Genomic DNA, 144,179 nt, shown 5'->3' on the forward strand with positions numbered 1-144,179 from the left:
TGATTATTATTAGTACTACTACTATTATTGCGTAGGATAATAGTTTTGGAGAAGAAAAAGATATTCTCTTCCAGGAAGCAAAAGAAAACGTATGTTTCCTTTTTTTTTAAGTTTATACATTTTCATATTGTTGTTATAATATTTATTTTATTATAATTTTTTTTTTCATTTATATTATTTTTTAATAAACTTTTATATTATTATACTTATTAATATTATATTTAAGTGTAATAATTATATATATAATTTTGAAATTATTATTATTTATTATTTTAACTATAATATTTATTATAAATGAATATCTCTTTAAAATTTTTATGTACTTTTTATTAACTTTTTGTTAATATTATATTATATTTTAATATAATATATTATGAATGTATAAAATTTATTTATTCCATTTATATTTATACCTTTTTAAATACTAGTTTATATATTATTATTATAGTATTTATTCATTTTATTTATTGATATTTAATAATAAATATTCTATTTTTTTTTTTATGTTATTATATAATATTTTTTTTATTATATTTAATAACTTTAAATATAATATTATTTTCCAAAATATATTTTTATTATTATATTTATATATTTATATTTTTATATTATTTTTTCTTATAAATTTTTGATATATAACTTTTTATATTTCACTATTATATTTTTCAAAATAGTTATATTTTTCTTGTTATTTATATATTAATATCTTTTGTTTATACTACAAGCATAATATTTATTATTTATATATTTATATTATATATATTTTTTGGAAGTATGTATTATATATAATAATGATTAATTTATTTTATTTATTATTTTTCTTTAATTTATTAAATATTATATTTATTATTATTACATTATTTATTTTATAGTTATTTAACTTATTTTTATTTTATTTTTTTATTATTACGTTGAAATTATTTTTTTTGATCTTTTTTTTTAATATTATAATTATTATTTTATAATTAATTTTACAAGTTTTACTTATTAAATTTTATCTATATTTATTTTTATTATTTTTTAAATTTTATTAAAAAATTTAATAAACTTTATTATATTATATTTAATTTTTTACTAAACCTTGTAAAAAAAAAATTTTCTCATCTCCTTTTCTTCTCTGCTTTGTTTTTTTATATATTTTTTATAATTTTTTTTAATAAATATTTTTTATTAGTTTATTTATTTTTTATTATATTTTACTTATTTTTATTATATATTTTCTATTGAATATTATTATTTATATTTTTAAATTACTTTTTACTTACATATTATCAAATTTGAATATATATGTTTTAATATATTTTTTAGTGTATAATTTTTTTTATTCAATAGTATTATTTTTTTTTTTATTATAGTAGAACTTTTATTTCTCTTATATCTTTAATATATTATACATTTTATATTATTATATTTATTCTATTCTATTATATATATATTTTTTTGGTTATTACTTTTATAGATATATACTTATATTGTATCTTTATTACTTGTTTATTATAAACTTCTTTTAAAATATTTATTATTATTTATGTCGTTTTTGTTTGTATTATTATTAGTTGTTAACCCTAAATTTTTACAAAATTATTATTATTATTTCTTTATTATAATCTAATATCATTTTTATTTTTCTTTTATGCACTTTTTTGTAATTATTACTATTTTTGTTAAAACAAGTTTTATTATTGTTAATTATAAACTTCTGCATATAAATATTTATTTTTTATTACAAACTTTTATGTAATTATTGTTACGTATGCTTTTATTATTATTATTAGTTAAATATAAACTTTCACATTATTTTTTTCTATAAACTTTTATATAATCTTTTATTATTTTTATTAAAAAAAGTTTTTATTATTTTAATTATAAACTTTTACATATTCTTATCTTTTATTAATTAAAAACTTTTATATAATTGTGATGATTATTATTACTATTTATGTTATTTTGTAGGTATTATTATTTGTTTATCATAAACTTATATATATATTATTATTATTCGTTAAACATAAACTTTTTTTATATATAAATTATTATTTTTTATTTGTTTATAATAAACTTTTGTATATATCTTTTTTTATTAGCGTTCCTTATCTCGTAAACTTTATACATTACTATTATTCGTTTTTTGTAATCTTTTATTCGTTTAATTATAATTCGTTTCTCGTTAACTTTTTTTTATATAAATTATTACTATTCGTTACTCATAAACTTTTATATTATTTTTATTATTACTATTGATATATTATTGTAAATTTTCTTAGTTTCTTGTAAACTTTTATGTTTTGTTTATAATTATATATTTTTATCACTATTTTATTTATTATATTTTTTTTTAAGAAAAATATTAAAGATCGCTTAAAAGCCCGGGCAGTCCTTCAGTCGTTCGGCAGGCGGCCGCTCAATGTGCGCGAACTTTCGCTTTTATATATCAATATGGACGACTTTCTATTGGCTCTTTCTAAAGTCCAGCCGTCCGCCAGAAGAGAAGGTCAGCCAATTACTATTGTTATAAAAAATATATACAAAAAAGTGTATTAGTTAAAGGGACACGTGATTATAATATAATTAATATAATAATTATAGTAAATAAAGAAAGTAAAGACTATGAAAAGGTAAATTTATTATTATTATTTCCATTATAAATAAATAATATTTTATATTTACGAACTTTTTATACTATATAATAAAAAATATATATAAAAAATTAAATTTTTAATAATTAATATTAAAACAAAAGTTATAAAAAGTGGGATTGTAAAAATAAAATATAAATATTTAGAAAAACGTAAAATATAATAATATATTAATTATTATATTAGTGTAATATATATATTATAATATAAATAATTATATATATAAAATAAAATAAAAATATAATGATAAGAAATAAATTTAAAAATATTGTATGATATAATAAATAATATTTATATAATAATTAACATTTGAGACCACAATAATATAATACATTAAAAGTTTATAACATTTGTATAATCACAATAATGTACTATCACTTTTTTATATGAAGAAAAAATATTTTCGTATAACAAAAATCTTATATAAATATTTCATATAATAATAAGAAATCTATAAACTTTCTATCAATTTGTTTATATAATATTGAATAAAAGGCTAACTTTTTAAATATAATAACAACAAATAAGAAGCAAAAATAAGTTATATAAGATAAATAATTATTTGAAAAGTTTATATATATCCTATATAAATAAGAAAACTATAAACTTTATATCAAAAAATTAGTTTTTTAAGAAATAATAAATGAAAGATTACAATTTTTAATTAATAAAATTATAAATTTTTTATATGAAGCAAAAATGCTTCTTATAACAATAAAATAATAATCTAAAAAGTTTATAATTCCATATAATATAAAAACTATAAACGTTCTATAAATTTTTTTTTTATAATACTATTAAATAAAAGTTTAACTTTTTAATTATAATAAAACTAAATTTTTTAATATGAAGCGAAATATTTTATATATAATATAATAAAAATGTAAAAAGGTTATAATTTCATATAACATTAAGAAAACTATATACTCTTATAGAAAAAATATATTTATTTTATAATAATATATAAAAAGTTTATAACTTTTGACATAATATTAATAAAACCATAAACTTTTCATATGAAGCAAAATTTTAAAAGCAATATAAAAGTAATAAAAAGGTAAGAAACATAAATATATAAAGACTTGAAAAATTTAGCAGGAAATGTATATAAAAAGGGTACTAAAAGATATTAATTATAGAATATAATAAATAAAGTACTATAAAAGTTATAATGAACTATGAAACAACGAATATAAAAAAAGAAACAAAGCAAGAATATATTGTACAAAGTATTTTGTTATCATAAAATTATTGGATATATATAACTATTAGTAAAAAATAAATTATTATGAATTAAAATGGTTAAAGAAGTATAAATGTAATAAGAAAGTTGTTATAATATATTAATATATAACAAAAGGAAGCAAAAAAATATAAATACAATAATATTAACGAAATTAAATTTTTTTATTAAAAAATTTATTAAATAAAATTATGAAATTATCCAATGAAGTTACCCAAATAATAATTTGACCCAATAATTTTTTAAAGCTGAAAATTTACTGAATTTTCAATTTTTACAGAATATTGTAATAATATATAGATACTAACAAAATTGATTTAATAGAAATATGAAAAAAAATTCGACCCCCAACAATTTTATAGCTAAAAATTTACTGGAAAATAATTAAAATTAATTTTTCAGGGTTTGCCACGATTCCGGACGTCACGTGGGATAACATTGGAGCCCTCAAAGATATACGAGAAGAGCTAAAGATGAACATTCTTGAGCCCGTGCGCGCTTTCTCCTATTTTATTTATTTTATTATATTTATTATTTCTAATTATATTATATACCAAAATATATTTTAATCTTTATTTTTTTTTCTGTTTTTATTATATCTTTTATATTAAAAAAATATTTTACTGAATATTTTATTATTATAGTATTTACTTTATATATTTATTCTTATTACTGATTTATTTATATATTGAAGATATATTCTATTTAATATTTATTGTAGATATTAAGAATATATTTTATTCGCTATTTATTTTTATTTTTATTATTTTTTTTAAAAATTAAAAATTTATTGTATATTATATGAAAAGTTATTGCATTTGTTATATATTTTTTTATATTTTACAGTTAATAATATTTTTTATTCCTTTTTCAACTTTTTCTAGAATATTTTTATTAAATAAAATATTTTATATATATATTCATTTCATAAAAATGCAGATCCGCTTTCCTGAAAAGTTTATAAAAATTGGCATATCACAGCCGCTCGGTTGCCTTCTTTATGGTTATTTATTATTATTATTATTGTTATTATTATTATTATTATCATCATCATCATAAAAGTCGATTTACTACAATTTTGTATTAAAATATTTTCCTATAATCTAAATATTACTTTTCTTAGTAAAATTTTGTATTTTTCAAAAAAGTTAGTAAAAAATCTTTTAACTTTTTCATATTAATTTGTTACGTATTCAATAATTATAAATCTTTTATTTTTTTCCAACTTTCTAAATATTTTATTAAAAGTTTTAAATAACTTTTTTTCTTATTATTATAATTTTTAATGATTTAAAATATATTTTTATTGACTCACTAAAGTTATTGAAAAAAATTATATTTATTATTAAATAAAGGAAAATCTTTTTTAATTATATTGTTATTACTATTAATTTATTAAAATTTTAAATTTTGCGTATTGTTCGTTAAAGTTATTGAGATTTATTATAACTTTACTGAGTTGTTATTATATATAATTAAAAATCCTTTTTAAAATATTTTACTGTTATTATTTTGTGTATTTGTTTTCACTAAAGTTATTGAAAATAATTTATAAGTTTTTTAATCAGTTTTATTATAAATAAGTAATTTTTTTTTTTTAATATTATCTCTTTATATTATTATTAAAATTGTTTTTAAAAGTTGAGTATTTTTCATAAGTTTATTGCAATATTTTTTTAAAATTATTAATTTATTATAAAGTTGTGCATTTTTCTTTAAAACTATTGAAATATGTTTGGAATATTATTATTTTATTACAAAATTATGATCTTAAAAGTTGTATTTCTCATGTTTTGCTTTTGTTCTGCATTATTACGATTATTATAATTTAAAACTTCGTATATGCTGCTTACCTTCATTTTTTTTTGCACACGTCAGGCCCTCCAGGCTGCGGAAAAACACTTTTAGCGAAAGCCATTGCCAATGAAAGTGGCGCCAGTTTTATATCTATAAAAGGGCCAGAGTTACTAAATAAAGTGATTTCCGTATATTATAATTATTACTATAATTATGTACACTTTATTATATTTATAATAAAACTTTCATTATTTTTATCTTTTACCCATTTTTTTTCTTAATATTCTATAATTTTTTTAAAATATATAATTATTAAACTTAAGTTATTATTTTTAAATAATAAAGTTTAAATTTTTAAAGTGTTTATATCTTATGCCTTCTGTATTCTACAATATTACTTTTTTGAATAAAGTTTTATATTATTTTGTTTAATTGTTATACTTTTAAAAAGATTCGTTTTAAAGTTTGATATATTTCTAACTTTTTATTTTTTGAAAACTTTTTATTATAAATAAAAATATATAATATTAATAATTTTCTAATTATTATATTATTATTAATTTTCAATATTATATTATTTATTTTATTTATCTATTACTATTTCATTATTATTATTTATTTTATATTTTAAAAAAAAATTTCACATGACCAGTATGTAGGCGAGAGTGAGCGCTCGATTCGGCTAGTCTTCGACCGCGCGCGCATCTCCGCTCCGTGCATTATTTTTTTTGACGAATTGGATGCTCTGTGCCCCAAAAGAGGCTCCGAAGTACTTTTTTCTTTTCATTATTACTATTATTCTGTTATTTATTATATTTATTTTTTTTTCTTTATAATAATTATTACTATAGTTTCTTTGTTATTATTTTTTTGTATAGTTTCCTGCTGTTCACTATTTTTGATGCACTATTATATTTTTATTGGTTTTTAAGTACAACTTTTTTGGTAGAGTATTTTATTTTTTTGCTTTCTTTTAAAGTTATTACTATTTAGAGTTTTATACTTAAATAGTTTTTTTATTACTTTTCTAAAAAGTTTTTACCTTATGATTTTTAATAAATTTCACTTTTCTAGATAATTTTTTTATCATATATCTTTTCCCTATTTGGTATTCCTTTTTAAAACAATTTATTTTAACTTTTCCCTAATTCCTAAACTATTCCTTTTTAATAAAGTTATTATTAATATTAGTAGTTTGACTATTACATTTTTCACTATTTTTGTTATTAATTATTTTTATTTGATTTTAACAAAACTTCACAATTATTTCTTTTTTAAAACTTTATTTTTTGGTCTCTTTATATTTTACTGCTTTTCAGTTTCTTTGTGTTTAAATTTTTTATACTCTTTGGTATTATTCTAAATATTTTTTTAAATAAATTTTCACAAATTTTTCTGAATTTAGGAAATATTTTATTGAAGTACAAAAAATTTTATGATATTTATATATATATATATATATATAGTTCAGTTATAAACTTTTTCTTTGACTTTTTTTTTTATTTCATTTTTTTTCCTCACGAGAACGCTGCAAGTGTTCGCGTGGTAAATCAGCTTCTTACAGAAATGGACGGATTGGAGCCTCGTAAGCAAGTGTTTGTGATTGGCGCTACCAACCGGCCAGGTTTCACCAATAGCAATTAAAATAAATCTCTTCATTAATATTGACACGCACACGAAAGGCATTATTGTTTATTTTGCTTAAGAAATAAAGTTAAAAGTTATTATTGATAGTAATTTGCCAACAATTTTATTATTTATAAAAAAATATGGACAATTATTAATATCTTCATTAATATTTAGAATTTTTTTATAAACTTTTTTCAATGTTGTGAACATTATTATGAAAATATACGATATTTATTAATATTTTTTGCTACATACTATTTATTTACAAAAATAAAAAAAAAGTTGCCAACATTATTATTATTAATATAACCTTGAAAATATAATATATTATAATATATTTTTAAAATATTTTCATTTACAATTTTTTAATGAAGTTACTAAAATTTATTAATTTATAAATTATTATTATTATATTAAAAAATAGTCTTATTCATAATAAAAAATTCACTAAAAATAAAAAGTTATAAACTATTTTAATATTTTTTCAATTTGTCAAAAAATTTTAAGATTTTTTTCATTAACTTTTTCATAACGAAAAAGGTAATAAATATATAAACTCACTAGAAATGAGGACCTTAAAATAAACTTTTATTGTATATATTATATATTATGTAAATGTGATTAGTTAAAAAATTTATCTGTAAATTATAAAATCAAATTTTATTATGAAAAAATGATATAATAGTGAAAAAATTTTTACTTGAAATTTTTATAATCTCAAATTTTATAATGAAAAAAATAATATATAATAGATATGATCGACCCTGCAATGCTGAGGCCCGGCCGCTTAGATAAACTCCTCTTCGTCGATTTGCCTTCTCCCGAAGTTCATTATTATTTTAAATATATAGAAATATATAGTAAACAATATTATAATGAAGTATAATAGAGAAATAAAATATATTTTGAAATAAAAAAAGTAAACAAAAAATATTTATTATAATAGAAAAATTATATTTAAGAAATAAAATAAATATATATATAAATAATATAAGTACTCAAATAAAAATATTATTGCAAAGTAAATATTAATATATAGTAAACAAATTTATTATTAATAAATCAAATAAACAAAGTAAAAATTGTATGAAATTTATAGTAAAATAAATATAATACATATAAAGTAAACATTCAAAATTATTAAATATCGTAACACAAAATAATAAACAAATAAATAACTACAAAATAAATAAAGTAAAAAAAATGAGATATACTAATATATTAAAATTTTAATAAATAAAGTTTTTCGTTATAATAGTAATATTTATGATAAATTTAAATAAAATTTGAGGAACGTTTATGAAATTCATTGTTTTTAATGAAATATTTTATTATTTCAGGACCGTATTAGTATTTTAACAACACTCACTAAAAAAGTGCCACTAGCCGAAACGGTCCAAATAAGCTTTTTCGCTAAAGATAACCGCTGCGAAGGTTTTAGGTATTGTTAATATTCTTCTTATGATGATTGTTACTATTACTATTATTATCATTATTTATTATTATTATTTCTATTATTTTTTGATTTTTTTATGTAATTCATTATGTTTACTACTATTATCGTTTTATATTTTTAATTATTATTATATTTATTATTTTTATGATATCTTTATTATTACAAGTATTATTTAACTATGTATCATATGATATTTCTTTTTGTTATAATAATATTAATTTATTATAAATCCCGTTTATATTATTACTATTAGCGGAGCTGATTTGGCCGCCCTTGTTCGGGAAGCCTCAATTACTGCGTTAAAGGAAAGCATACAAAACAATAGTGAAGTTTTAATAACCAATCATCATTTTGAAGTTGCCTTTCAGAAAGTTTTTCCTTCTGTATCTGAAAAGGTTTTACCTATATAATAATAAGTATACTACAATAATAATAATAAAACTTTAGGACCAGAAAATATACAAGACTCTAAAAATGAAACTTTGTAACGCACGTGCTCATTTACGAGACGAAGATGAGCGTGCAATGTCCCCTTCTAAATAGTTCTTTAATAAACATAATTATTGTTGTTACTTTCATTATAAGTATTGAATTTCCAAAAAAAAAAAATGGAATTTAGAAATATTTGTAAAAAATTTTTTTGGAGAATTATTTATTTTATTTTTTTTATTTTTATTAAACTTTTAAAGCGCATCAAACGATTGAAGAATTGATGAACTTTTCTTTTTCAGTTTCGAAAGTCTAAAAAAATTATTTATTAGTATTTATTAGAAATAATATACAAATATATATAATACATAATTATAAAGGTTTTATAGATTTATGTATTACATAAATTTTATAGCAAATTTAATTATTTATTTTAAAGAATTTATAAAAGTTTTCATTATACTATTTTTAATAAAGGTTATTACATAATTATTTTCGGTAATTTAGTATAAAATGTAATACATATTTTTGATTATATAGAAATATATAAGTTTTATGAATTATATTTGTGTATATCATAAATCATAGCATATATTTACATTATTATAATGAATAAATAAAGTTTTCATTATTTTAATTATAAACTTTAATAATAAAAATATTTATACATATTTACATTAAATTTTTTTATGACAAGTTTCAATATTTTTAAAAGAATTTACTAAAGTTTTCATTACTTTTATTATAACATACTCGTAAATATATTTTTAGTAAAATATATTTTTTTATAAAATATAAGCATTTATATAATAATTAACTTTTCAAAAATAAAGTTTATTATTGCATAATAACTATAAAAAATGGAAATACTTTTTTTTGTAATTAAGTTTTTTAAAATTCATTATTTTGGGATAAGTATAATGCAAAAACAATTTTTTAGTAGTTTAGCAAAAAAAATACAACATTAAAGTTTTTAGATAAATTTTATAACAAATATAAATAATTATTAAAACTTTTTAATAAATGTACATTATTAAGAAATTATAAGGATTACAAAAAGGCGCTAAAAAGTGTTTTTATATATATTGTTGGGTTTCATTAATATTATTATTAAGATGATGATTATTTTATTCTTAATATTACTTAATTTTAATAATTTTTACTAAAACTATTATAATTGTGACAATGATAAATAGTAAGCGCCACAAAAGGAAATCATATATTCATATTTTTTAATGAAATTTTCAATATTATCTTCATTCTTATTTAAATATGGATCTGCGAATTTATTTTTATTTATTATTAAATTCATATTTAGTTTCATCTTCATTTTATTTAAATGTTATAAAATATAATTCATTAAAGAAAAATATAATTTATAATTTATATAGTAATATTATTAAATAATAATAATAATGAAACGAGCAGACTTGTGACTTATGTATTCTTTATGGCTGGACGCCAAATCAATGACCGAATAGATCTGCGTGCAAAATTCTTCAACGCATAATTCGTGTTGGCGTTCATTTTGTTCAATTCTTTTTATGAAGTATTATATTAATAATTTTTTCAATGAGAAATATTAAATAGTAATAAACTGTATTGTGTATAAACAGAATAACGATAAACATTAAAGTAACCAAATATAAACTTTGGTTATACATAAAAAATAATGAAAGTTTTTACATATTTTTATTATATATAAAAGTAAAAATGATAATTTTTCTTTAAGATATTATAAATAATATCAAATTGAGTTAATATAAACGATATTTTATTAATTAATATAAATAATAATTATAATCATATATTATGTTTGTATATAAAAAATTATATAAATCTAAATATATTAAACACATTTATTCGATATATTAGAGTAAAGTAGAAGAATTTATAATAATAGTTTATTTAATATAAATAATATTAATATAAAACGTTATTAATAAAGGTATGTATATAAAATTTTCTTAGTTTCTTTTATAAATTAAAGTAAAATGATATTGTTTTATATATTAATATAAATATTATATTGAATGTTATAAAAAACAATACAAAAATAAATTTATTAAATATATTATTTTTAATATAAAGTTTAAAGTTTAATAAAAAAAATGATATAAATATTATATATAAAATAATAAAACTAATTTTTTATATACTAAACGTTACTAATATATCAAAGTTTACTATACAAAAGAGTTAAAATAATATTTTTTTATAAAGTAAAAAGTAAATTTTGAAAAAATATTTTGTAAAGCGTCTTTAAAGATTTTTTTTACTTTTATAAATAATTTTTAATTAATATTAAAAAAAATATAGTCTAGTGGAATTAGAAATTAAAGTTTTTATTTAAATTTATAATTATTAACGCAATATATATACCATTTATTAACAGTAATGAAGTAATAATTAATAAAAAATTATAAAATAAACAAATAGAAAAGTATCATAATTAAGAATCATTTCACAATATTCAAATTTTGTATTTTGTAAAATTTTTATTTTATATTAATAGACGAATTATTTTCATTTTGAAAATATTTTAATACAATAAAATAAAAAATAACAATTAATAAAGTATAATTTTATATATAATATAAAATTTTATATTAATTACTAAATTTATTTTTTTAAAATTTCTATATAATTTTTTTTACTTTATACAAACTCGTTATGTAGAGTTTTTTGTTATAATAAATAATAATAATAAATATATTACATATATTAAAAAAATTATTCATGTTTCTTAATAATTTTTTTATTATTTATTATTTCATACTTTTCTATTTTATTATTAAACAACTGAAAATAATTTTTTTATAATATAGTAATATATTTTCATATTTTTTTGTAATACTTTTATAGACCACTTAAAAATAATTTTTATAATTGATGATTTTACTAGTCTTTACCCCTATAGTAACTATAACTTATATAATGTAGTATAAAGTTGTATTATAAACTTTATGATATTATCATGAAGAGTTATTAAAGTCTTCAAAATACAGTAATAATATATCCAATATTTTTAAAGACTACTGGAATGCACCGCCAAAAAAAACGAAAAAAAAAGAACGTCGTTCGCGCGTCATGACAAATATATATAACATTTAGCCCTCGAGGGTTGAGCCCTTGTATACATAACATTAAAAAATGAAGAATAACGCAACTTATATGTAAAAATTAATATTTTTTTTTCTTATATGTTATTATATATTTATAAAAAAAAATTTCCAGGAAGTTATAGAAAAAATTATTTATAAAATAAAAAACACTTAATATCCGTGCTTTTAATACTTTAATGTTCTCAGTAATATTTTTATAATAATACTTTATTAAAAAATTTTTAAAAGGCGATAATAATAAAATTATTATATAACAAACTTAATAAAACAAAATAAAATTTTCTTATATATATTTATTTTAACTCGAAATTAAATTTAGTTTTTTTATATTAAATAGTATAATAAATATTTACCTTAAACTTAAAAAATTTCATATTTCATTATAAATTTTTTAAACCAAAAAAAAAAATTATAATTCATAAATATAATAAAAAATAACTCATTTTCTAGTCTTTCCAGTTTTCCTTCGGAAAGCATCGATTCGAGTTGTTGTAATTCTTCCTCGAGCCCTTCAAGAATTAAAAAAGCTTCTTTTTCAATTTTAGCAAAGTTCTGTAAAAAATTTTTTAAATAAGAGTTTTTAAAAATTTATTATTATAGCTTTGATCGGTTTAAAAATTTTTAAAATTATGCAAACTTCTGTTATTAAATTTTTACAATGATATATTATTTATTATACTTTTTTTAAAATTTAATAATTTTAATAAATTGATATGCAAAGTACTTTTATTATACCAATTTCTCAAGCCTTAAAATAATAAAATATTTTTTGTTGAAAAAGTTAATTAATTTATATGCAAAGTTCTGTTAAGATTACTATAAAAAAATTCAGTTTTTACAATTATAGATTGTATTTTTCAATTTTGAAAAAAAAATTAATAAATAAAGAAATATGAAAAGTACCGGTATACAGAAAAAATTAAAATTTTTGAAATTTTAAATTATAATTACTAATTAAAATAATTGTATATTCATAATTTATAAAATTAATTTTTATAGACTGCACTTTATTGGTTGCTAATCCACCTAAAATTATATTTTAAATTTTAATAGTAATTTGATTAGTCATTTATTCTACATATTTTAATTATTAAAAACAAAAAAATTATATATTTTTATATTCTATTTATCGTTTATTCAATTTATATTAGAAAATATTTTAAAAAAAAAATTAAACTTTTTGAAATTAATAAAACAAAATATAGTTGATATATTGAACTTCTTTCTCTGATTTGTGCATATCTCGAGAACGATTCAGTTTTTCTTGTGAACTGGCCAACTCTTCTTCTTTTTCCTGAATACATTCCTTCACCTTCAGGAAAAAATAAGTTCAGACAAAATAGTAATTGTCTACAAAAAAGTTAAAAGTAATTATTAGGCATAAAGAAAATAACGATTTTGTACGAAATGGACCAATAGTATAAATATAATATGTTAGTGATAATTTTATTAAGTGTAACGCCCTCCAAATATTGTAACCTTAAAATATTTAATGAAATAGTATAAAAAAGTAATAACCAATTATATTAGATGATCCATTAATTTATAATTAAATTTATAATAAGCCAACCAATAAGAGCTAATTTTTTCTTAAAAAAATAAGTGCAATTAAACTTACAAATTACCACGAAATGTCTTAAACGGGACCAATTATGGTCCTAAATAAGTTCCCAACAAAAAGTATTCGTTATGGTCAAGTAGTCCCATAAGTTATTATTAAAACATTTCATCTAAAAATTCTTTTTTTTTTATTTTTAGTTAATGCTTTTACTTTTATTTTATTTTTTATGAACTTTTTATAACATTCCTTTATTATATAAAACTTTATTAAACGTTCTTATATATTTATAATAATACTGATCACTATTTACAATTTCTTACAATTGATAGCAAATATAAAATATTTACTAAATTTATATTTTATATTAATTCTCTACATTATTTAAAAATATTGAACAAAAATAGTAGTAACAATAACTCTTTTTATGAGTTATTATTATATATTAGTTCTATTTCTAAAAATTTTATAATTATAAAAATATTAATGTTTTTTTATATATTTATTTTTTTTTAATATTTAATTATATTATAGTAATATAAAAAATTTATAATAATTTTTTTTAGTATTTATTAATATTTATATTTACTTTTTTTAATTATTTTTGATAATTATTTACTTTATCATATAAATTATATTAAATTATGTTTTTTTGGAAATCAAAGTTTTTGTTAATAATTTCTAATGAGTTGTTATGAAATAAAAATTTTAAGAATTTAAAATTTCTTTTTAATTTCTATAACATTTTCTTTATTTTTTATATTTATAAACTTTTCAAACAAATTTTTTCTATAAAATTTATAAAGAAAACTATACATTATTATTTCACTAATTTTCAGTTTTTAAAAAATTCCTTAAAATTATTTTTTTAGTTATGAATTTTAATGAAAATATAAATATATAGAATAATATTCTATCCAACAGTATTCGATGACAAGGCAAATAACCTGCTCTAAATGGTCCTCTAAAAGAGCCGACTCTTCTTGAAGATCAACAATATTTTTAAGGAGCGCCTCTTTTAATTGCGCCAAATTGGGCTACATAAAAATGTAAATAAGAAATTGTTTTGTTCGCTCGAAAAATAAAACTTTTTAGAATTTTTATAGTACTTTTATATATTTATATACAGAAATTAACAAGTGTATATTTTAGAGAGTTATACAATTTAATAGGGATAATAATAATAATGAAGTCACGTTTTCATTATTTTTAGTAGCAAAAGTAGAGTAATTATATGTCAAAAAAATAATTAATTCAATTAAAAATTGTTATAACTTATAGTACTTTATATATATATTTTTTTATAATATACACGTGTAGCTTTTAAGAGTTACACAATAAAAATAATAAAAATACTAAATACGATAATAATAAAGTCATAAAAAAGTAACCTAATTGATATATTTTACTTCCATAAAAAATGCTTTCTTTTATAAATTTTCATAACTTTATAAAACTTTTGGTATATTTACATAAAATATATACACGTGTTTTTTTTTTTAAATCAAACAATTAAAATAGTGAAAACAGCAATAAGAAAAGTTAAAAAAAAAAGTAATTTTAGTTTTTATTTATAAAACTTTCAAGACTTTATAGAACTTCTTTATATATTTCCATATAAAAAATACACACATATAGTACAAAAGTTAGACAATTATAATTGTGAAGAAATAAAGAAGTCACATCTTAAAAAAATTAATGTAAACTTTTTATCTTTAATTTTTATGTTAAAGATAATTTTTTTAATAAAATATTTAACTTTACGGAACTTGGTGAATGTATATATCATATATATACACGTGTTTATTATAAAAGTTTTACAATGATAATAGTGAAAATAAATCATCCAGTCAGGATATCTCTAAAAAGTAACATCCTTTTTTTATTTTCTATATATTTATATAAAAATAATAAAATGATCACAACTTTATAAACTTTTTATATATTTATACACCAAAAATAAACACGTGCATATTAAAAGTTTTTAAATGAAAATAGTAAAAATAATAAACTCACTTTGATACCTCCTTTTAGCTTAACGAATAGCATTTCGTGCGGGTTTGAATGCTCCTCATTTATAAGTAATTGATAATCGACGCCGCCGGCAAGCTGGTGAAGATAATGTTATACTTTGTATTCAAAAAAACTAATAAATCTAAAAAAAAAAATAATAATATAAGTAAATGATATTTTTCAATATTAAAAATAAAAAATAACATAAATTTCTATAAAAATATTCACAGCGAGTTTTGACAAAATTTATAAAAATATTATAAAAAAATTTTTTTTGCAAAACTTTTTGTATTATTTTACAAATTGATAAATAACAATATATATATATATATCCCAATAAATTTTTTTCCAAAAATGTATAATAAAAATGTAAAAGATTTATCAGAAAAAAGCTGGAAACAAATAAAAGTTAATTATCAAATATAACAATTATTGCATAAAAGTTGTAATTTTAAATCATATATATAAGAAAAAATCTAAAAGTTTTATTATATATAATTATTACAAATAACAAATTTTCAAAAGTTATTTTATAAAATATAATAAGAAATTTATAAAAATACTTTTTAAAAGTTTTATTATATATAATTATTATTATTACGGAAAACCAAACTTCTAAGGATCATATAATAAAAGAAGAAATATATAAAAGTACTCTTTAAAAAAAAAAGGATTCATTACATATAATTATTATTGCATAATAAAATTTTATTAAAAAATTATGTAATATAATTAAGTAAAAAGTTTATAAAAATAATATCTTTTATAAAAGTTTATTATTTATAGTTATATACCCTAAAACCCAACTTAAAATATATATATAAAGTATATAAAAAAGAAAAGTTAATAGTTAAATTTTTTTTAAAAAAAAATTATAGAATATAATATTATGAAAAAAAGTTAATAATAATTTACATAAAATTTTATTATATATAATTATTATTGCAAAAAAGTCGAACTTTTTAAAAATATAGATAATATAATGTAAAAGTTGATGAATACAAATATATTAGTTTCTAATAAAACGTTTTCTTATATATACAGTTATTATTATAAAAATTGAATATATATCTATATATAAATATAATATAATAATATAAAAATAAAAAGTTAATATAAAAATTATATATTATTAACTCTTAGGAAAAGGTTTCCTATATATTTAACTATTATTACAAAAAATTGAATTTTGGAAAAAAAATATAATTTGCAAATGTTTTCTTATATATACAATTATTATTATAAAAATTGAATTTGAAAAAATATATAATTATATAAAAATAAAAAGTTGATTAATAATGTTTAAAAAATAATTTATTATTTATATAATTATCATTTAAAAAATTGAATTTTTTTAAAAAAAAATATATATATATAATAATAAGTTGAAAAAAATAATTTATAAAAAGTTTTATATATACAATTATTACTAAAAAAAACGAATTTTTTTTTAAAAAAAAATTTATACATTAAAATAAAAAATTAAATAATAATTTTAAAAAAAAATTTTATATACAATTGTTAGGATAAAAATTAGAGTTGAAAAAAAATGTTGTACTATACATAAACAAAAAGTATTAATAATAAATTTAAAAAAGTTTTATTACACAATTATTATTATAAATAATATAAATTTTTTTAAATAATATTGATTATTAATAATTCTTAAAAATATTTTCCATGTACAATTATTATTATATAAGTTAAAAAAATAGAATATACAAATTAGTATAAAATAATAATAATAAAATCTAAAAAAATCTTGTTATATACAATTATTCTTACAAAAAATAGAATTTCTAAAAAGAAATAATATTATACAAAAATAAAATAGTATTAATAAATTTATTAATTAAAAAAAAATATTTTTTTATATAAATTGATATAATAATTGTATTTTAAAAAAAAAATTATACAAAATATTAATGAAAACGTTAATAAAAAATAATAAAGTTAGAAGTTTATAAAATACAATTATTATTACTACAAACGAATTTTTAAAAAGGAAATATTATACAAAAAAAATTAAAAAAAAATATTTTAAATATTTAATTTTTTTTAATATTTAATCATTATAATAAAATAATAATTAAAAAAAAATTATAATATATAAAGAATTATCATATATATTATATAAAATTAATATTCTTTATGAAAATGATTTATTATTTACCATTATTATTATAAAATATAGAATTCTTATAATAAGAAGTTAAAAAAAAATAATTTAAAAATTTATAGAAGTTATTATTACAAAAAATCGAATTTTTAATATAAATAAGTTAATAAATAGAAATAAAAATAATAATTTTTGATATATATTATAAATAAATTATAAAATATTAAATGTAAGAAATATATAAAATATAATATAAAAATTTCGAAAAAGTATACATAAATATATATAAAAATTATCATAAAAATATTAACATAATAAAAATGGTTAATGACTTTTTATTAATAATATCTAGATTAAAGTATTTGAAATAGGAAAGTTTATTATAATATGATACATTTTTTTAAGTATTATCACAGGAAATAAGTTTATATTAAATAAATAATAAAAGTTCTGATAGAAAAAAAATATTAATATAAAAAATTCACTAAAAAATTTTAATAAAAGCAAAAATATGTAATATATAAAATAATAAAATATTACAGAGTAAAAAATGATAATAAGGATAATAATATAGCATAAAGATTATGAAAAATAAAATAAATAATAATAAAAGTAAAAATATATAAAACCAATATTAATATATTATATTTTATTAATAAAAATACATAAAAAAATAGAGCAAAAGTTAAAAAAAGATACAAAAAAGATAAAAAAAAATACTGTAAAATATAATAAATAAAATATATATATATACAGTAATATATTATAAATAACAAATATTTAAAAAAAATACAAAAATATAATATTATAAATAATTACAATAAAAAGTAAAATTAATATAAAAAAGGATTATAATAATAAATTTAAGGTCATAATAAATAAATAAAAGAATATTAAAATTATCTGAATAATATATATAATATTTATTATAAAAAATAGTAACAAGGTTTTTTAAAGTTTAAGAAGAATACAAAAATATTGAAAAATATATATATAAGTATAATATATTGTCATAAAAATATTAAAACATTATTATTTAACACCATTACTTTCATTGGAAACAATTATATACTAAATTAAATATTACTAATTTTTGAATCTTTGCAATTGGCTATAATTAATTGGTATAAATTATTAAACTGGCATTTTCAATTTATTAACTATTAATAACACGTTTTGGTAAAAGGAATAATCACCAAATGAGAAGAATATATAAAAAATATTCCAAGATATAATAATAATTATATAAAGAGTAAGAAAAGTAAGAAAAAATATGTAAAAACAATATAATTGTTATATTTCTTATAAAAAACAATGACGTAATACAAAAAAAATATCAAATAATAATATAAAATATATTTCAAAGCGAATTATAGTAAATAAAAATAATAAATAATAAAAGTAAAATGAAGAAGAAAAAATATATAAATAATAATAATAAAACATTATAAAAAATAACAAAAAAAAAGTATACTAGAAGTTTAAGAATTCAAAAAAAACTAATATACAATTTAATAAATTAAAATCAAAATATAATAGACGTAGAAAAAAATATAAATAAAATAATGTTACGGTAAAAAAATTAAAACAAAATGAGAATATACAAAAAAAATGAGCAATAATTATTAAAAATAAGGACAAAATTCCAAATATATACAAATAATATTTATATTAAATAAATACAAAAAATTATAAAAGTAAAATGTTTAAAAAGTTTATTATATACTACTACAAAATAAAATAAAATAAAAAAGAGTAGAATATTCAAAATTTTGAAAAAAATTCTTAAAAATATTAAAAAAAATAAAAATATAATAAATAAAAAGAAAACTATAAAAGTAAAAAGAATATAATAATGATAATAATATATAATAACACAAATAAAAAATTTTAAAAAAAAAACAAAATATAATAATAATTATATTATAGTTAAAAAAAATTAAAATAATATATAATAATTAAAAGTTAGAAAAAGTTTATAATAAAAAATTATAATAATAACTAACAAATAAAAGTAATAAATAGTGAGAGCTTAAAATAAAAAATTGTAAAAAAATAAATTCAATCAGTAGAAAAAATAATAATTAAGATAATTTAATACATAATAAAAACAGTTAACAAAAAATTTTTACCTTAACCCCTAAATAGAAAATTATTTAATTAAAAAAAAAAGTTTATAAGAATAATAAACAAACATTATAATAATAATAAAAAGTTCTTTTTATATAAAATGAGTTTCTTATAAATATAATAACTATAAATAAAAAAAATCGTTTTCATTAGAAAAAAGGAATAGAAAAAGTTTCTTATAATAATAATAAACATAAATAATTCAATAAAAGTTTTCTATAAAATAATAGTAATAAATAGTAAAAGTTTATAATAAAAATTTGTAAAATAATTATTTTATTAATTGCAATACAAAAAAAATTGTTAGAAAAATATAGAAATAAATAAAAAATGTTATAATGATACCATTATATAAAATGAGTTTATTAAAAAATAGAATGACAAAAATAAAATAAAAGTAATCTAATACAAAATTCATTTTCATTAAAACAGAAAAAGGAATAAAATAAGTTATCATAAGTATAATAAACAAAAATGGTAGAAGCAGAAATATTTATAATAAAAAAAAATAAAAAGTTTTTAATAATAACAATAAAACTTTAAATTATAAGAATTTATAATTATAAACATTAAATACACATAAAAATAAAATAAAAACTTTATTATATAATAATTATAAGTATATTTTATAGGTTATGAAATTAATTATTAAATAAATAAAATATCTGTAACAATAAATATTAAAAAATAAAGAAAAGGTTATAATAATAATAAATTATGTAAGATAATTATTAAAAAAAGAATTAAAAAGTTTGGAATAATAAACAAAAAACTTAGAATAGAAAAATATATTTAATAGATTATAATAATAATATAAACATAAACAAATAATAAAGAAATAAATTTGTATATTAAGTAATAAAAAATTATAATAAGTTTATAATAATAATCAAAAAGCATGAAAAAGAAGAAAGTAAAGATATTTATAATAATAATAATAATAATCTATTTATATTAATAATAATAAAACAAAAAAATAAATAATAATAATAATAAATTTCAGATAATAATATTTATAAAAAAACAAAAATATTTTTGTTGGTAGAAAATGATAAAAAAGATTAGAAAAAGAGAGTTTATATATATAATAATAATTATAATAAGGACGAACTTTTGCGGTGGAGGGGAGGAGGTGAAGACGCATTGCCTTTTGATGGTACACATGAAAATCATTCATTAATGAAGAAAAAAATTGTTTGTACTCCTAAAAATTATATAATAATATGAATAATTATAATTAATATAATAATAATTAAAAGCTTACATGTAAATATAATAAAAGCAAAGTATTATAAAATAATAATTATAGCAGTAATAATAAATAAATAAATTTAATATTGTTAATAGAAGTTACTGTTTTAAAAAAAACAGTAAAAAAATATAATAAATATTATATTTTTTAAAGTTTATTATCATGAAAGTAACTAATAAATGTAACAATATTATATATTTTTCATAGAAATTATAATATGAAGTAACCGAACTAATGAAACTTTTATTATTTAAATATTATAACAAAAAATTGTCACTATTATTATTACTATTACAGAAATTATCACAATTATCAAAAACTTTCATAAAAATATGACATTATTATAGTAATAATAAAAAATAAAAAATGTTATGAATTTATAACAAATCATTGTCTCTACATTATTACTATATTATGAAAAAATAAAAAATAAAAAATAAAAGACGTTATGAATATTATTATAACAACTATTGCCTATCTTATTACTCCTTTTATAAATTATTAATATTATAAATCATTCATAATGTAATAGTATAATCATAAAAATAAAAAATGTTATGAATTTTATAACAAAACATTGCCATAATTATTATCATTATTATAAAAGCTTTCATAACAATATAATATTAAAATTATAAAAATAATAAAAAATTGAAAATATTATTATTTTTGTAACACAACATTATTGTTACTATTATTATTACTATTAATATTATTATAAAAACTTAAAAAAATATAATTATATAATCGTAATACTAATAAATAAATAAAAAATGTTAGGAATATTCTAACAAAACATTATTATCACTATTATTACTGCTGTTAACAAGTACTAATATTATTAAAAACAAAATTGCCTTCTCCCTTTCCCAGTTGAGCTTTTTTGCTTCATTTTTATGACTTTCAAGCTCCTTTAAGTCCAATTCCAACTTAAAAAATATTGATTCATTAAAAAAAAAATTACACAATATTAATTAAACAACAAAACTTATACGCTAATAAAAATGATTGTAAATAATAAAAATATTGTAGTTGAATTATAACGACAATATCTATACATAAAAAAATTGCAAAGTATTTTTGAACATCAAAGAAAAGTTCATATAATTAATTTCATATTCATAATAATTTGCCTATAATGGTCACGTAAAAGGCAAAATAAAAGTATATTGGCTATAAATACAATGAAAAAATTTCGCAATATTTAATAGTTTCAATAATTCATTAATTTTTTTTAACGAACTCCCCAACAACCTCTCTCGCCATCAATTTTAGTAAAAAGAAAATAAAATATTAAAAATATGAATACCTCGAAAGAAATAACTGCCTCCCAATAATTACCAAAAAACTTGAAAATTTTATCAAATTTACTGATTTCTACGCATAATCATAACATTCCTTGCTCTCCCCAACCAATTATAAAATTATTAGAAAACCAAGAAAAATATATTAAAATTCTCTCAATTTCAATTCTTAATAGAAATATTAATTTTTTTGGGAGCCCCAACAAATTTAATGACACGATGAAATTATATAATAGCAATATATTTATATAAAATACATTTTTATGATTTTCTAATAAAAAAATCATTATTTTTCTGCGAGCCCCAACAAATTAAGTAATATAAATTAAAAAAAAACCAAAAGATATATGAAATCCCACATTTTATAAATACCTAAAAAATTATTAATACTATTGCTAGCCCCAACGATAATAAAACCAAGCAATCTAGGAAACCACACTTCAAAGATTTTTAATAAAAACATTAATTCAGCGAATCTAAACAAATTATGTATAAACAATATTACTCTTGCGAGCACCAATAAATTTCTGACTTCATAAAATTAAAAAAAAAACCCAAAAATAAATGAAACTACATTTATTTCAAAAAATTTATAAAAATTCATCAATATTTCTGCGAGCCCAAACAAGTTATGGAATGTTAATTAATAAAATTAAATGAAACATAAAAAATCATAAAACTAAACTTTCCAGATTTTTAAAAAATTTCATTAACTTGCGAGCGCTACAAAAACTAATAAAGAATAGTAAAATAATGAAATTCACAATTTTTATTAATTTCTTTTCTAACGCGTCCCAACAAATTATATGGCATAACAAAATTGAAAGGAAAACCAAAAAAAGTTTAGACAACACAATAACTCCTGCAAACCCCAACAAATTTTTATAATACCACATAAACTCAAAAATATGACACCACAATAATTCTTGCGCACCCCAACAAAGTTACCTGATATCTTTCGTTATTAATTTTTTCCACATCCATTTGAGACAATTCTTGCGTCTCCAAAATATTTTCTAAATTTCTTTTTTCTGTTAGAAGGCGCTCCAATTCAGAACCTTTTTAATAATAAATTTACAAATATTGATATGTTTATAGTAAAAAATATAGTGAATTAATATATTTTCGCTTTATTAAATAAAATAATTTTTTTCTATAGAAGTTATAAAAAAATTACCGGCAAGTAAATCTTTTTCTTAATAACCAGTTTTGTATACAAAAAAATAATTTTTAAAAAACCAATCAAAAAGTTTTTTAATAATAGAAATACACAATAAATTTTTATAAAAATATTAATATATTAATAGTAAATAATATAATTTAAAAAATACTTTTTTCCAGTAAACTTTTACTTAATAAGTTTTCCTACACAGAAATAAATTTTTACTATAAAAGAAATCCAATAAAAAAAATTTTTTTAAATAATAAAAAATAATACATACGAAACTTTCAAAAACTATTAATAAATAAATAGTAAATAAGATAATTTAAAAATAAATTTTTACTTCGATAATAATAATAAAGAATTAGTAAAAAAAGGGTTTTTTTCAAAAGTTATACCGAAAAATAAAATAAAAGATGGTCAGTAAAATTTTAACGGAAAAAAGTTTTTATATAATAATATTTTTTGGTATTAAAAAATATAATTAGTAAAAAATTTTACTTTCCTACAAAAAAAAAATACTTTTTTTTTATTACATTAAATTATTAAAAATGAAAACTTTCCAGTAAATTTTTTTTTAATTAAGTTTTTTTATATAAAAATAAACATTTACTACTAAAAAATGATGTATAACAACTTAAAAAATATATATTTACTAGAAACTATTTTCTTAAAATAAATTTCTTTTATAAAATTATCTTTTTTACTATCAAACCATAAAATATTTACTTTTCAAATAATAAGTTTTCTTTAAGTATGTAATTATATAAATCTTTTCATATCGATGAAACCTATTATTTTATTTAAATAAGTAATAATAGTATAATATTTATAATATAAACTATTTTCTCTAGTAAATATATTTGTAACATAAATTTTATTATAATATACAAAACTTTTATAAATTTTTTTACTTTATGAAAAATTACTGCCAGTAAAAACTTTAATAATTAAAAAAAAGTTTACTTCTATTATTAATTTTTTTCTTTATTATATTTTATATTATTAAATAATAAATTTTATACTAAAAAAAAAATAATTTTAATTCTTTTATTTTTTTTTTATTATATAAACATTTCAAAAAAAAAATTTAAAATATAAAATTTATATAAATATCTAATAAATATCCAATATATATAAAAACTTTTCTTTAAATTATACTTATTTTATTTGTTCTATGATAAACTTATTAAAAAATATTTTAAAATGTATTCTATATTTTTTTATAAATTAGAAAATGTTAAAAAAATAATTTTTTATTTATTAATTATTAATTATACTTTCTTATAAAAAGTATAAGTAATATTATTATAATAAATATATAATAATAAAGTTTTCTTAAAGTAAATATAATATTAATACATTTTATAAATCCAATTTAAAAATGTCATAATTTATTTCAAAATTCACTAAAAAATTGAAGCTCAAGTCATCCAATAAAAAACGTTAAAATAATTTAAAAGCACAAAAAATTAAAAAAAATATAATCCTTTTTTTATTTATTATATTTTATAGTAAAATCCACTTATAAATATTAAAAATATTTTATATGAAAAATATAAACCTCAAAGTTTTCAAAAAGTATTAAAGTAAAAAGGATTTAATAAAAAACTTTTGATAATGTAAACTTATAAAAAAGTAATATTAAAAAAAAATTAAAAAAAACTTTTTCGCAAAAAATAAATTCTATAAATAATAAAATATATAAACTTTTAACTTGTAAACATTTATGAACGTTATATAAATAAATTATCATTAATAAATTATATAATGATAATAAAATATTATATATATACATAATATAAATTTTTTTTAAAGTTATATAATAAAAAAATATTTTTAAAAAAAGTTTAAGTTTATATAAAAAATATAAAGCAAAAGAAAATTATATTTTTTTATAAAAATAGAAGTCAACAACTTTTTTAAAAAAAAAGAATACAAATTCCAATATAAAAATTTTGTTAAAAGTAAAAAAAAACTTTTTTCTTCCAACTCCTTATAAACTTCCGCTTCCTTATTGGTGCATTGGGCCACGTGCTGCTTGTATTCATTAATGAGGCTTACTAGCTTTCTTTTTTCGCTTAAGGCATTTTCGCGGGCGGATTGTAATATTTTAAGGCGAGACTTTAAAAGTAGTAAAATAATAATAATATAATTCTCTAAAAAAACGACAAAATTAAAAACAGTACGAATCACTAGAAAAGAATTTAGAATTTACCAAAAATAAACTAATAGAAATTAGTTTACAAAATATTTTTTAACGCTTCTTCGGCAATACTTGAGCCAATAAAGTTCAGTAATTTTAAAAGTATTTATTTTGATTATAATTATTATTCAAAAATTATCGGTTATTCTTATTTGTTTCTTTATATATTTGTATCACAATTTCTTTTAAATTTATTATTATAATTAAATATATTTATTTTTATTATAATAAATACTTATCATTTATTTATTTCCCATATTTATAATTTATTATTATTAAATACCTATTATAATTATTTTACTAAATAAATATTTGTTTTTTCTTTATAGTTACTTATTATTTATTATTTTATTATTATTAATATTAAAATATTTATTATATTTATATTTACTTATTATTTATTTTTGAGCATTATTAGTTATATAATTAGAATTTTTAAATTTATTATTTTTAAGTTTATATAAATTAACTTAAATATTTATTTTACGATTTATATTTACTTATTATTTATTTTTATTTGTTTCTATAATTAAAAATATTTATTCATTATTTATTCATATTAACTCATTAATTAATTTTTCACTATAATTTATATATTTGTTATTTTTATTTCACCTAATAAATATTTATTTCATTATTTATTCAAATATTCATTTTTCTTGCTTCAATTAACAAAAGTTATTTTATTATTTATTAATATTGGCTCATTTAAGTTTCAATATGTACAAAACGCACGGGTTCTTCTTCGAGCTGCTTCAACTTTTGCGTCTCCCGTTCAATAGCGACATTAATATCAACCAACTGCTGTTGCAGTAGATTATTTTTTTCGGCTGACAAAAATTATAATGAATATTCATAATCAACCAATAATAATGGAGATAAACTACCGAAAACAGAGAGCTCAGCACCGCCTTCATAATCGTCATCACCTTCCAAATAAGAAATATAAGCCTAAAAAAAATTTAAAAATAATAATAATGGAAGTGTTTTAATAAAAAAATATATAATTAAGTTTTATATTTATTGATAAAAGTTTTAATAGAAAAAGTTTAATAATAGTAATAATAATAACTTTGGAGATGTATTCAAAAAAAATCCTCTCAGTTTCTCGCTGGGACTGAACCTCATCTTCAAAGTTATCATCATGCAAAGGAAAAAAACACATGGGCCCAACTTTTTTGAAATACTGCAAAGCAGTTTAATAAAAATAATAATGTTAATAATAATAATAATAATAATAATAATAATAATAATAATAATAATAATAATAATAATAATAATAATAATAGTACTGAGCACAACTCCCCAAGCCATAGCAAACAGCCCAATAGACAAGTCCACGCGCGTGGCGTCCAGGCCAAAAAGGTGCTTTTATTGATGTTGAATGGATAGCTATTGGCCGATAAAAAAATTATTAGTATTATTAATAATATTTCTATTATATTAAAAATTTATTGTTAATAACAATAATAATGAGGATAAGTAAAAAGAAAAATAGAAATATACAATAATTATAAAAAAAAACTTAAAAGTATACATAAATAATATGTTATGAACGTTAAACTATTATAAATAGTATTATTATTAAAAAACTATAAAAGCTTTATTATAAAAATAAAAAGATATATAAAGTAATAATAAAAGTATTACGTTTCTAAAGGTATTGTATAAAAGGATTATCATATGAAAGAGTTATGAAGTATTTTAAAAAAGTTAAAGTAATACTAAAGCCAACCATTTATGTATTATTATTACTTTATAATTAATGCAAAAATATAAATTTATATAAAAAAGTAGTATATATATATTTATTACCTTGAACTTTTTTAAAATAGTAGTAAATTTATATTTTTTATATTAAATAAATATTATGTCGAGTTAATACCATAAAATGTAGATCTTAGTAATAATTCATATAAAAAATATATATAACAGTAATAAATTTATTTAAAAAAAGATAGAGAATAAAAAAATTGTATATATATAATTATTATCTCCGAAAAAAATTTATATTTTTCATAATATATAATATATTCATGTAAAGTTATCCCTTAAAATATATATATTAGTAATATATTTTTTATAATTCGAAAAAAGTATATATTAATAATAAATTTATTAGATAAACATAAGAATGTGTTATATATATTATTATCTTGAAATTTTATAAATAGTAATAATTATGTTTTTTATAAAAAATAAAGTTTTATTTCTAGAAAATTATTCCTTAAATTGTAGATATTAGTTATGTATTTATATGAAAAATATATTTTTTATTATAAAAAAATATATACAAGAATAATTTGATATAATTATTATCTTGAAATTTTAAAAATAGTAATCAGTTTATATAAATTTAATAAAACAAAAAAATAATAGAAATAAAAAACTTTTATAATAAATAAAAAACAAACTTTCATAAAAATCCTGAAATAAAGTTTTATTATTATTATAAATTTAATTAAAACTTTCCTTAAAATTTTATAATAGTGATAAAGTCATATAAAAATATTTTTAATAATAGAAAATATTTAAATATTAACTAATTAAAAAAAAGGTATAAATTTTATAAAAAAATGAATTCTAGAAATAAAAAAAATAATAAATTCATAAAAAAAATACTTTTATTATAAAAAATATAGTAATAACATTAAATTATAAAAAATTTTTTATAGTAAAAAATGTTTACTTATATGTACAATTATTTATAAAATAATAAATATATTAAAAAAATTGTGAAATTTTTTTAACAGCCTGCACTAATTGTTTTAAATTTTTTATAGTTTTTATATAAAAAATTTGATTCTCTTAAGCTCCATATTTTAATATATAATACCTAAATCTATATATAGTTATAATAAACTATTGGTCAGTCGTAAGTTTGTTTCTCCTTGTCAGGCCTACACGTGTTCAAGAACATGCAAAGTCAAGGACTGTCTAAACTTGGGTTATACCACGTGACAGCCAGATGTCTCCAAATTATATTAAACGGTAAAAACCTACTAAAGGGTGCAGTTATAATATCAAAAGTACTTAAATGCTGTAATTCCGCACGTGATAGTCACAAACTACAATCAATATATACGCGACTAAAAAAAGCGAATCACTACAAATTTACAAGCGAAAATAGTTTTTATTATTAAAATCGGCTTAAAAACTTTTATAGTTTATATACAATTGTAAAAAAAAATAGAAATTAAAAGTTAATTAAATAAATTAAATTTCATAGAAATAAAAAGTTATAAATAACCTAATACTAAGTATATAAAAAAATTTACTCAATAAAATAAATTTCGATCTTCTATATTATACTAAAATTTAAATAATACAACTTCCCTGTAATAATAATAATAAAAATTTAAAATAAAATTTTCAATATAAAAAAGAATTATATTCACACAGAGTAGTACCCCAATTCTTTCATGAGCGCTGGAAGTTCTTCGACGTAATTTGGTGAAGTAAACTAAGTTAAATTTAAGTTATTTAAAAGATTTAATTTTACATGTAAGCAACGTTTTAAAATTTTAAAGATAAATATATTATACACCTCAAGTTAATTAATAATAGTAAATTATAAATCACTATTAACTTATTTATGGATATTAAACAAAAAAGTATCAAAGTCTTGTAATAAATTATAATTAAATTTAAGTTATTTAAAAGACTTATTTCTAATTTTTACTTGCAAGCAAATTTTTAAAATTTTGAATAGAAATTTATTATTAACTTTTATTAAATTTAATAAATTATCAGTCACTTTCAACTTTGTTATTGTTATTAAGCAAAAAAGGTTATCAGAATTCTTTAAAGAATAAAAAATAAAATCATATTAGTTAAAAGATTATTATAATTTTTACAAGCAAGCAAAGTTATAAAATTTAATAAAAACTTTTGTAAATTTTAAAATTTAAGAAAATTTATGATTTATTATTTCAAATATTTATTTAATATTTAAAATAAAAAAGTAGTCAAAGTTCTTTAAAGTAAACTAAATTAAATTAAAAATTGATTACATGCAAACGGAGTTTTAAAGATTCTAATAAAAATATTAAAAATTTTAAAATAATTTAAATTTTTAAATTAATTAATTCTACAACTATATTTTAATATTTGATTAAAAACGTTATCAAAGTTCTTAAAAGTAAACTAAATTGAATTAAAAGGTTTAAAACTTAAAATGCAAGCAAAGTTTTGAAATTTTATAAACTCCAAACTATAAAACTTTATTAAATTATTAATCACCGTTACCTTTTTTTAAAATTAAATAATAAAAATTGTCAAATTTAATAAAGAAAACTAAAACGATTAATAACTTATTTTATTAAACTTAAATATTAATAATCAGATTTAAATTTAAACAAATTTATAATAATAATTAACAATTCTATAAATATTGAGTTTAGATTTTAAATTTTTGTTTCATTTTGATGATTATAAATTTAAATATATACAAGTTTACAAAAATAGTTTTTAATCTTTTAATAAGATTTACAAGCCAAGATTTCAACATTACTTGAAGATTTGTATGAAAACTTAAAATTTTATATTTTAAAAAAATTTTATATTTTTTAACGAATATCTTTTATATAAAAAAAGTTCAGATAAAAAATATTTGAAATAAATTTTTAAATGATAATCGTGTAAATTAAAAAAGTTAAACTTTTTATATTGTAAATAAATTTGTTCTTATAAAATTCTTGTTTTAATTATATAAGAAAAGTTATAAATACTTCATTATTAATAATTATTTACAATTTTTTTTATAAAATTTTTATATAAAATTAATATTTATATTATTATTGTTATTCGTAATATCCTTGTTCTTTCTAATAATTTGGATTTAAAAGTTTTTATTTTTTTATTGATAATAATTCTCATTAAATAAATTTAAAAAAATTAAAAAGTAAATTCAAAGTTAAGAATAAATAGTTAAACACTTTCAAACATAAAAAAATAATTATTAACAAAATCCAAATTATCAATAAAAACTAAGTATTTAGTAAATTATATAATTCTAAAATCTTTATATGAAATTATAATAAAAATTATAAAATATATAATATTAATAATAATAAGATGTGCTGTCGTAAAAGAATCGCTAATAAATTCATGTAGATTTTTAAGTGGAATAACTTTTCTTAAAAGTAAAATGATAATAAATTTTTAATAGAATTATTTTTAAAATAAGGATTTATTTTTTAAAAAAACCTTCCTATGTGGATCAAGTTGATTATAAAGAAATTTAAAAATCCTTAAATAATCCTTCATTGCCGGATTCGCAAATGACTTAATGCCTATGGGATGTTCATAACCTTCAATAAAGTAAAGAAGTGTTTTAAAAGTTGATAAAAAATAAGAGTAAAATAATAAAATTCCAAATTAAAATTTTTAAATTTATATATTATTATAAATAAAACGTATAATATTTAAAATTAGAATTAATAAATTGTGAAAAATTAAATTCATGTTCATAATTTTCAACGAAAATATTAATAAATAATACTTTATTAAAAAGAAAGTATAATAATTATAATTTTCTTAAACAAAATAAAATTTCCGTTAAAAATTACAAAAATTAAAATTAAAAAAGTATAAAATATATTTCACCATGTTTTAATCTTTAACGAAGTCATTAAAAATAAATAATGATTCTTTATAAAAAATTTTAAATTTATATATATATTATTAATTATCAAAAGTTCAAAAGTATAACAATTAAATTCAAAATTAATAATAGAAGTAAAAAAAATTTCATGTTTATATTTAACAAATATAGAAAATAAGAATGTTAATAAAATTAAGTTCTCAATAACTTTTTTCAAGATAACATATAATTGATAATAGAAAATGTAAAAAATTTTTTCAGGATGTCCATAATCTTTAACAAAAACATTGTAGATAAAAGTTAAGAATAAGAAGTAGTTTGACCTAGAGAGTAAAATTCTTAAAATTTTTTAATTTTAAATGTTATTAATAATAGAATGTAAAAAATAATTTAAGAATGTTAAAATAATCAACGAAAATATAAAAATTAAAAAAGTTAATTAAATTTTAATATTCCTTATAAACTTTTTTAAGATAATAAATAATAAGTAATGTAATAATTAATTTTAGATTGCTTACAATCTCATCGTTTATATTAAAAAATAACAAAAGTTAGTAAAAAAATATATAATGAAATTCTTAAGGAACTTTTCTTTAGAGCTATATCCATAATCAAACGTATAAAGATTATTTATCAATGTTTATAATCCTTCACAAAAATAATTGCAAATGGAATAAATAAATCTTATATAATAAAAAATTCTAAAAGATATTTCTTTTTAAGGTTATATAAAAATTAATAATAAAAAGCCATAAAATTTAAATTCATATTGTTTATGATCTTATATCAACAATAATATTAAGTTTCAAATAATTAACTTTACAATACAGAGAGAGAAAATATAAAAACTTAATTTATGATTATTAAAAAAAAAAATTACGTAATACGAAATAAAGCTGTAGACATAATACTAAACTTTTTACCGTTTTCTGTAAGATAACGCACTAAAATAGCTATACTTTCTCTTCTGTATTCCTTATCATTCAAACTTCTAGGATCTTTTAGAACACCTTTTCCTTCCATTAAGTAACTAGAACGTCTATAATATAATAAAGAAATTCATGGAAATTAAAAAAAAAAGTTAACAGCTTTAATTCTTTACCGTGAAAGTGAGGATCGTCCAAAGGAGTTCCTACCAAACGAAGCCCTTGAAGGAGGTAAATTCTCTGTTCCAAAATTCTGAGAAAGACCTGCAATACTCTGTTTCCATAAAATTATCATTACCTTATTTATAATAATTATAGAGTTTTAATAAGAAAATTATTCACAACGTAGTGTTTAAAGAGTTGAGGACTGCTAAATAATATAGTTAATATTTCACCTTTCTGTGGAAGAGCGTTTTTGGCTGTAAAATTGATATATTCTGTTGCCCACCCAAAGAAAATCGTGGTATGCTCATTGAGTTTCTAGACATTTTTATAAGTAAACTTTCGAACGAAAACGACGAACTCTACGCACAAAAGCTAATAAACTAAAACTGCTTTCTATCTAAAAGAAGTTGGCCAATAAAAGGGTTTCTACGAATGCAAATGAAAGGACTGGTTTAGTAGTGAGTGATGAAAAAACGATAGCGTGCTAAATCCATAGCTGCAAGCTAATTAGGCTAATTAACGAGTGGGCATTGTGTATCAGTGATGGTGCACTCGAGCGGTTTCCTTTTCGTTCAAATTGTGACTGAACTGAATAATGTTGTTTACTAGATTATATATACAACACGTCGCTTTCAACAACAAAGTTACACTTAAACAGATCGACTTTTTACTAATAAAATAGCTCTGAAACAGAAGTCATAATAGCACGGCCACTCTGCATACCTTTTTAAGTACAACCGTTCATACTCGCAGCGCTAAAAAGTTAAATAAAAAAGTTAAGGTTATCGTTAAAATTTTTAATTCTTCAAGGCGGGGAAACTAAACATGAGGACTGTGGGGTTCTTTAATATTTTTTACTGCTTTGCTTTTTATATTACCGCGCTGAAAATAAAGTAAGGCCAGCAATTTTACTCAATAGAAGCCAAGCATAAAATAAATTACCCACTTAATAGTTATATTTTTTTAAAAACAAGCCAAATAATTTAGTAAGTGCACAGTTTAACTTATTGAGAACCTCGCAACATTTTGTGTAAAATCCAGCGGATTTGGTACCTTGAAGCAACATGGGCCTCACAGATAACTCAGTAAAGTTGCTTTACATCAAAAACAAAAAAAATACTTTACTTTCATATCGAGTTATAACCAGCTTGCTAGAGAAACATTTAATATACAAATATATAAACTGCATTGTGTTTTATTAATATACCTTATGTCGACCTTTTAAACGTTTTTAATAATATTATATTAAGTAATTGTTAAAATTAACACAAAAACTTTAAACAATTGGCCAACTGAATTCCAATTTCGGATACAAGTGTTTCATAATTTAAATTCTTGAAATTATTGCTAAAGATAATGCAACCATTTCTTCGAAAAACCGTTACCGCTTTATAAAGAAACTTTTAAACACCCCTTTTTTTTTACGTGCTTCTTCGCCTTGACTTTATGTATACCCTAACTTAAAAACTAAGATGCAGATCTTTAATGTAAAAATTACTAACTTTTTTAATTATTGTAAAGTTTAAACGCCTTAAAGCTTAAATAACTGCTCTACCGTACTTTTGTTATAATATTTAAATTTTTTACTAAATAGTTTTTTAACGTAAGAGTGCCAAAAGTTATGTTTTTACAAGGAACTCATCTTTTGTCTGTTCAGTAATTGTTATAGTAAACTATAAAAAACCAGGTAACTTTGTTTAAATTTAAAGATAATAAACCCTTTCAAAGTTATAACAGTGAAATATTGTTAAAGCGCGTCAGCGATTTGCGTAACTTGTAAAAACAATAGGCTGTTAACTTAAGATGTTTTCCCTATACACCCGAATTGATGGTTTTATACTAGCATACATTTTATATATAAAAATGTAAAAGTAATAATAGCTAAAAAATAAAACTTTGTTATCAGCTTATCTCCTAACAATTATGGAAAAACGTCGTTTTTTTGACTTATTAACTATTAAAAATATCGCCACTTTAGCAATTAAATAAATCAATAGATAAATATAACAAAGCTAACCGCACTTATTAATATTTCATAACTATTAAGTAAAACTATCCACGTGTTTATTGTATATTGAATGGAGCACAAAAATGTTTTTAGCTAGTTTACATATAAACATTGCAATTTAGTGCTTCTTTTTATAGAAGTAGCATTTTCACATTCATAGTTAGCAAAATTTTTACTTTGCTCGCTATATTTTTTAGCTGTATCATATTGCCAAGGATGAGTTTCCGATATAACTTCTTCCCTAGGCTTGGCTAATGCGGACTCCGAGGCTTCCAACGGGGCCGTTAGTCCACTTATCAACTGCCACAACAGTAAAGATGCAACTGTATACCGCATTGAAGAAAAAATAAAGTTAACATTAAATTCTCGATGTTTATATTTTTTATTTATAGCACAGACTTGTTACAGGCTGGATTATAATCAATAAAAATTATATATACTTTAAGGAATGGAAAAGAATTATCTAATCCTGATAAATTTTTGTATATTTTTTTTTACACCAGATGGCTTTTTCTAACTGATTTTACATAATAAGTAAAGATTTCTTTCCTCTTTGGTATTAAGGTGTGTCTATTAGGAAAAAAGAAATTTGAGGGCCCATAAGGATATTGATTCATGCAAAAATTAAATAATTTTTGTCAATAAAACTTTTAAGTATGCCAGTTAGTTTTCGATATAAAGTTTTACCATGCACTCTTCTAATATCTATTGGTAGAGGGTTATTCCTATTACTTAGTAAATCAAAGCTTACCTTTTCGTACTTCTAAAGATAAAGCTCTGTATAACACAATTAATAGTTTTGTAACGAAAAAAAAAAATGTTTTAGGCCAGTAGAGAAAACTACGTGTGTCACCTATTAAGACGATGATATTATTATATTTTTTCCTTAGTGCTTAAAAAACAATATATATTAAATTACAGTACAGTTGCAATAACAATAATAGTCTCAGCACAAAAACTTTAGCATGGCTTCATTACCATGTTGAAATTTAAACAATGTAAAAGTTTTTGCCCTCCAGGATAGGTCTTTAAAAATATGAAAAAAAATGGTAGTTATAATCATAGAAATAGAATTTCGTACATAGTATACTTTGTTAAACAAACTGCAAACCTCTATGTACTATTACTTATTTTTAACACTTATAGGTTTTATCGCTTTAAAAACTTGTTATCTTAAAAGACAACTTAGTTAAAGAAAAATAGTGTCCAATGTTTAACGCATTTGCTTCGAAAATTAACTTTTTTTGTACTAATTAAGGATTAAGCTATAACTATTTTTAAACATGGTAAGTGTCCGAAGTGTATTAACAAACAAAACTTTATTACTGTCGATTAACATGGTACTCGACTTTCAATATTAACTTGAGGTCAAAACTGCATCTTCATATGAAGCTAAATATACTTAATATAGTTAATATTTGGCCATTAATTTCAGTTAATAATTTACAAAATTCTCTCATACAATTAGAGTATGTTACAAAATTATAAATTAACGTTGTAAAACTGTGAGAAAAGTAAGTTGCTAAGTAATAAACATTTTTTAATATAGAAAATCTCATATTTCTTTCAATGCCTTTAACTTAAAAATAATCTGTTGATATAGTTCTTAGTCTCAATTGTCGACGGTTAAAAGTTTAGCATCTTTTAATCTCAGATTAGCTTGTGTTTAGTAAAACTTCATATTAATACTTTAACTTTTAGCAGAAAACAAATTTTAAAATAATTGTATTGTTAGAAGGATTAAATATATCTTAAATACTTCGCACCTATTAATATTTATCATAGTCTATTAATATAAAATAATCACATTCCTTATTTTCGAGTAAATATAGGCAATTAAACTTTTATGTAAAGTCATTACCAAGTTAGTATTTTAAGCTAGAAAACTTGATATAATATTTATTAACGATTTGCATAGTTAACATACGCAATAATAAGGTTGCCGTATACAATGTGGCATACAAGGTAAAAAATTTATCGTTAAACTTGATGCTGATTAACCTTAGACAGTGGTTACGCTGGTAGTTGAACAAATGAGTCAGTTGCAGGGCAAAAAACTTCTTGTAATCAAAATATATTACATTTAAACTCATTCCATTATAGATTAACCATTGTGCTCCGGATTAATACTGCTCTTCTTGCGGTTGCTTTTATTACATCAAGGATAACGCTTATCCGAGGGAGCTGCAACGTGTGGTGTGGTAGCAGATAAACTATCATTGATGCGTCCTAAAAAAGGTTTCTTTATAAAATAGCTAAAATTTGAGACCGTCAGGGGGAAATATGTTATCAGAAGAGCTATATTATTATATTATAAAGTTATTAACTATGGTGAGGCGTATATCATCGGCCAAGTAGATTCCAACCATCATCACCCGAGGGAAAAGGACTATCCTGTGGTGATCAGTATGTACCAACACAGTGGTGAGCCTTGCCGCAAAGATCGGCTTGGACTAAGGCTATTCACAGTTCTATTTGTGTTAGTCCTTTACATTAACGCTATCTGATTGGATGAGACAATATGTCAACTAAATACAAAATCTCTACTATAGTATATTAATTTCACTAGCCCAGCGACTCAACTAAACGCAAGGAGCAGACTAAAAAAATAAAATCTTTATAAGTGACTTATTTATACCAACAGTCAGCATTTCTCGTTGGTGGCAAGAAGACGGGATTAATCTAAAGGTGAAGTGATTGAAATCTGGTGTCCTAAACAACGTGTTAATAAAATGGTATTGTACTCACTAAGTTTTCGAATGGTCAATCTTCTTCCAGTTTAAAATTTATTCTCCAATAAAAAAATCATTAAATTTGGGGGAATTACCGGGAAGGCCGAAACTGCTAAGTATTTCAAGGCTAGCAGAAATAAAGGAGGGTAACGAAACACCAAGGACGTCTATAACCCGAACAAAAGTTAAAACCTATGAACCCGATTTCGACTGCTGAGTAAAGTTTCGCTTATATGTAGAGGTAAATGAGAGGATTAAAAGACCCATGAGAAACTATCTCTTTAGACATTCCACTATAACCTTATCTTTTATTTAAATAAGTTAACTAAAATAAATGGTCGGGACTTTAGAAGTTATTAAAAAATAATTTTTTCAACGTGTTTTAAAAAAAAGAAATGAAACGCTTTACTTAATTTTTTAAGAGGCAGTAATTTAATAATTTTTTACTGACCATCCAGGAGAGCAGTTAAAGTTAATTTTAAATTTATTATATATTAGGTTGAGTCTATTTTGTTAAGTTTATTTTTAACGAGCATTATAATTATCTTTCTATGAAAGTACTTAACATTTGCAAAATGTTTTTATATTTTTATATTTTTTACTAAATTATCTACTAAAAGCAATTCGTTGGTGGAATGCATGTGAGATTGACCTTGTAACTTCAGCGTATTATGCAATCGAGAAAATGTCTTGTTTGCCATGTATTAAATTTAGTCACTAGTGGAAGTTAACTAAAAAATTTCGCATTTTTTTTTTAACGTAGAACACTAATGCGAAAAGACCAGCTTAGAAAGTGAAGTGGTAACATACATTCAATTGTGTAATTGCTGTAGCTAAAGGAGCCTTCGACCTTCATAACCTCGCTTAAACATTTTACAAGAGAGTTAAAAAGGTCCCAATGAGAAGAAAACACAGATTATAACAAAAGCTAACTGTAGTGGACTAATAATATTAAATTGTCTTTGATTAACTTATTTTATGCGCTTATTTCTTTATTAAACAATAAGGAAATAATGAAAAAATACCTCGAAGTCACTGTAAAAACTCCTTAGAGATTATATAACTATCACTTGCACACTCATGTAGTAATAAAAATAATAAAAAATAGGTTATTGCCTGAACCATTAAGCGTAGTTCACTAAGAGTAAACTATAATGTCGATTATCAAAATAGTTAGAGGAGAAGGATAAGTACTCTTATCAAACTATCCTGCGCATGCATCAGAGCTAGGAAGGCACTTTAGGGAATAGGACTTCCACTCGATATGAATTGATATAATATGATATTAGAGCGTGCCAACCAATTGATTAAATTTTGAAATGAAAAGAACAAAATTTCAAACGTATGTAACTGTCTTTAGCCTCTACGAGTTGGCCGCTATTTGTACAAAACAATTTTTGTTTTAGAAGTACCCCTAATAAAAACTAAGCAAGAGAAAAATACTACCTTAGCGAAGCTCTACATATTTATAAAGATAGTGCAAAAAGAAGGCAATCAAATCAAGAATTTAATCCCAAAAAAACCAAATAACATCTACAAAAGTTAACAACCTTTATGCAATATTAAAAAAATTGTTTGGGCCTTTTCTAATCTTGGGCTTAAATAAATTTTTTTTGTCACTAAAGTTGCTGTTTTGTTAAAATAAGTGTAAAAGGACTGCACCTAAAAGGACAAAGTATTTTTTTCAACAGGGAACTCCATAATCCCTAAAATTAATAATATATGTCGTATTTTTTAGACAAAGTAAAATAGCAGTAACTATACACTACGAAAAAAAACTCGAGGACAGTAGTAAAAAAAAAGAAGGAAAGATATGATGCTCACTCAACCAGAGGTGGCTTTCCAAGTAAGCAATATATACAAACGAATTACTATAAATGCAGTGAGCACAAAAAGATTGTTATTAAACCTTTTAGAAATGTAATATTATAACTCAGTTATATCATACAAACAATTTTTTTTTTAAATGAAGTTTATAGTATACTTAGAAAAAAAAAGCTTTTTATACAAGGAAACTATAGCTTGATATATTGTTTTTAATGCAAATAAATGACATTAGCTCTCGTATTGCTGTAATCCTTTAGTCTACGATTGAATTATGCTTAGTCCCTACGTGATGTGGAACAGTTTAGTATCCTGGGGAAATTCAACTCGAGGAATTAAAATAATTGATTCCAGCTCAAGCATAACGGTTTTTTTAGAGTACGCTCGGATAAGTTTTTCCATTGCTTCTACATGCTAAGTAATGAGCTGTTTCAACTTCCATGTTGAATAGCTGTGTCGTTATTAAAAGGTACGTCTGTTTTAACTCGTTTAGATTCTACAATCGGTGTTTCCGAGTACTGAGTTGCTAGTAGTGCCGATTCCTTAGTTGACCGATTGCGTATCATTAGATTGGTAGGATTCCATTTTTAAATCTGTATATTCTAAAGCTGATGGACTTCTTGTTGCCGACGCGTAGCATCCGATGGTTTGGTCTGCACTTTCATATTTTGGTGTGCGTAGTTTCATTTAGGGATGAAGGTCATTACTTTTTTTTTTAGTAGTTGTTCTTCTTGATTATTTTTGAGTGGTCTTTCTAGTTATATTTTTGTAATTGTGTAGTTTTACTGCATTTATATACTGGTTGCTCTTTGTTATCTTCAAACAGTTCCAGAAATTTTGTTTTAGTAGTTGTAAGTTTTGTGTACTCAAGTTTTTTAACCTGCCTTCAACTGGAAGGTGTTATGCTCCCGTCTCATCGTCTTGGTCTATATCTTGGTGTTCACTGGATTCGTTGGTTGTTCGTCCTTTATTAAGAGATTGCAGTTTCCAGTTTTATTAATTATTCCGGCTAGCAGTTTAGTTATCTTCGTAAGTGACTTTTTATCGCCTTCCAGTCTTTATGTTAAAAAATAAACAAAATTCCCGTACATTTGAAGAAAATGTCCATGCATTTCCAAAGCACAACATATTCTGATTTAATAATTTTTTACGTTTCTATGTTCTAGATTTTGTATTCGTCATGCATCTGCACTAAAGTTTAAAAGTAAAAACATAGTTCCAATTATTGTGCGATCTTGTAATTTAGTTTTGTGTATCGCATGTGGCTTGTAATATTATACAGGTCTCAGTTTCATTATTACGGGGAAGTGGGCAGTATTCAGGGCTTAATTCAGATAGTTTTAGGTAACATCTAATCATACCAGAGGGAGTTTGAATAGATCTTTTAATGAGCATATATTGATGAGAGACCCTTGGAGGTGGTTAATACTATAATTTCGGCTTCGCGACTCAGTTTTAAAAGCTCTCATAAACCTACACCTTTATCTACTCTAATTTCTCTGTAGTTGATGGCTTATATATGTTGTTGATGAATGTGTAAATTATGAACTTGTTATGTGGCGATACCGAGAGGCAAAGGATGTATTTAATTTAATTTTTTGGTTGTGGCGAACTTAATAAATATCTTTTTAGTCCTAGCTGCTATCATGAGGTTGTTGAGTTTCAAGATTTAGTCCCACTGCAGTATATTAATATATAGCAGGTCGTCAGGTTCTTTTTGTATGTGGGACTGAGTTGTACTTATTTACCTCCTTCTTCTTCAATTTTGTGGCGACGCAGATTTTTACAGTCTTATTTCCTAATTGTTGTTGCCCGAATATTACATATTGCAGATGCTTGTAGCTGCGGTGTCCGTATTTTATGTGTTTTGACGGCGCTATATGTTCGTCGTTCAAGTTTGCAAAGGTTAATTAAGTTAATAAATATGAAATATTAGAACATTACTTCGATAAAAACGGTTTTTTATCTTCGCTGTTTTTACTTGGTGTCCGTTTATTGGGCTTGTAACTCTTCTTTCGTTAAGGCCGTGATATACCCACTTTTATCCAGTTTTTTGACTAGCAAGTTGTGTTAAAGAAAATGAGGAAGAGCAGTTAGTAGACAAGAAATAAAACTAAGTTTGGCCACAATGTGCTGCTTAGTAATCCTCTACTATCTTGGGCTCGCTTTGACATTAGCTAATACAAAAAAACTTTTGAGATTGTCTCTTTATGTTCCCCAGTACTATGCTAGAATCTTGTCTTTAAGACTAGTGCTGTAGTTTCAAGATTTAGAGCTATTATGTATGTCTTCTTCATTAGCCCGACTATTTATTACAATAGCATCCAATGGACACCTAAAGCAGCTAACATATTAAATTCCCGAAGTCGTGACATGAATAGGTTTCCTAGGCCTCGTTACAAAGAGGAAATAAAACTACAATTAACATTACAAGTTTCCTTCCTTTTTTTTTGTTTACCATATTGTTTTCCACTTTAATATTATTGTTCGTCCCTAAAAATGTGCGAATATGGCAGCAGTGTCAACAGACATCGTAAGAGGGCGGTGATCCTAAATATTAAAAAGAAGGGGTATCTTGAGGTTTTAAGTTTGAAGAGGCATAATGACTGGTACCTTGATCGAATTAAGTTCATTTTCGTAGTTTATTAGGTTTCTCCTGTCTTGAAGTACTGCTCATTATGGTCCGGTAAAGTTTGCATTTCTTCTTTTTCCTTTTATAGACTGTTTCCATGTGCCCCAATGTTGTGGCAAAATATGCACTGCGAGATTTATGCTAACTATATTTATGATTGTGTAGCGCGTTACTTTCGTAACACCTGCATACCATCTCTGTGTGCCCAATATATTGACCAAGGTGCACTGCGCGTCTTTGTACTTGCACTACTACGGGAAAAATGATTTCGTTGCATATAAAGCAATTAATGTTGTGAAGTCCCTTTTCTATTGTGTTATAATGGTCAGTGCGTTGCCGCTGATGTCGCTTCTATTTTCGCCTACCGTTATCAAAATATTAAGAAAAATGAAATTATAAAAATAAGACCCTTTTTTAAATCAAAAGTAAAGAAAACATTATATATTTTGAAACTTTAAAAATTAGTTAGTAAGTGCACATAAATAGCAATATTTACTAATAGTAAGTAGATACGGCAGCTTTAGGATTTTGATCCTACTATTTATTTGTGCTTTTCGTGTATTATATAATTCAGTCTCATTTTGTACCGTTATTTTAAATTGTATCTGTTCATGTTTACTTCATAGTCTGGTTTGAACGTTTTCTACTACTGCTATACTTTTAGTTCTCACTCGCAAAAGATTCCCAACGTACATAAAGGGTTTTGCGTTTCGTTCACTTTTTGTAAGTGTAAAAATTTTACTGCTCCTGCTATATTTAGTATATACAACTTCAACTTTCGAAGTAAAAATTACATTGAACTTTTTATCGTAAAAGCTAATAGTCAAATTTAACTTAATTTTTCGGCACTTACCTTTTTATAGAACAAATTCTTTAATATAAAATTTATAAACTAAGATTTTTTGCAGCTAGTTAGAAATATCCAAGACAAATACATATATATTTAATTGCGTTAAGCCGGGTACATTCATAGTATTTAATATAGTTTCGAAATTTGATGTTTTTTATTAAAAAGCATAACAGCTTTATTCATGTATATCATTATTATTTTAATGTTGAATAACTTTTAATTAACAGTTTGCACATTATAAAAACAGCTGTATAACATTTTCTTATTGTAAACCTGTTCAAATTTTCCTTACCTATCCTTTAGATCAATTCTCATAAAAAGTGGGATCTATAAAAAAAGAGGAGTATTATATTATTTTAAAAATTCAAATACAAACTAATATTATGATATCATAATTGTTATGTTATAGTGTTCTATAATTTCATAAAAGTATACGTTTATTTATGAGAACAAAATAACTTGAAAATTTTTTTATTGGCACCATGAACTTTTTTCTCTTTTTAAAATGTTATGGTTTACGTTTGAATTTGAGTACAGTTCAGAACAGAAATTTATAAATATTTAATTGCTTTATATACATTTTATAGCCACAAAAACCAAGTTCTACCCTTTTATCATCACCTAAAAACTTCCTAAAAACTGCCCTTAAATTATTTTTTTTTATCAGGCCAAGTTAGTAGATCATGTAATTATATCAGTTATTTGACCACCATTGACTGTTATGACTTTGTCTTCTCCAAGAATTCCACTTCGCGGAGTTTTTAAGATTATACCATATCATTTGCTGTATTAGTAAAGGGAATGGTAGAACCAGAACTTTTGATAAATTTCTCATGCTATCCTCTACAGAACCTCTAAAGCAAGTACTTCTTGGGAGGCGCGTATTATAAACATTATAATAAATCGAATTTGCTCTTACAAATAGATATTGCAACTTATTTACACGTAGCGTTATATAATGGCTGCGTTTTTATTCTTATAATATTATTATAACTATTTTAACTGAAATGCAATTAGCCAACAAATTGTTTAATGACCAATCTCAACCTCTAGAGTGCCCTCAAAAAAGTCCTATATAAATTTCAGTATTTAATAATTTCTTATTAAAACCTGGTGCTAAAAACTATCTTTAACCAGTTCAATTATTTATTAGATCAACAATGTTTATTTGTAGTATTATACAGTTAATATTAATCTAATACTATTTATTTACTAATACTATTTATTTACATCAAAACTAATCCCTTCTTAATATATTAAATACTAGTATACCTGGTATTAGTGTTAATATTAAAAAGAATAATCGCTATTTGTATAACAGTACCAGCTAAAAATTAGTATAAAAAAATATAAAAACATAAGTTTACCGGTCCAACACTAATTAGTAAGGAAAAAAAAAAGTGCTATAGTGCTGTTAAGCAACCTTGTTTATTATAATGTACATTACTTATAACGTACTCCACCATACTTTTTTAGGGTCCTAATTAACTATATCAAATTGTTTAACGAAAAAACCTTGCATTCATCTTCTTTCAACAAACAATGGGCGATGGTAATCATCATTTATAATAAATAAGTTTTTTTTCATTACAATTGTAAAGCGAGCATAGGATTTTCAGGAGGTACATAACTTTAGGAATTTCTATTAAAGTAATTATAAAATATAAAAAATCTTGGAATTTGGACACAAGCGAAAATTGGTTTTTTAAAATTTCTCTTTTTCGAGGGGCATAGTTATATAAACTCCGAAAAGTGGGACTTTTTTTACAAGGTTTTAGCAGCAATGGTTTAAGTATCTCATACTCTCTTGTTTTTGAAATAACCTCGGATTTTTGAGGCATCCCCTCACAAGTCCCCTTAAGTTCTTTTAAAAGATACTTTGCAGGCGAGTTTTCAAAAATCTTTAAATGATTCCCGTCGTCAAAGGCTAAAATGATAGTGAGGTAGCAAAAATTTATCTGGTTGTTCCAACTGAACCCTTAATGATTTGTCTCTCTGGTCAAGTCTCTTGTAAGAGCCTATCGCCGCTATTTGATTTCTCCATGTGTATTTATAACTTGTTCTCATTGGAACGTCAACTTTCATTATTCTAAAAACATTATTAAAGTAATCACAACCAGTTCGTGGAGTGTACCTAATAAAAAAATTTCAGTATGGTATTCAGAAAGAAGCGCTTTGATTACCTTATTTAAAATAGCGTGCTTTCGTGTAAAAGGAGTGAGATTATTCCAATTCTGGTATTAAAGGACGATCAGATACTTCTAAAGTCATTCCTATGGCGCGTTTATTGTCAGAAGGGTATATAAAGTTCTCAGGGATAACTGTTGTTGAGGCTATCAACCAGCGATTCTCCGGGTATTTAATCAGTATAATTAAATAAACGCCTAAAAATAGGACTCTTTTCATAGCGTTCTTTTTAAGTAGCATATAATATTCTTTTGGAAATTCATCACAAATTTCTAGACGAACTTTTGGTTAAGAATTAAAGTAGTTCTTTTTTTTTTTTAGAAAATGATTGTTGTTATGATATTAATTTCTTTACCCGATTAGTAAGATCATTCGCATAAAGTCATTTCTTAAAAGGGAAGGGAGAGGAATCTTCCATAAGAAACCTCCAATTAGTAGCTTCGTAGAGCTCATTATAATAATGTTCCGTATAGTTCTTAGGCATCTCAAGGTATGAAGTCTCTTATTGCACAGCACTGGGTTCGGACAACTCCTCTGTTGACTGGTGAAATATTTTTTCTATAGAGCAGCTTTATTATTCGACGCCACTGTATGCCTAGTGGTACTTGTTCCAGGTATTTCTAGTTTTAAATATGATTCACTTACCGTTTCAAACAATTCCTCCTGCAAATTCTATAGTTTAAGTCGTTTTATTGAAATTAATGAGGTAAACCAACTTGTCATTCACACGCTGTAAAGCTCTAATTGAAAGCTTAAAATTTTCCTTATTTAAAAAAGCCTGGCTAACACAAACCCCATCCCAGATATCGCAGGTAAACTCATAATTATATTGATTGCGCCGTTTTAGTCATTTTCCGCCTCTTTTTCGGAGTTTCCATTAAATGCAAGGCAAAGTTCTATACTCAGGATAGATACCCTAATAGTTGTGTCAATTATGATACCTGTAGGGCCTGCTAACATTATGGGTATGACATATAACATACTAACAAGCTCCAATCCTCCAAAATAAGATCTGCTCAAGTTTATCATCATCCGTAAATACTGTGTCAGCATCACTGTACTTGCGATTTTTTGTTTGCATTACAAGACCATTAAACAAGTTATCAGTTATTTTTGGCGTCTAAACTTACTGGCAGCGGTTTACCACCTTCTGCTATATCTAACGAAGTTGCATCTACTCCTTTAGGAATAACCCCTTCTGTCGATCACGCGCTGAGAAATGAAGGACAGAAACCATCTTATTTTTTAAATCAGTTGATTGGTAAAAACCCAATGCCTCTCCATGCGAGAGTCCTCTAAATTGTAAAAACGCTGGTCTAGCATATAAATTATCTCATACTCATCCTTACAAGTAAAACAAAACTATATGCGGTTATAAAATTTTTGTCAGATGACGCACGCCAAGTAAAGGTGTTTGCGCCTTATATAGATGTGGTATAATAAATAGTTTCGTTTTAAGAAAACTTACCCTCCACTTCTATTAACCCAAAAGCACGCGCAACTCCCTTTAGTAAGTGCAATCGTGTTTACTAAAAACTCTTAAAATTGCCCAATGACGGAGCGAATGAACTCGACTTTAGATGAAGCACGCCAAATAGCATAGTATGTGCCCCAAAAGGCGTTTATATTATTTTCACGTGTTTGTAAAAATATAACTGCCACACTACTTTTTTTAACTTGGAGGGGAGTAGGTTACCTAACTTATGATTATTATTGTAACTTTCACACCCCGACCCGAAACGATAATGCCGTTATCTCCATCTGGCCAGTTAGAAAAAGTTGGAAAGTTGGAAAATGCTAGACTCTTAACGTCTTCGAGCATTTCGGTTGGAGGTTCCTTTTTTCCCCCCCAAAATAGTTTAGTATACTCGGTCCAAATCTATGTCTACATTACCTCTTTAATACTTATTTGTGTAAGTTTGCGAGCTATTTAATTTAAATCAGGAAAGGCAAACGTCACATTGTTTCTTACATACAAATATAATGCTAGGTCAATGCAGTTTGAGCCACTTCGTTCAAAAGCTTCAATATCTATCCAATCTTTATTAAACTGCGTTATAATCGGCACGGTAAGCTCATTTCTTTAAAAATTATACTTATATACTCGCATCTAAATCCGAAAGCCTTACACCCTCGATAACTATCTCCCTCGTAGCAGTCGTTAAAAAAAATTGAGCAACATAATATTAAAACGGTTATTTACATCTTTTAGCTCGTTTTCGTATGCATAACGTAATTAGAGGCGAAAAAAAGAACTTATTTTATAAGCCTCGGATACATTCGTATCCATAATTAACTCCCTCTATAAGTTTCGTATTTATATGTATGCCCTTCTTTAAGTAAAAACCGATGATTGGACCACTAAATTGTCTTCCTTTTTCCAACATGACGATTACTCCCATTTGTAGCCCGTACATCATAATTTAATAAAAGAAGGACAGGTTGAAGAAATTGCAATTCCAAATCAGGAAACCGCCTTCTGAAGCCTTGGTAAAAGTTTTTTTGCTCTACCTCAAATTGTTTAGTATGAAGCGCTTTACAAGGGCCCCCAACCCATGAGGTCTTTCTAATTTCCTCTTTAAAAGCTTACTTATTCTTTGAAATAAAGTAATTTCTCCAGTGTTGAGTGGTAAACGCTATTTTTAAGGTTTAGGAAATTCAGAGGTAGACCTTACCAAGTTGAAGATTTCCAACGACCTTGTTTATTGCAGATACCTTTTATAGATTCGCAAATGGTCAAAAGCGGTTCTGTACTAAGATTATTGTTTCATAATAAAAAAGCTGGCTTTTTAATGGGGTATTATAAATAGAATAATTTTTTCTTTCATAAGCCTTTCTTTAAAGAGTATACCTTTGTGGTTCCAAGTAGCCCATCTTATACGTCCCCTCTCAATCAATCTTTGCGGTAGGAGCATAAGGCATTTCAAGGTTTAGAGGCTTGTAATTGGGTAAATTTTGTCTTTTTGTCACCGAATTATAGCGCTCTGCAGTAATTAAAGCTGTTTATTTACTCGTGGTAACCCTTAAAATGACGTATAAAAACCTCCGTTTTTGCATCCACCCCATTAATTGTAAATCGTAATTAAAACGTAAAAAACATGCCCCTCTAAGTTCTAATAACTATTAGAAATCGGATAAAAGGAATGACGAGTAGCAAAGGGAAGTAAAGTACTATTTTTCCGCTTGAAAGTTTAATAGCAAAGTAAGTACGATAAATGAAAATATTGTAAGTAGGTTACTTCATATCCGTAACAGGGTTCAAGCTTTCCAAGAACTTCCAAAGTACTAGGTTTCTCTTTAACTTTAAAGTGCTGGTGCAACACCACTAAGTAAATGCTTTAAATCCGCGTTTGATGAATGACCTTTTTTTTCGGACTTCAGGGCGGTAGAGAGAAACTCAGCTTTAGGTAAAGTACGCCAGTTTTTTTTGTGTCTACTCCAAAAGACTTCCACTTGCTTGTTTATTATTGATTTAAAATCAAGTTTTTGTAAAGTGTCTCTCAGATCAGTTGGGAGACTTTTTTTCTCCAAAGCTGGAACCATTGAAATAACGAATAACGTAGCGAGTATTTATATTATATTTAGCGTCTTTTACTTATAGATGAAACTGAATTAACAGATTGCTAGATAAAGTAACCGACCACTGAATTAATGCCACTGGCGATAACTTAGTAGACCATTGGGAAATTTTAATCCAATAGCTGTGAAATATAATCCAAATACAACTTATCGAGTTTAGTTTTATCTCTTTTTGAAGAGTGAAACGTGCCGTCGATAACAAGTCTGGTAAATCCTTAATTCATCTCGTATTTTTGAGAGATTTTTATAGCTTTTATCATCATTTTGGATAATATAGTGGTTAAAAAGCTTAAAATTATCAACAGAATAAGGATTTACAGTTATTAATAAGGAAAGAACAGCTAACATGCCTTAAAGGAGATTATCACTGAAAATAGGATCATAATATTATTATCTTGCGCTATAATAAAAATTACTTTTAAATTAAGCTAGTAAAACATATACTTTCTCACTATTTTATAGAATACTTATATTATACTTAAAAATTATTTTGCTATAACAATGTTAACATGTATTATGAGATTGACTAAAAAATTTTACCAATTACAATTAATGTTTAGGAAGCAACCTTTAGAAACGCTGAGTAAAATAAGGAAAAAAAGGAAAACAGCAATTGATAACGTAGTATCTATTTATATACAAATATAATAACTAGCTATTATATAAATTAATAATTTGCAGCAGTATACCTACGGCAGTACTAAGAGGCAGAGCCTTATGGCTTTGACAGCTATAGTTAATGCGCAACGTGAAAGCTCCCAATATATGTTAATCGATTTTTTGTTGTTTACAGTAGGCTTGCTTATTAACATTAGGCCAAGCAATTAGTTTTAACCGCTTTTCGTCAAGAATAGGTCTAAAATTAAATACTTTAACAATGATGGAATGTTGCAAAATGTTTTTATAGTCGTTACCAATGTCGTAGTTTAAATATAATATTTGTGGGTGTCCACCATCTAAGCTAAGTTTTTTATAAGTAGCTGTAAGGCAACTGAATAAACCGCTTTCTTTCTTCAAGTCTGGATTGTAGACGCTATTATTTAGCCTTGAAGACTAAGCGCAGGTAAGTTTGTAATGGATACCCCAAAATTTACTTAGCAACACGTGAAATGAATGTGGTGTTGCAAAAAATGTTTTTTAGCTTCCTAACAATATATTAAATGTTGCCATAATATTGCAAGTCTTAGTGAGGAACCACCTTACAAATTGTCACCTTACTTCGAGGGTCTTTACTTGGTCCAACAGTACCTTTTTTTTTACATGATTTCAAATATAAAGTTTTTCTTTGAATTTCATTGATTATTATCCAAAAATAAAATTTAATCAGTATGATTTACACACTTTATTTATACAGAGCTTTTGTACCATTTTAAAAAGTTTTAACGAACTACTTTAAATATCATACCTCACACTAAAATTACCCTAATTTAGTTTTTTAATAAAATGAGGATTACATACAGTTTATTAGGTAAACTTAATGCACATTATACGTAATAATGTATTAGTTCTTAATCAATATAAAAGTTTTTTTTATTAAAAAAAAGATTCTTTGTCTGAGGAATGTTCCATTTACGCAACCTTGCAGTGGCTACATATAAACAATTATTTTTTATGTGCTCGCTAAGAGGGGCAACAGCTTCTAAAAATATTCTAAGCAAAGCAAATTTCCTATTGTGGAAAAGTTATTTGTTTAAAATTTGATTTAATTTAATTTAATGTTTCCTTAACCTTACAGTAGTCGCAGGGGGCCTCACAGATCTGGAAATTATAAATTCAGATATATATCAGGAATCGTTGGATATTACGCTCAGTCGTTCATGGCACCTTTCGATGAAGTACTCCCTTAGGCTGATAACAATTCGCTTCAGCTATCTATGTTACTTCTGAAGTTAGCAGCACTGGAAGTCCGAGAGACTCCTCGAAACTACTAACGGTATTATCGTTTAACTACTGTTTTATTTTTGGTATTAGTTTATGAGGTAAGAATGTAGAACTCCTGTAAAGTTTTTTTGCAACTTCCAGTTGTTATCTCTAAAAAATTATAATGGAGTTATGAAGCAGAACAAACTGGTCTTTTACGTTTGCATAATGAAGTTCAGACGAAGAGATAACTGATGGTGATGACGAGCACATAACCGAAAATAAAGTCATTTATGAAATCTGACTTCTAGAATCTGACAAGGAGGAAGAGTTATCAGATAACGAAAATGGAGAAGTAGACGCTGGACTGTGGTATTTGGGAAAAGACGGGGATGTGGCAAAAAATGGCAACACCAAAAAACGTTAGAACAAGAACACAAAATATAATAACATTTACCCGGAGTAACTGCTTGATCTTAAGGGGGAAAATGCTCCCATAGGTTGTTGGAAAATTTTTTTTGATGAAGAAATTATTAACGTAATTGTTGAAAATACAATTAAATTTTAGTCATCAAGCATATCAAAGCTCGTGAAAAAGAAGCTAAATTAACTAGTCGAAGTGAACTATTAGCTTCTCTTGGCTTATTGTAGCTTGCTGGTGTTATCAAGATTGGCAGGCTAAACATTGAGCAACTATGAGCCACAAATGGTACAGGGATAGAGATCTTCAGACTTATTAAGTCTATAGTGACATTCGGTTTTCTTATGAGATACGATAAAGACACCCTGCCCAGAAAGGAAAACTACAGATAAGTTGGCACCAATACGGCAAATTTTTAATTTATTTGTCGAAAACTGAAAAAATTCCTCTGTTCCATCGAGTATCCAAAAAGATGAAATAGTGGAGACTTTTAGGGGACTTGCAGCTTCAAATTAATTTATGCCAAGTAAGCCAAATAAATATGGTGTCAAAATTTTCGCTCTGGTGGATGAAAATGTCTCATTACTAAAAATTTGGAGGTACACATTGGATCTCAACTGAGGGGACATTCAAAGTCTTGCCAAACTCCACACAGCTTATGAACCAGTGTGGAATACTGGAAGAAACATACCATAGATAATTATCAGTGTTAAATTAGTTGATGTTAAGTAACTGAACCACCAAGTGACTACTCTGGGTACAATTAGAAAGAATAAACGTGAAATACTCCCCCACCCCCCAATTCTAAGTGCTAAAATCAGTCCACCATTTTCAAGTATATAGGAATTCCGAAATAAATCCACATAATTTCCTACATCCCCAAAAAAGGCAAAGTTTTGCTTTTATTATCAAGCCTTGCATGAAACTGACAGCATTGATAAGAATACTGGAGAAAAAAAGAAACCTGAGATAATAAAAAGCACAATCAAACCAAGGATGATGTAGAGATGGTCGACAAATTATGTGCTTCGTATAATTAAGTCCGTAACACAAGGCGGTGCCAATGGTAGTATTCTTCAGTATGCTTAACGTGGCTGGTATAAATTCTTAATATATTAAGGAAGCGTTGAAAAAAGGAAATTTATGAAAAGAAAATTTTTGAATATCTATTCATTTGCACTTATTGACGTACATTTGAGAGAGCGTGCGATAAACAAAAATATAGTTTGGGAAATATAACTGCGAAATAAATGAAATTTTAGGTGTTCAAGAATCGGAAAAATTCAAGAAAGCGACAACCATAGAGGAAACTGTTCTAAGTGTAAGGGTAAACAGCAAAAAACAAGATATTATTGCGCAAAATAGAAATATACTTGTGTTTAAACATTCCTTTGATCTTTGTAACGATTGCTGCTAAAAAATAAGTAATATTTAGTCAAGTGAGATGCCCCTCTAAACAAAATGTTTTTGATATTTTTATTTTTTCTTACATTAAATGAACTTCATTATTTTTTCAGCAGTAAAATATGGCGTTTAACTTACAACATTTGAAAAAAAAATTAAAATTGTAAGACTACGTCATGGGATGTATTCGTTGCATTCTGATATATTTGATGGAAGCCTAAATGTGATCTGTTCCTAATATCTCAATAAAAAACAACAATTGTTCAAAAAATTAAAGCTATTTTTTATTTAATATAAAATTAAAAAATTTAAAATGCCAGGAGGTCTGAGAGACCTTCTGCGATTGGGTTAAATAATTTTGTTTTGTTCGGTGTGAATCCATTACGTTTTTTTAATTGACTAAGACTATTTTAAATCATGACCTATTAAGACGCAGATAGTGTTTGTATTCAGTATAACCTCACCCTCAAAATTTTTATATAGTTTTACTAGCCACAGTTTAGGGGCTTGGGTAGGATTCAAACGTGGTCAACTGAAATACATTATATTTAAGAGGAAAAACCAAGAAATTTCCTGTTCGTTAAAAGTATTATAATTATGACGTCATTGTTACCAAAGAATGATATATAACTAATTGAAATAGAAAATAAGTAACTTTTAATCCACTCTTTTAAATTTTTTGGAAGGTTAAATCAAACCATCGAATAGCGTGAATTTGATAATATGTAAAGATTATTAACTGTAATGCTACTACTAATATAATCATTTTGGCATTGATTTATTTATTTTTTTTAAGTATCTACTTTTTATCTAGGTCCAAAAATTTAAGAACTAAATAGCTTACAATAGCTAATAAAATAATGTGGTATAATTAAAATGTAACGACTCTGAAGAAAGTTAATTCTGTAAAGATGAAAGGGAACTGCGCGACGAGAAGTAAGTATAATAATTAGTAAGATTATATGTTTATTTGAAATATTTGGATAAGTAAAGAATAAACCAAAAAAAAAAAGAAACAGAACCAGAATAAGGTCAAGGGTCAAGAACAAGGAGAGGAACAGAACAGGGGACGATACCTGACCATAAAGAGAATAAACGAAACTTAAGCTTTCCTGTAGCTCACCAAGTCCATATGTGGGTAATGTAATAAATAATTAAGCGGACTAATTAATGAGGGGAAAGGACTTAGAAATAGAAGGGTCTAGTACCGAGTGTTAAATAAATGGGCATAACATTATAGGCCAAATTGATGTAATAAAGAACTAATTAAAAATTGGAAAACTGTAACTATTTATCTGATAGCTTATAATTTTCCCCAAAAAACCTGTTAACTTAACGGGCTAGTAAGAGAATTAGAATAACTTTACATTGCATAGGTCATCTTATTACTTGTATGCGATAAACAACTCTAAAAATACAGACAGCCCTCCAGTTTATTTAGATTCTGATATCTTACCTTATTCGAAGTTAATTTATAAGTATATATAACAATATACAAAAGAAGAAGGTATCTTTAAAGGATATTTAATAATTCAAAACCCTTTCGTTAGTCAAAAAATCTGGTTTTGTTCTAAATATCTATTCCAACGCGTTCACTCGTCCGCTAAACAAACGCACTTTTCTAATTCGCTTATGTCATTTTTATTATAATTATTCGCTAACAAGAATTTTGTTTACAAAATTTTTCTAACTGGTATAACTTGAATCATATTCGTTACTAGGGGCTTTTTAATTAAACTCTATGGCGTTTTAGAAGTACTTCTTTGTATATTAACTAATAGCTTCCCGCTTTCCCGTACTTTTACAAACCGGTTCCATTATAGCTGGACCAAGTCAATTATCTTTAATATGCTTAATATTGTCCCAGAAATATATTACATTACCTTTCTTACTTTCTTCCTCCTTTTCTTCATTATGTTTTATAGAATCCTTATTTTATTTAATAATGTTATCTCATCAATCAATTTACACTAATGAATATTAAGCTCAATAGGTTATTTGACTTAATTGGCTTGCTTTCTTTAACAAACTTTTTTAAAATCTGTTGTAACCATAAATAAATTTATCCAGAATTGTCTTATTTTATTCCTTGCTTATAATATTTATTTGCAAGAGCTTGTAGGTAAAATCGATAATTGAATTTACTAGAGGTAGCCCTGTAGTCAACTACAATTTGCCATCTCTAGTGCTGTAAGAGATCTTATCTATAACAAGTACAGTTTTATAGCTTCTCAAAGATAAAATGAAGCTACTTAAGACCTAGTCCAATTACAAAAAATATCTCCGTCCTGGAATGCTTACTCTACCCAAAAATGCTAATATAGGTTATTTCAATTTATTAGCGTTGAGTTAATTACCAAATTATACATTATAGAGCATTATATATACGAGTTGTTAATCGGCATTAGAAGGAGTCTCGTAAAGAAGTATAACGAAAAGTCCCAAAAAGTAATAACTTATATAATTAGTGCACAGTATATTCCAGACTGTAAGATATTATAATCCAGAATTAGTAAAGATTTGAAACACGATAATTATTTATTTAAACAATTTAAGACTATTGGGTAACACGCTCCGTGCGTGCAATTCCTATTGCACACGAGCGTACGCTCTCGAGGGAACAAAATATATTCCTTGGTTTACGTATAAGGAATTGAGTACTGCACGTGCTCTATATAAATGTAGCCCACGCATATGCTGCAAAATTTTTTTAACCTCTTGTTCTTATTTCTGTAAGGTTGACTTGACGCTGCTAGAGAGTCAATATTGTCAAATAAAATTTTACAGTGCTTTCAGTTCTTCGACCACGTAATTATATTACGTTAAAGTATTTAGTGTTTGCAGTATGAGGTCGAGGGCTGCGCTTGTATAATTGCAGCCCATGCATACACTGCTTACTAGCTTTTTAACAACTGTTGATTTTACAGGCCGGAATTCTTAAAAAATAACTATAAAACGATACATTATATAATATAGTAATTAGATATATTGTAGATATAACACAATATATTAATGATGTCGGAGAGCTTAAAGCACTAAAAATTAATTTAATATTACTGGGCTCTCTAAGGGCACCAATAGCCGAGCATGCATGGGTCATATTGTGTATATGCACATGCAGCCCCTCGATTTCTCTTACTATTAACACAACCGAATCATTTCTCCCATTTCAACGCTGTCCTATCCCTCACCAGTTTGGCCATTATAATATTATAATAAATTGGGGGTTTAGATTTCGTATACGCCCTCAAGTGCCCCTGATTTAATATTCACCTTATTTATTATGATGAGTACGCAATTTTTTACTTTCTCCCCTTCTTTGCATATATATACGTTAAGCGTCTTCCTCTCCGAGGAAACAGATATTTCTATAAAGTGCATCTTTACGTATTTAAGCTGTTGTTCTCAACTTTTGTTCTGCGATCTCAGCCCGCTTCTTTTTAGTGGTCATCTTCTTAACTCTATTTCTATTATAATTTAGTTCCACATTCTTCGCTAACTAACATAACGATCGTTTCTTCTACCTTTACCTTTATCTTTACCTTTAAATCTTTCCAGTATTTTTTGTTCTTCCAATCACATTTTTGCGCATCATTTTAAAACATAATCGGGTACTTTATAGTGCTTACCAAGGGCAGCAGTTACCATAACAATTTTAAAAGGCTGCCTTTTAAAATATTACTTCCGTTGGAACACCAAATGCGCGTAGGTAAAACAATTCTTAGATCGTTTAGGAAAGGTGTGAACACGACTATAGTGCAGTACTACTAATTAACTATGTTAATATCGTATATACTATTGTCACCCCTATTATTCGCTGCTACTTCCTTTTTTAAATGGTTACTATTCAGCCGTAAGTCAAAGCGCATTCATTCTCGTTAATGACGTCGACGATTAGCTTAGCACTTAGCTAAAATGTGCTATTTTTTTTTATTTTCATCATTCTATCCCCTCTTTGACAAAGTATTTTCCAAATATGGTTAGGCATTGCGTCCAGAGGGAAATACTTTGGCTTTTAGAAAGAATTTTTTTTTCCATGTGAATTTATCTCGGGTCATATAAGATATTAAATATCTCTCACACTTTAAATAAATCTAAATAATTAATTTTGAAAGGCCTATAATTTTTGTGCTTAGGTTTCATACATCTTAAAAGTTAATAGGGGTCTTTAAATGGTCTCTTCGAGATTCAAATTATTAATGCGCTTCGTGGGTAACCACAAGCCCCAGCCAGTGTTGTAAATAGCTTTTACAGTTTAGCCCCCACTGAAAAAAAAAAGTAAACTAATGGAGCGATATTCGTTATGTTCTAGTTAACTCCGCGGAATTATTGGTGGCATCATTACAGTGGCCGTGTTCCCCGTGTTTAAAATGGGGCGAGCGCTCCGCAAAATTTGCAAAACTGTATAGTAACAAGACACATGCGCGTTTTGAGGACCTATGCCCTTGTAGTGATTATTATACCCAATGATGGCAATTATAAATACCAGAGCATTTTGGCGCTTTTGAGATTAGCGTATAAATGCTTGTATCTCACGCTTATTGTCTGGGTGAGGGTGTATACAATACGATGAGCGTTGCTGCTTCTTTCCTACCTCCATTTCAGTGGCGTAGGCCCTATAGTTAGTACGTATCATACTGCGCGGACCGAGGGCAAAAATCAACAAAGCAGAAAGGATGGTTAATTGCCACCAGGCAATTAGCAATGCTGTCCACAGCAAAGTTATTATATAAATATGCGATAATAAACACTAGTTTTTAAGTAATGAGCGTGCAGGTGCCTAAAGAAGATAATTTCAAAAGAATATTAATAAACAAAAAATACAAAAAAGTATTTGTAAAATATTTGAAATCTCAACACAGTGAGGAAAATTACTTGTTTTATAAAGTTAAGTTATTAATCTCTTATTTAATGTAACATATACCTTGTAATAATATTATTATAGATTTCATACTTGTTTTTATTCCAGCTTTAAACTAATAAACTGTTTTAGTAAATAATATAAGTTTTTAACTTTATGAGCTGATTTTATAATAATAAAACTCATAAGTCAAAACAAATATTGTTATACAGTTATATTGCAAACTTTCTATTATATATTGGAGTTCGACTTTCTTATTGAATACTCAACTAATAGGCAGTCGAGAAATATCGCAAGTATAACACCAGCTCAACTAAAAAAAAGTTAGCTCTAGGTAACGATTTATTTTCACAGCTATAATATATAATGATATTTTAGATGTTATAGCCTTACGTATAATAGAACGCTTTATAATCCCAAATAGTTTTCAAGAGGTCAATGTTTCTGGTTTTTTGGTTTTTTTTATATACACCCTTGAGCTTATAAAATCCTGTCTGGCAACTAATATTTGTAGAAAAGAATGGTTATAATAGATCTCTATTACTTTATAAACGTGTCTGGATTATGTGGAAAAAGTACTAAAGTCAAAAGTTTCTTTTGTAAGGTTAATTATTCTCTCATGACTATTTAATATAACAACGAATGTTATTGAGACTGTTAACGATATAGCACGATTGCATGAAAATGTTTTTTATTAATATAAGTGAAGTATCCTTAAAGAAATCGCTACGGGTTCCCTCTTCCAATTTAGAAAATATTTTTGATAAGCTACAGCAAGAGGTTTACTTTTTTATATCACGCAACTATCATTACACTAATGTTTACAAGGTGTATGAAGCTATGTATCAAGATTGCTATGCCCGGTTTTTGAAAGATAATATATATATTAGAAAAATGTTTGCATGAGTTAAAATAAGAAACAATTACTTGGTGAATGTTGAAGCTTAAGGCAAACTAAATAAAAACGCTCTCAACATTTCAGACAAACGAACTTTTATATTATAAGAAAAATTGATAATCCTTATTATATAAAGTTGTTAAAAAATTTTACACAATTTTTTTTTTAAAAGAATAGAAGATAGTAGCAGGCAAGTTTAGTGACTATATGAATAATTGTAGTATAGGCCTTGACATACGAAATATAAACGGTATGACTTAGTGGAAAAGAAATTAGTAATTACCTCCAATATATATTTTGTGGATCACTCGGTAGCCAGTCAAAAGGGTCTTCAACGCGAGTAGATTGGTATAATGCGTTTAAATGAAAGGCCATAAATGACTTCATGAAGCAAGGCGCGAATTTTAGATATAACTGATTTTTTTTAGCCGCTCTTACTAACATGTCCCTGGGGACGGAACAGGAATCGTTTCGAACATGCAGAGCGTACAAAGTTGTACGGAAGTCTCGAGGACAGACGCGGACGACCTTGGAAGGAAAGCAATAACCATAGGTAAACATCACTCAATCAGGAGACCTTGCTCCAAACGCTTTCGTCCTCCACTAAGTGCTACTTTAGTTTATGGACGTTATAATTGTTGTAATGTAAAGCCTTTAATATGTAGGAGTAAACACTTAACTAAATAAGAAAATTTTAACAATATGTTAAACCTAAATTACAACTATCCAAAGGAAACTAATTAACTAAGGAAATCTGGAAATACCTAGAAATACTATCATAACTGGAAATTGTTGTTCCTAAAGTCTCCTGGATTTCATAGTAAAAAAGAATATATATTATTATTGCTGATTACAGAAAAAGGGTGTTTACGAGTAGCTTCGAGGACTGTAAGTCTAATTAAAGTGTTTACCTTAAGGCACCTATATTTTATCAAAATCTTACAACTGCAAATTATACTAGCCTTAAGTCTTAAAACTAATGTATTAATAATATAAATTGTCCAATATAGTATAAAAGTATATTTCAGAAAATAAAAAATTATTATATAGAATTATTAAAGACTTAAAAGCACAGTAATAAATTAATGAGTTCGACGACTCCCTGAGATCCCACCACCAAAAAAACGGCGTGCGTTGATATATATATAACCTGGCACGCTATTCAACTTTCTGAAGATAGTTTATTTCTCCCTCGCAAATAGAGGAAAAGAGTTTAAGAAGACAACAACAATTTATCAGTAGCCACCATCATCAACGAGTTATTGCCAGCCTCTTGAATTGATTAGTTGTTTAAACTGTGACCTTGCAAGGCTTTATAAAACGGCTAAATAAAGAGATCTGCTTTTGTAATCCTGCTAATACTTTTATTGATATTCTACTAAACAGGAGCAAGAATACATAAATAGAAGCAGTCAATTTTCACTGTTTTTCCAAAGAAGTTTTTCTTTAGGTTTCTATTCCAATTTCTACTATTACTACCGCTTTGTATGCCTTCAGTACTATTGAAATTAAGCCCAGGAAGAAAGTTAGAAAGTTTATAAAGTCGAGGTTGCTACTGTTATATCTGAACATGCAAGATTACTCTACCTAGTTGCTCGGAAGTCGTGGAGATTGTCGGTTTAAGATGCTGAAGTGTTATAAGGAAGCCCGTCAGCGCTAGCTACCAAAGTTTTTAAAACCCAACACCTCTTTGAACTTTCTTGTCAATGTTAAAAACAAATAAGGATCAAGTATTATTACTCATCCAAAATAATTTACTAGAGACATTTTTTAAAAAAACCAAATGCGCTAAAATTCAAAAAATACCGACTATTGAAAATAAAGATACTTGGCTTTTTAGCTAAGATAGTTGCAGATCTTTAAATAATTCCCAAGCGACCCTGTGAATTTTGATAATAACTATCAACTACTAATTAGTAGAATGATTCCACTTTTATTTGTTAATTTACAGATGTCATCTATTCTAATACCTGTATAGGCAAAGCTTCTCGACTCTAAGTTATAACATCAATTGTTCAACTTCATATGAAGCAAGCTCTTTGAGAATTAATATAGTTTAAATAAAGTGATGACTCTTTATAGTTTACTAATTTGGAAACTGGGTTGGTAACCATTGTACAAAAGGCAAACGTAAAATGCAGACTTAAGTAATTAATTTCTGTAGCTGTTAGCTCCTCATTAACTGGGATTGAGAAATAAAAATGGTAACATTTAATCTGCATTAAACTTTATTCTGGTTAAATCATCCTTGATAATTAGCGTTTCTAGAGTGTTTTTCGCAAATTCTAAAAACCAAATCTAAAAAACGGAATCTTCGCTTTCAGGTGGTGTTAGGAAATGAATCATCTTGATGCACGGTCCAAAAAACAATAATTTTTTACCAATTTTAAGAGCATTAGTTTCTAAAAGTGCAAACCAACGGAAATAACGAAGCGTCAAACATAGTATTTTTTTTTTATTTTTAGCTATATTATAATTTTTACCATTTACCGGAATTTCACCGTAGAGAGAGTAAATAAATATTATCATTTTAATCATTCTCAGTTTTTGTCTTAGCTACTATGATATGCTTTCCTCTTAAATTAGGCTATATAATCTAACTTTGGTATGCTAGTGTTAAATAGTGCTCCGATCCCTCAAGTAAAGATTGGGTATTAGTACACCTCTACGATCTTTGATTCTAATCGTTGCTAACCTCTCAACTGATGGAAAAAGTTTATTAGCGCAGCTAAGCTCGCGCAAGTTTAAAAAACTTCTCGACCGGGCATGTTATTATTAAATTAACTACCATTCAGAGCGTCTCGGTATTCAAGCCTTACCAACAGTATTATTGATATAAAGATTTATAGGATCTAACTAATCTTAAATTTTGCTTTGTACAGCACATATACTAAAACGGTAACAGAGCAAATAAGCTGTTAAACTGAATATCCTCTACTCTTAAATAACTTAGCTTAAAGCATCATATTTATAAATAAATATTACTAAGTTAAAACTTACTTGATAAATTTTTTCAGCACTATGGTTGAAAATTTATTAAGCATTTATAGATAATTATTAAATTGCATCTTGATTCAATAAAGGTCTTCAGGAAATGACCTAAGGTATTTCCGAAAACATGGTAAAATAAATAAAAAGAAACGTTTAAGCAAGTTATGTAACAAAACCGACGTTAATAAAAGTGAGAAAAAGCAGGTGTTATAAACTTTTGCAACCAAATACGGCTATTATGAATGGTTAAGGGAGAAGTAATAGATCTCAAGCTTGAAAACCTTTCAAGTTATCAGTACTAAACAAGCTAATAAATTAGTCTTAAAATAGTTAAAATGAATAGCTTTCTTTACCTCGCATCTAAAAGCAAATTTTTTCTTCTTTAAAGGAAATCTTCCAAAAGAATGCATAACAGCTGCAAATCCTCGAAGATTTTTTCTTTTTTCAATTTTTTTGTTCATCTATCTGAGATATTATTACCTTTATAAATGTTTTAATGGATTAATGGGCGGACAACACCTCGTTATCTTGCAGTTCAAATTCAGCTCCTTTCGTAAAAGGCACTTCAACTGTTCCTTAAATTCTTAAAAAGCGTTACGATCTTAAAATCGTAAGGTTCTTTAAAGATAGTAAGTGCCCTCAATTGAACTTTTTTAAGGATAAGATTTTATAATATAGAAGAAACAAAAAAAGTAAAACTGGTAAAACTTGGTGTATATACAACTAAATTAAAGCTGTGCACAGTCGAGAAAAGATTATATAAACAAGAGCTTGATATAATAATAGAGTTTGGAAACTGGGCACAGTAGAAGAAAAAGCATATTAAAGAACTAAGTGAAAGGCGTCTTAATACAAATAAATAGGACAGGCTCTTACTTTATATGAGAAGACGCCTTAACTAAAATAAATTCTGACTAATGAAAATAAAGCTGGGGCGCATGCTAGATCATTGTAAAAAGTAAGTTGCTACATGAACCAAAAGAGCTTAATTAATTTTAATGTTCCACACGAAAGAAAGTTCACCTTACATTACCCAGCTTCATAAATGACAAAGTAAACTGCATAACCACCCCCCCTACTTTCGATATTTATATAGCAAAGTTTATAAAAGCTCTTTCTATGTTCTTTTGTGTAAGAACATTAGCGCGCCTTAGAACCAATTAGTGTAAACCATAACTCTACTGCATTGACAGTTGTACGTCCAAGCATTGAGAACCAAGTTTCATATAAAAAACACTGGAAACACACCCAAAAATGCATTTGAAACAAAGCTCCAAAGTCAGCTAACATGCTAATGTGAAGCCAGCACAATTTCGAGTCTTTTTTAATACTACTGTCTCGATAAATACTCGGAAACCTTACAGTAGACCAAGATTTGTAGCAAGCCAAGTCAGAAAATTCCTCGCGATACTTTTTTGTTAATAGCATTAGTGCCCACGGCGAGGACTAGGACGGGGATAGAGCGCATCCGTTCCCGTTGATAGGACAACGAATCGTTAAGGAAATCCTGGCCGGATCCGCGCCTTAATTAACAAAGGGGGGTATACTTAGCAGGAACTGATTCTAAATCACGCCTGTAGTAAGCTAGTGCTTTGAATAAAAAGTGGGATGGGATTAAATTGCTGCTCTCTTTTTTTGAGTGGTGTGTTATGGTAAAAAGGGACAGCCTTCAATACTGTCTTTTATTTATATAAATTTTATCATATATATATTTATACATTTGTTCCTGCCTTTGGTATTCCATGTATGCAAAAGGTATAAATGTGGTCAGACCGTCCAGGTATAAAACGTGAAGCCAGTTTTGTTTGTTTCAAGCTAAATCCTAGTATTCCCTTTGAGTGCTAGCCCAATGGGCCATAATTAGCCTACAGTCGCAACTTACAGCGGAATTGTGAAATTAAGGCCCACTAAAAAAATGCATGTTAGTGACTAAAAACCAGTAGTTTATACTGCTAACAGTAAGCGTGATGATTCACTATTATAATAGCAATGCAATAATATATAAATTTTAAAAGCGGTTATAAATATAACAACTGATATTTCCTTTGTTATCGATTAATAAGTAATTCCACCCGATATCACCTTTATGGGCGATGTAGGGGTTACAGTTTTAAACTCTTGTCTTGGTGCAAAACAAAAACTTCAACACTATTAAAGGAAACAATAATTTATCAGCACACAAAAGGATATGTTAAAACGTATTTTTTTAATTTAGAGAAGGAAGACTTGTAGATATAAATTAAGCTAGGACAACAAAATTACTTGCCTCTTTTATTTTGGGTCAAATTTATAATTTGACTGCTTAACAAAATAAAAGCAAAAAATAATAAAATAAATAACTTTTCCTATTAAAAGTAAAGAATGAGTAGCTTGTGACCAAGTGCTATACATGGAAAAGCCTATTATACACACGTAGATATATAAACCGGGCACCCCGTTAGAAATTTTAATAGTATGAGCGCTAACCTCAGAGGATATTTGCTTCACCCCTTGTTTCGTAGTAGACGATACAGGCGCTACTACACCTTTAAAAGCTTTTACACGAAACTAACCAAAAAATAGTCAAGTGAGGTAAAGCGCTTGTATATTCCACTACTGATGAATTATAATTGTTTTGCTACGAGAAATAAACTATTCAAGTGAAAGATGTTCTCCCTGTTTAACTTATATCATAATGCTTAAGGGCTAAGAAACACCTCGCCTTTTTGTTTTTTTTGCACATTTATTTTTTTCCTAGTAAGAATTTATCCTTTATAATTACTTAATCCCTTATTTGGTATAGTAATAATTATCGGGTTTTTCTTCTTTACTGATATAACTTTAAAAGTTCTATAACAAATTCACTTTAGAAGCAATAATTTTTTATATAATTAAGCGGCCTCTTAATCCTTAATTTTATTTTTATAAGAGGTAGTAAAATAACACAACTGTTAAGTTGAGCAAGCAACAAAATCCTTAATTTAAGTTACACAATGTCAAGAACGACTTGTATATGGTTTTACTTAAAAAAAGAGTCCCTGTTGTAACCTTTTTTCTTGTTAATTAGTCCAGATCTCAATTAAAGTTCAAAGCTAAAGTTTCGTTAATTACGTGTAAGTAAACGGAACTTTTAAAAGTGACAACAATGATCAGTTGGTCTAAGCCTTATAGACAAAAGATGGGGCGAAAAATTTTACTAAAATGCAAGGTGCGTCCAATCTTATAGGTGACTTGGCTACCTGTTACCCATAGATTACAACAGTAATATTCAGAACCTTAAAAAATGTATAATTTTTTCTGTATAATATTTACTGTTACATATATTGCTACTCAGTACAACTTTAAGATTTAACAGTATTTTGAAAGACAATTTTTCTACACCAACTGTAGAATAAAACCTTCGCTTAGAGAGAATCGCCGCGTAACTTATTGCCTAGGATATAGCAATTTTTAACTACCTACCAATAGTTATAAGTATTACATCAAAAGTACTTTCCTTGGTGACTTGAAATCGTATAGATATAGAGAGAGAGTGTGTGTGTGCTTGCTAGTTCTACTAAGTTTAAAAGGGGGCCAAGGCCTAACAAGGTCACGTCCTAATAAGATAAAAAAAATACTAATTATTAAATTTAAAATTTCTAATAACAAGTAAACCAAAAATCTCTTAACTTTTATAGCTGACTTTGCGCTTTAGGGATTTTAGTATATTAAAATTAAATTCTTTTTTCGTGTTCAAAAAGTTATTTTTTTAATAAGCTAGTTTGCCCATACTATGAGTTCTTTGACGGTTTAATTTACGAATACAACTTTAATAAGTAGTTGTTGCTCTTTACTAATAACTTTTAAAAAAATTTAATAAGTTTTTTTAATTCTATACTGATTAAATTTTTAAGGTAAAATTAGTATGAATTAAGTATGATAACCAAAGCTTACTATAGAATTATGTCAAAAATTATTACTTTAAAGCTCTTAATATTCAGACATAAACGCAGCACTCATAATATGATTAAGAAAATGATAATAAGGCTATAAATATACAGTTGAAAGGCAAAAAATAAAAATGTTTAAGTGTAAATTTCTAAAGACAAAAAACTAGGTCAAATAAAAATTAAAAAAAATTAAATTACCTCTGGGTTTTGAATCTCAACTCTATTCAGAATCTCAGATTCTTCGTACTCATTGTTAAATAACGAGTATAAATTTCAGAGGAAAAAATAAACTGCCTAACACAACAGAACGTGGGTGGATATACATATAAAATTGCACACGCCGAAAATAAATTGCAAATGCTCGAAAACTGCCGGGGGCTTGAGTGCGTTTCTTAAAAGCCCCTTAAATACTGCTCATCTACTTCAGCTTTGTTCCAGATATTACAAGAATTTTCCAGAAAAGTAAGCTGGAGCTCATTATTTACATCTTTCAAACATTATGAGATTAAAAGAAACTTTAAAAAAAGTAATTTTTAATAATTTAATGTTATGATAATAGTAATTATAGTAATGAATTTCGAGTGTTATCTGTTTTATTAAAAACTCTTTTCATCTTTACCTCGTGGTAAGCACATGAAAGCCAAATATATATATAAGCTACGCGCTGGAATGAACAGAGCTTTTGATTGTTCTTCCCGTCTTCGGTTCTTTGGGCGTGTAAGTTTGTGCAGCTGGCTTTATAATTGTAAATAGCATTGCTTGTTGCCATATCTCAGTGTTTTTATAATAAAAATCACCTTTTTTGTTTTTTAGACTATATAGTCATTATTAATTCTCTATATAATAACCAAACCCGTAAAAGTTTGAGTTATGAGTTTTTTAGTTTAGCAAATTTTACCTTTCAAATTGTTTATACGAAGTTCAATCATTTTCTTTCTACAATACATAGCTTTCATTTAATTAGAACTAATAGTAAATAAATTAATAGTTTTGAACTTAAAGATAAGCTTTGTTAACAATATGGCTGCTGCCGGTATCGACTTTGGTAACTTCCAATCCGGTAAGTAAATTGAGTTTACTTGATTATGATTTTAATTTTAGAAATCCGAATTGCTTTTTATTTTTATGTTTATTGGCAGTTGCTTTTGTTGCCTTTTCTCATTATTACTTATGTTCTTTTTAGCTTACATTTATTGTTTTGTATAAATTTTTAAGAGTATTTTTATAGTAAACTTAATTTAATTTAAGATTAAGTTGTATTCTGTTTAATTATTATACAATCTTTAACAAATTTTGTTCATTATCAAAGTTTTGGCTGCCGCTCGCAGTTGCGGAGTTGAAGCTTTACTGAATGAATTTAGTTCCCGACTGACTCCGTTAGAATTTCAATTTGTATTTTTCGTTTACAATTTACCAAAGATTTTCTTTAATTTTTTAGATGTTTGGTACATCTATCCCACACGCGTTGTTTTGGAGAAAATGCGAGAACACCTTCTGTTACTCGCTCTGAGAGTACCGTAAGTATTTTATACATAAATTATTCAAATTTTTAATCTAGATTTTGCTATTTATTTTTATATCATTAATTATTTTTTTATTTTTATTACTTATTGATTTAATATATTATATAAATTATTAATATCCCTTGGCAGTATATATTTATAAAATTTAAAATTTTTTTTGACTTAAAGTTGTTTTAACATTATTATATTATTCATGAGTAATATTTTTTCTATTATCGAATTATATTATATTAATATATTTTTTTTAGTATTGCTTGATTCTGCTTTTATCATATTTAATTTTTCTTTTTTACAAGTTAACTTTTTTAAATTTTTATTAAGAAATGCACCACGTCGCGTTGTTATTTTTAATACTGTTATAAAAAATCAGGTTTCTCAGTTTAAACGAATAATAGGATTGAAGTACAATAACGACTTTGCTAAGCACGAATTAAGCAAAGTTTTCTACAAGCACAGCGAACTCTCCAATGGGGGCATCGGCATACACGTGACTATCTATTTATTATAATTTCAAGAAAATAATACTTTTATTTATTACTCCAAGTTTTATCAAAGGCATTAGTTATATTTATATTAAAGTTCTTTTTGTTTAACTATACTTAGTACATAATATATTTTATTATATTTTTGTTTTTTTTTATATAAATAATATTTTACTAAAGTAAATATTATTGATAATCGGTTTTGCTTGTTATCATTTTTCTATTATAAACTGATTTTTATTGATATTTTATTTTTATAAAGTTTTTATAGAAAGTGTTATTATATTTATAAGCTTTATTATAAATTTTAAATATTAAGTTAAAAAAAAGAAAGAGTTTTAAAAATATTAGAGAATTTATATTTACTAAATTTGCTTTGTATATTTATTTTTAGTAGATTTTAGAATTTTTGTTTCTAAATTTTATTAATAAATTTGTTATTTTTTTATTAAAAAGTAAAATAATAAATTTAAATTTTATATCTAATAAATAACTATTAATAAGTTTGAGATTTAATATTTTATATAAAAAGTTACTTTTACTAATGAATATCACAACAATTAATATATTCACTTCCCTTTTGATAAGTAAAAAGAATATTTTTATATATTATTATTCAGAAGTTATTAAATAACTTTAAGAAAAATAATTTTATAAAATATTATAATTTAAATAATTTTGTATAAAAAAGTTTTTTATATATTTATAAAATTTTTAAGGCAGTAATAATATAATTTTATATATTAATTATTTTTTACTTTTTTTTTAACCTAAAATTTTTAATTAAAATTCAGTACATACATTATTATTCTAGTAAAAAACTTTCTATTGGATATTTATAGTACATTGTAAATATTTTTTTATTAATTATGTGAAAGTAATTTCAGACAAATGTTTTCTTTCATTATAATAAATGGAAAATTTATAGTAGCCCCAGCATTTTACTAGTTTCAATATTACAATGAAGCAACTATAAAAAATATTGATCGTTGTTATTCAGAATAATTATATAATATTGTTACTCCTTTTTTTTCCCAACATTTATTCTCATTGTTTTTTATGGACGAATTAGCCAAATTATGGCATTTCGTAAATATTATTAAAACCAATTAAAATAGTTCTTTTAAAAATTTATGTATGTATTCCGGCATTTGAGCATTTTTTAATTAATGCGATGTGTTTATCAATTTTTTTTTATAATGAATTCTATGTAATTATTAATTGTTACTTTTTCATTATAATAGTTGAGTTATCAGGGAGAAGAAGTTATATTCACACCTGAGCAAGTGTGCGCCATGTTTTTTACTAAACTCAAAGAGACTATTGAATCGGAATTAAAGAAGCCAATTGGCTCTCTTGTTGTCTCTTGCCCGGTTTGGTATTCATTAAAATCCTTTATCCTGTTTTTTTTTATGAAAGCTTTTAATGTTTTGGTCTGTTGTATTTGCAGTTTACTACCGTATATTTTTTTGTGTTTATATTTTTTGCTCGTTTTTTTTGTTGTTCTGGTTATTATGTAGATAATATTTTTTTAAATGAAATTATATTAACCATTTTATTTTTTGTATTATTACTTGATAACTTTTTTATATTTTTTATAGGTTTTCTTTTCCTTTTTCTTTTTTTGCAATATATTATTATTTATGATGTTTTGTTATTTTATATTTTGTTTTCTTATACTTGTTTTATATCTTTATTATTCGCTTTCAGTTTTTTATTAAAATAACTTAAAGTTTATATTTTTTATTTTTTATTTTTTTTATTAGTTTTATGATATAATTAATAGTTATATTATTTATAATATATTTTTACTTAATAAACTTTTATAATTTTTTTACTTTGTAAATATTTTTTTCCGTTGGTTTTCATTATATTTATTATCGTTCATTGTTGTATAATAATCAATTTTTGTGTTCATTAATTTTTTATGTTAAAACAGGTTTAACCAATCACAGCGACTGGCATTGCAAAACGCATGGCGCATTGCAGGACTCTCAAATGTCCGCGTTTTTAATGAAACGGCTGCCAATGCGCTGGCGTATGGCATTTATCGCTCCGATCTCTCTGAGGACCAATCGCATCGCGTTGTCTTTATCGATTTTGGTCATGCGGGTCTTCAGATAGTTGGGGTGGATTTTTTTAAGAGAAAGTTTAACGTTATTGGCGCCATTTACGATCCCCATCTTGGTGGGAGGGACATTGATGACCTCTTATGCCAGCACTTCGCTAATGAGTTTCAGAAAAAAACGGGCCACGATATTCTGTCGAGCCCACGTGCTACTTTGAAGTTGAAAGCGGAGTGCGAGAAGCTGAAGAAAACGCTATCAATTAACTCACAAACGGTACCAATATCGGTGGACGAATTATATCGAGAGACCGATTTTAATAGTTCGCTTAACCGCGCCGATTTTGAGCGCATGTGCGAGCCTTTCTTTGATCGCGTGTCTAAATGTTTATTGAAGGTTTATCCTTTTCCATGGTTTTTTATGATGATATTTATAAGGAAATATGTAGTGATAGTAAACTTCATAGTAATAAAAAATATATATTCATTAAAAAATTGCATGTTATTGTAATTATGCACTTAGGATCCCTTCCGTTGGTCTTTTTGCATTTTTATAATGTATAATGAAAACATCTTTTAATTCTAAATAAAAAGAGAGATATATAAAAGTTTTTGAAAATAATTTTTTATTATAAATAATAAAACTGACAGGTTATAACTTTTATCTTAAAAAATTTAAATAATATAATTTTATAGAAGTTTAAAAAAATCAATCTAACCGTTTAAAATAAACAAGTAAAAAAAAGTAAAATTCTTTTTATAAAAGTTTTTGAAATATGTTATATAAAAATTTGTATTATAACCATGAATTTTTGAAAGTATATTATTATATTTTTAAACTAAAAAGTTTGTCATAGAAAAATTAAATGGTGTAAGTGAAAGTATCAAAAAATTTTTTACTGTAAATATTATTATAAACTTTCAAAGTTTAATTTTTCTAATTAAATCGTTTTTAAGAAGTGTTTCATAAATTGTATTGATAATAATAGTTAACTTATTATTATTACAATAAAAAAAGTATAAAAAAGTTAATTATTAAGAAAAAAAGGATTCCATTAATATCCATTATTTTAAGAAAAGTGATTTATTTACTCACTATTTTTATATTCATTTTTTTTGAGAATAATAGTCTTATTTTTTTCTTTACTTTCCGCTTCTATTGTACACCCATTTTATTGGTTCTTTTATTCGATGAAAAAAGCATCAATATAAAATTAATTTTTTATGTTTTAAGGCTTTATGGTTACAATTTATTTATATATCTTTTTAATTAAGACATTGAATTTCACTAAAATTGAAGAAATTCACGCGGTCGAGATTGTGGGCGGCTCCTCTCGAATTCCTGCCTTTAAAAATGCCGTTGCTAAAGTTCTTTCTTACATTATTACAGCAATTATTATTATATTAATATATGTTACCATTTTAACTGTTATTATATATAATTCATATATTCATACAGTATTTATAATATTACAATTTCTATTATTCTTTACGTTTAGGTATCACTTTTATTATTTTCTTTAATATTATTATGTTGGTGTTATTAAACTTTTTCCTGTACATTTACAATATATATTTTATTCTATTATTAATATAATAATATTGTATATTATTTTTTTTATTATTTAAATAAATATTATCTTTTCAATCCTTTATTTTTATTATTGCTGTTACTATATTTTCATTTTAACTTTTACCGTTATTAATACTTATTAATGTTTCTATAATAGTCATAAGTTTCTTTATATATATTTTCCTCTGTATTATAATTTTTCTTATTTTTATTTACATTTATTTAATATTATCTTATTATTTATGTTTATATAAATTTTTGTGTTTATAATACTTTTCTTTAAACTTTTATTATTAAAAAATTTGTAACTTTGAAATAAAGAAATTAATAAAATTTTAAAAAGTAACGTTACCAGAAAATAGACACTTATATAAATAATTAAATGATGATAATAAATAAAAAGAATAAAAAACTTTTTATAATATTATATTTAAAGAAATAGAATAAAGAAGTTCCTTATGAAATTATTATTTACATTTTTAAGATTTATTTATGGTTTCACTCCCTTTATTTTCAAGTATATATATAATTTTTTAATGTTATAACTTTTCTTTGTGAAACTTAATTATTATTGGTATATTCATTATAAGTAACATTCTTCTAACATATATATACTATTTATATGGTAAGTATATAATTATTACTTTTTTTTAGTGAAACTTACGTTATTTTTGAGGGATTTATTATTATTTATATTCTTTTTATGTTTATTTATTATTATCTCGCTATTATTATATTATTAGTATACTTAAAATTCGTTTTAAATAATACTTCTTTTGTGAAACTTTTTGTATTAATGAAAAATTTGTTATTATATACATTTTTCTAATATTTATTCGTCATTACTTGACTTATTTATATTATTATTGACAACTTTTGTTACCTTATTATTATTATTTTTTTGTTATATATATTACATAATAACTTTTTGGTTACTATTTATTATCATTATTGTTATTCGTTATTATTTTTATAAATTTCTTTATATTTTTAGATTTTTCAACAAGTTCCTCGCAGCACGTTAAACGCTGATGAGTCTGTTGCTAAGGGATGCGCGTGGCAGGCAACTTTTTATTCTCCTTTATACCGAGCACGTGATTTCAAGCCGCATGACATTTTGTTATTCGCTATTGAGCTTTTTTGGAAGTCGAAAGGTTTTGTTTTATTATTAACGAGAATTTACAAATAATTATTTGAGGAACATACTAGTAATAATGATATGGCTCAAAGTTGTTAGTTGTTTGGAAATTTCTTAAACATCAATGAATTTAGTGATATTGAAAAAAAAGTTTACATTTAAACGTGAATTACAATTTTATATATTATACTTATTAAATATTTAAAATAAATATTAAAAATCATTGGCCAATGGAATTTATCATAATGCGTTATTGAACTTTTTAGACAAAGAAGGCAATCCTATTGACTCGCGTGCTATTGTGGTTGAGGCCAATCAGACTGTCCCTATCACCAAAATTTTGACTTTTAAGAAATCCGAAGATTTTGAGATTAAGGTTTTTTAGTGATTTGCATTTTTTATCGTTATTTCATTGACTTGACTAGTTTTTATTAATTACATTTTATTGAATTTTTGTGGATTTGGTTTTTTATTGAAATTTGTCTCTTGTAGATATATTAAGTTTACAACTGAATTTTTATGAATTTTTTTTTGATTGGCTATCTTTACTAACTGCTTTTACGATAGGCGTGCTATGCGGACCCCTCAAAAGTTATTTCCTCTGAAAACCAAATCAACACGTGGCTTATTTCGAACGTGAAACCGAATGCAAACGGCGAGGATTCGACTGTGAAAGTAAAGATGCACGTGGGCTTAGGTATGTCAATGTTAAGCCTTTTCGTTGAATATAATGAAGTACTCGTTAGTAGGACGAGTTTCTGTATTTTTGTTTCTATATTAAATGTTTTATTAAAAATAATGTAAGCTTTGGGCTGTTATTTTATAATTGCACGTGTAATCAACAACTTTTTATGTACCAGATTTTTAAAACATTTATTTTTATAGTAATTTTTTTATTATTATGAACATTTTTTAATTAAGCTTGGTAATGAATATATTGTACTTTTAATTTTTAATTACCACTTTATGCATATTTTGGTCCAAAAACTTACTTTCTATGATTTTTATTTCACTTCTATTTTTTTAAAATTACTATATTCTGTGCTAAAGATGGTGTCTTTGAGATTACTGAGGCATACAGCGTTGAAGAGGTTGAAGTGTCTGAACCACCTCAGCCTGAAGGTTCTATGATTTTATTATTTTTATGAATAGCTTTATATGATTAAAAGCAATTATAATAGTGAATTTATATAAATAAGTTATTACCTGTAATTTGTTGAGAACGTCATCCATATTTTTAAAATCTTTTATTCGTTGGACCTTGGATATTTTTAGCTTTTTTTTTGACCATGAATTTAATAATTATTTTAATTCAATTTTTGTTGTTCTCATTATTATATGTGATTTTTTTGTTAAATATTAATTATTATTACTAACATTGAACGGATGATAGAATAATAACTTCTAAGTTTTTTTATTTTATTTATAAATAAACTGATGATAAAATAATAACTTCTAAGTTTTTTTTATTATTTATAAATATTTTTGCTATTAAATTTATGTTATTATTGTTGTTGTAATTTAGTAATTTTTATATTCCGTTCATAATATCTATTCATCTTATATATTAATATTTTCTTTAACAGTTTATCATTATTAACGCTTTTTATAATTAATCGCTGATAATTAATTTTTTGTACACTTTTCATTATTAGAAATGAGGATATTTTATTATTATTTATTGCGTTTATTAAGTGCATATATAATTTTTTTTTAGCTTAGTAAAAATTTGTTGTTAAAGTCTTTCATTGATTTCACTAAATTATCATTATATTTATTGAAGCATCTGTTGAAAACGAGCCAAATTCCGCAACGTCAACACCCAAACTACCCAAAAAAGTCGTTCGTAACAGTCTTTGTATCTCTCCGTTACACGTGCTGCTTCCCGACGGTTTTTCTGATTGGTGCATATATTAAGTTGAGGAGTTTATTACTTAATTTGGGCCATTTTTCAGAAAAATTGGCAGAATATATTAATCTTGAGGCCAAAATGCGTGCCTTCGACACCAGTGAAAAGGAGCGCGTATTTGTTAAGAATTCAGTTGAGGAGGTTTCATTATATTTATACTTTTGATTTCATTAATTATATGTCCATATTGGTTAGCTTTGTTACGATCTTCGCGGGAAAATAGAGGGCGCTTATCGCTCTTTTGTGGACCCCAACAGTGTTAATATTTTTTTTTATGATTTTATTTATTATAAGTGTATAAATTTTATTTTGTATAGAAAATTTATTATATAAAAAAACATTTGAACATTTATTATTTTATATTTTTATGAAACTTTATTAATTGTCTTATTATTTTTATTATTTTTTATGGTTTACTCGATATTTTTATATTTTTATTAATATATCGTAAGTTGAATATATAATTTTCTTTTATTATACCATTATTGTTATATATACATATTTTTTTTAAATAAAAGTAAGTTAAAGGTAACTATATTATCATTATAGTAATTTAAATATGTTAATATTATAATGAATATATTATAGACGTTTTTACTTAATGTTTCATAGTATCTTTGTTTAGTAATAATTGTTATTTTTTAATAATATATTGAAAGATTAATATGTATTCCTTATTTTTATTATATTATTTTTCAAATACTAGGTTAATATGAATTTTATCTTCATTATAATAATTGCAATATAATATTATAATAAAATTATATTTTATGAATAGTTTGTATTATAAATAATACATTATATTTTTTGCTATTTATTATTATATAAGGTTATCTTTTATTATATTTTTAAATTTTCTAATAACAATATATCTAAAGTAATAAGTAATTTGCTTTTTTTATTTTATTATAATTTTCATTACATAATTAGAAAAATGTAACATAATAATAATGAAATATATTAATATCATAATGAAGACATTCTTACTGTTAATCATTAAGTTTATGTTGTATATTATTTCCTATGTATTTCTCTTCTACTGACTATATTTATAAAAATATTTGTAGTATGTTTATAATATTACTAATAGTTATACTTGTTATGAAAATAATAGAAAGTAAACAAATTTTATTATATTTTTTATTTTATTTTATTTTATTTTATTTGGTTAATTTTTTTTACTTTCGTTTTTTTTTTGGTCGATTTAGCGTTATTTTATATTTTTCTGAAGCTATCGTCTAACTTTTTTATTTTCTTTAATATTTAACACTTAAGGGAAATTTAATATTATTCATACTAATATTATGTTTATTTTAGTAATAAAATATATTTATTTTATTTAATAATTGTTGTAATAATGATGATACCAAACTTTACGGCACGCGCACACGAATTTTTTATTCACGTGCTTAACTTTTTTTACTGTTTCCTAATAATAACACTTTTGATCTAACTTGCTACCAGCTTGAAGGTATTGTTAACAAATTAAGTGAAACTGTTGATTGGCTATACGATACGGGCGCTGATTGCGAGAAAAAAATTTATGACGAAAAGCTTAATGAAATTAAGGTAGGTTAATTCTTTTTAATGAAGAATTGCCGTGTAATAATTTTTGGTTTTATTAATACTTGATAGGCGATTGTCGACCCAATCACGAGGCGTTATATTGAGGCCGAGCAGCGATTGGAGCTGGAAGCCAACATGAGAGCTCTTATGCTCGAGGCTAAAGATTTGATTCGTTTGTATTCGGAAGGTCGTCAATTTAATAATTTTAATTTTTTTATTAAATTATTTTATTGAAAAGGCAACGAGAAATACGATCATTTAACGGAAGAGGAGGTTCAAAAGGTTTTTATTATTATTATTTATTATTATTATTACTATTATTGTTGCTTTTATATAGCTTTCTTCATGTGTTAACGAACATGAAAACTGGTTAGAAGAAAATGTTTCTAAGCAAGCTTCTCTTCCCTTACATGTGGCCCCCGGTAGCTTATTATTATTCTTGCTTCTATATATATACTTTACTACAAAATATTTATAAATAATAATAATTATAATGGTAATGATAATAAAATAATTCTTATAAGTTTTTTCTCCGGACTCGATTGCTTCTCATTTAAATTCTTTGCGGCTCGTTGTTGATCCGCTTATGAATAAACCAAAGCCCCAAAAGCCAGTGCCCGGTTTTTTTTAATACACATAATAATGATAATAATTAATATTTTTCACTATGATTCAATTTTTTATAATCATTGATGATATTTTATTTATTATTATTAATATGATTCTACTTCTAATAATAATTAATTATAATAATATTTTTATTTATTATAATTATGACCCTACTAAACAGTAAATAATGATTTTTTTTACTAGTAAATAATATTTATCACTATGAATTCGTTTCGTATCCATTTTATATCCCTATTTTTAAAAATTTATTGATTGTAATAGTAGTGTTTATTATTATTTTTTATACATATAACTTAATTACTAATAACTATTATTTAAATTTTAACAAATTTATATTATTACTATTATTATTTATTCATATTATTTGATTTTTAATTAATAATAAATTTTAATATTAATATGTTCATTATTATTTTTTTTATATGCTTTTTAACTAATAAATATTAAAGCGTTTAAGATGTTCTACTATAGGCTATACTATAATAATACTTTTAACAAGTTTTTAAAAAAATTAAAAAACTTATTTTTTTCACTTATAGACAAAATAGATAATAAAGCTGTAAGAATTTTATTATTATACAAATTATAATTATAATAAAATTATAAAAAGTTTTGTTGGATAATTTTTAATAGTAATTAATGTTTATTAAAAATATTTTTATGAATTAAGAGTTTACAATTAAAAGTTTTAAGATAATACTTATTATAATTTATATTAGAAGATAAAAAAATTCTTTATTTTTATTATAAAAATAGAGAATTTTTTTTTTGTTTATTCATTATAAATAATGAATAATTTAATTAATTTTTTTATGTATATTTTTTTATAATATAGTGCAGTATAAATAATAATTTCAAGTAGTTAATATTATAATCGAAATAATTGTTTTTGTTATAACAATTTTTTTTATTTTCATTATATTTATAGTTATAAAAGTTATTTATATTCATTATTATTGCTATCATTTCTTTGCTGTGTTTAAATTATAATATTATTTTCTTATGCATTAACGTTTGTTATATAACTCATATATTAATAATGATTGTTTAACATTTTTTCGTTAGAAACTTTTTTTTATTTTTTGTAAAAATTAAAATATTTTTATTTTCCTTAAAAAAGTACAAGTTTTTTTTATCTTTTTAAATTTTTTTTTGTCGTTAAAAATAATTATAGTTACAATAAATATATTGTATTATTTTATAATTTTTTTATTTGCTTAACTTTGTTCATAATAACTTGTATTGTTTATTTTTTTAAATACTTTTTTATTTTTTATGAATTTAAAAATTTATTTCAACTTCATTTGTTAATATATTTTTTTCTGAATTTTTTAATCTTGTATTAGTATTTTATTTTTTTTACGAAAAAAATTTTTAGGACGAAAAAATGTATATACTTTTTTAATTTTTAATATTTGTGTTAACGTTTATTATAGTTATAATTCTTATATATTATTTAATATTTTTATATTGTTTAACATATTTTTAATAATATTTGTATTCATTATTTTTTTGGATACCTTTTATTTTTTTTTATTTTTAAAAAATATTTTAAATTTATTTTTTATTATTATTACAAATTTACCATTTAAGTGTACTTTAGAAATATGTATTTATAGAATGAGTCGTTTTTCTTACTGAATTATTAAATTTTTTTTTAATTGTATATAATTATGAGTGTAGTTTTCTTGAGTGTAGTTTTCTTGAAAATTTAAACAACTTAAAAAAATGTAATTAAAATTTATTTTAAAAATTATAATAAATTTTATTATTTTTATGAAATGGGAGTTTCGGTAAAGCCTTTTTTTATTATTTACTTTTTTTCTCGAAAATTTTATAGTTTATTTATTTTGTAAATTTGAAGTATTTCCTTTTTGTAATAACTTTTTTCCTTTATGTTAGAAGTTGTTTAAATTAACAACTTCATTTTTTTTTGTTTATTTTTATTTTTTTAAGAATCTCAAAATGAACCAGAAGGTTTGGGATCGAATTCAACTGACTGGAGCAAAATGGATACTGATAAAGAAAATAAGCAATCTTCTAATCAGGATCCGGAAAATATGGATGTCGATTCCAAATAATTCAATAAAATTACCATTTTAATTTGAAAACTTTTTTTTAAATTTTTATATTCGTTGTAAGTAGTATTTTATTATAATTTTATCCTTTTTTATAAAGTTTAGAAAAATGGCTTATTTTATTTTTTGCTTTTTGATAAAAAAATAAATTAATATTAATTTTATAAAAAAAGTATAATTATAAGCATAACAAAACATACAATTATAGTAATGATATAATTTTATTTGTAATATGAAAATATTTTATTAAAAAAATATATAATTACTCTAAGTAATATCACTAAATTTATATAAATAATGAAATTTCTTTTATGAAAATATTATTTTATACTAATAATAAATATAAACTATAATTATGTTAACAATATAAAATTTTATGAAATCGGTTTTAAAATTTTTGTTTCTATATTTTTTTTCCGAACAGATCTTTAATAATACATTTCTTTTTAAAAAAAAATTATTCTCGTTTGCTATTATTTTTACTAAATATAAGTTAATTTAACTATTTTTATTATTTTCCATAGTAATTTAAACGATTTATAAAAGTTAGTCGTACTTCTCTATCCAGCTTTTTATTAATTACTTTATTTTTTTGCTTGCTTTCTTGCGTTAAATGTTTTATTATGCTCTTAAAAATTGTAGCTTTCGATTGTCTCCGCGCAATTTCTTTTGCAGATTAACTTTACTTTAACTGATATCCGGTAAATAAAAAAAAATATATAATAAATACTTTTTAAAAAAAATTTTTTAAAAATTGTTAATCTTAATTAGTTTTAGTATTATGGGTTTTTATAATAGAATTTTTATTGAACTTTGAAAGGTTTTTGGTAATTCTTTTGTTTAGATGAGCAAAATTAGGAAATCTTGTATTTTTGAAATTCTCAATAACTACTTTAACTTTCAACTTATGGCTTTAAATAGTTTTTCGTAAAGAAGCTACGAGCATCAGAAATACTTATATTGAGCTTCGGCTTCATTGGAGCAGCGAAAGAAACAGGAGGAGCTATATTTTTTTTATAAACGTAAATAATTTTTGGTAAACAGAGTATGCCTTTTCTACTATAAGTTTAGGTCTAAGTTTTTTGAACTCTAAAACTCTTAAGAAAGCCTTTAGTAAATTATAACTAATAAATACCAAATAAAATTTAATACTAGTTAAAAAATTACATATTACATTAATTAAGTTATTGCAAGGCAAAAAAAAAACCAGATGATAGTAATGGTAATAAAATTAAAATTAACTATTATTTTTTATTAAAAAAGTAAAAACTTTGTTCAACCAAATTTTAGTAAAATTTTGTTTGGTTAAGGTCAACCATATATGTCAGATGGTTGTAATAACTATAGTTTTTGGAGATTATAAGTAAATTTCTTTTACCACCAAACGTTATTTGCAGTTCTTGAATTACGTATTATTATATACTGTGGATCAGTGTAAATAAACTAAGAAATACTTATGTTAATATTTACAATTCTGTTTTAATTTTTGTGGCATCGGTAAATCTTAATTTCCTGCTCCGCATAATAAGTTTAGAAAAGTTTTAAAGTGGTTAATCAATAACCATTATATATAAAATAACTTTACTACAGAAAAATAGTTACTATTTTTTTCAACTCTCTTCTCAGCTCAGATATTGGCATCGTAACACCCTAGTGCGAACGTTTTTTTTCTCTAATTAATTTAGTTAGAATTATAAAGTTGTGGTAGTTAAAAGGTTCCCGTTTTTTCTACAGTAATGTTCAATACAACCCTTTTTTATAATATGGTTTTCCTTTTCATCTTTAAGGAAGAAGTAGAGATATTTTTGTTTGGCCCTCATCACCTCCACTTTATGTGTATTACTTACTTTGTTTTAATTTTGTATAAATTTACTGCTCTAAGGTTTTTTTATGTTGACTTTTGGTTTTATAATTCTATATTTATTAATTTTTAATAATGTAAAATTTTAAACGGGTGAAGTGCTACCGTTTTACTCCATATCTATAATATTAACATGACTTAATGTTAGTGCACAACGCTAAATTTTTTTTACACCTTTTTTTCTGCAGTAGTAAAAAAGGAGAAATGAAAAACGCCTATATTTTAAAAAAGAAGTATTGTAAACAGTTAAGACAACAAATTAATACCGCTTAATTTTTTTAAAAATAAATCCATATACTCTTTTTATTCGGGCTTCTGTCATAAATCGCTTTTTTAAAATGTATTTAGAAAGATTTTAAAATTTTTAAAAAAAAGCAAACTTAATTTTGTAACTATATTTTTTTGTTATCCACTAAAATAAAAGCGTTAACTAGAATTTAAAAATATAGCACTAAAATTTGGTAATTCTAATTTTTAAAGCTTGAGAAGTAATAAGTAAATAGTAAAACTTTTTTATTTTACCGCTTTAACTAGTAAAAACTAGTAAAAGTTCCCCCCCCCCCGCAAAGTAATTTTTACATATTCCACAAACTTACCGTTAAAAGTGATAAAATTAAGAAGTAATAAAAAAGTAAGGAACAATACAAAGTGAAATGTGTAAACGACTACTATATTCCAAAGAACGTAAAGTAAAGTAAAATATAAAATTATTACCCACCAACTTGCGAAACTTAAAAAATGAACCAGGGGGGAAACCTTATAAAACCAACGAGACAAGATACACCCACCACCTCTATTTAAGGCTCTAAAACTCCGCAGGACACTTTTCTTGCGGAGAAAAAAAGCACTAAGGCGACGACAAATACCTCCCGGGATCTATTGGATAGAGTCCCCCCTCCCTTTTCCTCTTGTGACCGATTTAATGAACTTGTTATGAGGCCTCCCCCCGTAGGGGGAAGCCAGCAGAAAAATTAAAAGCTTTAAACGGGCACATCGCCCCCCCACACGGAAATCCTTAGTAAAAGGCGAAAGATTTATTCGCAATATGAGGGGGCCACCCATATCCCCAGCGGTGCTATCACTCTACTATTTATATCTTTTTCTTCGTAATTATAAAACATTAAATATATGGGACACCACGTGTTTATAGGGTCCATGGTTCAGCTCATTTAATGGTTAGTTTTGAGTTATTTATCCCACGTGTCTCAGCTTAACTCAATAGTTTGGGCTCTCGAATTTTGGCGTCCATTTTATTACTTGACGGCCGTTTAAACGTTAGTAAACTTAAAGCTTTCGTTTTTCTTTTTTAAAGTTTTTTTGAAGATGAATTTAAATTGTTAGAGGGCTACATAGAAAGCACAACCATAGTTGGTCAATGTCAGGGAATTTCCCCCAGTTTTTGACAAAAGTATATAATAGAATGAAGAAAAGAAATAAATAGGTGACTTTAATTCAGGTTTGTATCGCTTTTGTAGTCTAATATAGCTTCAAGTCACTTATTACTTTACAACAAAGCTGTTATCGAGAAATTGTGTTTCGAAATGAGTGGCTTTGTAATAAGTCTGGCATATTTAGTCATTTTAATGTAGCAATAAGCTATGTCAATATATTTTACCCTTTTATTCAAAGCACCTTTTTATATTTTACTACTTTGTTGTCAGTGTAACAATTCACTTTTAAGTCGCATTTTAAAAAAATTCTAAGAGTAATTTTTTTTTTTAATCTTATGTATTTAATATAGCCCGCCTAAAACAATATACTTGGCCTCATATATTTTTTATTTTCGCCTTATTTAAATCAGAAACCATTCCATTGGAGTTCCATTAACTAAAATGATATATCCTACGGGGTTTTCTACGGTGGGAGTCAGTACCCAAATTTTGTAAAAAGTGTTTATAAAATGGAAGTATGAGTATGAGTTAATGAAATATTTACCTATTAATGAGTACAATTAAATTAAATAAGAAAAGAAATTAAAGTAAGGAATGTTTTATCAAACGGTTTTCGGTCTGTATTTATACCTTTTCAAAAAAGTTCTAAAATGCTTCCATATATGTATAATGAATTTAATTGAGCCAGATTAGTTATAAAAAATTTTACTGTTTATTTTGTATTGATCTATTTAATTGCTTTATTTACGTATCACTTTTTTAGTGAAATTTTAGGGGTTAAGTTTTGTGTTTTGTGTTTGTATTTTAGGTTTTGTGCTTTGATGGTCAATGTATTTTATACTTATGTTATACTATTGGTTTTTGTTCTATGTTTTCTTTTAGTTTTGCGTTTCGGCATACTATGTTTTAAGTTGGGTCTTAGGTATTTTGGTATACTGTGTTGTGTTGGTTAGCCCAAGAGAAATCACAACAGCACTCAAATAAGTACTGTTATCAGAATAGTTATCACACTTCATATAAAGCGAATAGTTTCTTGTTTAAATAAGTAATTAAAAATATAAATGCCAATTGCAATGGAGGATTAGACCCAGAATAGATGCCGCCTATGAAATATCAAGCATAGCGCTATCGCAATTAGACTAGGGGTTAGGGTTGGCTATGGTAGGTGTTTTAAGGGTTTAGATGTTTTACAAGATGAAAAAGTCATTACGGGCGCACTCTCTTGGCTTGTTACTCAGCCTCTGCATATAATATTTTTAATGGGTCAAGTCTCATTATTACTAAATATTCTTTTTATAGCTAGAAGAAGTTTATAAATCTATTTATATACGATAAAAATTCCTACCATTTTTACAATTATAATAGAAAAGTAATAAAAACATAACATTTACCCAGTAAAGCTGTTATTAAATATAACTATAAAGCTAAACTTCTATAAATATCTTATTTATATATATAAAATTATATTTTTATTGGAATCGTTTATAAATTTTTTTAGTGTAAGTTAAAGTTACGTAAATTATATGAACTTCGGTTACTAGATATTAAAAAACTAGTTATTGTAACTTGTGAATTTTTCTTCTCTAGGTTCGAAAGGAACTTTAGTTTCTTATTAGTTTAGGTGTATTACGCTATACGAAACAGTTGTATATTGTGAGCGGCACTACCACCTACAGTTTTATTTGAACCCTTTTAGGTCTAGCTTAGGTCTTTTTTATTTAACTTTTTTAATTAAATTTAAGGAAACAATAACATTTTGTTTTACTGAGTACTTTAGAAGTAAAATAATTTGATGTTATAAAAAAACTTATTTTTTCCTAGTTATAAATATAAAAAAAATACTAAATTTTAACTGGTAATGAAAAATTAAAAGGTTATGTCAGTTTTTTTTTTGCTTTTGCTACACCAGCAAAATATAGAATTTATAAGAAAAACTATTTCGATATAATATATCCTATAAAAACAGATAAATATAAGAGCGTCGCCAACACTCAATAGAGTATGGAAGGGAAATAAAGGCATAAGGTAAAGAGTACAAAATAAATAGGACACTTGAAGAGCTAAGAAAAAATAAATTCAAGGCATGTAATGTTATTAATAATATAATTTATATTACTAAATGAAATACCAACAGAAATCTAAGCTTCCTTGCAAGATTATATATTAATGTATATATAAAATATGTCTGATTACTTAGGATAAATAAAGTTAAAGGTAAATATAACATTTATTTTAAGTAAAAAAGATACAAGAATGGGCCCTAAAACGCAGGCGTCCAAAGGTTCGAATTCACCATCACAGATCAACTTAAAACCCAACCCAGACCAATAATAAACAAAGCCTTCAACCATTAGGAAAATAAAAATTAAAAACAATTTATGGGTCTCCTACGAAAAAATACTGTTTAGTATTATTAACAAGCTTCTTTAAAAGGCCAAAATCAACTAAAAAATTTAAAATTTTTCTAGTGGGAATCTATAGGTGGGCCGCCTACGACGGGTATCAAACACTGAAATTAAAGATTTTTCCTTAAGTGTTAGTTAAACTCTCACTCCTCTTGCGTAGTGTCTGACTATAGCGCCTAAAAAGGTAGTGAAAAATAACAAAAATTATATATCAACAGTTTTATTGCGTTGCTCGCCAGACATACAAACGAACAAGCACTAAAATCAACCAACACACAGAAGTCCAACCTTCGCGTAAGCCTCAGCAACAAGGATCGTCGCGTTCTATGTATAGTAGTAGTAAGTAACACCAAATAGCTCCTCTACAGACGACACCTTTTAAAGCGTCGATAGAATGTATAGAAACAAACACATGCAACCATAGATTTAGCTTAAATTTTCTGCAGTTTCGTGTATCTTAAATGCACCAGTGAATATGCAACTGATTTTCATTATTTTAATCACTCATTCTACAGATCTTTCCGCCATGTTTTTGTTCGCAACTAATCACTCGGACAGCGGTAGTTTTCTGTAGAACTTAGCTATTTCACTAAGCTTTTTAATAGTGTAAGATCGGGATCTGGCAGCTCTTTGCAGGCAAATCACGAAGGGCCGCTTCTAAAGGCAATGCAAGAAGAAAACGGTTCTTGCGGGCCCTTTAGCAAAAGCTGTTTATCCCTCAAATTGAGGCAGATGCTAAGGTTAACTAAGAACATTTGGGAACATTTGAGAACATTCCACTAAGATACTAAAGTAAAAAAGTCAAAGTATTTGTATTTCTTCTCTATTCTGCTGTGTAGTCTAACTAAATTGAAAATAGGACCCATTTTAGAAGCTATTCCTAAAAACCTATAATTATCAACTCAATGACTTCTGTCCACAGAACCTTCTGTGCCTTGTCTTGAAGTTTCATCTTGTTGATCCGCGGGAATCAGTGGCGCGTTTCCTCATAGCATCATAGGGAGAATTCATCCCTTCCTGGTTACTGCTAGATTGAGGTAAATCACTACGCATAATTTTCAGAAAAAATAAAGTATTTCTGCAGACTTTTGGTCTTTACCTCTTCTTAAAAAAGCCTGCATTTTACATTTCTGTTAAGCTGTAATTCGATCTTACAAGCTCAAAATATGCGTGGGTGGCATTATCATCAAGAGGCAAATCCAATTCATTGATAAACGTTGTTCTGGCATCAATAAAGAATTCATTAGAATCAAAAAACGTTTTTGCAATCCAATAATTTAGAATTAGACATCTATCTATTAGCTCAATACTCCTGCTAGCATCTTTTAAATTGATTTTAAACCGGCAAGGATAAAAACTGTAGCTAAAATAGTTGGCAGTAGCTTGAAATATATTTTCCTTTAAGCTTAAAAAGACAATGCATCAAATTCATCATTTCTTTAAAATCCCACCTAACTTTAACAGTTCCTTTTATGTCTCACCTCAAGCATCTTGACTACTTTACACAACTCTTCTCTTCCTTCATATATAGTGGCTTTTTTTTAATGTTCTACTGAATTAAACTTATTACCTTTGTAATTTTTATTTTCCAGAACAGTATGAGATAAAAAGATTATAAATTTTAATCGTTAAATCTGGTCTTTTTACCTTATGTACCCGCTTATTTATTAATTTATAAATGACATTTCTTGGTGCTCGATCGAGTCGAACACTTCTAAGACTGGAGCCCTCAACCAGGAGTGATCGCAGACTTATTATAAAATAGCTTTCAATCATTAATAGGGCGTTATTATTTTTCTTGACATTAACAATCAAAAACCAGCACTTACGAGAGTCCCCGCCGGCGGCGATAAGCGTGCGGCTAGCTTGTAATAAAGGGCAGTGGCATTCCGTTGGAAGACGACGTCTAGAAGGTTCAGCTCAAAACCTCGGAAAAAAGCTTCATATGCACAAACCACTGCGCACGTGCAGAAATTTGTTCTGTCGCACTCCAAGTGCCGACGCTATTGCAGTGGAGTCGTAGGTCTAAGCAGAAGACGTGTATGTCATTATTGGCTGAGGTAAGAGTTTCGCAGAAAAAGTTTGCTCTTGCCGCACAGTAAAAGATGGAGCGCCTTAATTGTTGCATTGACCTTCGCCACTACATAGTCCAGTGTGGCTGCTGGGAAAATTTGTTGTCGATGCTCCCGAGTATTTCGCCTGAGAGCACCACGGAATCTTCATGCCATCAAAGGTTAAGGAGATAGGGAAGCGTATCTTTGTAATTAAAATGCTGTTCTCTTCATCTATAGCACCAGTCAACAGGGCGTCAAGATAGCGCTATAGCTGTTTGCAAAGGGAGAAAGGAGATTTCGACAATGAGTAAACGGTCGTACCGCCAGAGTAAAGGGCGATTAGTGTATGGATCTGACGACAAGGATGCGTCACTTATGTAAATTGCAAAAAAAAAAAAAAAAAAAAAAAAAAGAAGTGATCCCTGAGGGGCTCCTGGCTGTGAGAGATCACAGCGGCAACTGTGTATCTTCCACTCGCATCTAAAGACGCGGCCACTTAGATATAACTTCAGCACGCTGTAAAGGCCATGAGGAACGGATAACAAGCACAGTTTATGCAGCAGACCTTTATACTAAACTTAATCGAATGCTCTTTCAACGTCAAAGAAGACAGCGACTGTTGCCTCTTTGAAGTTAAAGCGCAAGTAATCCATTCAGTTAAACGGAGAAGCTACCCTTTCCTACGTGGCCTGCTGTCTCCATGTATATCTAAGGACATGCACGCGGCTACCATATTAACCCATCTGTTAGCTCTTTTCCTTAGTGATAACACTGTATAAAAAGTGACTTACGTAAGTATAACAAATATTATTTAGCTCTAAGAAATTTTATATATTATTTATTAAACTATCCCCTATATTACTATACACCCAGTTCGTACACAGGCGGACAACCTAAAACAACAAGAGAGGAAAAAGAAAAAGAAATAAAAAACAGTCTTCTATGTGACTATTATATGTTTACCCTAACCCTTAGCCCTCCCTGTAGTTGCATCCCCTCCCCCACTTACTATTAAACACAGATAGTAAATTACATACTTCGCTCTTTAAGTCTCTCCTTAATCGCTGTTCTAAATTGTCGATCCTTCAAAAGTCGGCACGAAGTAGTTATACGTCCTCTTTTCGGTGCAAAAGTTCGCTCTTGCCCTTGTAGTATAGCCTTAGACTGCTCAACCTCTTCATCAGTAGGCACCTGAAAGGTTCTAAACTCTTTCCCCTTCTGAAATCTACCCATCCTTGACAGGAGCTGCTTAACCAAGCCATGTATGTCCCTCCGTTTAAAAACAGAGACAGTAAATCCTCTTTTCCCCCAACAGGAACACAGGGGGATTAAAAAACTGAGCCACCTAGATTTTGTTCCCTAGGAGCCCTAATACTCTAGGTACCTTTTGTTAAGGCCACCTTCACTATCTTAAATGATAACGATGACAAATTTTATCTTTTTCGTCCAGTCGAGTCAGAAATTTACCATAGTTAAGAACTTCCAATATAGTGGCAAGGCCGCCTTACTGTTCTTAATCTAATCTATTACGTGCCTTCATAATAAGGTACACTGTGCCACCTACTTTAAGGCCTTCAGTTTATTTAACCGTTTTATCATATCCTTCTTTCATGGTCTTTGTCCGCCATTAGCTGCTTCTCCGCCCACAGTTCTCTTTCCATCTTTCACCTTCTCCCAACTTAGACCAGCCTTTGAAGATGCACCATCTTCAGCATCAAAGAGCTCCTTCTCTTTCCCCATTTTTAATGTAAACTAGTCAAAAGTAGCATTTTCCTTAAATCTCATACAATGGGGGCTAATCCCTAAAGCATTCGGAATCCTGTTGTAACAGTATATATAATCGTCTAACAATTGACTCCAATCTTTTTTACTCTCATAATAGTTTTTCATTAAGCCCTTTTTAAGCCCTTTTTTTAATGTTTGTATGACCCTTTCAACCATACCATTAGCTTGATGATGGTTGACAGTGCGAACTTTACTTTCGTATTAAATTATTCTGAAAACTGCTTCACCTCTCTGCAATGAAAGATTGCCTCCTTATCCCTAATAATATTAGCAGGCCCTCTTAATTTAAATTATCTCAACTATTTAACTACCAGTTCTTCATTTAACTTTTTAAAAGCCCGGGCCCATACAAATCTAGAATACCTCTCAAGTATTATTAATTCGCTCTCGTGACCTTCCCGCAATTTAGGCATCTTAAAAACATCCACAGCCATAGGTCCCATGAACTTTTTAGCAATTTCTTTTAAATACATCTGCTTTTTAGGTTTATGGCACCTATTACAAAATTGAATACACGTGTTACATTCACGAACGACCTGCTCCTGCAGCCCTCTATTCAGGTTTTCTCCAAAAAACCGCATCACCCTACTTGCACAATATAATATAATTGTCTATGTAACTTCTCTACTTCTTCTTTGATAGTGACTTCAGGTTCAATTTTTTCCCTAGTCGTTTTGTTAGAAACTATCATGAACACGCTATCCGCCTCCTTTTCTTCCTCTCTCTTAGTTAATGTAGGCTACCAAACCTGCGATAATATTCCCCTTTCTGGGAAATATTGTGTACCCCCCCCTTTTCCCATTCCCATTCACATTTTTTTCTAAACAAACCAACTCTTATAGGCTGTCTCCACTATGAGCCGTTGACTATTTAATTTAGGGAAGTCTACTAGTTTATTTGTGCACCATGCCACCGCTAAAGCCTCCCTATCGGAATTTCTATATTTTTCTTTGAGCATCATTAAACTTTGTACTTACAAATGCAGTGTAGTGAACTCTTCCAACGTTAATCTCATCTTTTTGCAAGAGCAATTGGTAACTGTGATTAACGAATTCAATACTTTTGTTTTTCTTATTAATACTTAATATGTTATTCCACGCCTCCTCCTATTCTTCCTTCAAACGAACTCGATCCCTTTCTAAATAGCCTACTTTAGGATTCCAAAGTTTAAAGCTTGCAAGAGGCTTGTAAGCTCTTCCCTAGTGTTTGTCCTCCATATTTTTAGAGGCCTGCATTCGGTTTTCCGAGATCCTCACACCTCGTTTGGATAATTCTCTTCCCAGTCATCCATCTCAGCTTCTGGCAAACTTACACTTATCTAAACTTAGTTTAACATAATAAAACTCATACTTTTCGATCAACTTAAATGAGCACTCCTAATGCCGACTTCATCTTTTAGTTAATCAGCCATCAATATAAAAATGCGTATCCTTTAAACCCATTGTGTATTTATATATAAATCTTAAATATTCGAAAGGCGCATTCACGTACCCAAGTGGAAGAACTGTCCCTTGTACTCTTCTTCCGTGCGGCAAAGTGAAGACAAAATACTTCCACGAATCTTTATGAATATGTAGCTGATAAAAACCTTTAACATTGTCAAATGTAGAGAATATCTTGCTTCCTCGAGTCTTAATGTTAATAGACCTTTTCTTTGGCAATACATACTTTTAAATGACATAAAGCTCATTTTAACCTTGCAGTGCATCGCACATTCCCATGTATTTTTCAGGTTTCCCTATCTATATCCTGCTTCCTGGAAAACTTTAACTCTAGCTTCTCAGCTACTACATGACTATGATCCCATTTAAAGTCATCAGAAGGTTCCAGCATTCCAAGCTTTAAGAACTTTTCACACGCCCTCATTACCAAATACGTTCAGGGGATCTCTCATCTTGTATTTCATCATACGGGCGTCGCTCCTTCTTTTAGGACCACTAGAAGTTGATCCAAAATCTTGAAGCTCATTCATCTGGCCGCCATCTTAAATTATATATCCTTCTAGCCAAATAATTCACATCGCTGAGATGACCAAATGTTGTAAACTGCGTGTTATATCTTTCAAAGGTACTAATCCGATTTCCCTAGTCGCCTCAGAAGTATTCGTTATGACGGTCTCCTCCGCATACCTATAATAATTATTATGGATCCCTTCCATTCTGTAGTTCCATTTTGGAATTTTTTCACTTCACTGGACAGTCTAAATCCAAGCTCTTCTAGATCCTTCTCACCTAATGACTTCTCCATCCAATCAGGAAGAGCATGATTAACCTCATATATTAGGACATTTTTTTTTATGAAGTTAATTTTTCCTACTTCCCGTAGTGCACCTGCACGTTCAAAGTTTCCCCCTCCAAAAACGCAGTAACGGAACTTTTCTCTTCGTATTCTTAAACCTCTCTCTCTAGCTCACACTAAACTAACTTAGCTTCTATCCGACCCCGTGTCTAACTTAATTTAACAACCAATATTTCTAAAGCTTCCTCTAACGATGCTATTGCTGTCACACGGTGCGGCCTCCTTTCCCCCACTTGAAAGTTCAAACAAATTCCCTGAGTTTTATTTAAAAGTTTGGGAAACCACGTTTATAATTTACCACCGCAAACTTAACATACCACTCTACGATTAGTAGAATTATTATAGACTGGAGGCCCCCCTAGCACCATCCAACCTGAAAAATCTTTTCTAAGATATCGGTGCGATCTCGGGTCTACTGCCGCAACTAGTAAGTCCAGATTTTCATCTTTCAACTTGGCAGCCTCCATAACTTCTCTTACTTCCATATCGTGCTGAGGCTTAATAAATTGCATAATAAGTCGATATAATCTTTAAAAGTTTTAATAATTTTTCTTTTCGCAATCGGGCCCACCTGTAACCTTAAACGACAAGAGAGAGAAATGGGAAAGCCACAAAAACTTTTTTTAATTTTTTTATTTTTTAATTTTGTTAGCACAGGCATACTAAGGTAGGTCTTCTTAAGATCTTAGACAGCTTACTCAGAATTCCCCTCCTCTTCAGGGGTGAGGCACGAGTGCCCACAAGTTTACGCCCTTTAGAGAGCTATAAAGACTGTTCCGAAGGACTGAAAAAGCGGAAAAGAGTCGGACCCGAACTTCCGCTATTCGGCCTGGTATGGTGTAAAAACGCTAAAAACCACCACTGGGAGAGTAGGCACAAGACCCAAGGGCACTGGCAGTTGATCCTTCCAGGCTGAGATCTCACCAAAAGGGAGGAGCTCTCTCATAAAAACACTCAGTCTTCCATGTGAGTTTTCTATATTTACCAAGCCCTTAATCCTCACTCCCTGCAATTACACATCCACCAAAGTCAAAAATGTAATTTACTTACTGGACAACTTTCAATAAAATTTCCCAAAGCTAAATGAGTATTAGCGCTGCTATATAAAATGTTACACGCATATATATTGTTACATAGGAGTTACATGTTGGAAAAAAAATTTTTTTTTTTAAATACCAGATATCTTAATAATAATGGACTACTACTTATATAACGGTAGAAATTGTTCGAGAACCGAAAAGTATAATAAAAACAGCCCAAAAATTACACCACATGTCCTCACGTGATTGAATGGAAGGCACGAAATAGTTTAGCTAAATTTGTAAGAATATATTACATGTCGTAAAAAATATAAGTATTAGCATAATTTATATATGAAAATTAAAACAATTTCTCGTCTAGAGGAAAATTACACTAGAAAAGCTAAAAAGGATATTTTTCGGATATGTCGCAATTATGCTCCTGAAGTTCATCCTTTTGAGAAGGTTTTTACTGCATATTCTTTAATTTTAACAAGCACTAATTTTTATTTTATACTTAGGGAAGGGAATACATACGAGCTCTAAATTCCGTCAAGTTAGAAAAAATATTTGCTCGTCCTTTTATTAGAGCTCTTGAGGGACACCGTGACGGCATCCATTGCTTGGTCCTGCGTTAATATTAAGTTTTGTTGTTGTTGTTGAAAATTATTAGTGTATTACTTTATTAAACTTTATATAAAATTGATTGAATTTATAAACTTTATATTTTCAGGCTAAAGACATTGGAAATCTCCAAACCATTATTTCTGGATCTTGCGATGGTGAAGTCAAAATATGGAATCTTGGTACTATGAAAAATATTTGGTCAGTACAAGCTCATAAAGGTATATATATATTAACCATAAACATTTTTTTAACTCTTTTTTTTGTTATAAAAAAAATTAAATGTTTGTCGTAGTAACAAGTTTGGTTATATAAAAATAAAATATTGATTTTACAATTTTAAAATCTTTTATACAAGTTAAAGTTTTTTTGAATTATTTATTATTCTTAATTAAAAAATTCTTGTCATAAATAAAAATTAGAATTACTTTTTTCTCGTTGACTTTGCTTACTAAACTTTTTTTATTGTATATAAACGCTTTAATAATTTAAAAATTTAGAAAATTTTAATTATTTTTCAGTATTTTATATATTATAAGAGTTAATGTTTTATACTTTACATTATTTAATTATAATTTCTATACATTTTTTGTTTATTTGTTTTATACATTATTGTTTTCCTTTCAGTTTTAAATAAAAAGTTAATATTTTATAATCTATCCTTTTTTAAAAGAGGATCTAAGATAATACTTACCTTTAATATTTATATATAATTTTATTATTGTTGTATGTATATTAATAAGTAATTCTTTAATAATTTAGCTTTCTCTACATATTAATATATAATTATTCTAAAATTTATAAAAATTTACTTTCTTATTTGTATTGTAGTCGTAAGTGCTGGTGGCTTTTTTTTAATAAAAATTTGTTTTCTAAGAAAATTTTATTTTTTTTTGAATTTTTTTCTTTATTGTTTCCTTGGAGCGTCTTTTATGGGTTTTTTGCGGAACAATTTTTTTCGGAGAATTATTATTATTTAGAGCTAATATAGTTTTTTGTTACATTCTTCTTCTATATATAAATTTCGTGAAATGCTTTAGCTATTTACATTAATCAGAGGGAAATAAGAGTTTTAGATGCTTATGGTAGAAGTACTTATAAAAAATATCTGTTAAAAACCAAAATTCTTGTAAGGGAGTTCGCTAGTTTACTTGAACATTAATTATATTATTAAAAATTTAGTGGAGGCTAACAAGTGATTTATATATATAACGTATATAATAATAAATGTACTTGGGCTGCTTCTGTTTTTTTAAGGTTGTTACAATTGAACTTTTCGGTTTATTGCGCTGGATGTTTATATTTTAGGCCTGTTGTGGTAATCGCTGTAGTTTTCTCTATTACTGATGGGTGTCGAGTTACTCGTAATATGATTGTTAACTTTGAGACGGCTACTATTATTGGAGCTTACATGTAGCAATTTTTCTATTTATAAAATAATGCTCTTTTTTTATTGGCGAGATTATATAAGTTAAAAGTTTTGGTTTTTTTTCTAGTAACATTTAATAATTATATATTTTTCTCATTTTTTTAATATTAAAATTATATAATGATCCACTTAATTTAATTTTTTTTTTATGTTAAGTGCGTAATTAGTTATAATGATGTTTGCTTTACTTTATAATAATTTTAGCATTTTTTCTTAATAAATTTTTTTTTACTTTAATAATATTAATCATTATTTTTGATTCTGCTTAGCGTCACTATACACTGTTGCTTGACATTACTATATATTATAGTAAATATTTCTTGTCATTACTATTATTTTCTAAAAAACCTGAAATTTTAGTGCAACTGCTTATCACGGAGTTTGTATTTTATATATTTAAAGATAATTTATTATTATAAAAAAAATTTTATTGAATAAAAACAAAAAAGTTTGCTTGATGTATATATATTTATTATTATTTTATTAATATGTAAATAAGAATATTTACATTTTTGTGGTATATTAATATGTTTATATCTGTATTTATTATAAATCTAATTATAAAACTTCATTATATCTAAAATTTTGAATATTGTTTATGATTAATGCTGTTATTATTAAGAAAAAAAGTAATCTTATTAATACTGGTGTTACCGTGCTGTTTATAATGAGTACCTTCATTATTATCGTTAAAGGCTTCGTACGTGGCGTCTGTGTATCTCCTCGTGGGGACTACTTTCTAACGTGTTCGACTGACCAAACTGTTAAGAAGTGGCCTATTCAGCAGCACTTTTCGGGAAAGCTGTCTGAAGATTGTGGTAAAAAAATATATTTTTACTTATTATTATAATCGTGTTAGCATACACCTTTCGCTGTTTATGTTTCGATCGTGATGTAGACCCAAAAATATAGTGTGCCTTTTTTTAATAGGCGGAAGTGATCAGCTGCCTCAGTACACGTGGTTGTCTGACCAGGCTTTTACCTCTTTAGACCATCATCGTCGCAGAAATATATTTGCTACGGGAGGAGCACGTGTTCAGGTTGCCTGTATTGTACACTATTATCAAGCTTAACAAATATATACTTTTATATTAGCATTCTATATCTTAAATATTAGTTTTTTATTAGTGAAGTGCGTTATTGCTGGCAACTTACTTGTATTACTCAACTTAAATATATTTACGCTACAGAAAAAAGCAGTGATCCGCTTTAGTCATGCACCTTTTTATCATTTACATGTTTCGCTATTCATAGTTGTGGGACGAACACCGCTCTGCTCCGATGGATACTTTTGAGTGGGATTCTGCTACAGACACGGTGACAAGCGTCCAGTTTAACCCCGTGGAGGTTTTTTTTTAGTTTTTTGGCAGGTTTCGTTTCTTAGTTTCCCTTTTTTTAACGATGAGGTAGAAATATTGGCGAGCAGTGGCTCGGATCGTTCGATTTGTCTTCATGATTTGAGAATGGCAACGTCTATTAAGAAAGTTATATTAACTATGAGGACGAACCACATAGCATGGAACCCTATCGAGGCCTTTAATTTTACGGCTGCTAATGAAGTTCGTTTGCGGTTTCTGATTGGTCGTTAATAAGTTATACATGTTGTTTGATTGGACAATGTTTAAAGCTATTGTGGCTTGTGTTTATTATAACTGTTTATATATCACGAGGACTCGAATTGTTATACTTTTGACATGCGTCGGCTGGAAAGTGCTCTTAACGTGCACAAAGACCACGTGTCCGCCGTTCTTTCTATTGACTATAGTCCTACGGGCCGAGAGTTTGTTACTGGTCTCGCTACTTTTTTTTTTTAAACTTTATTATTTACTATATGCAAGTTTAATATTTCTTATTATCCAAAAGTTTTATATTTTATATTCCGACTTAATAGATTTTTATAATAAAATATATTCTTTACTATCAGATATTATAGTTTAACAAAAACTACGTTTTTGCATTTTAATAAAGTTATTAATTATATTTTATTTATTATTATTAACTTTGCTTTTAACTTTAATAGAAAGTTTCCTTTAATTACTAACTAATAGGTCGTAATTATATATAAATACTAATAAATAAGCAAAAAGTAAACATTATTATTTTTTACTTGCGTTATTTCTTGAATAATATAACCATTATCTTATAAACACTATCAATAATTATATATATATATATATATTAATTATGATATTTCCTATTTTATTTTTTTATGTTAATGATAATTATTTAATATTATTATTTATCTTCTAAATCTTTCTCATATCTTAAATAATAATATTTTTTAAATTTTTACTTTTTACTATGAAGAAACTTTTAAAATTTAAAATTATATAATATCCTAGTGTTTTTCCTTATTATATTTTAGTAATTATTTTTTAATACATTTTTTTTTTGCTATTTGGAATAATATTAATAAGCTTTTTATTTACAGCTACTATTATCTTTTATTATTATATTATTATTATATACTTCTTATATATAACTTTATAAATCTTTACTTTTAGTTTTTTATATTTTTAATTATTTATGGTTACTTTTACTCCACTATTAATTAGTCATTTTATATTTTTAATAAAAATTATATTAATTTTATTTTTCTCTTATCATTATTACTCAATATCATTATTATCATAAAATTTTGTGAGTTATAATTTATTTATACTCCGTATTATATAATATTATGTATGTACACTTCTATTATAAATTAAACATTATTTTGAAATATATATATATATATATTTAATTGGTAAAGGCTCTTACGACCGAACCATACGAATATTCGAGTATAATAAGGGACACAGTAGAGAAATTTATTACACAAAACGCATGCAGGTAATTTTCATACTGATATGAATAACAAAAACTTCGAGTAAAGCCTTTTTATATTGCTCATTAGTTTTATATAATAAAGTTTTTTTTTAAGATAATATGGATTATGTATAGTAAAATACACCAATAAATAATCAAAAATATTACTGTTTACTATCTAAAAGCTTCTTACTTTTATATTAGAAAAATATAATTTATTATATGCTTTAAAAAATACTTTATTATTAATTTAATAAAATATTAGAAAAATTTAATTTTTTTTAAATTATAATAAACTTTAAAATACATTATTTATGTATATTTTAACGATGAACTTTGTTGACTTTGGTTGGCTTATATTTTTACAACTACTAACAATAAACCAATAAGCTTTAGTATTTATTGACGATTTTAACTCGCTTATATATATAATTGAAAAAGCGCGTTTTTTCGGTTCTTTGGACTTTTGATGCAAAATTCGTGCTTTCCGGAAGCGACGAAACAAATATTCGTGTTTGGAAGGCAAAAGCTGCAGAAAAACTCGGATCTGTATTATTATTATTATTATTATTATTAACGTTATTTGTTTTTTTTGTATAGGTAAGTCCTCGTGAACAAACGGCATTGAATTATTGTGAAAGACTGAGAGAAAGATATCAGCATCATCCGGGTCTGCACTTATAAAGATCTTCTTAGTTACTATGTCGTAAAAGCTTTATTTTATGTTAGAAATAAAAAGGATTCGGCGGCACCGGCACGTGCCGCGGTCTATTAAAAAAGCCAAAGAGCTTAAAACTTTAATGATTCAAGCACAAAAACGTAAAGAAGATAATAGAAGGATACACAGCAAGCCAGGATCAATCCCTCACACTCAAGAAAGAAAAAAGAATATTGTGGCTCTTAAAAATTAATATTAATAAAACCATTATTTTATAAAAATCTAAAATATAATTCAGTCGTTGTTTCTTTGCCTAACTGTTTACTGCTTATATAGCAGATTTAAGTTGTTAAAGGATTTAATAAGTACAAATTAAGAAAAACGGAAAAAGGTACACCGCCTTTTAGCTCTTGTTACAACACGCAGGCTTTGGAAACCAAAAGATTGTGGATTTGTCTTCTTAGATAAACTATTAAGCCTATTAAATAAAATTTATTCATTGTTAGTATTATTACGTTATAGTTCATTATATACTTATGTTTAACTTCTTAGGTAAAATATTCGGTAAATCAAAAAAAAGGTTAAGAAAGTACACTGAGTTAGGCGATTCTACTAAAAGTTTATTTTACATTTTTTCCAGAGTGTTACATATTAATGGGAAATAGAGTTTGTATACTATGTAAGGATTGCGTAAAACACACGTTTAAACGTCCCAAGTACAAACGATCTCGTACGATATCCCGAAGGATTAGCTTTTTTAAAAGGATTTAAAAAACTTCCTGTCCTCCTTAAATTTATATGTGGGACCTCTTTATTTAAAACAAGCTTCTGATACACAATAACTGTAACCCGACGATTAAAAGCACAGCACATATCTGTTCACATAGAAGCCACCTGATAGCACCCACAGCATATGCCTTCCAAAAGAGTATGAAAGTGAGCTGTATTATAACGTTATTAAGATATATTGCCTTAACTTTTTTTGTATGGCCTAAAAAACGTTTAATAATTTATGTATTAGCTTTGTTCAATATTAAGTTCTCAATTTCGGATCAAAATGCTTAAAAATTTAAAAGAAAAAAAGGAGAAGGAAAACAAAACTGAGGCTATCGAAAATACTTTGACCGGTTCTAAACTAGGTGAACTTTTGTGTAGCGACTTATTACAAGAGTGGATAACTTAAATCAATTTTTTAATTTAAAAATAATACATAATAAAAAATAACAATTTACTAGATAGCGCTGATATCAGACTTAGCAAAGACTTAGGTGAGCTTTACTTGCCTTCACAGTGCTCTCTAACATTCATTAATGGAAAAAAGGATTTGAAGAATTTGCGGGTAACTATATGTCCTGATTCTGGTCGGTTTTTGTATTTATTGTAATTACATTTTTGTAATTATATGTACAAATGAAGGGCCGTACAAGGGAGGCCATTTTAATTTTCAATTTAAGTTTACTTCGCAGTATCCTTTCGCTCCTCCTAAAGTTTCGGTCTTAGAAAAAGTATACCACCCCAATCTAAGTGTCACTGGAGGCGTTTGTTTAAATATCTTAAGAGAGGAGTACAAACCCACGCTCACATTAACAATGTTCATTCTCGGTTGCATATTTTTTTTTGAAAAAAAAAATTAGAGAGTTAATTTTACTCTTATTATAAGGCTTGTTACATCTCATGCTGGAACCGAACAGCGATGATGGGTTGACTAAGGAAATTTGCGAGGCAATGAGGGACGAAGAACAGTTTAAGCGGAACGTAAAAAAGTCCATGCGAGGCGGAACCATTTATTTAAAAAAAATGGATGGCTCTTATGAATCTATAACTTATGATAAAGTAATATAGCAATAAACTTTATTTTAAATCTTTTTTTTCTACAAAGTAGAACTCCTGTGCGCCGATTATCGCATCGTATATACACGTATTCCAGCGCTCTGCTGTATAGCGCCTTTGTGCAAATACTCCAGCTCAAAGTCAATATCCCGATTATTTTTATCGTTGGGCCGGCAACGGAGGCGTCCAGAAACGACTTCGCCTTTCTTTATAACAAGCACATCGTCAATATAGAAAACAGTTTGCTTCCAGTGCGTGTAGGGATCCAAAGGGCCTGCAGGGTGTGATTGGGAATATAATTTAATTGTTTAAAGCAGATCTATGTCAAAGTAAACCTGTAGAAAAGTGTACGGGTTTATGGCATTTTGAAAATTCAATGTGAAAATAAAGAACAAACGCGTGAATGTAGTCGTTATGGTTGGCCTCCAGGCGAAACAAGCCGGTAAAGTCAAGATCCTCTTTTTTCGCTGTAAACATATCGATTGTCTGGAAAAAAAAACTGATTTTCTATTTAGAGTAAGTAAAAAGAACGCGAGACTTTAATAGGACAACTCCTAGTAACGACTTGGTTGCTATTAACAACATCCACTAGGGGTTCCTTTAAGGCCAACTCTTTTATGCATTGCATGTTAAATCCATAAACGTTGTTCCACCAATCAATCTTCTGGGCTTTATATTCTTGATCTTCGATAGCAGTTATAATAAGTGAAGCCTTCAATAATAGAGCAACAATAATATTATTATTACAAGTTTAAATGTAAACAAAACAACACAAAACTACACGATCGGGAAATATAAGACCGTTAGGAGTTAGCCACTTGTCGCGCGCAAACAAAACAGAGGAAAGCATGGATTCGTAAAATAAGGCGTATCCCATCCATTCGCTTTATTAGTTAGACCATTGCATCAATAAAATTAGAAATCTAAGATGAACCTAACGATAATATCGACTTGATCTACCGGCAGCTCCACGTCTTCTATTTTTCCCTGGATGAGTGTGATAATACGATCATAGCCGTTATCTTTGATAATATTGGACGCGATTTTGATGATGGAAGAGCACTCAACACCGATAACCTGTTTTTAATTTTCACATTACACAAAGAAATAAAAAGGTTAAAAAAAAAAAAGTACTTTTTTGGCCCCAGCTTTAGCTGCAAACAAACAAAGTATACCCGTACCGCTCCCCACGTCAAGAATTGTTTTGCCTAAATTCCAAGAAGTTACAATTATATATGATAGTAAAAACTATAGTAGTAACAACGAAGATTAAAAAAAACCTTCAAATAAATGTCTATTATTCATGATTGCTTCTTTATAACTTAAAGTGCGAACTTCATCTTTTAGCATTTCTTCATGAATCCCGAAGTGGGCGTAAGAATCAAAGTAATAATCTGCACTTGTGAGTGTGCCATCGGGATTTATAACTCCTAAAATAATTTATACTACTGACAAAAGTACTCAAAAAGGAGGTTTATAAAAAAAACACCTTTTGTGCCATTTCGAGCAATATACCTTTCATTCATCCTACTCTTTTTAGTTTAGTTTTTTTTTAATTAAAAATTGATACGACTGTTTACTTTCCACAGCAGACTAAGGTGACACTAGGCCACGTGTTTAAATGTAAGTGGATGTTGCTTATAAAAGCACGCAAAGTTTGTAACACGGTAGGAAGACTTAAGCCACCCCCTGCCAGAGTCCCAGAGTTGGATTTCGACAAGAACATTCCACTAAACAACTTTTCCGCTTGACAGAGTGGACAACCCGTACCTTCAAGGCGACGGACGCCGTCTTTCTTGATGTCGAAAAAAGTGTTTGACCAAGTTTGGCACAAGGGCTTGCTTTACAAATTACAAGCCATAGCCCTTCCTACTATTCCTTTTAACGTGATCAAACCTTACCTTGATGACCGCGTCTTTGATGTACTAGGGGCCATGCGCGCTCACCCCTAAGACTACTAACATCCGGAGTTTCACAAGGATCTCATTTATCACCCTTACTCTTTGCACTTTATCAACGCGACGCACCATAACCTGACGGCTCCCACACGCGGATTGCCTTGTATGCGGATAATATGTCGATTTACTCCTCTTCAAAGTCGCCTGCCCTATTGCGCCAGCATCTGCAGTACTACCTAGTGACACTCCCCAACTGGTGTCGTCGTTGGAAAATTACTATCAACGCGGAAAAGAGCAAAGCCCTTTTTATTACAAAGAAGCGCACGACCTTTGACGATAAGACAGCCCCATGATCTCCTCTGGCGAAGTACCCGGAGGTCATAATTGACAAGAAGCTCTCGTGGCGCCGCAGTAAACTATATCGCTGCGAAGATCCAGGCGGCGGTTCAAACTCTTTACCCTTCACTTTGGGCTCGAAGCAATCTCTCACTAACACAACCAACGACGCTTGTATTTGTCTTGCATCCGACCGATCATGACATATGCGTCTACTGCCTGGCCTACGACTCATCAATATTTTTCGCTTCGAGGTAGACAAAATAAGCTTCTACGCCTTATGACCGGCGCACCGTGGTTTGTTCTCAAGGACGCCTTGTATAAAGGTCACTAGGTTGAACCTCTGAGTAACGTTTTTCGACGTAATGCTGTCGCCACCTACGAGCGGTTCAGTCAGCGCATTAATCGACTACTAACAGGTGAGTTCAACTACGAAATCTGGGCCTGCACACGTTATCGCCGAGGGAACAATGGACTCCAAATATATTACATGGGTTAGGGGTAGAATTATTTTAAATACATATGGTTGAGAGCTCGTAAGTTCGGTTTTTTTTTTTTCGACCCGAGCGAGCACCAGGAAGTGTCCTCAATAAAAAAAAACATGGTAGGAAATTGACAACTTAGTCTATCATAAATTAATGTTGGTTACATATTTAGTAAAAAAATACTTTAAAAGGTAAACATAATGATGGATTCGGAGATTTACGAACTTGATTTTTTTACTGTAATTTTTATTTATTCTTTATGGAATATACATACATATATATGAAGATTTTTAGTAAAAAAAGAAGTAACTGTATTTCTTCATTACTCCTTTTCTTTTTTCTGTTTCACTATTTCTTTTAACTTAATTATAACCTATTCATGTTTCAATATTTAAAGATGTAGTTAAACCCTTGTAATTTTAAAATTTTATGTTCGAATTAAATTGTTTTTAGTGGACCTAGCCAATAAACTAATTAATGCTTAAATTTACCATTAAAGTGAATAATAACAAGTGGACTCCCCTTTTTTTAGTGAGCAGCGAAAGTGGAAGTAGATTAAAACGAACAATATTACCGTATAGATGGCTTCTATTCAATAAAGCTAAAAGCACGAGGCCTGATAAGGCTAATACATTTCAAGCAGCTTCTTCCCCGTTTGCAGAAAGAACGCTATGGGCTGCAAGTCGAAAACACGAGCAGCTTATACCATAATTGAAACATTTGCGTGCCATTGCCGGGTGCCTGGGAGACCAAGGAAGTGACATGCTCTATAAAAAAAAATTTATACTTTAAAATATTTATCAATTCTAACGTTGCCTTATAAATGTTAATCTTACAAGTATGGAAGTGTTGTGTACTTGAGTAATTGAGACATGTTTAATTATAAAGATGCTTTTAGCAGCACGTAGTTTCCAACCAAACGAAAAATGCGCAGCTCGCGTAATACCGTTGTTTAAAAATAGTCTAGTAAAATTCAAACTTGCGGAGCACCTCAACCACGCTAAAAAAAACAAATAAAATTTCTAGCGACAATTTAATTATGTTTGATACTTTTATTGTATGTTAAAAAAACTTGGCGGGTTGCTTAACGTAAAGTTCATCTTTACAAGTGGAGGTTGCAGTAATAGTTGTTTTCGTAGTTTTAATGATTTCGTCATAACTTTACTGTTTACGGAAAAATTATAAAAAAATAAATAACGAGCAACGGTCATTTACATGGCCCCATACAAGTTAATTTCAAAGTTTTTTTAAAACAATTTTATAAAATTAAATGGTTAAGTATCTAAAAATAAAAATAAACTGTTAAATTAATTAAACGCCTACATATAAGAAAAAAAAATTTAGATATAGGTTTCTTATTGTATTATACACTAACAAAAATTTTTGTAAGTTGTTCTTCGCATGTTAACAAGAATGATGGGAGCTTATAAGCCTTTAAAAATGCCGATTCGTTATTGATAAGCAAAACATTTTAATAAGATAATATGTTTTTTTTAATTCTATAAATTAAATTTTATGAATAAAATGATTAAAAATTATTTAAAAAAATACCTGTTGTTAACAACTTAAAGCACTTTTACTAATTACAGTTATTAAATGTTTATCAAGATTTTTTACGTACCAACCATTTCATGGCAAACTCCATGTGTTTTAAAAAAACGCATGCCAATAATATTTGTATATGGAGTATATTTATGAATTGAAGCGTGCCACATAGTAGAAAAGCTTTTCTGTTCTTGTTCGGTTCGATGAAGGTTTCCGGGTGGACCAGCGTTTTTTTCAGTGTCAATCTTCTTTTGTGGGTTGTCGCACTTGTTGGAGCAGCCTTATTGTTTCGTTTACCTTTTGCTAATAATGAGGTGAAATTCTTTTTTTTTTTTTGTATGAGAGCTTAATTTTATTTAAGATTACCTTTTCAGTCATATCTTCGCTTTGCCAGGTTACTTTTCTATTGCTTTTAAATTAAAATATACTTGACTCCCTAAGTTATTGAAGGACGTTGTTTTTTTTTACTATTTTTAAATGTTGTAATAGGTGATAAGCGCCTACGAATTACCTCAAACATTGGGTATTTTATTAAACATAAATTTTACGTTTTATTACTTAAGATTATCGGAATTTTTTTTAATTTTTTACCTAAGAAAACAACTATAATGAAAATTATTATTTTTAAGAGCATTTACAGTTAATTTTTTTCTAAAATTTAATTTTGATATTTTATCACATTTCTATAAATTATTGTTACCTTATTATACAAGTAAAATTAAATACTTTTCTTTACTTTTTATTAAGCTTATTAGGATTTACTCCCACAGCATAATAATTGTTTTTATGAGCTTTAGAAGATAAATATATTGTTTGCTTATATTTTTCGCCATCTTTCTTATTTTAACGATAGTACCTTTTTTGTTCTTACTAGTACATAGTTATATATATTAGCCTTTATTTGTAGGAATATTTCTTATTTTACTCTAAATTTTTTTTATTTAAAATTTGTCTGTTTAACCTTTTTTTAAAAAAAATTACCAATAATTTATGACTAATAGATTTTATCATATTTATTTTATGACCAGATATGGGAACGAGATACAAGTTACATGGTATCTCTATAATATACTTAGTCTATTTTTGCTTTTATGGAAATTATTAATACTTTTTATCTATTATAGATCTGCAAAGGGAAGAGTTCCGCGTTTTTGGAGGTTACTATATAAATAAAAAATATTAAGTAAAAAATTAGTCTAGTCTAATTTAGCTTTTTTTCAAATATTGTTATAATATTAACGCTACTTTTCCAGCGTGGTTTTTAAAGTTAGAGCCATAATATTCTTTTATAAATATTAATAATAACCCTTAAGCACCGAACACGAATTTTGTTAATGGATTTTCGACGTCAAGTCAAACTTCTGGTTTGCTAATGAGGGAAGGCATCCGCCGCTTTGGTGCACTTTTTTTAAAGTTATTAATTTAGTTTTACTTTACTAGCGTAGTATATATTAATATCTATATATTATCTCCTGACTACTTGAAGCTAATACATAATTTTAATTACTTTAAAAAGATTTTTTTGGTTTATATTAAAAATAATACTTAACCCTCAAGTATTACATATTTTCATTCACTATTTTATAATATGATTTAGTTTCATTTAGTTATAATATTAATTCTACTCGTGCAGAGCAGTTTAGTTTCATCTATCTTCGCCCTGTATATTATGAGTAAATTTATTATCTTAAAATTAGGAACATAAGCAACAGACTAATTTTGATTTTTTTTAATGATTATTCTATTGTTTTAAATCAATATTAATACTTTGGTTAAGCCTCTGTTTTTATAGCACAGTTTATATATATAAGTATTTCAAGTTATTAATTTAATTTTTCTAGTTGAAATAATAGGGAATTTGAAAAGAACAAATTTAATTAAACATTTATGCGAACCTTATAGAAGAGGTTTATTAATATATATAGTCTCGAAATGCAATTTACTTTTTTAAATTTTATGATATCTTTATAAAAGCAGGAATGTGAATTTAATTTACACTTTATAAAAAGTGTTATTTTGTTAAAAACTTTTTTTTACTTTTTTATAATAATGTTAATCATATATTAATAAGGAATCATCCTGTTGACCTTTTCAGTTACTCTCTTTGCTTTCAGCATTTTGTTAATAAGTGCGTCTCTGTATAAACCATTTTTGGCTTACTTTTCTTCTTTTTGCGGGTACCACTACTCATCAGGATTTCACTATTATATAAATTAACGACTGTTATAGGCTGACTGGAGTCATCTTAATCTTATTTTGGATTACTGTTGACGTCAAGCGAAATTTCACCGAACACACGTCGCTATCGCTTGAATACTATTTCTTAGTGCCTGTGCTCTTTGGCTCTATGGCTTTTATTTCTACCACTATATATGCAAAATTCGCTGATAGAGCCAAGAAAGCCTCAAAAAGCACTGCAATATATTAAAACCTTTAAATTTTCCGTATAAACTGAGTCACGTTTTTTTTGACTTTAACTTAGAAGGCGAGTGATTTGGTTGGAAATAACATTGTTACGGTATTTGTTATAAGAAAAAGTAGATAAGCTGTTAGTAATGATAATTTACATTTATTAAGTAACTAATATAGAAAAGTGATGCTTAATTCTGAGGCTGTGATTGTCGTAATTATCTTTAGAAACTTTTAAAAAAAACTTTAAAAACATTTAATATTCACTTGCGACCATAAATATATTGTGGCCCAGTTAAACCTTTTAATACTACCATAAGGTAAAGTAAACAAACATTGGGGGCGTAACGAAGTCAGGCTTATATTACGTGCCTCACTTAGTAATAGCAATCGCTAGCTTTAAAATAAGCAAGCTCTGGCTTTATAACACTTCTATATAAATAACCAGTATACTTTTTTATTTCTAGTAAGAGCAAAAAAGACATTACTAGCTAAAAAACAAGCGGGCTTTTGCTTTTTAGTACTATACTATAAAATCAGTGTATCCTTTTATTTATTTTGGCAATAAACAAAAGGTTTTTTTGTGTTTTATTAATAGGAAAGATATATAGTGCTTTACCTAAAGGAAGGACCTTAAGCTCTTTCGTTAGAGTGCTGACTTAAGTTTAGGAATTAAATAGCACTCGGCTTCACTAAACAAGTTTTATTTTTTACGGCTTAAGCTTTGCAAAAATTCATTTAAGTGCTATATACCTGGAGACCGCTGCGTACGGTTTTTTTTGTATTTAAAAAAGTAACCTTATTTCGCTGGTTATATTATTTCTCACCTTAAAATAGCACAGGAGTGCAAAAAAGTAAGACAGCAGTTTTAATGAAACATAAAGTGCTCCATGTTTAGTTGCTTAATAAATTAAGATGATTTGGCTGCAGAGTTCACGCCAAGGGCGACTTTCAATATTTTTGTAAAAATGTTCTCTTTTTCAACTAAAAAAAAATTAAACGGTACCACTGAACGGTTTCAAAAGTATTGTAGTCAAGGGGGATTCGCGCAAAGTGAAGGTTGCTTAAGGCTGATCCCACGTGTGAGAGACAGTAAGTAACTTTTAATATGTTTTGTGTAAACGTATAACTATAATTATAACAGATTGCTATATAATTTATTTTTATTATGAAAGTTATAATTGACTGAAGTTTTTATAGCTTTTGCCTGTCGTACTTACTAGCATCCTACACAAAGTGACTCCGTTTTAGCCCATTGCCCGTTTTTAAGTTTTTTTTTACTGTTTGCTTTAGTAAAAAAAGAGCTTGAAAACTTAAAAAGTTTTTATTATTCGTTTTTAACATAATAATTAACTCTATTGTGTTACTCTGTTTTGATTCCTATAAATTATTAGTTTGCTGTAGTATTTACTTCTTTGCGCTCACTGATATCCGTTAATCTAGTTCTTTAAAAAATAACGGTTTGGTATTAAACAATTTTTTTTTTGGTTAAAGTCTAAAGTTGTTTAAAAATGGACCTAGTAATAGCCTTTTCCTTATCACTGTTTTATTGAATTAGTCATAAAAAAGCCATGTTTTATCATTTTGTATGCAGTGCTATCTAGTACTCTCTAGAGCTAGATTATATTTCCAACCTCTTTAAGGTTAACGTCTTTCGAACTAGAATTGACACTATGCTTACATAAAAGGTTGTACGTTTAACAGTGCTTTTATAAGGAATTCCACTTACTTTGTTCAAGTGATACGTTTAGCTCATATTTTTTTTTCTTAATGTTTTTAAATTGGTTAGTATGAACTATTAAGGTTATTAACAGCCTCTCCTTAAGATACAAAAAACACTTCAGAGCCATAGGAAGGTACAGTAAACATAAGGCTGTAAGACATCGTACATAAACTTCTTTATACCGTCGGTGAGAAGTATAATTTCTTTGAATATTTTAATTTTCATTAACGGGCGTTGCTCGATAAGTGCGTAGGTGAATAACTTTGAACGTTTCGCGTTTGTAGCTGTTTCTTTAACTTCATTTTGGTATACTTTTCCTTATATTTTTATTAACGTTCTTCAAATTATTAGTTTATTCATTTTATCTCCATTTTGCTTAAACACTTATATGTTCCTCAACATTTTGTTGCTCTATTGTTGAGATCTAACTTTTGCAGAGGATATTTAACAACTTTACAAATTTATTTTACTTTCACACACTACCTGGTTTTATTAATATTTGCAAGTTCCTTGCTTTTTTATTTTCTTAATTTTTTATATTTTCTTGGTCCAACTTTATTTTTGTCTTTTCTTTTTTTATTATCCCTATATCGTGGCGAATTAAGAACTAGTGTGCAAGAGGTAGATTATTTAAGTCTTGAGTAAACAAAGCTATAAAACTACTACAGCATCGACGTGAACACCTCCACAAACGATTTAAACATGACATAAAAAACGAGAGAATCGCTTTTAAAAGGTTAACTACGCCCTCTAGTTCTTTTTATTGAACCGGCTTTTAGTCCTTAAATTGTAATAGACAAAAGTTTTAAAGGTGATATGTTACGTGGAACAACTTTATATATACTGTAAAAGAGAAACTTAGGTCAAGGAAGCGCCGTACTAAACAAAGATAAGACTATATGACGAAATCTTATAAAGAAAGCGCAACCAGCTTGACAGAGAAGTTTGGGAACTATAAACTTACATAAATACGTTACAGCGAGAGAAGCGGTAACTAAACAGGTCTGTTTTACTATTTTTTGAGTTTTGAAGATCAGAAGTCAACAAAAAACTATTGACCACCAGGAAACTACATATATTATGCAGGGAAGCCACAAAAGCCAGAAGCTGAAGTGTTCCCTCCTGTGCTTGACTAAGTACTTCAAATTGATATTTTAGACAACTTAAAAGTTTGAACACGCACGCAGTAGGCATATATAAAGCAATTATAAACGTAAACACCACGGATATACTTTTTAAAAGAATCAGCTAGACTTTTCTATTGAGCACTAGTCAGACTCCATTTAGCAAATTATATGCTATAATTATGCAAAACTATGTTACTGCAACTAAATTATGGATATAACAATTGACTTAGTAGTTGCGGAAGTTATTTTTTAAGAGATGTCCTTTTTAAAATATACGGTGGTGACTGCTTTATTTTCGGCGATAAAGAAACTGTTTTTAAACTTTTTCAGTACTGATTTTGAAGAAAACTTTCACCCGTAAATAGGAAACAGTAACTATAAGTTAGCACAAAAAAAGTTTTTTAGAGTCTTGGTAAGTCGTGTAGTAAAGGTAGGCAAAATTTGACTAATAACCACCGACAATTACCTCAGTAATTATTGGAGACCAGCTTATATAAAACTACGCCTTCCCAACCTGAAAGTTTTTAAAAGCCAAGTTATCCCGGAAAAACCCAAAAAATCCTTTAAGTAATGTAAAAGAAACTTACCGAAGCAACCAATAATGTATTTTGGTAGAACAGAAGTCCTCAGCGCAAGTTAATAAACACTTGACTCTTATCGTAAACTCTGGAAGTTTTTCTAAAACTTAGAGTGACAGCCTAAAAGAAAAGCGAAATAACTCTTATGGACAACATGGCCGGTTTTAATACTTTTTTTTCCTCAATCATTTTAATTAGGTAAATTCGATCATAGAGGTACCTCTAGGCATAGATAAGGCCGTGAAGAGTACAAATTAAAGTCAACTCAAGCAAAGGACAATATATCGAAAGCAGTGAAGCTAGCATAGCTAGCTTTTGCTTTTCCTTTAACGTTAACTTAAACTCCATATCTGTTATTAACCTTAATCTTTAGACTAATTTTCATCGTATTAAGTAAGTTAACTGCCCCCCAAAAGTTACCTATTGTTTATAGTAACAAAGTGGAAAATCTAACTTTATATAACTAAAACTTGCAGGGTCTAATTTGCCGCCACTTTGTCTATATGTACATTCATCTTTTAATAATAAAATAAAATTAAGATATTTCAGTTTGACTTCGCCTTTTTGGGCAAAGTTAATTTGGGAAACAAAAATAGTCTGATTAAAGGAAATGTTATCAACATGTTAGTAAGTTATGGCGATGAATCTTTTTGTAATCGTGTTTAATTTTTTTTTGATAGATATATGCTAAAGGAAGGCGGCTTATTAATATTAATTGTCATCGTGTATAACAAAAGATATTAGAAAGGCTAGTTACTTCGAGTTCCTAATCACGAATAAATATTAAGGTACAGTTGTGAATAGGGGCACTATAATTTTATAAGATTCAATACTAGACTACGTAAAAGCAAAAGTTAAGCATATCTGCAAATAGGAAACTCAAGTATCATAGATATAAACTTTTTTTTTAATTAAATTGATTGTTGATAACCTTGAGAATATATCACTTAGCTTAAAAAGGTCTTAAGAGAAGGCTGTCAAGTTCCTTCATTTACAAAACGGAAATCCCTTAAACCTATGCCAGATACTACAATTAGTTATAACTACTAATGTGGCGTATCAAAGAATAGATAACAAAGTTATTTTTACATTTGAACGCCAAAAGACATTGTTTAAACGTAGTAGACAATAATTTAAACAAAAGTCAACCACATAGAAAGTAAAAGGCACACTCCCCATAATTATACAGTAAAAATGACCCCTAATTAAATCATTCAGTGGTTAGAAATTAAAACAATAAAAAAAAAGGAAAAGGATTAATATTTTACCAACCAATATAAATCAAATTGATTCTTATAATAATTGAGTACAAACTAGTAAAAAGTAAAATTTACGAAAACTAATCAAATTTTAGTATTAACATACAAATATTAAAGTATATTAAGATAAATCATCAATTACATTTTTATTTATACATTATTAATTGATAATGCGTTGTATACAATTTAGCATTTTCCTTTAATTTTATAGTCTAGAGATATTATCTTCGGATATGTGTGTATGAAGCCCTCTTTTACAATAGTTGAATAATAACTTAGTAGAACAAATTTTTGCTGCCATTAACTTTAGAGTGATTATTAGGTATGTGTCCTGAGTTAGGCGCAACACCTATATACTCTCGTAAGCTTCAATAGTTTAGGCTTTTTTGTTTGCTTCTTTTCCCTATCCGCGTGTTCTTCCGTTTAGTTAATTTATATTTATTTCCTTAACGATAAAGTGCTAAGAATTCTTCTCTTCAGTTCTTGAACAGTTTTTCTGTTCCCGCATTTGCTGAAACCTTCTGTCGAGTAAAGTGATTAGCCCCTTTTTAAAAGGGATAATGTGCAGTTAGCATGTAGTGTAGGGGTGCTTTACTACTTTCTTTAAGAGTTATGGTAATTATAAGTCATAATGAACATAAAACCCTTCTAATTATATACTAAATCAGTTTTAGCAACTCTTAATTAGCTAACATATAAATTCGTTAGTTTGCACCATATTTTAATATTTTAGATAATATTTGGCCTATTCGCTGCTCAATTGAGAAATAACAATGTTCAAATAATTAACTTTGGTAGATATAAGAAGCATCGTACTTTATTAAACTGGCATTTAGTTATGTTAAACAAATAATTCTATTTCCTCTTTAAACCTTTTCCCATTAATTGAGGCCCATAAAATTGTTTGCAGGATTTTTAAAAAAAAACACGACGGCAATGCTTAGCTTTCAAGTATATATTGCTAAGTATTAGCGTGAAGGGTCTCTTACAAAAAAAAATAATGACAAATTATTAAAAAAAAGGTATCTATTAAGTATATAAAATGGTTTACACCGTTATAAATAAATTAAAGAAACCCAAGGCATACCTGTTCAGTTAATAACAAAAATGTGAAAATGAAAAGGTTCCTAATAAGTGTTATCATTTTTAAATCCTTTTATGGCCCAAACGGCTATATCTTAATGCTACTAGTCCAAAAGAGCTATTCTCATAAATTTTGGAAGAGCTTGCTTATTTAAGTTTTTTGTAAAAAGTATAAGTAATTGTGACCTCTATTTGTTAGCTTAGAAGAATTTACCGAAAAGCACTGTTTCAGATTTTTCTTTAAAGTAACAGGCGTTACTACAAGCACAAATGTGAACACAAATTAAGTTTATGCCATTGGCTGAGGAAAGGGAATGAGCACTTAAGCTTAAAGTAATGTTTAACATAGAAAGCGTAAACTTCATTATGCCCAAAATGATGCTCATCTAAGCGGTCAAAGGAGTTCTTGCTTCTAATTTATAAAATACTAAAATTTTACTACATAAGAGATAGAATAAACGAGGGATTTCTTGCAGGCAAATAATTAAGATAAACGATAAAAAATAAAAAGCACTCAGTTATGAAAACAAGACACCGGCAGAAGTAAAAGGTAAGCAATCTAGTTTGTGAAGCTGAATTCGTGCAGACAGCAAAGCAGCCACTAAAGTGAAGACTTAGAGAATTTTTTTAAGAAACAAAAAGCGAGTTTTGCAGAAATTTATCAGGGGTCTTCTCTTCTACTTAGGATTTAAACGAAGCGTATTCTAAAGCTCTGCTTTACGTGTCCTTTCTTAAGTAAAACGGTTTCTACAAGCCCTATTTACAAAATAATTAGGCCAAGATTAAAAACGATTACTTGTGACATTAACCTAAGTCCGAGCAGTCAAGCACGGTGTAAACTTACAATGAGTTGCAAAACTAGTAAAATTAGGACTCTTTGGTTGCAGTGCTTTATATTTGTGTATGATTAAGAAATTAAAGTTTGTAAGTCGTCCTTTTTTAACTTAAAAGTATTGAGTTATTATGGCAGTGGTTTTAAAAAACAACTGTTTGACATTTTGAAGAGCTTGACAAAATAAAATTTTTAAGTTAACAACTATTGTCGATCCTTCGTACTGTAAGATTTCAATTCGAATATTTCCGTTTTTGAACTCTTGTTTTGCTATCACTTAGTTTCCTTCTCAGTTCTTTAAAGAGTGGTAAACTATAAATCAAAGGATTCTTGAGTTCAAAAAAAAATTCTTGATTTAAGACCTTCATAGTAAGAATAACTTTAGTGAAGTTAGGGATTAACCTTTTGTTAATAAAGTGTAAGCTTACCATATATTATAATAACAAGTATTACCTTAAGTATTGTATAGCTACATATATCAACAATTTTCTTTTATAAACATGTTCCAGACAAGCCATGCAAAGGCATTACAAAAGCATTAAAAATATAATTTTCAGCTAAACTTTAGCCCTAATATTATACAAATTGCTTTAAATATTCACTCTCGTGAAAAATTGTTTTCATGTATTGCATTTTTTCAATTAATATAGAATAACTTTTCAATAACGTAATGGATTACTTTAAAATTTATACACAGTGACTTCTAAGTTCTAGATACATGTGTAAAACTTGATCTTAAAATGGTTTAATATTCGAAGATATGAGCTTGTAAAGTTGAAAGGTTATAGAAACAAATTTGTACATAGAAAAATTTAAACTAATAAACGAGGTTTTAAAAATTAGTATAGCTGGCCAGAAACACTGTATCCCCTTAAGCAATCAGATTGTAGCATTGATCCAATATTATATTTTTCCACTCTTATTGTACACGTTTCCAAATCTCGTCCAAGTTAGCAAGAGCTGATTCGTATGGGCCCAATTTTCTCTTCAAGATTCTCTATACAAGCTCAAAGGGATTGAGACCAGGAAATTGCGGAGGCCAGTCTAGCACTTGGAAAAGATTGTACTTGGAGCTAGGTTCGCACCGATAGTGCAGCGTGATATGGGGCATTATATTTCACCAAGTCCACGGCCACACCAATTGCATGTTCTGGGTAGATCATTATGTCTATGTACGCGCTTGCGGTGATTCTCCCTGTCACTTTTTCCAAATATAGGACCCCTTCAGATGTTATACAGGACCAAATGATAATCGATCCTCCCCCAAGTTTATACGTTTCCATCACTGGTGATCAAGTATTCGAATACCACCGGATCGCTTCCAACGCCACCTAATACCTTTTGAACCATATCGATTAATTTGGTCTCGTCCGAAAAATTACTTTTCCCTGTCAAAAATGGACCAATTTTAGTACTTCTTTGCAAACTCAAATTTTAATCGATCGTGACGGTCTGTCAAAGTGGGTTTAATCACTTTTCTTTCGCATGGAGGCCAGCAGAATGCAATGTTCTCATACGGTAGATCTATCTAATGTTGTTTCTATGATTTTTGAAGCTTTTTGTGCAGGTTCAATGGCACCCAATGATTCTCATACAAATCGAGCTACATCCCGATTTTTTTTTTAAGATCTTTGGACGCCCATGTTCATTGCAAGGACGATTCTGGCCCTATTGTGCTTTGATCGGAGATAGTGTGACCTTACTGACGCCACATTAACGAAAGATATTAGTATAAGGTATGCCCTGATCTGAAGAGACATTTGAAATTATGTTCTTTGGAATAAAAGTTGAAACAATTTTTCAAGAAGGGGACACACGTGCAAAATCGTTTCAATAGATACTTGAACTTTAAAAACCGATAAAGACTTAAGAAAAGCATTTCCTCTAATACAAATTACATTAAATAGATCTCAATTTAACCTTACATATATATATATATATGGGGAATCAATATAACTAGTCATATATTAAAGTGTTATAGAGTTTTTACAAACAAATTTCAAAAATTGAAAGAATTTTGAACGATAGTGTATATGTTTTATTAATGCTTTGACCACCATACTAAGTTTTTTTCACAACATATTTTCCTGAACCTGCCTTTTAACGAAAGGAAGACGTTAACCAATAGTTAAATTTAAGTATACTTTGTACTATATCCATTCTTTTCAAATGTTTTGTTATTTAATGACCGAAAATGTTTATCGATAAAAAAAAAATTAAATTTGGTTATTTTATATTTGTCCTAATATATATGTTTATGTACCCCACCTCTACAACGTTTTAAACCTTCTTAAACTCGTTATAACCTTCTAGAGTCCTAATAATGCATAACTTAGAGTAAGCTAACACTAAGTTTACAGTTTACAACTCGATAAATAATTTCCAATAAGAGACATGATAAATTAATAAAAGTATTCAAATTTCTTATAACACTCATGTGTGCAAGCTGTTACATTATTAAGCATTAGACGAAAGGAATTTTCAAAATTTGTATTTGAACTTTTTACTTAAAAGTGTGTTGTAGTATTTATAAAAATTTTATAAACATATGCTGTTGGCTATCTACTGTCATTTTATGCAAGCGGTAATTGCTATGCTTTTATGGACACCGCTAATGCTCTTTCATTATTGGTTAGTAACATTTTATTTATCCACATTTGGTTTGTATAAATCAAGCCTATTAAATTTGTTTTTTCATAAGCTTATATTAGTGTTAAGTCGTAAATTTCCAGCTTTGGAGGAAATCGTTTGATGGGCGAAAATGGTTGTAAGTGTGGATGCTTTTACAATCCAAAATAATCCTTTTCTAGTGCGAGACAGGGAATTAAATTCCGCTAACGCTCAGTATAGAGAAGTTGAAGTGAAAAGAGCCCAAAAAACTTTAAAGGAAAACATGCAGAAAGATGATGAACAAGCGAAGGAACAAATAGCCCAGAGTAAGTGCGAGATAAATTTAAAAGAAAACACTGAACGAGTGCAGGCAGTGAAAGATAAAAAAGTAGAAGAAGCCTCTCAAAATATATTTCTTAAATACAAAATTAAAAAGATAGACTTAGCTGCTTTAAAACAACAACCCAAATGCACTGTATGCGAAAAAACCGTTTATGTGACAGAACAAGTTCTGTATGAAAACTTATCTTTTCACAGAAGTATATCTTATCTTTATTTTTAAAACTTTTATACTTATCCATTATTTTAAAAAGCTTGTTTCTGTTGCTGTCATTGCAATAAAGTTCTTAATTTGAGCGATTTTTCCTCAATTGAGGTCTTATAATATGTGAAACTTATAATTTTTTTTATTAATAACATAATTAAACCTGGTTTTATATATTTAGGGAAGAATTTATTGCAAAATTCATTACGAGCAGCTGTCTAAGCTTAATGGGAATTATAAAGAAGGGTTTGAAAAGGCTGGTCACAAGAATGGATGGACCAGAAGAGATAAAGCTATTCAAAAGACAGTTTTGCCAGAGATTAAAGAGACAGTATAACCTTTGACAATCCTTTTGGCGATTTAAGAAACTAAAACATTAATAAAAAATTCACTGTTTTAAGATATATATTGTTTTAGTAATAATGAGTTAATCCGACCAAAGGTGGATGGGTCGATAGTCGCTAGGCTCGGATACGAGTTAGGATGTCTTCGGTAACATCGCATCTACGGCCATATTCCATCACCCTGGAGGATAGCCGGAGGTCACTACCGTGTTGACCAGGCAGCATACATGATTTATAGCAGCCTGTGGCAGTTGTTTTAACCTAAGGTTAGTAAAGCCGTCAGGGCGAGGTGCCTTTCTGTCCAATAGTAACTTGACAATTAATTTGATTCGTCTGTGGGTACAAGGGGGCCGTTATCGAACAGTTAAGGGGTTAAACGACGAACACTGAGCAGCTAGAGGACCAGCAAAGGGGCTTGCTGTGTCTTCCTTTTCCGGCTACGGTCTCGCCCGATGGGGAGTGGTGGCCGAGTTTTATGCCCGCGAAGCTAACTCGCTTGAGAAATTCCCAAAAGGAAGCGCCACCGGCTTCCGATACTTCGTTTAATTTGTTAACCCGTGGACAGTTTATATGAGCCACAGCTTTTTCCTGATGTGTCAGTGAAGGCGGTTTAGACTGATTTTGTCTTCTACGCTTTGAAAGAGCATGACTACTAGAAAGAGTCGCCGACGCTCTCATATTAATACCTTTAGTCCCTCAAGAAAATGTTTAGGGCGGTACACGGTTTGACGGGTCGACAGTGCTTTACTGTGAGTTTCACCGGCGCTCAATTACACCAACGACACTGTTTAGTTTAGCGGGGGTTCGAGTGGTGTGTTAAACGGTGGGAGCACATCTTCGAGCAATTGGGTGATTTGTTTTAATTCTTGTAAGATCGAGGAAATCTTTATTGCCTCTTTTTCGTTGCCCAATTCGAGAAAGACGGACAAGTGATCCGACGACAATTCATTCGGCGCCTCAATAATCGTTGAAAGGCATACATTTTTTCACACGGCGATATCCAGTAGGTCCGTGGTGCTCTCTTCTTCACCATGTGTGCCTGCAACCAAGGTCCTAGGACTCTTAACCTGCCTTCCTCAGAGTAAGCCTCAAGAAAGGAGCCGTTCCGATTTGCAACCTTGCTGTTCCATGCAGAATATTTACAGTTATATACCCGCAAGAATGGCCAGGAAGTCATGCATTAAGAGAGTGTCAAGATCGAACCTGAGTGGTTAGCTTGGCGGTTATAGATTGCTATTTGTCATGAGCCCCTGCTTATCAAGTTGATAGTAATACCAACTGCCTCGATTCCTTGCAGAGCTGCTAATAATATTGTGTGTTAAATGCTTCGTTGATACACATATCTACTCCTCCGCTACTGATGTACAACAATCCTGGGAGAAAACGGTGCTTCGCTGAAGAAAGAAATTATTTTTTGTGTACGTTGCATTAACTCCTGAAACTCGTATCTATTCTTCTCGACGCCCTTCGCATTTCAAAACATTTTATTGGATGAGATTAGCGTTTGATAGTGTAAGGCCATTGCTAACAAATTCTAAACCTTCCCCGATCACGAGCATGGTTGAGAGATTCATCGACAAAAGTTGCCGTAAAATTGGTTGCAATCGATGTTCTTGTTGTTGAATAACCGAATCTGCACTACTAATGTAAGATTCGCAAGGGGCGCTTCGTGCAGTCTCACTCTCCGGCGGGATGCATAGGATATAATTTGGGTAATGGTAGCATCCGAGGTGGTAATTGGATGTCGTGCCGCGTGGGTTGTTCGGCTGCTGAAGGACCCGAGGTTAATATTGGCAGCCTTGATAGTTTGCGGTAGGTGCCTCGCCACAGTTCGCACATCTAGCAGGCGAGTCTAACTCTATGGCTAAATGATCCACCGCATTTATCTGGTTTAAAGATACAGGAAGAGTGGTTCACGCAGGAAATGAAAATTTAAACGTTTTATAGTAAACAAAAATCTAATTAGCTAATAGACAGAGTGATTGCTAAATGTGCGCGTTGCAGGCAGAGACGTTAAAATGTCCATAGGAACATTTTATGGTGGATATAAACTGACAGGCATGCAAGCGTCCTGTTCTTGTTGACAGTTATTTAACATATATTTGGATAAAGTATCACGCGAGATAAAGACAAACTTAAAAGCTATTCAAACAAGTAGCTCTATATCGCCGAACACTTTGTAAAAATGAAGAGTTCATAAAATTTTTTTAAATGCAGAGGTTTAGAAACACAACGATATATCATAAAATGAGGGTATAGCAGAAAGAACACTTAAACAACAGATTATAAAAATAATGCGCTTTTAGATAAGTAAAATAACATTCTCAATAGGATACAAAACATATTGCTCCGTTTATATGATATTAAAGGTAATTGAACCATTATAAATATACTGTAACCAGTGAACTGAAAGATCAAGGAACTCGCCTAGAAACAATGGAGAGTACTCATTGAAAGCTCCAGAAAATTAATTTAAGGATAATCAATTAAAAGGATCGAGCCGTAAAGAGAACAATAAAACAGATATACAGAAGGATCACACCAAAAGGAGACATCAAAGTGATTTAGGGAAATACCTTAATTTGGTTGATAACTCTAATTTAAATAAACAAGAGCGTACAAGAATTTAATGAGTGGGAACTTAGATTTTATGGTTGATTACTAGACTGTAAGGGGTCACATTAAAGTTTCTAATTGTTACATGTAAAACAAAATGTTTAGCCTTTGTAATCTTTGCATTGTGCTTTACTTATAAGTAACTCTTTTGTCATTATGTAGCTCTTTTTAAGCACAGTTCTCAATGCTTATATTTTTAAACTTATAAATTCTAATAATACCTTGTAGAGTAACAGCTTGGTAGGCCCTTAATAAGTAGCAATAAAAAGTTAGTATTAACCCGTGCTATTTTATGTGATAAATCCTACTTATCAAAATTTAAAATTTAGAATTCAAAGTGAAATAACAGAGTAAAGATTAAAAAAAGAGGGATCAAATTATAAACTATTACCTATATGCGATTAAGAAAAATACAATCAAAAATTTTTGAGGACAACGTTTTTTATCACGCAACCCATTAGAGGCCGAAAGAGAGGGTAACAAGTTGGCTAAAAGCGTAATATTCATCGAACCTATATTAACACTTTTCGTCTAGCTCAGCAGTTAGAAACCCTGACGCCCAAACTCAAAGTTGTAAATTGAGAGTTTCACCTACTCGATTCCCTTTTTCGGTTTTTATGGTTGCGTATTTAACCTTGCCCTCAAAATTTCTCATACAAAGTCGCACTGGCGGAAACTGGGTTCACGCATCAACGCTTTTAACTACTGAGCTACATGACAGCCCTCAATCGCGGTATTATGGACTTACATAATAACCTGTTAGGCGTAATACTAAATATATAAACCAATTAATTTGTTTACTAATGGAAGTTCTCCATATGCCCTGTGAAATTGTTTAGGCTAAAGTTGACCCTTGCAATAATTTAATTAAATTTCTATTTGGAATTCTTACCAAGACACTAAGGGTTATTTTCCACATTTACCCATAGTTTTGTTATAGTAGAGAAAATTTTCTGATCAGGAATTTAATACTTGATTTTATTTGAAAACCTGTATGGGGTTTTAGATTTTGGACTTATTACTTAGTATAAAACCTTAAATACTGCTATTATTCATCTCTCTGTGCTTTTTCAGTCTAGAATTGACTATGATATTTTGCCATCCAGCGATATGCTGAAGTACATATATATATTGTTAAAATTATTTTTTTGCAACACCGGTTATGCTGGACACCTCTTCTCTCTTTTAATCTTCCGTAAAATTATATCATAAAAGTTCAAGTTTTAAAATCTGCCCGCTTTTACTTTTCCTTCATTTTATTTAGAAAATTAGTAATATAAACGTTTAAGCCAAGAATGGGTTATATTAAAGAAGGTATTATATAAAAATATGCATGTTTATTATGTATTATATCTTACTTGTAATAAGTTATTATCTTATAAACACTAAGTTACTACTGAGTCCCAAGGTTTCTTATTGAGTAGACAATATTTAATCTTACATAAACTAATAAACTATGCCTTTCTGCTTGTTATTGCTTCAAAAATGTGTTAAGGTAGTTTTATAGTTTTAAAAAAAGTATGACACCAAGTTTTCTTTATCAAAACGAAAAAGTGTCTCCAAATTTTGGATTTTTATTATAAAACATTGGCATTAGGAAGACCAGTATAATCGAGAGCACCTATGCCTAATTAAAGACAAAAAAAGTCTTAAGTTTAAAAAAATGGCAGAGCGGTTGAACCCTTGAACATATAACACGCATATTTAACTAGAAAAGAAAACGAGCCCCCGCCCTTCCGGTTTTTAAAACACTTTCAATATCGCCCAGGGCGCAGTGGGGGACCCGAATGTATAATTTTCTAAAAAGCTCAGAAATAGAAAATGGCTTCGGTGTTACATTTATTAACAAAAAAATTTTTTTTTAAATGATTAACAACTTACCTGTGTGTTTTAGAAAAGTCTATTATTACGGGAAATACGAGGAATTCTTAGTGATCCCCTGGAAGGAGTACATTTAATATTTAATGAAAACAACTTATTTGAAATACAAGCGGTAATTGACGGGCCAGGTACTTAATTGACGTTTTACACACGAACTTATAGAACTTTAATAGTTTTAAATTAAGTTGACACCCCTTATGAAAAAGGGAAATTCCGCGTTAAATTATTACTTGACAAAGAGTATCCACATTCTGCCCCAAAAGGTAAACACTTTGAAATTATATTGCTATTTTAATAAAGCTAGAACCTAATAGTCAACCTTTGTAGGCTACTTTCTTACAAAAATATTTCATCCTAATGTTTCACTCGCTGGAGAAATTTGTGTTAACACTTTAAAAAAAGATTGGTCCCCAAACTTAGGCATTAGCCATATTTTATTGGTTCATTAGAGTTATATAGTTCTATTTTACTTGTTTTTAGAAGATTTTGATGTTTTTCACCTAATAGACTATTAAATGTCTTCTTATTGAGCCGAATCCCGAGAGTGCACTTAACGAAGATGCAGGTTATAAAAAAATTAAAGGGAGGATGTGAAAGTTTATTGATATATATCTATTATTATTACTTGTAGGTAAATTACTTTTACAAAAGTACGATGAGTATGCGAAGCGAGCAAGGTTGATGACCACCGTTCACGCTATGGCGCATTTTAAAGGTACTAATAACGAAGTAGTAGATATAAACAGCGGAGAAGACTGCAAGGATAAGAATTTTGTTGTTTCTCAAATGTTTTGCGAGAGAAACACCGGAAATAGGTTAAATGAATGCCACAATGGGATCGCTGAAATAAAGGCCGTTGACACTAAGAAGAAAAAGGGGCTAAAGCGCTTATAAAGGATTTTTTATTTAAAGTCATCAATAAATAATTGTATTACGCTAAAATTGTGGAAGTTTTATCTCTTTCTTATTGAATGAAAATATTAAGTGTAAGCACCTCCGTATAGCTTCCATAAAATTTTTTATACATATGTAAAGTTAGGGTTACTCGATTGAGAGTTTTGCAAATTATAAGCGGGTTGGCCCTTGTTGGCCAGATGATTTCTTGTATTGTGTGTACACGCTCATAGCTTAAAGTTGCAAGGCTCTCGGTAGAGTTAAAGATTCTCAAATATTTTACCGCAGTAAATTACTTCTTCACTCTCCCATATTATATATAAATTCTTATATAATATACAAGGATCTCGAAACTTTCAGATCGTAAAATCGACTTAAGTAAAACATAAAGTTAGTTATCCCCTCCCCTACATAGGTAACTCTAGCATCTGAAATTTTGCTTGATCTCTGTTATATACGTTGCAACTCACTTATTAGTGCTAAAAGTAAGGTAGCAAAAAGCGCGTTTAAAGTTTATCAGGTAACCTCATATACTATATATAACTATATAACCATATGACATATCTTTTTGATGTTGCACAAAACTCTATATACCTTGAAACCAGCGTATTGTTTTTAAAGTTCAAAGCAAGTATATCAGGTTATACAAAATTTTTAGCCTCTATCATAGTTTGGCTTAACATTGTGAAATATTTTATAAATAGATCTAGCCATGGATTGCTTTTCTTTTCGTGTTATATAATAGGCTCACTTAAAGCAAATAGATTATATATTAAATAAGTCTATAAGGTTATGCCTAACGTAATTTTTTAGTATTTAACTTATATGCTTAACTAGTACCAAAATGAAATAAAAATATTAATTTCTGCAATAATTACTTTTCTACAGAAAACCCTTGTTTCAAGTGCACAGAATTAGTTTTAAAGACTAAATCCTTGAGTTGAAACTCTATAAAATTTTTGCGCACTTTATATAAATCTTCAAAGCAATACTTTGCGACTGCCCCAAGAAAGTTTCCTTTCTCTCAAAGACATTAGTCACTAAAGCAGTTTAATTTACTTCGGTCAAGCTGCTTAGTCGCTTAACCTTAATTAGTAAAATGATTCTACACCGTTTTTTTAAAAACCTTCTATTAACTCGCGACTCCCAATTAAAGAATTAGAACTTTATACTGGGGAGCGAGACTTATACCCTTTTTTTTTTGAGCCTACTAAAACCTTTTACAGTCTCACATTCTTTACATTTTTTAAGAGGATCCGCGCTCAAAATGGTACCAATATTAAACGGTATATTGCAGGACCTAGCAAACCAGATTTTACAACTACTTAGAAAGACTTCGACTCCTTTATTGAAGCTAAAGAAGCATGAAACAAACTTATTATCACTACATAAGAGACTCCACTAATTACGTCCCGTTTTCATTTGTTGTTAGAGATCTCTGAGTTCAGCAAGGCGGTTTTAAATAACAGGTTAAATATGTGAATCCTTCATAGCAATGTTAGGATCGCCGTCGCTGCCCAGAGATTAAGAACGTTGACGTGTAAACCCTAAGCTTCCTTTACTTGAGAATGTATTCTTTTTTAATAAGTTTAAAAGTGCTTTGTGAACTTTTATTGATTGTTTTGGAGTTTGATTGCAGTCATATACATCCCGCCCATAAAGATTAAAGAGAATTTAAAAATCATAACTTGTTCTTCACTTTCTCTAATAAAAATACGAAATATTAGTGATTAAAGTTCGGAACCATCTTTTTCTAATCTATGACTTTCCTAGTGCACCACAAAACGTGAAGACCCAGTCTAGTTTTTCAGGGCCGTCTGACCCTTTCGCAGTAGAGTTAGCTCCTCAAGGTCGGATACTATATAAAACCAAGGGTAGCTGGTACAGAATTAAAGCATTTAATTTAAAAAGTGTATGTTTATTGCACAAAGGGGCTGTATACGTATACATTTTCACTTAATAAAAGATTAATGAGATTTTGTCCTATTTTGCACCTTTTTGTCTTGTAGCCGTTTATTATTGTCTCCAGGGGCTTAGTAATTGACTAGAATCCAAACTAAACTAAGCAAAATTAAGAATATTAGAGGTTGCTAATAATACTGCTATGATCCACTCACAGTGCGAAGTTAAATAAGATAGATTCTCGCAACCGAGGATATGCGTTTTGCCTTTTAATTTATAGCTATCCGTTAAATTTAATCTATCCAAGCTATTTCTGAAACTGTGTATAAATATTTTTGCTCTGATTCTCGGAGCTCTTTCAGTGTATAGGGCTAGAAAGAGGTTGTTCTGTCTAAATTGTCTAAAGGGCAAGTTTAATTTGTCTTTCGGTGTTATTGCTAACTATATAGCCTAATGTCTAGAGGGCTTGTGCATTTACAAAGCTTGATGAGCTCCAAAGAAAAATTTCAAAAAAAAAACGATCATTATTTATTATAACAAATTTGGCAAAAGTATCATGTAAATTCTGTTTTTAAGAATGTGTCCTGTCGTATAATATTTTTTTGTTGTTCCTATTTAGCAATGGTAAAAAAGTTACCCGGGACTGAATCTTTTGTAAAAACATACACTATATATGTGTTTTTCAGCGTCGTTTGACAGTATAAATTCCAATATTATTGTTTTATTAGGCATCAGTTCCTTCAATAAATTTCAATAGTTTATGTAAAGGTTATTATATTGCGTATTCTGATTAGAATTTAATCATCTTGGGCACGGATTTAAAATTTGAATAGTTGAGGGCCACTTTTTTTTTTATTAGGTACCTTTTTTAAATCAATTGCTTCAATATTTTAATAATGGTGGCTCGGCATTTCTTTCCTTTCTGCTCTTTCTCCCATTCTTTCTTTTTCTGTTTTTACCGCGTTTTTTATTTTGGGTTTACGTTGTTCTAGAAGACCAGCGATATTTTAAAGTAGACAGTTGTCTAGAGGGCGTTATTTTTGAAGTTAATATATAGCTTAGTAGTTTAGGGGACAACTAAGTAAATACTTAAATAACTAGTTTTATTAAATATTTTAAACAGATTGAAAAAACTATTTAAACATATTGTATCTCACAAGTAAATTTTTGTTCTAGTTTATATATAACTTAATGTATAGAACTCCTATTAACAAGTACGTACCCCATGTTCTTTCGAAATTCCTAGCTACCTCTCTATGAGGCAGATGGTAGCATTCCATTATGATTTTTTTGTCATGAAGCATATTTAGTGGTATATGTCTCGCAGAACCTTTCGTCTTTACTATGCCTCAATCTTCTTAGAAGTGTTTGTATAGAAGGAGATGTTAGGTTAATCTAACCATTTTTTAATAAGTCAGTATTCTGAATTCTTCATTTTGAGCGATAAACGTCTTTGCTCTGTCTTTTATCAGAACTAAGCCCTGTGCTACATGTCAAACAGAGTTTTTTTTTAGTTTTATATTCTATAAAGCTGTAGTAGTGTCTGCCTCTCGCATTTGCTTAATAGTTGGCATTCAATAAAAGCAAGCGAAACGACCTTTTTTAAAACCGGGTAACAGATTTCACGATAGTCTAGCCCTTTAGCGCCCTACTTAATTTGTTATTTTTCCTATTGTTTTCCATGCGGTTGTTTTAATATTTTCATTGGTCGGTAACTTTGTTCATGGTAAAATTTTAAATCCTTCGCGTTATAAATTAAAATTCTTTTTTTAAATTCCAGAAAGTAGAAATCTCTTTTAGCTGAAATACTTACTTCATTTAAGGTTGAACCGGTGATGACTGGAACATTCTTCTGTGTTTATGTATATTTTAATTCGCAATTATCTATCATCCCATAGTTTGATTTTCTCTTTTTCTTTAGCATTCCTTCTGTTTTGTTATTATATTATACCATCGTTTGGTGTGTATTATAGGCATTCATAGGGTTGTATATTTTATTCTATCTTCCCGAATATTTTACATTTTATGCATATGTCGCACTAAGCAACTGTGAGTGAGCGTAAATAAAAATTAATTTGTTTGAGTTTTTTCATAGCTGATATGGCCATAAATAAAATATTCTTTAGGTAGATATTGTTGACTTGTTGCGTTAAAAATGATTTTTTTTAATCATTGGCTCAATAATACACATTTCTCCCCGTTTTAATATCTTTTGCTTGAAATAAGGTGCTTATTTGTATAAATTTTTTCTCTTAAAGTATGTTTTTTGCTCTACTACCTTTCTCCACCATTTTGTCCCTAGATTATTAATATATTATCGAAGCAGATATGAGTGACCTTACTTACATATGCTTTCAATCAACTATACACACTGGGCTCCCCGTTTTACTTTATAAATTTCAACAAGTTGATATATGCAAACAGAACTACCATACTTTAGATGAGAAGCTTTTTGCGATATTAAAGTTTCAGAACTTGGCAAATTTTCTCTTTACCCGCGGAACACATAATTATTGCTTTAACTGACCACATTAATCTATGGTTTTCACTTAAAAGTGTATGTAGTTAAAGACAAGCGAGCTGTATAGCAGAGATAAGCGACTGCTACTATAAATTCGTATATAGAGCCAGTAAGACAAGTAAGTAACCCAATGCTTTTTCCCGTTATTTTATTGCGAAAAAAAAAATTTCTCTTTTTAAATACAATAAGGTTGAGGGATAGCTCAAACTTTGCTCTTTTTTTATCCTAAAAGAACACCTTCTATGCAAGAATTTAAGTATATTTCTGGTCTTTCAAGAAAGCAGGGGTATTTTATCATGGTAGAATAATTTAACTGTTAGCCCTTTAGCGAGAATGCTCTGGGCTTAAAACAGTTTTGTTTTATATTCACTGGTGACTAAATTTACCACTTTTTAATGTTTTGTTGGTTACCGCCTAACTCGTTAGAACCTTGTACTCAAACTTACCAGAGGTTGTTTCAGAGACAGAGTCTATCATGTAGGGTCAGTTTTAAAGACCTACATTTGCAAATTAAACCTAGGCGACAAGTGGTAAACATAGTAACTAATAACTTGTAAGGGGCTTATAACTGCGAAATATTAGTTATAAAAAATAGTTGCAGGTTTTTTATAAACTTTTACAATTGAAAAATTTGTATAAATCTAATTTTTGTAGTAAAATTATTAAAATTCGGCATGAAAACTTTAGTAGACAGTTATTTTTTTTTGCTAATAATGGGAAAGAAACCGACCAGGGAACACTTTGAACTCGAATATTTTCTTTACAGTAAAAAAATTATTTCTGTTTTTTTTTAATTTTCAAGTTCTAAAGTCCCGAATTCTTTTTCTGAGCGTTGTTTTGCTTTCGTGCCTGGCCCTCTGTTAATTAGTCAGGCACTTGTTATTTCCTTGAAAGTTTACTATTGAAAGATCATAACACCCAACCCTCTCACTAGCTGGTACCACCCGGTAAATATTCATCTACCTTAACAAATGGCTATACCACGTTGTTTCGTGAACGGGCATCGGTCTTGTTACATGTAGTACTTTTTTGTATACCTTTTACTCTCCTTTGGGGTATATATACCTTGTCTCTAAGAAACAATAACTATCGTTTCTCCTCTTTTCTCAATAATCCACTTTTTGGAAAATTTCACGTTGGCCTTATATTGTATTTCTTAGGTTAACGGTAAAGGTATTATTGAAAGGTACTATTGTTTTTTTAATTACTCTTTAAACACTAAATCATTTCGGTGGGAACACTAGTATATAACAGATTAATATTTCTTCTAAAACCAGTTGAGCTGTCCAAGGCAGCTGCTACTCCTTTACTACTATCTACCTCAATTTAACCAATACCTTTAGGATGTAAATTTATTTCTACTGGTCGGATTATTACTGTTAAACAGTTATTCAGACCTCTCAAGCGGTCTAAACTTGTAGTACGCGTGCGCTTGATTCCTTAATTTGTTTTTCAGAATTTTTACTTCGGCAGTTCCTTTCAAAACCCTTCCTATATTGCTTTCGGGGCGCTGAACATATTTTTATTAATTGTAATCCGTGGTGCTCGACTGGGTCATAAAAGATACCGAATTTAAGAGCTTTCAACAGGGTGATAGCGCACACATTAGCTTCAAGCTTGCGATAAAGTTATCATATGTACACATACTTTGTGTTAATAAAAATTTTTAGCCCTAACCATTTATTACATAGTAAGAGCTCATGCGCTCTAGGGTTAGGGAGAGCCACGCCGTTTAAAATTTCTTGACAATTAACTAAGATGTAATAGAAACCGTACGGAGAAAGGGAGAAACGCCCCTACTTTATCTTTTTCTAACTTAGCTCCGGAAAATACCATAATCAGGACGTTACATTTTTTTTAAGACCCACAATATTTTGACCTACTATACTAAGTCCTAAAAAATGGCATAAATAGTGTTCTTACCTAGACTTGTTAATTGTTCAAAGAAAGAACTTGACACAAAGAAACTAGAGTTCGAGTACAAAGTACAAATTGTTAGGTTAAGTTGATACATGCAGAGCTTTGGTGTGGGTGCTAGGATAGCATCTTCTTGCCATAGAATGGGATCAAAATAGGCTAAAATAGTACCATCAGCCAAACTTGTTTTTATCCAAGGTGAGATTCAGCACTTGCACTCGCATGGTACTATTTAAGTTCTCGTTGCCAGTAATCGATTGGTGTGTTGATTTGAGCCGTTCATAGATGGCGCTAGCGTTGCGCCGAAAACGTTACCCAGAGGTACAATGCGGAGATTTTGAGAGTACTCAATACCATACTATACTACAAAAGAAGTCCAATGACATATTTTTATAGGTCGATTGTCGGTTAATGGTAATTGTATGCGCTTGTCTCTATTCCTTATTCCGCGTAGTTGTTTCTTCCATTTAAACTTTAAAGTTTTAATTAATTAATTATTAGGTAATAAGTAAATCAAAATTCCGTTTTTGAAGTCTCTTCGCACTACACTCAACAGATGTAATTATCGAGTGAGCACATTGTTAACTTTTATGGGTTCAATTAGGACATACGTTTAACTTTTTTTAATAAATATGTAGTTGCAACTATATATTTTAGAGTTTTTTATAACTAGCCTAGTACTTACTCCTTTATAAACTTTTACTTAGAAAAACCTATAAGACTTCTTGACTATAACTAATATACCTTGAGATCCGTCAAAGTCCAAGCATATATTTAATACCTTTAGAAGTATTATATAAATAACTGTGCCGCGTCTATCAGGTAAAGCTCCTTAGCGCCTTTTTTAAACTTGCAAAATACATCACGATTCGCGCTCCTTGCTGACATGAACAAACCCACATGTTAAGTTCTTACTATTTATATAACGTTTTTATTATTACTTTCTACGTGGCGTCAATCTCTCTCAATAATTACATAAGGCTATTGGGCATAACGACTTTGTATCGTACTAAGATAAGTAATAAAGGGGAGCCTTGTGGGCCACCAGGTTACCTCTACCAAGATTGTATATGAGTGTCTGATAGGTATTACTCAAGACGTGTTTTAACGATTAATCCTTTAGTCTTTTAACGTGATCACAGCGTATTCATTATTAAATAACCTAAATAAACCCTTAGGGCTAGTTCTAACTAGAAACGGTTGGTCGCTTAATTGTATGTTCTCCGACAGCACCTCCCTATTGGTATAACTATTTTCCTAAGCATCATTAAATATAAACTTTCAGCGCTGGCGTTTGTTTGCTTCATAAATTCTTTTTCTATAGTAAAAAGCAGCAACACCTCCTCTTGGTCCTCTTACCATTCGAGTTTTACAATTATTTTTTAAATTTGCTAAAAGGTTCTGCTATCAATGCATTATTTAGTAAAATATTGGGAGTCTTTAAAAAACCTGTCAACTCATCTTTGTTAGTCTTCAGTTAAAATTACACTTAATGCCGTGAGTTCTCACCCTAAAATATCACGGATTATCCTGCAAAATTAATTTTTCTAGCCTTATCTTAACATCTAAGTTTATAACTCCTTGCTACATCGCAGAACTTCTAAATGGCTCAGCTTGGATTCTCCATCAACTAAACAATTAGTCATGCCTTTCTAGCACTCAAAGTGTCATATACTTAGCCAAAGGGTCGCTCGTTAGCATATTTAAAGCAAAATAATTTTTTTTTATAACTTTTATCTTTTGCAACATCAAGAGTGCTAAGGATCTTCCACAGCTGACCTCCATACAGTTCGTTTGTTCGATGCTCTTAATCTCTCCACCTCGAGTTCTTCGTAAGCTCTTAAGTGTGTCACAAAATTTTCTAGATTTCTTCGGCTCAATTGAAAGCTATCCCAATGAGGTATCTTCATTAAGAACTTTTTTACTACCCCTTACATGTTCTTCCATTCCTTGCAGGCGGGGGCAGCTAAATCGCAGCCTTTTGAAAGAGCTCCACATCATTTAATTACGGAGACCATGAGTTTGTGTCTACCGCTACACTTGCTTGGGAGACACCTCTCTTTTAATTTAACTTAGATTGGTTCTAATTTCATAAATATTTTTACATATCCCTCCATTTCTTGTAGGAGGGAACTCTTGAATCGCAGCTTTTGAAAGAGCTCCGGCTCATATAACGGGGACCACGAGTTTGTATCTAATGTAACACTGCAGGGGTGACAATTCTCTTTTAAGTTATATTGGCTCTACTTCCCTTAACATTTTAAACTTAGAGGCTTCACCATAGATAAACAGCGCTAGTCCCACTTGCTCACTCCAGTTCAGAATCTACTTGCTTTTCAAACCCTTTACTAAATTTCATATATATATATATATACATAGATCCTTTTTTCCTTGCACGGGAGTAGTGCTTTATAAAGTTTAAAGTCAATTTCAATTTTTAGGGACTTTTCCATACAACTTGTCGGCACACTCTGGCGGCTTAAATTTGGTAGTCATATACTTTATAACAGTTCAACAGAGACAACATTAGGCTCTCCTTCAAATACATTTCACACCCTAGATTCATTCCTTAAAGAGAAATCAAATCTGAATTTCCTAATTAAACCTTTTTTTATAAAACTTTTTTATCCACGCCTACATAGCACAAGTTTACAAGGGCTCAACATAGCCACACTGAATAAACACCATCATTTTCTACTAGTGTCTTGGTTGCCACTGTATTTTTTACTAGTTCATCTCTATTATACTCAGCTCTGAAAAAGAGGCCCCAATCGAGAGCAGATAACCGATATGTTGTTTTAGGATTCCGTGGTAGCTTAGAGTTCAAGGCTTCGCTTTTTTTTATTGAGATTTTCTAGATCCTAAAGGTTTCGTAAATCTGGCTTCCGTTAGAGCTCCGAGGTTTAGGAGTCATTTTTCTTCTAAGACTTCATAACAATTTGAAATGTAAACGTTACTTTAATGGTGCTGATTTGGTATTGTAAAATCAAAGAAAAATTGAAATTGAAATTGAACAGAACAAAAAGACATCAAACCAGCATTAAATAGAAGGAACAACACCTGAACAGTAGGGAAAAAAATTAATCCAATGGAACAAAGGTACGGAGTTACAAGAAGTGGAAAGAACCTTTTAAGTATTACGATCTAATTTCTTTTAAAGTCAATTTTGAATGGATCCTCGCAGCGCCATATAACGGTTAACGATAAACTATAATATATACACATCAAAAAGAACGCCTTAAACCCAAATCAACTCATAATTATTAAGTGCTTAAGATCACCGAAGTATAAAAAAAAATTAAAAAGATATTGAGATGTAAAATATATCTTGTATAAGTTTATGTGACAAAAATAAAACTGTTTTTAAGGCTCATACTTCTATAGCCTATATGCATAGGATCAGAAAGAGGTGAAAGTCATTGATCTTGCTCTACACCACGTCGCTCTGTGTGGTTAGGTTATGTTTGTATACAATATATACATTAATTGTAACTGATTGCTAATATTAGTAGATAAATTAATATACCACCGTATTCGCGCTGATTACTACTTGAAGTATCCATCTAACTATTAGTTTCTATTACTGGCTCAGCGGATTTAAAACCTTGGTGAACTGCTTGATAAACAGTCTCGCATGCACATCCTATATTTATAGAGCCACTGCTCGACTTAATTATGTTCACCTGGACTTTTCCAACATTTTTTTTACTGTTAATTAGTTAAATAACGCAAACTATCTCCAGTAAAGTGAAAAATTAGTTGACTTATAAAGGGTTTAGTCTTTTATCGTTTTATAGAAATTACTTTTTTTCGAAAAATGAAGTTTTCTGAAAAATTGCACTCGATTTTTGAACGCCACGGCTTTGCTTTGCAGAAAAAGGGCCATAGTACTAACAATGTAGAGGTATCTTAACAGATTTATATTCACTAATCTGACGTGCATTTTATTACTGTTATTAATTCCTTTTCTCAGAGAGCTCTAAAAAACATTTTATTAATACTTCTAAGCTCTTTCAGGTCAACGAAGATCTTACTGTCCTTAACTATAATTCTAATTCCGAAGAATTTACTTTAAAAATTTTAAAGGTAACAAACTCTTTACACTATTCGCTTTAAAATTACTAAAATTTTTTAGTTAAAAAGCAAAGATTGCGCCGTTCACATTATAAGTGAAGGAATTGGAAAGGAAGTTTTCTATTGTAGATTATGCGAAGATGCTGATGAGGATGTTATAGAAAAACAGCTAAAGTCTTTTTTTGATGATTTTAGTTATGACAAACCGAAAGAACTAAAAACAGTTCTCAGCCCTAGTGCTTTAGCTGCTTCACCAGTTAGAAATAGTATTTAATAAAATTTTCGCTAATTAAGAAAATTTTAACTTTGTTTTAAAATTTATGTAAGGTATAACATCTCAAAAAGCTTTCAATTCTCCAAATTATGGCTCCTCAGATCTCAATCCTACTTTCGTAGGCAGTGTTCCTACTAACCAACCGCGTAACTACCAAGATTAATATTTTTTTTATAAGTAAAGATTTTTTCAACCAAAGATTCGGGCGGGATGCTTATGGGCCCCGAATATTTTGAAAATTTTCGGCCTTCAGCTCACTATTCAACTGGAAGTTCCCCGAGGTCTCTCCATAATTTCTGTTTATGTATATATCCTCCATTTAGAAGATCAAAACTTTCTAAGTTCTAGTGGGTATACAAACTAATATAATTCAGTCTCTTAACTTCACGTTGTTTTAATAAATATGCTCAATAGTATGGAATAAGGATCTAAATATTAAGCTGCTAATAATTTTTCCCGATACTTTGGATTAAGTAATTAACCTCTTTGCCTTTAACTTTTAAAAAAATCCATCTTCTTTTAAAGTACATTATAAGTCTTGGAAAAAATTTAAATTATTAATTCTTGTGTCTGGTCACCATTGCTTAATGCATTCGATTTAGTTACACCACGTCTGTTTAGTTTTTAGTAGATAGTATTTAAATATTTGTTACGGTTAATAATACTATATATCACCAGATAAGTTGTACTAAAAAGCTATTTTAAGGGTAATTTACTATCTTTAGTTAGTAATTATTAGCGACTTTAGTACTTTTTAAATCAGAAATCTTTTATTTTATATGACGTTAATGCGTTTGATCACATAACGCACCACCGCTCTAAACATGTGAAACTCTTGTTGCGACACGTAGCCAGAAATTTATATAATAAACTTGCAAAAGTGACAAAAGAGAGAACGCTGAAAAAAGTTTTAATATTTTTAATTTTAAGGGTAGCAGCTTCTTAAATTCCTTGTCTGCTCCACTTTGAATTTTCCACAATTTGCGGCAACCATTTGAGTTAATTTATATTAATGTTGTTCTCCGTAAAAATTGTAATTAAGAGCTTCGAGGATAATAAGCAGACTTGTATTGTAAGAAATCTGATTAGTGATTTTGTTCTAATACCAGATATATACCTCTACTAAAGTTGGTACTTGGACTCCTACAGTGTTAGGATAGCCTGAATTTCCAGTATTAGTATCCAAGCGACCAGATTAGTTGTAAAATTAGTTTGTTTCTCTTCAATTCGTTAAAATTTGAGGGTTTAGCTGGTAACAGTGACTGCACCCATCTAATTAAAGGTTTGCATTATTTTTCATTTTTTAACTATTCTAAGGTAAAGCGAGATGCCTCCTTTGTTTGGGTATCTTCTATTAGCTCGAGTTTAAGAGCATAAATATCTTATGAAAAAATATAAAATTTGTTTTAAGCCTTCTGCTATGCCCAACTTCTAAAAAATTGATTTTTAGTTTTTTTTTGTGTGTGCTGTATTTAATACGATGTAAAGCTGCATATATGTACTTGTCTTTGGGCAACCGTTTGAGTGGCTTACTTTTTTTTCTCAACTTTAATTCTAGGATTAATCTTCCGGAGGGTTCTGTTCCATCTAGTAAATATACAATACTTTCACTCTTTAAATTACTTAAAAATCTTATATTGCAAGCATATTATCTTGCACTTGCAATTTATTTATCTTATATCGTTAGATGCCCGTTTTGATCCTATCTACCCTTCCTTTATTGACGATGGTACATTCCTTTATCAAGCAAATTAGTAAATTATGACTTTGGTTTCCGGCTTGGTTTCTTTACCTAAACTTTTAACAAAATTTTAGTATTGAAAAGCAAGCATAGTAAGTTAGTTTATTACTGGATTTACAAAGTCAAAAAGAAAATTTCACCTTATGTGCAAGCTTTTTACGTGTTACTTTTCCCAATTTCTATTTTATTAAGAATGATTAACTAGAGCTCTTCTTTAAGAAATATATATAAATTTTAGAAGAAAGAAAACGTACTGCAAACTATTTGAGTTGTTAAACCTCCTTTAACTTTTTTAAACCATTTTTAAAAAAAGGAGCAGTTGGAAATTCTTCTCCTGCAGGCCCTAATCCGGACCACCTTCGCTTACCTTCGTTTCGAGAGGGGGAAAGAGCCCCTTTCAGGTATGTTTAATTAATTTTGGCGGGCCATCATTGCTTTCACACTTAGTTTTTTATTTTTTTATTCCATGGCCAGGTAAACTTCACGTAGATCCTACTAAGCATAAAAAAAGTTCTTAACTTCTTTTTAATGTTAGGTAGAAGTGGGCATTTTAGAATCAAAAGATTGCGCTTAACCGAAAAACGGTTTTTAATCATTGCCGTTAGTGAGGAGAGTTGCTAAAAAAAATCTCAAAATATAACAATTTACGGTGTCTATTTTTCAAGAAAGTCCGGTGTGACCGCCAGTGGTAAACAAGGAGGCCTCTAAGTATAATATTAAGGGTAATGGTGAAAGGAAAACTTTATAACTGCGGTTGGATGTAAAATGTAGAGTTGAAAGTTCACATAAATTTTATATAATTCTAAAGTTGATAATTTTTTTCGATATGACCTTATTTTCCTATAGATTTAAACCTTCCGGTCAAGGGCAAAACCCTTTTGGAGGCTCTTTTAACGGTTTTGACGGGGGATTCACTTAATTTTTAAACGTTTAATTAATAAAAAATTGCTAACCTCAATGCTTTATTATAGCCTCATAAACGTGTGAATTCACTTGGCAACTTTAACTATGATAATACTGCAAATAATGTAAAATTATTTTTGTTAAAAGAGTAAGCTAATAGTATGAAATATTAAATTTGAAATTGTATGTCCTACTTTACTATGTGTAACTTAAAGGAACTTTAAGAGTTTGCGGCTGTTCTCACGGGCAGTAAAAAAACCATTTTTTAGCTGTTTAGAAAAGGCATCTGATTAGTGTCGTCGCTTAAAGATATACTAAAAGGGGTTGGTTGACTTTTAATCTCGCTACTGTTCCTTCCGAACAAAGCAATGGGAAAAGGTTGTCACGCGCAGTTTGGAAGGCAAGTCATTATGTAAAGCTTTATACTCACTTAGAAATCGGGCCTCTAATGCATGAATGGGTACTCTTTAAGAAATAAAACTGACTCCAATAAGGTGTTGCAAGACACTATCAGAAATAAAGAGGTCTTGGTTAGATAGACAACTATTATCATAGACCGAAAAACAGAATCGTGCAGGTGGGATCGAACTCATGACCTTGACTTTATGTGTCAATTCTCTTTACCGCTCTCAATTCTGGTTGTCTGTATCTACGAATTGAGTTGACAAAAAACACTTTCAAGTGGTGCAGTACAGCGGGCCTCAGTTACTTCGCCGACGATGGCAACAAGCTTTCCGCAGATACCTGTTCGGCGTAGAGGCCAATCAGATGGTATCCTTTAGAAGTGTAACCAAGACTCCGTCTTCCATCATAACTAATATATGTAATTAAAATTAATAAGAATTATTTATTTATAAATTTAATAAAATATCAATTAAAGGTAAATAAAACTTTTTATAAATAAATATTAAAGCTGTTATATAAATCATATAAAAAACTTCACGGTATTAATTTTGTTATAATAAAATTTTGTATAAAAATTTTGTAGCAAAAATATAAAAAATAAATAATTGAGAGGCACCCTTGAGTTTATGAGGCAGCATAAGATGATAAACCGCGTTTAACGATAATTACTTTTTCATCCCATTAGGGATGCTCCCTAAATCAGGTTACATTTTATCTCGGTGAGCTATGACAATTTCCTAAAGGTCGGTTATAATAACCAACTGAAACTGCTTTGGCATCAACTTGGTAGTTTATGTAAGATACCGTTTATTAATAACCTGCAAGGGCAGGTTGCTTAGATAATCAGCGAAATGAACAGCGAATAGTTTGGATTTGTTTGCAAGGTTTAGGTTCTAAGCGTCAGTGGTGCAGAGTAAGGGGAACGCGATTTCCATTTTCTAAAAATTAAAAAAAAAAGTGACCCGCCCCGGGGCATGTGGCACAACTTGATCGTTCACGACAATTGTGGTACGCCAACAATCTAATGTGCTAGCGTAGTCACTAAAGCATTAAATTGTCTCCGGTTTGATCGGCGTGCCACTTGAATGAAGGGTCGACGCTCATAAATAAGCTCTTTAGTTCTTCAAACGGGCATCAGAAGTGTACTTTGTGCGTTATGGTGAGGTTAGCCATGGACGTAACGCTTTTTAAAGTTGGTAACGGTAATATCAGAAGAGTGGACATCGCCAGTAGGATGGATATAGCGAGGATCATTAGGAACTTACAGCATTTAGTCTAACCATTAAGGACAGGCGAATGTTTCCAGTGTCTCCTTTTCGCCGTATATTTTAAATCTTATGACATTTCCTTAAGAGCTTCTATTGTCTTTAAATGTATAAATCTTTTATTGAGGGCGAAAAACTTGTCCCTGTGTTGAGGCGGGCTTCGCGGTGTACGTGGATTTATGGCCCCCGAACGCTGTTCGCGGTTTTTGTCGACCGTGTACCCTTTTAACGGATTACTCGCACCCAACTGTGAGGCGTCCTCTTTTAGAGTTGCGGTAAAATTTCGACAGTTTAAGGAGGGCGGCCGTTACGGTTGAGATTTACACAACAGCTAAGAAGGTGTTTTATAATAAGGGCTTCAAATTCTAATTATATATAACGTTTTTACCAAAAAACTTATAAACTGTAATTTAGGGACTAGCCCTGGACCGGTTTAAAAGAACCTTAACTGCATTCATGCTTGGTAAAACTAGTATAGTTAGTTATAGTGGCATGCATCGTTTAACCAATATAGTTGGAACAAATAAGTTTACCTCGATCCTTTCACGCTGTATTGAATTCCCACCATTTAGATAACTTGGAAACAAATAGCTTACTTGCACAGGAAAAAAATTACCACTAGAGAAATTAAATGCTCTCGAGTTCTGGGGCGGTTAGGTACAAGTAGAACGCCAGACATGGACATTAAACTTTATAAATACCTTAAGCAATTACCAATTTGAGTGGAGTCAAGGAAAACAGGAAAAATCAGTGCTTATATATGCAATATATTATGGGGAAGTTTAATACAATAACTAATTTTTTCTTCACTTCCTGAGTTAAAACTTTTTAAGCCTTTAAGCCGTTTCAGTTTTAGATCTAATTTATGCTGGCGGTAAAGTGTAAAATCGATTGACTAAAATTTTAATCATTTATGTAATGAAATATTTATATATTAGTTTGTGGGCTTTAAAATCGTAGAGCGTAGCTATAATTTTTGAGGAGCGCTCTTGCCCTATCCGAAGTTGGCAAGTATAGCTTGAAACGAGATTCGGGTTATCAAATGTTAAGTTCTAGTAAACTTTTTTTGAAGATTGTTAACATGACTTCCTGATAACTTAAAACTTATTTCATGCCCTCTTAAGGTGGGTGCCTCATTTTTGTCTTGGTGGGATAAATAGTCTCTAAACATTTATAGTTTTTTCATCTATGTTTTTACAGTTGATGCATTAATTAAAGTAATTCATTTTTGTGGATCCTGTAGTTTCTAAATGTAGAAAATCCTATTAGTGCAGTGAGCTTGAAAACTAGTAGTTGCAAACCCAAAATTGCATTTTGCATTAAGTTTACTCGTTTCTTTGTAAAAAAATTTTAAGTACGAAGCGAGAAGATTCTTGTTTCAAAGTAGCTAGCTTAATAATGTTATCTTTTTTTGGGCTCACCTTTAGATGACAGGAAAAAAAAAGACTTCCTTACCTTTTAAATTTTACGTATTTTGGTCAATTTTAAAGGAGTGACAATATTTTTTCAAGCCAGATGGCCAATCTAACAAGCATGCAACTTGTCATACTAGAGCTTGGTAGATTATTCTTTCACTCGAAATATATAAGTAATTTCCAAAACCTTAAGCTTTTGTTTTGCAAATGAAAATTTTTAAAAAGTAAATTTTAAGCCCAACTTTAACTGACAATAAGTTCTTTTCATTAATGTTTAAATTTATAATTTTTTAGATTTCCAAACCACGCCATTTAGTGATGCCTACCTTAAAAAGGCGGAAGGGGATCGATTAAGGTATTAAACCCTAACACACCTCTTACACAATTAACTAATTTTTATTTTTAATAACTTTATTACATTATTCAACTCTAAAAATTTGGTAATAGTTACATTATTTGGAGGGGAGGCGTATTTAAATTGTAGTTAATTGTATATAACAAAGGAAAACTTATAAATAATGAATTTAATAAAAAGAATGAGATTTGATAATATTTATAACTAATATTATTGGGTGCTCAAATGGCTTATGAAAACCGAATTTACGAGCTCTCAAAAGGTTGTTAGCGTACAAATTAGTTTTAAGCTTGCGTACTAGCAGTCTCATGTGTATAGCTTCTTACCTATAACCTTAACCTCTATTATCAATAAATAAAAAAATTAAAGTGCATTGCGGAGCGGCGATAACTGCGCCGTTTCGCTCTACTGCGGTAATCTATAGCTGTGCTGAGCGAGTTATCGGTAAATGGTGACGCAATGCGCTTCTTCGTGTTAAAAGGGACTGTCTTTTTACCTAATTTTCCAACGACGACACCAGTCGGCAAGCATGACTAGACGGCATTGCAAGTGGTGCTCAACTTCACATGTCGTTGTGGTTCCATGATGTGCCATGATCACGCTCTCAAATTGGGCAACAGCAAAATAAAGTAAGGCAGAGGATGCAGGAGATATTAAAAGGCCAGTCTTTAGAGGCCCTAATATATCTTCATTCGTATAAGTTTTGAGGATTCGAATGTTAGAGTTATCGACACGACTGCTTTAAGCTGGATACTTCCAGTTAAGTTCCCTACGTAAAACCAGCTGTGGGACTGTGTATAAAAAGGGTGTCAGGATCTAAGGTCTTTAATAGAGCGACATATGCACCACCAACCTTCCTTTAATGCTTTGCAGAACTGACAAAAATTCCACAAGGTCTTAAAATTCACGTCTGACCAGAATAGCTATACCTCCCCGCTCGTATAGGGGCGATTTTAGCGGTACGTTGAAAAGTTGCAGAATTTGATCGAAACACTGAAAACAGATGTCTCGCCAATAACGCACAATCGATTCTTTCACATTGCATTTAATCCTGCAAATCATGGAGCCCGTATTACGCCATCTAAGTGCTAGAAAGAAACCGAATATGGCAGTGTCTCCGTCGTTTAAAAACTATTGCAGAAGGATGCTACATCCATAATGTCTTAAACATTTTTGACAATTGCTGAAGAGTGGTCTCTTTGACTAGAAGGGCGGTGTAAAAAGAGTTGGTGTTACGTTAGAGGAAGTGGATTTTTTATGCGTTGGTAGAGCGGTTTGATTGGATTTTGAACAGCTTTCCAGGTAATATGAGCAGAATTGATTGTTAGCGGTGTATGCTTTACCTTGCCTAACTAGCAGGCCTGTTTGTGCTCTTATGCACTACTCAGAGCTGTTGCCTTCGCCACGTTTAGCGCATCGGGGCATTGTGCTAAATGCTCTGACAGCGTTTGGCATACCCAAAGTACAAATATTTTAATAAGGCTAATTTTTACAAAGCTTACTTATTACCGGAATATTTAGACTACTAGATCATGAATTGATGATCAAAGCTTCCTTAACACAGAGGAAATTGGTTTTTTAAGTTGTTGGTATGTGCAACTGCTGTTAAAATTTAATTTACTTTTTTTTGCCTTTAGTAATTTAGGTTAAAAAATTTCATTGGCTTAGGCACATGCCGTAGCATTGTTATTAATTGTTTAACTTAGTAACGCATGCTTTAAGTAGCTACCTTACCTACATGATTCCTAATACATCGTGTAGTTAAACCTTTAAAGGGCACATTTTTTTATTATCATTTCTCTTCGGCGTGTGACAAATCATTATTTATTTAATGTTACACGTGACTTATTTAGTAGCCGTTGGTTTTTTAACATAAAGTTATTCTACTAGATTTAATTTTCACTCATAGAAGTTTAAAGCAAGTTCAAATCTATATGCTACTTCTCGTTCGCAAACAACAAATTATGTGGGTTTCAAGTGGGAGCTAACAAGAGTGAGCTTGATAAAAGAGAAGAGAAATGTATGAGGTGAGGCGCAAGAAGAAAAATTACATAAAAAGAAGAAACGTAATAAGAATATATAAGAGAAGGGGGTAACGATTCATGTAACGTAAAAAAATAGGATGGAAAAAGATCAAATAGGACGCGAAGAGTACACTGGTGAGGTCTAACTAATTTTAATAATATTCACATGCTTAACCTACATATGACTTGAAGCTGTTCCCGTGCAGCACTCAATCTCCTTACAGCTTGATTTTAATTGTACTGTCATTATTGATGTTAATTAAGTAGTTGAAGCTTTATAGCACTAAATATCTCAAATACAAATGGTAATTTTTTTTTTTTAAAACGCCTCTGTCGCGACAAATTATTCGTAAAGTTGCGTATTGCTTTAGTCGTTTACTATATTATATTACTGAATCTCATTTGCTAACGCTGCCGGTTAGTACCCCTATTCACTACTACATAAAACGCGACGATAAACTGATTGTAAACCGTCTGCATGGACGCATCAAAAAAAAGAGCTGACTACTTATTACAATAGTGGCTGGGAGGTGTAACTGCAGGATTTGTCTCTAGTGTCCAACGAAGCACGGCCATTTTTTTAGAGCTTTCTCAAAAGAATGAAAAATATTGTTGAACACCACTCCACCACTCTCAATATAGGCGTGATTGTGGCTTGAAGCAGAAAAATTATAGCGGTAGCTGCTTAGTGCGTTCCTCCTACTTAGGCTACCTATAGGTTCGAAGGTAAACACCTCATCACTTCTCAACCTTTGACGGCAAACTTACCAAGCCGATACTCTTTTGCACTTCCGCCACGGATAGCGCCCAGATTTAACGGCATTAATAAAAAGCTGCTAAAAAAGTGACCGCCGGTGACGATAAACCATCTCTCCCGTTTTCATGTTCTATAAAGTCTTTTAGCTCCTTGCAACACGATGGAAACAGTCTATGTTCTAATGCTACTTAAGTTATTGCATTCCTCAGCTATATCGCACCATTATCCCAACATTAGCTGCATGCAAAACCTGTGGCTGCTGCTCTAATACGCTGACTTAAAGTCACTCGGTGGGGTCTCAACAAGTTTAATAAATCCTGTCCAAGTCTTACTCTGGGTTTCACTCTCTATTTAAGGTCTTCAGAGATCTGCGCCTTTTTATTGTCGGAGCGTGAAGTTGTTCTAAAGACAAGGTATATTAAGTTTTAGTCTAGAGGATTAAAACGATATGAGAGCTGAACTAGGAAGAGTTTATGGTTTATGCTTAACGGTAGTAAAATATCTTATGTAGTCTAAAAGATAACCGAGTAAATATTTGCTATTAGTAATACAAAAAAATATATAATGGGCATTGCCTCGCTGTCATGGCGGTCGTAAGTTACTATATAGCGGCTAAGGTCAATGCGACTGCTTAAACGCTATACCCTCTACTTTTTGCGAAGAGCAGACTTTTGCACGACTAGTGTTACACTAGATCCTAGGTCCTCCAGTTTATAATCCCTGTGTCACTGTATAGCCAGCTTTAATTTTATATTATGATATTGAAATTAGAAATGATTGCATACCTAGTTCCATTTTTTTTTTTAATTAATACAAAATACTATTTTATAAGTTATTTTTTTTCCAAGTTTCAGTATGTAAGATATCACGAGTGACTAATAACTTAAAAACATTGTGCTGCACTAAATAACTTAAAAAAACAAGTTGTCATTTTTGAGTAAATACACTGCAGGATTTTTCTCGGAGTGGAATCTTTAAAGGACCCTTTCTTAAATATGTTCGCTGGGAAATAAAGTATTAAATAAGTTTTTGGCCCGTTTAGATCTTGTTTTTAAGGCGAAAGGACCCCAAGTATTTTTAAGGTTTTACTAACTGTTGGTTTATTAAATGGACCCCTTGTAAGTGGTTCCAAGCCAAGGCACGATATCTAAAGCCAAGTTAGTAAAGTAATCACATTACTTTATTACATATATCCTCAGCGTCAAGTATGTGATGGAAACAAACCTACACGCAATGGTTTCTGGGTGCAACAAGGTTGTTTTAAAACACTTAAACAATGAAAGTCTCCAACTAAATTTATGTGAGTTTATGCTCCCGCTCTCTTTCAGTAGTAGTTTCGGTATCTCCTCCAAAATTCCTGTGGGGCTCTTTCTGTTTTACAGTCATTTCGTCTAATAAGATAAGCTACCTCTATAGATAAGATTTGATGAAGCCCTTTTTTAATATTGGAAGTACCGCAAATGCACTTCTAATGTAAGGTTTCGTCAGAGGAACGATAGAAAGTTGGTTTGACCTTTCAATCTACATTATGTGGTATTTTTCTACGGTTTACGCAGTAAGAATTTTTATATCCTTGCACTAAACTTTTTCAGGAGCTCACGCCAAGCCTCTTTCCCTTCTTTTTCTAGAATAATTAAGTATCATATTGTTCCTGGTCTTTCCTTAATACAAAATCATAACTTGTAATATATTGGGAAGGTATAATCTTAATCTATTTAATTCATCCTTGCGAGGAAAACTTCCCGTCTTCTGTAGAAGGGCCATCTGCGCCAAAAATTATCCGCCTGAATTAGCTGGTTGCGTACCCACCTGGTGTGCATTAAAAAATACGATGATTAGAATACGACCTTTTGTTGCCATTTCAGACTATATGAATACCAATAATTTTTTCTAATCTTTCTAATGCATTGACTGTTTTAAATCCTCTTAGAACGACTTGTTTAAGAATCACCTTGAAAGTTATTAATTATTTATTTTGGGTGAGCTACTGCTATACAGTAAAACGTGGAGATTCGTCTTAAACTCGTACAACTGGTTTTAAAACTTTCTGAAAACATTTTTAAAGGTTAATATTAAAAAAAGTTGCGGTCTTAACTACTGACTCTTTAGTATTTTAATAAACGAGGAGAATAGCAAAACGGGACTTCCTAAGGAAACTTGTATTACTCAGTAGGGCGCATGCTAGATCATAATACTAATCAAATGGCGCACGCTTGCGCCTTAAGAATTTTTGGAATTTTTGCTGTATTACTAGTAGGAGTTATTGGTGAAGATAATACTTATAATTACTAAGATTGCTTTTGAGTTATCACTCTTTTGAGACCACAACAATCAGTTTTTATTGAAAACAAAAATTTATTATTTACCAAAAAAATAAAGTAAAAAAAATGAATTTTTATCTCCGCTTTTGGAAAAGGACTGTTGTTAGTCCAATGACCAAATTACGCACTTTTTAAAACTCACAGGCAGGATAGTTAGCTTATCCCAAAATTAAATTGCCCTGTTGCGAGGATGGCTATTATATTTTTATATATCTCTATATTTTTTTCTCTCTTGTTTATTTTGTTGAGCTGTTCTTCAGAATGTCCTTTGTGTCCTTGTTTTAATTGTAGTGAGGTTTGTCTTTAAATTTTAATTGGTTTTTGTGTTTGACATTTTTAGCTATAACATAAAGTGTTTTAAGTGTTCACAAAACAGTTAAGTTTAAAATGTTAAACTGTTCATTATAAACAGCTTTAGCAATTCTCAGGGATTAGTTAGTAGTGCACTAATAGGCTGTTTTTGGGTAATCAGGCTTGATATTTTAAATAAATATCTTATCATAAAACTAATTTTACCTTGACAAGCTTACTATTTAGTTGCTCTTATAATAGGGTAAGTAAAGTTTAATAGTGGAAATCAGTACATTTCTTTTATTGCACTTTATAAAATAGATTTACTAATTGTAGTCGCCCTCGTTATTAATCCGTTTTCCTTTCATATAAAAGGCTTCTTGTCGACATCAAGGATTATGTATTTCTTCTAAAGCCGAGTGTATGTGTGGCCCAATGTTTAGTGGTTTTGATTGCAGCCTACCACGTAGTGTTCGCCTTTATTTTACTTTTTATTAAGTGAAATTAGTTTATGCATTGTTGTAATCACATATTATAATACTTTGGCTATTGTTGCTCAATAATAAAATTAACAGAATGTGTACACGGATATCTAGACTCTCGCACTTTGAACTGTTCGTGTGACTCGGGTTGGAAGGGTCATTGGTGTGAGAGTAAGCGAATTTAAAGTCGTTTACTTGTATCTACTTTAAATCTTCTTTTATCAATATAATCTTTTAAACTTTATTATATTACTTTATTCTGAAAGTTATTATAATAGTATGTGCCTCGGCTGATTCCTGTTTAAAGTCGAGTTCACTTAGTCAGTGTGACCATAGTGTATTCCCTTTTAAGTTAAAACGATACTCTTGTACTTCGAGCGATCAAGGGATCGTTTCCCTCCTAAAAGGACAAAGAGGTCACTAATCTTTTATGTTATTTCTAAAAAAATTAGTGTGTACATGAATGTACGTTAGGATTGGTCACTTTGAGTATCGAAACTTTGCCTAATTCCTCGATGCATGGCAACTTTCAATGTAATACTGTTTACCTCGTGACCTTTTACTATGAACTTACCTCTTGGGCTTCCAGTTTTTGCTGCGGAAGACAATGTTAAACTCCTACCTCGAGAGGATCTCTTCTCCTGTAGCTTCACAGACTGCACTGATGAGTCGACGAGACGCACTTTCAAGGTCGACTGCGAGAATTTAACATGTAACAAGGAGTGCATATCGGGTCGGGGGAAGTGCACTACCAGTCCGTTTCCTGATGTTTTATGATTACTCTTTGTACCACCAATTTTATCTTTATTAGTTTTCGAATCCATAATTAAAAGCATTGAAGGAAAAGTATCACTCTCCTGCAGCGAGGAGGACCATTTATGCTTAGTTAGTGGTGAGGTTTTCACTGACAGCAGTTGTTCTGCATAATTGCCCATAATTCATTCACAGCGCCCGTATTAAATGTATTAAGCTCTGGAGGTCTTCGCTTGAGCTGCACAATGGGCGAATGCGTTTCCGTATTAATATCTTTGGAAGCTGCTCTTGGATTGCGTTAGCTTCATTGCTTTGTAGGATTCGTCAGACAAACGGGAGCTAAATAAAACAAATAATAATAAGAAGGTAATGGATATAATGCAGGTCACTATTTACAGTTTCACCTTATATTTTTTATAGAGTCTAGAAGTTCTAGTTAACGAAGTTACGATTATTTGTTTAGTCCTTTTACCCGCTGCAGTGATTGGCTTGATGGCCCTTATGGGTTTCTTATATTTATCTCGTTTATTTTATTGTTAGTGTTTCTTCTTTGTATACGCTGTAGGGGCCCGCAAGTAT

At 27.7% G+C, this 144,179-nt stretch overlaps 9 protein-coding genes, 3 long non-coding RNA genes and 1 other non-coding gene across 20 annotated transcripts in view; 9 read left to right on the forward strand and 4 right to left on the reverse strand.

Moving 5' to 3' along the window:
* Nucleotides 1–9,304, forward strand: part of LOC135122244 (uncharacterized) — a 14,852-nt gene extending 5,548 nt beyond the window's left edge. Inside the window, exons 8-18 of the mRNA XM_064046447.1 lie at nt 36–89; nt 2,341–2,491; nt 4,282–4,370; nt 4,819–4,882; nt 5,758–5,855; nt 6,329–6,445; nt 7,201–7,300; nt 8,058–8,131; nt 8,646–8,746; nt 9,015–9,156; nt 9,209–9,304. Coding sequence (XP_063902517.1) covers nt 36–89; nt 2,341–2,491; nt 4,282–4,370; nt 4,819–4,882; nt 5,758–5,855; nt 6,329–6,445; nt 7,201–7,300; nt 8,058–8,131; nt 8,646–8,746; nt 9,015–9,156; nt 9,209–9,304 — 1,086 coding nt within the window. The remainder of the gene's footprint in view (nt 1–35; nt 90–2,340; nt 2,492–4,281; nt 4,371–4,818; nt 4,883–5,757; nt 5,856–6,328; nt 6,446–7,200; nt 7,301–8,057; nt 8,132–8,645; nt 8,747–9,014; nt 9,157–9,208) is intronic.
* A 1,285-nt stretch (nt 9,305–10,589) lies between these two features.
* Nucleotides 10,590–33,091, reverse strand: LOC135122248 (kinetochore protein NDC80 homolog). The gene is made up of 18 exons (XM_064046451.1): nt 32,986–33,091; nt 32,767–32,864; nt 32,588–32,703; nt 31,268–31,371; nt 29,470–29,522; nt 27,352–27,451; nt 27,132–27,245; nt 26,947–27,010; nt 26,795–26,889; nt 25,833–25,977; nt 23,640–23,749; nt 22,245–22,316; nt 21,247–21,339; nt 15,890–15,982; nt 14,821–14,910; nt 13,535–13,627; nt 12,755–12,867; nt 10,590–10,728 (listed from the first exon to the last, which is right to left on the reverse strand). The coding sequence occupies exons 1-18, from the start codon at nt 33,076–33,078 to the stop codon at nt 10,590–10,592; spliced, it is 1,785 nt and encodes a 594-aa protein (XP_063902521.1). The 5' UTR covers nt 33,079–33,091.
* Nucleotides 33,092–56,864: 23,773 nt separating this feature from the next.
* On the forward strand, nt 56,865–58,074 carry LOC135122251 (uncharacterized). Its single transcript, XR_010279304.1, has 7 exons — nt 56,865–56,973; nt 57,029–57,139; nt 57,390–57,447; nt 57,501–57,568; nt 57,628–57,717; nt 57,783–57,893; nt 57,942–58,074. It is a non-coding gene; the product is annotated as an uncharacterized LOC135122251 (long non-coding RNA).
* A 7,533-nt stretch (nt 58,075–65,607) lies between these two features.
* On the forward strand, nt 65,608–77,886 carry LOC135122241 (heat shock protein 105 kDa-like). 3 transcript variants are annotated; one of them, XM_064046441.1, is made up of 21 exons: nt 65,608–65,627; nt 65,899–65,970; nt 66,220–66,286; nt 66,349–66,427; nt 66,804–66,920; nt 68,160–68,293; nt 68,855–69,377; nt 70,256–70,348; nt 71,548–71,707; nt 71,958–72,067; nt 72,259–72,388; nt 72,742–72,813; nt 73,475–73,582; nt 73,647–73,741; nt 73,796–73,858; nt 75,065–75,169; nt 75,236–75,353; nt 75,405–75,448; nt 75,504–75,588; nt 75,691–75,786; nt 77,753–77,886. In XM_064046441.1, exons 2-21 carry the CDS (start codon nt 65,931–65,933, stop codon nt 77,875–77,877), a joined length of 2,364 nt encoding a protein of 787 aa, XP_063902511.1. In that variant the 5' UTR covers nt 65,608–65,627; nt 65,899–65,930; the 3' UTR covers nt 77,878–77,886. The 3 variants fall into 3 exon arrangements, with proteins under 3 accessions (XP_063902511.1, XP_063902512.1, XP_063902513.1); XM_064046442.1 differs by lacking the exon at nt 65,608–65,627 and adding an exon at nt 65,635–65,655; XM_064046443.1 differs by lacking the exons at nt 65,608–65,627; nt 65,899–65,970; nt 66,220–66,286 and having other exon boundaries at nt 66,360–66,427; nt 66,829–66,920.
* A 2,788-nt stretch (nt 77,887–80,674) lies between these two features.
* LOC135122253 (U5 spliceosomal RNA) lies at nt 80,675–80,798 on the reverse strand. The gene has a single exon (XR_010279306.1). It is a non-coding gene; the product is annotated as a U5 spliceosomal RNA (small nuclear RNA).
* A 10,265-nt stretch (nt 80,799–91,063) lies between these two features.
* On the forward strand, nt 91,064–96,459 carry LOC135122249 (DDB1- and CUL4-associated factor 13-like). Its single transcript, XM_064046452.1, has 12 exons — nt 91,064–91,152; nt 91,209–91,313; nt 91,421–91,532; nt 93,436–93,558; nt 93,671–93,780; nt 93,995–94,087; nt 94,147–94,299; nt 94,411–94,531; nt 95,493–95,572; nt 95,990–96,097; nt 96,149–96,218; nt 96,278–96,459. The coding sequence occupies exons 3-12, from the start codon at nt 91,499–91,501 to the stop codon at nt 96,457–96,459; spliced, it is 1,074 nt and encodes a 357-aa protein (XP_063902522.1). The 5' UTR covers nt 91,064–91,152; nt 91,209–91,313; nt 91,421–91,498.
* Nucleotides 96,460–98,099: 1,640 nt separating this feature from the next.
* LOC135122240 (protein arginine N-methyltransferase 1-like) lies at nt 98,100–99,615 on the reverse strand. 2 transcript variants are annotated; one of them, XM_064046440.1, is made up of 8 exons: nt 99,526–99,615; nt 99,317–99,466; nt 99,171–99,244; nt 98,971–99,113; nt 98,838–98,920; nt 98,575–98,720; nt 98,372–98,522; nt 98,100–98,310 (listed from the first exon to the last, which is right to left on the reverse strand). In XM_064046440.1, exons 1-8 carry the CDS (start codon nt 99,560–99,562, stop codon nt 98,105–98,107), a joined length of 990 nt encoding a protein of 329 aa, XP_063902510.1. In that variant the 5' UTR covers nt 99,563–99,615; the 3' UTR covers nt 98,100–98,104. The 2 variants fall into 2 exon arrangements, with proteins under 2 accessions (XP_063902510.1, XP_063902509.1); XM_064046439.1 differs by having other exon boundaries at nt 98,575–98,748; nt 98,818–98,920.
* A 1,652-nt stretch (nt 99,616–101,267) lies between these two features.
* LOC135122252 (uncharacterized) lies at nt 101,268–101,910 on the reverse strand. Its single transcript, XR_010279305.1, has 3 exons — nt 101,806–101,910; nt 101,592–101,755; nt 101,268–101,522 (listed from the first exon to the last, which is right to left on the reverse strand). It is a non-coding gene; the product is annotated as an uncharacterized LOC135122252 (long non-coding RNA).
* A 589-nt stretch (nt 101,911–102,499) lies between these two features.
* LOC135122247 (uncharacterized) lies at nt 102,500–104,733 on the forward strand. Its single transcript, XM_064046450.1, has 9 exons — nt 102,500–102,614; nt 102,662–102,694; nt 102,790–102,823; nt 103,329–103,355; nt 103,425–103,457; nt 103,614–103,697; nt 104,142–104,207; nt 104,372–104,477; nt 104,530–104,733. Exons 1-9 carry the CDS (start codon nt 102,504–102,506, stop codon nt 104,726–104,728), a joined length of 693 nt encoding a protein of 230 aa, XP_063902520.1. The 5' UTR covers nt 102,500–102,503; the 3' UTR covers nt 104,729–104,733.
* Nucleotides 104,734–119,174: 14,441 nt separating this feature from the next.
* On the forward strand, nt 119,175–120,248 carry LOC135122246 (ubiquitin-conjugating enzyme E2 S-like). The gene is made up of 6 exons (XM_064046449.1): nt 119,175–119,255; nt 119,320–119,434; nt 119,492–119,569; nt 119,634–119,746; nt 119,814–119,871; nt 119,938–120,248. Exons 1-6 carry the CDS (start codon nt 119,247–119,249, stop codon nt 120,198–120,200), a joined length of 636 nt encoding a protein of 211 aa, XP_063902519.1. The 5' UTR covers nt 119,175–119,246; the 3' UTR covers nt 120,201–120,248.
* A 6,998-nt stretch (nt 120,249–127,246) lies between these two features.
* LOC135122245 (uncharacterized) lies at nt 127,247–129,034 on the forward strand. Of its 2 annotated transcripts, none has more exons than XR_010279302.1 (10): nt 127,247–127,300; nt 127,363–127,442; nt 127,521–127,625; nt 127,719–127,783; nt 127,865–127,938; nt 128,136–128,233; nt 128,294–128,440; nt 128,497–128,753; nt 128,811–128,856; nt 128,920–129,034. It is a non-coding gene; the product is annotated as an uncharacterized LOC135122245 (long non-coding RNA). The 2 variants fall into 2 exon arrangements; XR_010279303.1 differs by having other exon boundaries at nt 128,136–128,226.
* A 1,043-nt stretch (nt 129,035–130,077) lies between these two features.
* On the forward strand, nt 130,078–133,577 carry LOC135122242 (uncharacterized). Of its 4 annotated transcripts, XM_064046446.1 has the most exons (10): nt 130,082–130,444; nt 130,549–130,626; nt 130,676–130,880; nt 130,942–131,034; nt 131,088–131,169; nt 132,447–132,478; nt 132,576–132,617; nt 132,943–133,030; nt 133,165–133,213; nt 133,295–133,464. In XM_064046446.1, exons 1-9 carry the CDS (start codon nt 130,358–130,360, stop codon nt 133,166–133,168), a joined length of 711 nt encoding a protein of 236 aa, XP_063902516.1. In that variant the 5' UTR covers nt 130,082–130,357; the 3' UTR covers nt 133,169–133,213; nt 133,295–133,464. The 4 variants fall into 4 exon arrangements, 3 of the variants coding, with proteins under 3 accessions (XP_063902516.1, XP_063902515.1, XP_063902514.1); XR_010279301.1 differs by lacking the exons at nt 133,165–133,213; nt 133,295–133,464 and adding an exon at nt 133,476–133,577 and having other exon boundaries at nt 130,078–130,444; nt 132,533–132,617; XM_064046445.1 differs by having other exon boundaries at nt 133,165–133,464.
* An 8,709-nt stretch (nt 133,578–142,286) lies between these two features.
* The window catches only part of LOC135122250 (uncharacterized), a 5,010-nt gene continuing 3,117 nt past the window's right edge, over nt 142,287–144,179 (forward strand). Inside the window, exons 1-11 of the mRNA XM_064046453.1 lie at nt 142,287–142,369; nt 142,741–142,831; nt 142,941–143,018; nt 143,126–143,263; nt 143,322–143,381; nt 143,437–143,601; nt 143,659–143,739; nt 143,796–143,863; nt 143,919–143,966; nt 144,021–144,105; nt 144,166–144,179. The exon at nt 144,166–144,179 is cut by the window's right edge and continues 130 nt beyond it. Of these exons, the coding sequence (XP_063902523.1) occupies nt 142,789–142,831; nt 142,941–143,018; nt 143,126–143,263; nt 143,322–143,381; nt 143,437–143,601; nt 143,659–143,739; nt 143,796–143,863; nt 143,919–143,966; nt 144,021–144,105; nt 144,166–144,179 (780 nt within the window). The 5' untranslated portion in view covers nt 142,287–142,369; nt 142,741–142,788. The remainder of the gene's footprint in view (nt 142,370–142,740; nt 142,832–142,940; nt 143,019–143,125; nt 143,264–143,321; nt 143,382–143,436; nt 143,602–143,658; nt 143,740–143,795; nt 143,864–143,918; nt 143,967–144,020; nt 144,106–144,165) is intronic.

This window comes from Zophobas morio, unplaced genomic scaffold (assembly GCF_036711695.1).
Source record: "Zophobas morio isolate AGI-343-1 ecotype UQ-CSIRO unplaced genomic scaffold, CSIRO_AGI_Zmor_V1 ptg001037l, whole genome shotgun sequence".
NCBI classification, from domain to species: Eukaryota; Metazoa; Arthropoda; class Insecta; order Coleoptera; family Tenebrionidae; genus Zophobas; species Zophobas morio.

Excerpts from the sequence above, each read along its gene's own strand:
- LOC135122249 (XM_064046452.1), top strand. The coding sequence starts at position 91,499 with ATGAAAAATATTTGGTCAGTACAAGCTCATAAAG. Across the intron at positions 95,573-95,989 it reads ATTACACAAAACGCATGCAG|CGCGTTTTTTCGGTTCTTTG; the intron begins GTAATTTTCATA and ends TAATTGAAAAAG. Across the intron at positions 96,219-96,277 it reads AAGATATCAGCATCATCCGG|AAATAAAAAGGATTCGGCGG; the intron begins GTCTGCACTTAT and ends ATTTTATGTTAG.
- LOC135122248 (XM_064046451.1), bottom strand. The coding sequence starts at position 33,078 with ATGTCTAGAAACTCAATGAGCATACCACGATTTTCTTTGGGTGGGCAA. Across the intron at positions 29,523-31,267 it reads AACTTGATCCACATAGGAAG|TTTACTTCACCAAATTACGT; the intron begins GTTTTTTTAAAA and ends AATTTAACTTAG. Across the intron at positions 13,628-14,820 it reads TAGAGGACCATTTAGAGCAG|GTGAAGGAATGTATTCAGGA; the intron begins GTTATTTGCCTT and ends TTTTTCCTGAAG.
- LOC135122246 (XM_064046449.1), top strand. Across the intron at positions 119,570-119,633 it reads TCCACATTCTGCCCCAAAAG|GCTACTTTCTTACAAAAATA; the intron begins GTAAACACTTTG and ends CAACCTTTGTAG. Across the intron at positions 119,872-119,937 it reads TGCACTTAACGAAGATGCAG|GTAAATTACTTTTACAAAAG; the intron begins GTTATAAAAAAA and ends TATTACTTGTAG.
- LOC135122241 (XM_064046441.1), top strand. The coding sequence starts at position 65,931 with ATGGCTGCTGCCGGTATCGACTTTGGTAACTTCCAATCCG. Across the intron at positions 72,389-72,741 it reads AAAGATGCACGTGGGCTTAG|ATGGTGTCTTTGAGATTACT; the intron begins GTATGTCAATGT and ends TCTGTGCTAAAG. Across the intron at positions 75,170-75,235 it reads AAAAGCTTAATGAAATTAAG|GCGATTGTCGACCCAATCAC; the intron begins GTAGGTTAATTC and ends AATACTTGATAG.
- LOC135122240 (XM_064046439.1), bottom strand. The coding sequence starts at position 99,562 with ATGAATGAAAGGTATATTGCTCGAAATGGCACAAAAG. Across the intron at positions 99,467-99,525 it reads TGCTCGAAATGGCACAAAAG|GAGTTATAAATCCCGATGGC; the intron begins GTGTTTTTTTTA and ends AAATTATTTTAG. Across the intron at positions 98,523-98,574 it reads CTAGGAGTTGTCCTATTAAA|ACAATCGATATGTTTACAGC; the intron begins GTCTCGCGTTCT and ends TTTTTTTTCCAG.
- LOC135122247 (XM_064046450.1), top strand. The coding sequence starts at position 102,504 with ATGAAGGTTTCCGGGTGGACCAGCGTTTTTTTCAGTGTCAATCTTCTT. Across the intron at positions 102,824-103,328 it reads CGAATTACCTCAAACATTGG|ATATGGGAACGAGATACAAG; the intron begins GTATTTTATTAA and ends TTTTATGACCAG. Across the intron at positions 103,458-103,613 it reads AGAGTTCCGCGTTTTTGGAG|CACCGAACACGAATTTTGTT; the intron begins GTTACTATATAA and ends ATAACCCTTAAG.
- LOC135122242 (XM_064046444.1), top strand. The coding sequence starts at position 130,358 with ATGAAGTTTTCTGAAAAATTGCACTCGATTTTTGAACGCCACGGCTTT. Across the intron at positions 131,035-131,087 it reads TGTTCCTACTAACCAACCGC|ATTCGGGCGGGATGCTTATG; the intron begins GTAACTACCAAG and ends TTTCAACCAAAG. Across the intron at positions 132,479-132,575 it reads GGAGGGTTCTGTTCCATCTA|ATGCCCGTTTTGATCCTATC; the intron begins GTAAATATACAA and ends TTATATCGTTAG.